At 43.2% G+C, this 139,808-nt stretch overlaps 13 protein-coding genes across 16 annotated transcripts; 6 read left to right on the top strand and 7 right to left on the bottom strand.

The window, feature by feature from the left end:
• LOC8054391 (probable protein phosphatase 2C 7) lies at positions 3,624-9,158 on the top strand. Its single transcript, XM_002455916.2, has 8 exons — positions 3,624-4,631; positions 5,285-5,412; positions 5,482-5,580; positions 5,667-5,819; positions 7,552-7,638; positions 7,817-7,908; positions 8,053-8,127; positions 8,865-9,158. Exons 1-8 carry the CDS (start codon positions 4,327-4,329, stop codon positions 9,030-9,032), a joined length of 1,107 nt encoding a protein of 368 aa, XP_002455961.1. The 5' UTR covers positions 3,624-4,326; the 3' UTR covers positions 9,033-9,158.
• On the bottom strand, positions 52,138-59,461 carry LOC8084835 (phosphoglucomutase, chloroplastic). Its single transcript, XM_002458121.2, has 22 exons — positions 59,176-59,461; positions 58,308-58,373; positions 58,140-58,184; positions 57,970-58,062; positions 57,827-57,879; positions 57,404-57,455; positions 57,251-57,319; positions 56,700-56,768; positions 56,472-56,594; positions 56,346-56,398; positions 56,019-56,097; positions 55,872-55,936; positions 55,549-55,616; positions 54,029-54,147; positions 53,874-53,948; positions 53,650-53,765; positions 53,356-53,497; positions 53,065-53,146; positions 52,920-52,966; positions 52,763-52,840; positions 52,571-52,676; positions 52,138-52,477 (listed from the first exon to the last, which is right to left on the bottom strand). The coding sequence occupies exons 1-22, from the start codon at positions 59,332-59,334 to the stop codon at positions 52,410-52,412; spliced, it is 1,827 nt and encodes a 608-aa protein (XP_002458166.1). The 5' UTR covers positions 59,335-59,461; the 3' UTR covers positions 52,138-52,409.
• LOC8054392 (DEAD-box ATP-dependent RNA helicase 25) lies at positions 60,195-63,888 on the top strand. The gene is made up of 10 exons (XM_002455917.2): positions 60,195-60,661; positions 61,041-61,147; positions 61,243-61,298; positions 61,450-61,671; positions 61,746-61,952; positions 62,024-62,110; positions 62,211-62,306; positions 62,377-62,592; positions 62,766-62,948; positions 63,122-63,888. Exons 1-10 carry the CDS (start codon positions 60,297-60,299, stop codon positions 63,347-63,349), a joined length of 1,767 nt encoding a protein of 588 aa, XP_002455962.1. The 5' UTR covers positions 60,195-60,296; the 3' UTR covers positions 63,350-63,888.
• LOC110433725 lies at positions 67,790-70,574 on the bottom strand. The gene is made up of 3 exons (XM_021456247.1): positions 70,508-70,574; positions 67,939-68,154; positions 67,790-67,851 (listed from the first exon to the last, which is right to left on the bottom strand). Exons 1-3 carry the CDS (start codon positions 70,572-70,574, stop codon positions 67,790-67,792), a joined length of 345 nt encoding a protein of 114 aa, XP_021311922.1.
• On the top strand, positions 70,448-74,088 carry LOC8084836 (DEAD-box ATP-dependent RNA helicase 26). 2 transcript variants are annotated; one of them, XM_021456817.1, is made up of 10 exons: positions 70,448-70,871; positions 71,394-71,500; positions 71,598-71,653; positions 71,769-71,975; positions 72,059-72,265; positions 72,350-72,436; positions 72,534-72,629; positions 72,714-72,761; positions 72,848-72,929; positions 73,009-73,141. In XM_021456817.1, the coding sequence occupies exons 1-9, from the start codon at positions 70,573-70,575 to the stop codon at positions 72,908-72,910; spliced, it is 1,170 nt and encodes a 389-aa protein (XP_021312492.1). In that variant the 5' UTR covers positions 70,448-70,572; the 3' UTR covers positions 72,911-72,929; positions 73,009-73,141. The 2 variants fall into 2 exon arrangements, with proteins under 2 accessions (XP_021312492.1, XP_002455963.2); XM_002455918.2 differs by adding an exon at positions 73,358-74,088 and having other exon boundaries at positions 70,450-70,871; positions 72,714-72,929; positions 73,009-73,191.
• LOC8084837 lies at positions 79,022-82,745 on the top strand. Its single transcript, XM_002455919.2, has 2 exons — positions 79,022-80,117; positions 81,024-82,745. The coding sequence occupies exons 1-2, from the start codon at positions 79,461-79,463 to the stop codon at positions 82,428-82,430; spliced, it is 2,064 nt and encodes a 687-aa protein (XP_002455964.2). The 5' UTR covers positions 79,022-79,460; the 3' UTR covers positions 82,431-82,745.
• Positions 82,929-90,425, bottom strand: LOC8084838 (ATP-dependent zinc metalloprotease FTSH 9, chloroplastic/mitochondrial). Its single transcript, XM_002458122.2, has 17 exons — positions 89,778-90,425; positions 88,758-88,911; positions 88,211-88,303; positions 87,990-88,078; positions 87,399-87,522; positions 87,083-87,202; positions 86,915-86,965; positions 86,711-86,772; positions 86,051-86,108; positions 85,412-85,537; positions 85,243-85,323; positions 84,999-85,128; positions 84,575-84,723; positions 84,162-84,443; positions 84,001-84,090; positions 83,670-83,723; positions 82,929-83,559 (listed from the first exon to the last, which is right to left on the bottom strand). Exons 1-17 carry the CDS (start codon positions 90,311-90,313, stop codon positions 83,419-83,421), a joined length of 2,340 nt encoding a protein of 779 aa, XP_002458167.2. The 5' UTR covers positions 90,314-90,425; the 3' UTR covers positions 82,929-83,418.
• Positions 92,499-95,301, bottom strand: LOC8054393 (pentatricopeptide repeat-containing protein At4g21065). The gene is made up of 2 exons (XM_002458123.2): positions 94,905-95,301; positions 92,499-94,801 (listed from the first exon to the last, which is right to left on the bottom strand). Exons 1-2 carry the CDS (start codon positions 95,282-95,284, stop codon positions 93,097-93,099), a joined length of 2,085 nt encoding a protein of 694 aa, XP_002458168.1. The 5' UTR covers positions 95,285-95,301; the 3' UTR covers positions 92,499-93,096.
• Positions 97,437-100,366, top strand: LOC8054394 (probable polygalacturonase). Its single transcript, XM_002455920.2, has 5 exons — positions 97,437-97,937; positions 98,378-98,498; positions 98,659-98,833; positions 99,401-99,471; positions 99,566-100,366. Exons 1-5 carry the CDS (start codon positions 97,596-97,598, stop codon positions 100,198-100,200), a joined length of 1,344 nt encoding a protein of 447 aa, XP_002455965.1. The 5' UTR covers positions 97,437-97,595; the 3' UTR covers positions 100,201-100,366.
• Positions 101,621-107,344, bottom strand: LOC8084839 (polypyrimidine tract-binding protein homolog 1). Its single transcript, XM_002458124.2, has 11 exons — positions 107,203-107,344; positions 106,900-107,107; positions 106,073-106,282; positions 104,318-104,380; positions 104,076-104,149; positions 103,904-103,999; positions 103,637-103,694; positions 103,455-103,544; positions 103,297-103,375; positions 103,079-103,191; positions 101,621-102,510 (listed from the first exon to the last, which is right to left on the bottom strand). The coding sequence occupies exons 2-11, from the start codon at positions 107,080-107,082 to the stop codon at positions 101,815-101,817; spliced, it is 1,662 nt and encodes a 553-aa protein (XP_002458169.1). The 5' UTR covers positions 107,083-107,107; positions 107,203-107,344; the 3' UTR covers positions 101,621-101,814.
• Positions 107,263-113,016, top strand: LOC8054395 (chitinase domain-containing protein 1). 2 transcript variants are annotated; one of them, XM_002455921.2, is made up of 8 exons: positions 107,263-107,795; positions 107,933-108,006; positions 108,577-108,657; positions 108,738-108,819; positions 109,196-109,293; positions 109,370-109,457; positions 110,295-110,649; positions 112,504-113,016. In XM_002455921.2, exons 1-8 carry the CDS (start codon positions 107,394-107,396, stop codon positions 112,752-112,754), a joined length of 1,431 nt encoding a protein of 476 aa, XP_002455966.2. In that variant the 5' UTR covers positions 107,263-107,393; the 3' UTR covers positions 112,755-113,016. The 2 variants fall into 2 exon arrangements, with proteins under 2 accessions (XP_002455966.2, XP_021313412.1); XM_021457737.1 differs by having other exon boundaries at positions 107,342-107,795; positions 112,508-113,016.
• LOC8084840 (MYB-like transcription factor ETC3) lies at positions 113,083-114,557 on the bottom strand. Its single transcript, XM_002458125.2, has 3 exons — positions 114,339-114,557; positions 113,695-113,782; positions 113,083-113,603 (listed from the first exon to the last, which is right to left on the bottom strand). Exons 1-3 carry the CDS (start codon positions 114,400-114,402, stop codon positions 113,519-113,521), a joined length of 237 nt encoding a protein of 78 aa, XP_002458170.1. The 5' UTR covers positions 114,403-114,557; the 3' UTR covers positions 113,083-113,518.
• Positions 115,346-121,173, bottom strand: LOC8054396 (protein SEH1). Of its 2 annotated transcripts, none has more exons than XM_002458126.2 (8): positions 120,877-121,172; positions 120,470-120,581; positions 119,585-119,685; positions 119,009-119,086; positions 118,690-118,845; positions 118,149-118,261; positions 116,071-116,197; positions 115,346-115,806 (listed from the first exon to the last, which is right to left on the bottom strand). In XM_002458126.2, the coding sequence occupies exons 1-8, from the start codon at positions 121,021-121,023 to the stop codon at positions 115,666-115,668; spliced, it is 975 nt and encodes a 324-aa protein (XP_002458171.1). In that variant the 5' UTR covers positions 121,024-121,172; the 3' UTR covers positions 115,346-115,665. The 2 variants fall into 2 exon arrangements, with proteins under 2 accessions (XP_002458171.1, XP_021310794.1); XM_021455119.1 differs by having other exon boundaries at positions 115,665-115,806; positions 116,036-116,197; positions 120,877-121,173.

Genomic DNA, 139,808 nt, shown 5'->3' on the forward strand with positions numbered 1-139,808 from the left:
TATGTGCATACTGGATAGAGATGGCTGCAAAGGTCGTGGCCCTGACAGTGAGGTCACTAGTGATGCCAAGTATGAAGTATTTTCTCTGTTTCATCAAATTATAAAAACAGTAAGCTGTTTAGTTCTCACCTAAAAACTTTTTACTTTATCACATTAAATATTTGAACATATAAAGCACTAAATATAGATTAAAAAATATTTAATTATATAGTTTGCATGTATTTTACAAGATAAACTTTAAACTTAATTAATCTATAATTAAACACTAATTACTATAGTTATAAATATGCTAAATGATTAAAAAAATATTTTTCTGCACTAAATAAGACCTAATAATTATCAACACGCCGCAAAGGTCGTGACCCCAACAGTGATGTCCACACACGCGTTGCAAACGTCGTACCTCAACAGTGGTGACGGTGCTGATAGTCGAGGTAGATGTAGCCGACATCCGTGCAGGCTGGCCTTGCAGCAAGCGCGCACGTATTCCGGGCGGGTCGTCGAGCGCACACGGTCATGCTCATTCCGGTGGCGCCCTGCATTATTCCGAAGATGGTGTCACCGCAGCGGAAGCTCGTGGTGCAGTTTGTGGCAGCTCTATCATCACTCGTGACATCGGATCGTGAGTCGTGACAGAGTGACAGTGGGATTTCTGTTTGTGGAAAAAGTCGGTACCTTGGCATGAATAGTTCTCACCCACGGATGATATAACAACTGATGAATGTTATCTAGCAAAATCAAATGTCTTATAATTTGACATGGAAGAAATAGTAAAATATTTGCCTAGAATTGACTTGGATTGTTGTCATACATGTTCTTAGGCCCGTCTCAATGCATAGTTTCATGGCACGGTTACCAAGACTATAAACTAGGTAACCGAGCCACAGGAGTTTCATGGAGATAAAACTCTTCTCTCATCTGATGAAACTCCTTCATTTAATGACCTTGCCAAATCAGTAATTTTGCTTATGTGGCACCCTATTTAATGTGTATGACAGTCTCATGAAACATGCATTGAGACTGACCTTATACACTCAACGAGTCATGCTCTTCGAGCAAGTTTAGTAGGGCTTCTAGAATGGCTCTGGTTCTGATTAAAGTTTGCCAAACAATCATTCAAAAAATAACTTCAGTGAGGTAGCCCAGAGGGCCAGAGGAGCTCAGAAAATATGGTTTCTATCAACTCATCTCTTAATCTTGACACAAATTATAACAAAACTGCCACTAGAATCATTTTTTGCCGAATATTTTCTAAAACTAATTTAACTTCACTAGAGAAGATGCTTTACAAGACGAGCCCAAGTCGGTCAAAGGCCCTACCAAATAGACCCTTCTACATTCTCGTGCATAAGTCTCTGAAAGCAGAAAGAGGAGCAAGATGCATGTATAGTAGCTCTAGCCTCCATGATTTTGCTACTAGTACCTGTCAATCTAAATAAGCAAAATCCCATACTATGAGGCATGCAGAAGGATTTGGTGGTCACCCTACCAATCACACTCCTAAAGTATTACAAGTAACAACCCTATTATCCTGTCAGCATTTACTCCAACACCTAAAATGGCATAGGCAGGTCCGCAAATGGCCTTCTCTTTTCCTACTTGATCCCCTAAACCAAATACATGGTTCAAAGCTTAAAGGTGGGAAGTTGCATCGTTTAGAGAAACTTCAGTAGCCACTATGAATTTTAATCTCTCTATGTATCTCTATCCAGGGAGCTGTGTATATTATCTTTGTATACCTACTTCAATAGGTTATCATAATTTTATTTGTGTGAAAAAAGTAAAAAAAACATAAGAAAACTACCATATATTGTATCTAAAGAGCCATGCAGCCTCTCCAAAAATAGAGAGCGAGAAGGGATATAGAGCAAAAATATGGAGATTGGTTTAGATATTCTAGTGGGGCATTTTTTTAGTTTGTTTTCTAACTTTGGTGATAAAAAAGCCATGTGAGAATATCTTGGAGATGCTTTTAGTTCTCCTTTTGATTTAGACCTGTTAAATAAATTTGTCAGAATTTGACTAATAATAGAACCCGTTGTTAGCTATATGTATGAGCCCACCAATAGTATAGTTGGCTACTAGGACATACTTCATCGATCGTTAATACTTGACCCACTTTCTTTTCTCCTAAAATCTTTTTGGAGCTCGTGTATGATCGATCTAGTTGTAAACGTAGTACAACCCACTTCTCTTCTCTCTTCTCTTTCTCCTTTCTCCACTTTAACATATAGCTCACTTAGAGCAACTCCATGAAACTTGTTATTCCCTACCATGTCATATGATTTGGAGAACTCAATGCAAAATAGGATTGTGATAGATTATCCATCACATTCTCCAAAAATAAATCATGGGCTATCCCTTATTTTTTTCTCGCCATAGAAAGTGAGCGGTGATCGCTCACCAAGGCCACGTGAAGCCCTCTCCCACGCACTTTCACCCCACCCCCACATGCACCATCGCTCATTCCAACACACTGACCTCTCGCGCCATCTCTATCTCCCTACTCTTTGAATTGCTTTCCTTGGACTAATAGCACACCATACAATTTCACAACCTATGAACCAAGAGAATAAGAGATTTGGATCCGAATTGAGAGTGGAACCTGCTCACAGAAGAACAGGGCAACACACCAAGTAAGCCGATACCCAAGATGGCTCACCTATAGAGAAGAGAAACCTTGGTTCATGTCACAACATATCTTTGTTCCACTAGCTACAACACGAGGGTGGAGCGGTGCCACAACAAAATACTGATGAAGCGGGTATGCTTGGGCAAGTTGTGTCGTGTGGGGCTTGGCGTGTGGAGGAGCAGATGGGCCAGTTGTAGGAGCCACACTTCTCTGAGAGAGGTGATAGGAGCGAACAATGAGGCGATTGAGAACGAGGTTAGGAGAGAGAGAAGGGGGAGGGGTGGGGAGGCACCAAGCCGGGTGGAAAGATTACTACTAGTAGAGTATGGTCTGTAGACGCTAGCATGTGTGGGCTCTACCACAATAGCACTGATGATCGAGAATGGGATTGTAGCTACAAAGACACTTAAGCTATCTAGCACCATAGGTACATCGGTGGTAGTCTAAGACGACATAGTGGCACCGAAAAGCCAATGCCACAAACCCTCGGACTTATGGATCTAAATAACTTTTGATGACATGGAAGATTTGAATATAAACAAGGCCAACGTTTTACATAGTCTATTGAAATAGTCTAGTGTTTTTGCATTGGTAGAGTTTATCTTAGAAATAGAAAGTAGCTAAATCAATAATTTGAATCTCTTTTTTGACTTGGAGTTACTCTATAATCACCCTTGATTATAGTACTTTGTCTGGCATTTTGTTTTTTATAGTAACTTTTGCTATACAATTAAATATTCACTATATCTAGATATTATATATTTTGCTAAAAAACTAGATATTATATATAGCAATAAAAATAATGATGTATATATATGTAATAAAAAAGTCAAAACATCTTATCAATTTATTTAGGCCTTGTTTAGTTTCCAAAATTTTTCAAGATTCCCTGTCACATCGAATCTTGCGGCATATGCATGAAGCATTAAGTATAGACGAAAACAAAAACTAATTATACAGTTTGCCTGTAAATCGCAAGACGAATCTTTTGACCCTAATTAATCTATGATTGGACAATATTTGCCACAACCAAACGAAAGTGTTACAGTAGCGAAATCTAAAAATTTTCGTGAACTGAACCAGCCCTTAGATCGGAAATTAGTCGAACCGTTCCATCCTTGATTGGGCCTCGGCCCAAGGCAATGCAATACTACAAGCCTACGGCGGAACCAATCACCTCACATTGGATACCGCCTCTCCCGACATCGCGCTCAGGGCTCGAAGCCGGTCCCACATGGCACCCGCCTCACTGACAGCTGAGCCTCGGTTACATGGTCCCACTGGTCATCCAAGTCAACCGCCCGTTGCAAACCAAACCCGCTTCCTCTGCCATCGTATCTCCGCTTCGCCTCCTTCCGATCGCCTCCGCCAACGGATCCCAACGGCAGCGCCACCCAAGTCCAGTTCACCCACGCCACGCGCGCGCTCACCGCCCGCCTGGCGCGCTCTCCCCCCCCTCTACGGGATTCTGCGGCCTTTTTAGATCGCCGCCGCCGCCGCCGCCTCAGTCCTGACGCTGCCGCCCGCCCGCGCGCCTTCCCCCTCCGGCTCCGGCCCTAGGTTCCGCTCTATCGGATCCAGGTCGCGCGTGGCGGACCCGCATTGCTCGAGCCAATCGGTTTCCGTTTTTGGAATTTTTGATCCGAGACGAGAGGTTATTATTTCCACCGCCGCTCCTAGGCGCGACGAGTTGGATGGCGTGCGATGGAGGCGGCGTGAAGGAGCAGGAGGGCCCCAGCGCGGCGTCTCCGGCCCCAAGTCCTGCGGCTGTGGCTAGGGCGAGGGCGAGGGCGGCGCGGCCTCCGAGGCCCAGGAGCCGCAAGGGGCTCGGCGTGCGGAACCAGCTGAAGCCCTGCCGAATCCTTGCAGCCCTCCAGAGGGCGAATGCCAGGGTGAGGGAAGCGGGGGAGGCGACCCTCGTGGCAGCCCTCGCGGCGGCGCAAAAGGAGAGCGAAAGGGAGAACGAGGTGGTGCCCGATGTGTGCGGCGGCTGGAAGAGGTAACGCCTCCTGGATCATGTGCGCTCTATTGCTAATGCTGTTTTTAGTTTGCAATTTTTAGGCTCCACTCAGTTACAATTGAGACATTTTCCTATGAGACGCTTAGGTATTGTTAGAAACTTACTTATTCGAGTTACCTCGTTTTATTTAGCTATATATATAACTCGAAGTATATGGTGTTTATTAATCAAGTTTAAGCGTTCAACTAACTTGTAGCATATATGACCATACGAGCACCTCCTTAATTAGATTGATAAGAGTTTCCTATTGATTCGCTGTTATAACAACAGTTATTGGTATACTTCTCTTTGTAACTAGCCTGTATGTACCAAACAAGGATGAATGGCAACCTGTTCTGAAGTCATTTACTGTATTTGGCAGACAATCAGTTCATATGTTATCTTGTTAATTTACAGAGGTTGCCATTCTCATACATAACAGTTGCATCATCATAGGACTTGGAGTGATTTCAAGTATGCATGGTGACTGGCACCCATAAGCATCCGTAGATTACTAGGTCACTGGAAGATGCTCCTCTTCCATTTAGAGACCCTATAAATAGTTTTTACCTGAGAATGCATGCCAGCGGCAAACCTATTTCTTTGTCAGTAACTCTTTTACTTGTTGTCCTTGTGAACATCTGTGCTTGCAGTGAGGATGGAAGTTTAAATTGTGGATACTCAAGCATTCGAGGTAGAAGGGCAACCATGGAAGACTTCTATGACATAAAATCTTCTAGAATTGATGATAAACAAATAAAATTTTTTGGAGTATTTGATGGTGAGGCATTCACTTTTCGAACACCTTATTTGCTCAGTTTAATTAACCTAACACCATTTGTAATCACAGGTCATGGAGGTACCCGCGCTGCTGGGTATTTGAAACAACACTTATTTGAAAACCTCCTGAAACATCCAGGGTTCATTGGTGATACTAAGTCCGCAATGAGTATGATGTTTTCTCCTAGATCCTTACTTAAAAATAATGCAGTTCATTTAGTAGTGAACAAGATCTTACAAATGGTAAATTTGCAGGTGAGTCCTATAAAAAAACTGACGCGGATTTCTTGGATGCTGAAGGCAATATTCAAGTTGGGTCTACTGCATCAACAGCAGTTTTGATTGACAACCATCTGTATGTGGCAAATGTTGGTGATTCAAGGGCTGTAATGTCAAAGGCAGGCAAAGGTTCTGTTTTTCTTAAATTCCATCGCTTCACTAGTCAAACTTGCATGTCCATGACACTTGCCATAAAAAAAATGATAATAGTGTATACTACTCCCTCCATCCCAAATTGTAAGTCATTCCAAGAATCTTGGAGAGTCAAAGCATTTTCATGTTTGACCAAACTTATAGAGAAAAATACTAAGATTTGTAACGTAAAGTGAGTATATTATGAACATATAATTAAAGAAGAATCTAATGATACTTAGTTGGTATCATAATAATAATTATTTTATCATATAAATTTGGTCAAAGTTAAAAAAGTTTGACTCTCCAAAATTCTTGGAATGACTTACAATTTGGGATGGAGGGAGTAACTACTAAGTATCACTTGATACCTTACACGCTAACAATCAGTTATGAACATTTTGATCGGTTGCCCATCATCATGATTGCTGCCTTGATTTCATTGTAAAAAGATGTGATATAAGAGGGATGTCCAAAAGGTGGAAATCATTTGACCGCATATTTTACCACAGACCTGTATCATGACACAGATGAAGTGTATTTTAGAATCCAGATTAACCTGGGCATTTGGAAAATGTCAAAACCAGCCCTACATGGTAGTCGGGTTCTCAACCACCTCGCGACTCCAAATTAACTGGCGTGGCAACAGGGTTCTATGGGCTATTTTCGAATAGCCATTGCCTGTACTACCCTAAGAAAATAGTCTTCACAGCTGGGCCATATGAACTATTTTCTTTTTGAGAACGTGACGTTCATGTGTTTCATCATCATTAAGATAAGGAGAGAATAAAAAAGAATACAGTACATTACAGTTAAATACAGTCCAGTGTGCAACGCACCCTGACAAGAAGATAAAAAAAATGGGTGGGTTGTTGTTTACAAGACATAAGCCGACCCAAACGAAGAAATGAAACTGTGAACCACACATTCGCTCCCGACCCCATGCCGGTTAGATAGGTGAACAAGCACTGAAGACTCCACATTTGTTGACGAGAAATAAATATGTCTGCACTCTGCAGACCTTCCAGTGGAAATGGTTCATCTAAGCACGACATGATGGAAGCACATGCTTATACGTTAGTTTGTGAAGAGCTAAACTGGGGTTAGGATGATTTTGGCTGCACATATGGCTTTCAAGTCTTTCATTGTTTGTTTTGTGGATTTTAAGGTGATTTTTTTTTGACAAAACCTCTAACTTGTGGGAGATATTTTTAAATCCACCCAAAAAATTATTATGACAACAAATTCAAGTATGGAGCAAGTTTGTGCTGTATTCTTTTCCTCCAGAAAAGAATCATCTAACTTCCTTTTATTCTTGTTCATTTGGTGAAAAAGGGAGCAACTGATCTATATAAATTGGTTAGTCATAATTGTATTGTATGGTGGGCTGGTGTCATAAAAGCTAGATACATTATGTTTCCATACTTATATTTTAAATATTTGATATGTACTCCCTTCATTCCAAATTATAAGATGTTTTGGCTTTTTTAGATACATTGCTGTTATTATGTATCAAGACAGCGTATATCTAAGTGCATAGCAATAGCTATGTGTCTAGATAAGACAAAACGTCTTATAATTTGGAGCGGAAGGAGTATGAAGCTGTATATTTGCTCAAAGAAACACTCTCAATTTTATCTTGTTTTGATTTTGACTAACATGTATTTTCTATTTATTGAATGCATCTTAGGATGTGTCGTTAAAGCAATTTGGTCACTCTTATTTGCAGCTATTGCACTCTCTGATGACCATAAACCAAACAGAAGTGATGAGCAAAAACGGATTGAGGATGCTGGAGGAGTTGTTGTTTGGTCTGGTAAGTCAAATTGATCATAACAATTGCTGGGCTCGTTGGGTAATTGGTTTAATGCGGGTTTATCTTTCTGCCAAAGTTATTACTGTTTATATCTACCTGGTTGAAATTCAATTACATCTACATCACAAGAGGTTCATCCAATGATGTTTTAGATGATAATGGTAAATGTACTTTTCAGGAACATGGAGGGTAGGTGGTATACTTGCAATGTCTAGGGCATTTGGCAATCGTTTGTTGAAGCAGTTCGTTGTTGCAGACCCTGAGATTCAGGTTTCTCTTGATGCTCATAAACTTTGTATTTCATCCATTGCAAGGGGGGAAATACAATAGAACCTCTGTAATGCGATATTTGACGACATTAATGCACTTAATCACAAATGGAGGCAGTTTACTTACTTGGAAACTTCTTGTCAGGATCTAGAAATAGATGGTGATGTGGAGTTTCTTATTTTGGCTAGTGATGGGCTCTGGGATGTGGTGCCAAATGAGGTTAGTATGCCATATACCAAATTTGGTACACGTATATGTGTTATTTCTTTTGGAGTAATCTCCCTGTTATGCTTTCTTTGAAAAGGATATATAAGTAGTTTCATATGCACAGACACATACATATTGACAATGAAATGCGACTTCTGCTTATGCATTATATTTCAATGACATTGTTTAGGTGCTGCTGTTGAAAGTACTTTGGTTATGCACCAAATAAACATGAAAACTTGCTAAGCTATGTCAAGTTCTAATGTGTAGGTGCTTTAGTTTGAACACATCCAATTTATCTTTAGCTTGGATTGGGAGTATCTTCATTTGCAAAATTATTGTAAAAAAATGAAGCCTCAAGTTATCAGCAATCAATGACATTTATATTGGATTTTGCTAGCTAGAAAGTTTTGTTGAAACTGATTAGTAAGCTTACATGGAAAAGATTTACTGATCTAGGGACAAATTGATAGTAGTGTCTCCACTTGTTACTGCTTATTCAACCATTAAATGCTCATGAAAATGCATGCATTATTCCTGATATACGCTCGTGGCATGTGTTTGTATTTCAGAAAAGAAAAATTCACGTGGTGTGTGGATCACAATACTTTCTCTAGTCGTGTAGACATGCAGTGATGTTTTCCTTGACGATTTTTTCTTGTGCACATAATAAAACTAAGGGTCAGCAGAAGCTGCACTCAACTGTTTCTTTCCTTGTCTGTGCTGATTGGTACATATGGTTGTTCCAGCATGCTGTTGCATTTGTGAAGGACGAGGATAGCCCTGAGGCTGCAGCCCGGAAGCTTACGGAGATCGCCTTCAGGCGTGGGAGCACTGACAACATTACATGCATTGTTGTAGAATTTTGCCACGATAAGATGATTGATGGTTCTCTCCCGTCAACCAATCAGAGTTGACTTCGTCATTTGTTTTTAATTATTCCAGATTTGCTGTCATTGCTGCGGCTCTCAAGTATGGCCGCATCATTGGTTGTCTATTATATTTGTTCGTTTAATATAGTCCTGCCTTGGTGATTTTGTTTGTTTCGGCTCCCCCAATTGATTAGTTTTTTTTTGCGTGATGGATAAAGCATGTTGTTTGGATGCTCAGGCACTGCTTCGTGCACACTGGACCCTGAGCACCCATGTTGATATTACTTCATTTTCGATCTTAGTTTATATTACTTCATTTGCGATCTCTTTTTCCACACCGGTAAAACCGGATTTCATTACCAAGGCAACGAAATTACAAAGTTCATATTTTGATCCAAGATCCAAGCTAAAATCCAAGCTAAAGAGAACAGACATATGTGACATATGTTCACCGAGAGAACACATGACTGAACCAGCCAAAAAAATCTCCGACCTAACAAGGACTAGAAACACCAAAGGAACAACAACGTCCTAGCAGCAAGGTTTAGTAACGTTACAACGAGCTCCTTGCCAAAACAGTCACTGGAGCAAGCGAACCACACCATCTAACAAAAGCTAGAGATAACTGGCTAACACAAGCTCAACTCCAAAAGCACAAGCTACTATCCAGCGAACGGCAGCATCTGAAGATCATCATGCGCCCGTGCTTGCATATCTTGATTGTGGAAGAAGAGCGCCGTGGATTTCACCACCTCAGCCCCTTGAATCACCTGCTCTTTGAGGTCCTCCTTGAATAGACCAGTCCAATATGCCAAAAAGGAACAAATCAAGCAAACAATCTCACTAGGAGATCTCATTTTCTTTTTATTAAAACATACATTGTTTCTGGTTCTCCAAATGGCCCAAACAACTGCCGCCAAACTGACGGTATGCATACTAGGCGCTTGAGGTAAAATATTTTGAACCCAAGTCCAGTACTGTTCCAAACTGTTTGGTCTACAAACAACTCCCAAAGACATACTTGGCTGTGGAGCATTCAAAAAATAAATGTTGAACACTCTCATTCTCAGAACAGAAAGCACAAGATTTATTTCCTTTCCATTTTCTTTTTCCCAGATTGCCTTTAGTAAGAATGCTATTTTGAATGACCAGCCTTATTTTCAAAGGTAGCTTCGCTTTCCAAATCCTACTGAAGTTAAGCCCATAATCATGTCTGCATAAATGCTTGTATGTAGACTTAACAAAGAAGATACCAGATTTCTCCGAGTCCCATTTAGCATAATCTTTATCAGAATTCAGGCTATAACGAAAAATAATGTCAAGCAGTCGTCTATATTGATTTTGAAGATCTTCATGAAGCCATCTCCTGAAGGATGGTCTCCAATTTTTCCTTTTCATTTCCTCAACCGAGCACTTTTGCCCCACATTAATCTGATAAAGCTCAGGGAACTTGTCTGCTAAGGAGACAAGACTACACCATTTATCATGCCAGAAACTAGTAGATTTGCCATTACCAACTCGCATCGTTCTTCCTTTCAAATATATGTGTCTCACCTTTAACAAGTCATTCCCTACAGGGGAATTTTTAGGGTTTTTAGTTAACATACAGATCATCCCTTTTTTCAGATATTTCTTCCTGACAATCTCCTGCCAAATGCCTTCGCCATTCTCAACTTTCCACCACCATTTGCACAACAAACTAATGTTCATTCGCCTCAAATCTTTAATACCTAGCCCTCCTTTACCTTTTGGCTTCGTAATCTTAATCCACTTAATTAAATGATACTTTTTCTTCATGCTGCCCCCCTGCCAAAAGAATTTTTTCCGGGCAGTATCCATCCTTTCAAGGACAGTTTTTGGCAACCAAAACATAGACATGGCATAGACTGGCAGATTGCTAAGATACGAGTTTACTAGCACTAACCTCCCGCCCAGGCTCAAAGCACTACCTTTCCAACCATCAAGACGTTTCATGATTTTTTCACAAATAGGTAGCCAATCAGCAATATGAATTCTGGATCCAGCTGAACAATTGAACATATTTGAGAAATCAAGACTTTTACTTTCCTCTTGACTTACCATAATAACTTCACTCTTAGTGAAGTTGATTTTCAATCCCGACATATCTTCATACAAGTATAAGAGAAGCTTAAGGTAAGATGCCTGCTCTTTGTCATCTTGGATACAAAAAATAGTGTCATCCGCATATTGTAACACTGCGACTCCATTTTTAATATACTCAGGAACCGGACCTTTTATCAAATTATTCCTTTGAGTAAGAGTTATCATTTTAGCCAAAGTATCATTTGCGATCTCTTATTTAGCCAAAAACAAACTTCCTTTTCAATCTGCTGTAAGCTGTGTTTTTTGCGACTCCTGATTGCTGGAGCGTAGCCCTTTTGATTGATTGTAAAGTTACTGCCCTTCTTAAACTGTCATAATAACATGAGAAATGGTTCCTGAGCTTCAACTGCACTTTACAAGCTGCATTGCGGGCTTGTGTTGTACTGTATCTCCCCACAGTATATTCTTCTCTAGAGAATATGACTAGTGTTTTTCACAATCAATTTTTTAGCCCTGCGGCTGCGTCTCCTGTTGTTGTAGACACATTTTAGCCCTCTTTGGCACAGTTGTGCGTGGCGTGACTTCACTGACAATGTTTAGTGGGCCATTTTTCTCTCTCCTCTCCTAAAATAACTAGACTCACATAGGCTTTATAGGCTTCCATGAGTTGTTTGCACATAATGTTAAAAAAGTGGAGAAACTCAAGCCCCGTAAGGCTAGACTTAGTGGGTAGTTTTATGACATTGTTCTAAAATTGCCATGTCACATATAAGGAAATGAAATTAGGATGAAACATTCACTCTCAATATAAAGTTTCATTCTATAATATCATATGCATTTAATTCCATGGCTCGTACATAGATAGTAATCGTGTCGAGAGAGTTTTATCTAAATAAAATTTATTTCTTCTCTCTTCTTAAATACATTGTCATGTCATAAAAAATACCTTAATCTATTTAATACAAATAAAACCCACTTAAAAACTTACATAGAGTTCGACCTAAGATGTGCCAAAGAGGCTCTAATTCGTATGCCACTAATGTTAACTTGCCACATTTTCAACATAAAGTTGTGTGAGGTAGTTGAATATATGTTACCTTCTTTTTTACATGACATAATAGCTTTGTTCTAAGTCAAACATAGATTTTTGACCATTCATTTCAAACAATACTTATAGTTTCACAACATATGACTATTATGAAACCATCTCTCATAGTGAATCTAAAAACATAAATCTTATACCATGAAACTACATTTAATTTATTTCTAAATTAATAATAAAATGTACAAATATTTGATTTAGGATAAAAGCTAATACGACATGTAAAAGTAGAGGATGCACATAAGACAAATTGGCTTTCCCAAATGTTCTGACTTCTCATTTGAGTGTTTATGTAACAACCAACAACATGGTTTATATAAGAGCAACTCCAGCAGGACCGCTACTAGAGCCCCCAATTTAAGGTGGGCACCCAAATCTCCTCCTTGACCCGATTTCTATTGGCCCAACGAGCCAGCCCCACCCATTGGTTTCCTCTCCATGCGCGTACGGACCACGACTGCCCGCCCAGAGTTCCTCCCCGCCCGGCCATGGAGCACGAGCACAAGCCACCTGCCTCTGCCACAACTGCCGAAAGCTCACACCTCACACCTGCGACCTTCTAGCGGTGAGGACAATGCAGATCCGGCCGCCCAACTAGGCGTTGTACGCACAGCTCACCTCCCCGGCGGATCTGTTGCAGTGAAGGACCGACTCCTCCTGCCTAGTGCCGAGGAAGGTACGCCCCACCTGCATGGCTTACCTCCCTACATGCTCCTTCTCCGTGCGCTGCCTCGCCGCGCGAGCAGCGTCGGCCCTCCGACACAGGACCGAGCGAGCAATGTCAGCCCTCTAGCGCACGAGCGCAGGCCGCTGCTCTATTGCGTGCTCTGCTCCCTCCAGTCTCGTGTATAGAGGAAGAAGAAAGGGGAAGAAGAAAGAGAAGTAGGTCCCGTCTATCATTTTCTATAAATTTGGAGGCTCAAATTTGGGTGCAGTTGTTGGAGTAGAAGCAGAAAACTAAGCCAATAAAAATAGGGGAAGCTCCCAAATCAAATTTGAGGAGCCTGATTTTGGTTCCCTTGCTGGAGTTGCTCTAAGAGCCGTTTTTCTTCTTCATGTAAATCACTAGAAGCATGTGAAGCCATATTTTTTGAGCTCCACGAGCTCTCTCTCCTAACCTCCTAGGTGAATCGAAGCCGTAAGTGCCCAAGAGCCATGTCAGATGAGTGTCTTGAATGATACTCCATTTGTTTTAAATCTCTACAACTAAAAATTATGGAGAGGACCCATCTACCATATCTATAGTGAAGCCACAACTTCTCTTTTACTGTGTTATGATAGGCTTGTGAAATTTGTGTTAACCAAATGCCTTTGCCTCGGCTCTGGGTTCGTGTTATATATGGCCAAGAACAGACCTTGGCGTGGCTTTTACAAGAAGTCAAGATTACAAGATAATCATGTGTTACCTACTTGAGTTACAAGACAAGATCTACAACTAACTAACAACCCTACGTGCTAGTCAAGTAGATCACGGTAGATAGCACTAACCGACTATGTGAAAGGTCCTTGTTTGGTTTTGGTAATTGAGTGACAACTTAGGTGGACTAATAGTGTTTATGTGAGATACACAGGAGATTAGTCCACAGGTGATTATGTGATGATGGAGGAGCTCATTGCATATGAGACATGACATGGAGTCATGTGACCCAGGTGGAGAAGATCAAGATGAGGCTTGGCTTGATGGACCGGTTGCAAGAGTGAAGGGCAAGTCGGAGGCTTTGAAGCGAGGGACCGCGTGTGACGGTGAAGCTTGAGCAAGACTTGGCGCCGATGGACCGAGGCAACGGTGAAGAGCAAGTGAGGTCAAGATCGATGAACCAATACGGTCACGTGATGATATGAAGTGGATCATATCATTTGGTGATTGGTTGGTGCATGTGTTGCATCAACATTGGAGGAGATGGAATGGAAAGCGCAAGGCAAAGGTATAACCTAGGGCATTTCCATTTCACCGGTCATAGGTGTGTAGAGAAGTTTATGACCGGATTTAGGATAGATGGCCGTACTATCAAGAGGGGCAAACTTGTTTGCATATCGGTCATCTAGTGCCACTTGAGCGATCTAACTTTGCATACGTGTTAGGATCGAGTGGTGTGGCAAGTTTGAGAGGCTAACTCCTTTGGGAAAATGTTTGTGAAAATGCTAACACACATGCACATGGTGGTGTACACTTGGTGGTGTTGGCACATTTACAAAGGAGGTGGAGTTCCTAGGGTTGAGAGGCGTGTGGGTTCCTCTCTCCCTCCCGCCGAGCTTGCGAGGCGGGATTCGGCGCTTTTGAGAAAAATAAGTGTATATTTTCTATTGCGCTGGTGGGAAATTTAGAGAAGTCGCGGGAGTGTTTTCTCACTGAGAAACACTCACCGGACGCTGAGTGCGGAGGCACCGGACGCTGGCCTCAGCGTCCGGTGAGCTTGACCCCGCTAGGGTTAAGCACCGGACGCACTCTGAGAGCGTCCGGTGGTTAGCGTCCGGTGTGAGGGGTTTTTGCAACCCTCTCTGCGCACGAGTCCGGTGAGCACCGGACCATCCGGTGCCTAGCGTCCGGTGAGGTCGCGAGTTTGACAAACTCTCTGCGCACGAGTCCGGTGAGCACCGGACCGTCCGGTGCCCATCGTCCGGTGGTGCTGTGCAGGCGCGCGTGCGAAGTAGCCGTTGGCGGCAACGGTCGACTTCAAACGGCTAGTGACACGTGGCGGTCAGCTGAGCACCGGACGCTGGGTGTTGAGCGACCGGTGGCTCCTTGAGAGCGTCCGGTGCTCATGTGTTTTGCCCAGTGAAGGGGCAACGGCTAGTTTAGCCCTTGGGGCTATAAATAGAAGTGGTGGCCGGCCTTGGCCGGTGCTGAGCACCCTTGGGACTTAGTGTCCATGCTTGGGGAGTGCTAGTGAAGCCTCTAACTCACATATGCTTGATAGTGATCATTCGATTGTGTGAGTGAGCGATTCTAGTGTGTTGCATTGAGAGATTGCATCGAGTGGCACTAGGTGTTCGTGTTGCAAGCCAGTAGTGCTTGTTACTCTTGGAGGTTGCCACCTCCTAGACGACTTGGTGGCTTGTGACTCCGTCGAAGCACGCAAGGAGATTGTGCGGTGCTCCGGAGAAGAGATTGTGAGGGGTACGGTGCTCACCCCGCGGGGATCGCGAAGAGCAACTCTAGTTGAGCGAGACGTGAAGAGCGACAAGTGGTCCGGCCGGGTCAAGTGCTAGAGCTTGTGGTAAGCACTCCACGTGGGAGAGTGTGACTTGCGGGTCACCACTAGCAAGAGGACCGGCGGCAACCTTGGAGCTTGTCTCAACGGGGACGTAGCTTGGTGGCAACCAAGTGAACCTCGGGAGAAAATCATCGTGTCAACATTGTTCTTCCCGTTGGTTTGCAAGTCCCTAACACAAGCTCGTTCTTACGTTCATATACTTGTGCTTGTGTAGTTGCTCTTGTAATTAGTTAGCTTGTGTAGCTTGCTAGTTGCCTTCTTGCTTGTGTAGCTAGAAGTAGTTCCCTTGCGTGACTAATTTGGTTTGTGTAACCTTGTTAGTCACATTGCTTAGTTTGTGTAGCTAAGTAAGTTGCGCTCTCTAATTTGGCATTAGTTGCCTTGTTATTGAGCTTGCTAGTGAGCTTAGGCTTTGTGCGCTTTGCCTCACTAGTTTGTGTAGGAGCTCCCTCGGTTTGCAAAGTACTAGTTGCATAGGTTTGTGTGACCTTGCTCCTAGAATTGGTTAGGTGAGCTCTTGCTAAGGTAGCACCTTGCTTGCTTGTTTAGGATCTTTTCAAGGTGCTAGAGAACTTAGATAGAGGGGTGTAGTCTTGGCTAGACCGATAGTTTTAATTCCGCATTTGTTTCGGTTAGCCGGTGCGATAAGTTTTTAGAAAGGACTATTCATCCCCCCTCTAGTCCGCCATCTCGACCCTTCACTATGTTACAATATACCAAAGATATTCTAACATCCCCTCTCAATCTCAACCTCCTTCAAGATTGAGATTGTTTCGAAACTGAACTAACTTGGCTAACGGCAAGGCCTTTGTAAACCCATCAGCCAATTGGTCATTGGTGCCAATATGTCGAACTTGAAGAAGTTTATGGGCCACTCTTTCTTTGACAAAGTGATAATCAATCTCAATATGCTTCGTTCGTGCATGAAACACAGGATTAGCAGTCAGATAAGTAGCCCCAAGATTGTCACACCATAACTGTGCTGCAGCCGGATGTTGAACTCCTATTTCAGTTAATATTTTCTGCACCCAGATCATTTCTGCAGTGGCATCAGCAAGAGCCTTGTACTCAGCTTCTGTACTCGACCTGGACACAGTGGCTTGCTTTCGTGCATGCCATGAGATCAAATTCTGACCTAAAAAGACTGCAAAACCACCAGTAGACCGCCTATCATCTGTGCACCCTGCCCAATCAGCATCAGAGAAGGCACTGACAACCATGGAACTTGACTGTTGTATCCGCAGGCCTAGCTTTAAAGTTCCATTGATATAGCGAAGAATCCTTTTAACAGCTCCCCAATGAACCGTAGTAGGGGCATGTAAGAATTGACATGCTTTGTTGACTGCAAAGGAGAGATCACGGCGAGTTAAGGTAAGATACTGGAGTGCACCAACAACACTTCTATAATTTGTAGCATCTTGAGGTCCAAGCAAAACTCCTTCTGACGCACTGGGCTTCTCAACTGTCGACAATGGCGTATTCATAGACTTGCTGCTCCTCATGTTTGTTATCCAAAGAATATCATCTGCATATTTTTCTTGAGATAGAACCAGACCATTCCTATCCTTCTTTACCTCAATACCGAGGAAATAGTGCAGATCACCTAGGTCTTTCAGAGCAAATTCTTTTTCCAAATCAGAGAGCAGTGCAAGAGTGGCTTCTTGAGATGAGCTTGCAACAATAATGTCATCAACATATACTAAAACAAACATTGTGTGTCCACCCTTGCTATAATAGAACAAAGATGTATCTGCCCTTGAAGCCTTGAATCCTAGGGATAGGAGCTTGCCATACAATCGTGAGTACCATGCACGAGGCGCCTGTTTAGGACCATAAAGAGCTTTATCTAGTCTGCATACAAACGAGGGTCTCTCCTTGTCATGGTACCCTGGAGGTTGTCTCATGTAAACCTCTTCTTTAAGAATCCCATGCAGAAAAGCATTTTGTACATCCAGTTGATGGAGAAACCATCCTTTTGTGACTGCAATTGAGAGGATGAGTCTAATTGTGGCAGCCTTGACTACAGGACTAAAAGTGTCCTCATAGTCAATCCCATACCATTGCTTGAAGCCTTTAGCAACGAGACGTGCTTTGAATCTGTCAACAGTGCCATCAGCTCGCTTCTTGATCTTGTACACCCACTTGCAGTCAATGATATTTTTGCCTATTGGTGGAGGAACTAGATGCCAGGTTTTATTCCTTTGAAGAGCTTGGAACTCACTATCCATCGCCGCTACCCAACGTGAATCTTTCAATGCTGCACTAACAGAATTAGGCTCGCCAGATGCTGCAATTGACAAGCCATACCTGACGGTGCCATCAGTGTAAAGTTTCGGTTTGTGAATCCCACGCTGCAACCTGGTGATCGGCCGCTGTGGAGGTACGACAGCTTGCTCCGCAGAGGATCCGGAGGAGGAGATCCCAACAGTGTCACCTGGGGACACCGCATCGACAGCAGCACCGATCTCCCCCAGCATCCGGATCTGTCTGGTGTATGGTTGCCGCAGGTGTTGACGAGGCTGATTCTGGCGCAGAAGATCCTAGGTCAGCGTCATCAGGTGAAAGCCCAAGTTTGGTTTTGGTAATTAATGACACCAAGTTGCTAATGCCTTGTGTTTAAGTGATTTGAGTTAGGCATAGCAACACATGTGATGAAGGTGCATGGTGGCATGGAAAGGTGGCCACATGATCACATAGGGATGAAGCATGAAGTGAAGATCATGGTGATAGACGAGGAGCAAAGTTATCAAGGCAAAGGTATAAACATAGGGTTTTACTTTTGCCAGTCTAAGATGAGTAGAGAAGTGATTGACCGGGTTTAGGATAGATAGCCGACTATCAAGAGGGGAAATCACGGTCATCTCTCGAATCAAGTGCTACTAGGTCCATATCTTGAGCATATGCATTAGGATCTAGTAAAGTGCTAACCTAACTCCTTTGGTGAAAATGTTTTGTGAAAATGCTAACACCTTGCACTTGTTGGTACACTTGGTGGTGTTGGCACACCTTAAGAAGGAGGTAGAAAGTTTCCTGTGTGCCGGTGGAAAGTTCCTTGTGCACCAGTAGAAAGTTTCTTGTCTACCGGTGGAAAGTTTCTTGTTGGCAGTGGAAAGTTGTGATCCTGCGTTTTTGACAAACTCTCTGCGCATGAGACCGGTGAGTACCGGACGCGTCCGGTGCCCACTTGGTAGCATCCGGTGGTCCGCAGGTGACCGTTAGAGATCAACGTGTGAGATTCAAGTAGGGGACACGTGACTGTTTCTGGAGCACCGGACGCACTGTTCCAGCGTCCGGTGGCTGCCTGCAGTGAGTCCGGTGCCCCCGTTTTCAGCCCAGTAAAAGCAGCCAACAGCTAGTTTCTTTGAGGGGGCTTCTAAATAGTTGGTGGCCGGCTTTGAGAGGTTCTCTCTTGGACTTTTGAATACTTGAGGCATACTTTTAGCTAGAGAACACTCCCTCCACTCATCTCCTTGCTTGATTGCTAATCCTAGTGAGATTGAGTGAGATTCAAGTGCATTGCTTTGAGAGTTGCATTTAGTGGCACTTGATTCTTGAGTTTGCTGCGGATTTCTTGTTACTCTTGGGTGTTTCCCGACGCCCTAGACGGCTTGGAGCAGCGGTGGTGTTGAGCTCGTGATTGGAGATTGTTTCGAGCCTCACCAAGTGATTTGTGAGGGGTTCTTGAGCCTTCCCCGCGGGAGATCGCAATTGGCTACTCTAGTGGATTGCTCGTGGCTTGGAGGATCCCCATCTTGTGAGTGGATGTGCGGCACCCGCTGAGGGTTTGGCTTTGGATTGCCAATTAGCTCGTGATCCATCAAGTGGGTGTATCGCCACAACGAGGCGTAGCTTGCCGGGAAGCAAGTGAACCTCGGTAAAAAATCTTGTGTCATTTCTTGCCGAGGTCTCTCTTGTGATTGTGTACGTGATTGATTGGATATATCTCATCTCTACAACGACGGTATAACAATCACTCTCCTCTCTTTAATTACTTGCCTACCTAGTTAGTTTAGCTTGTGTAGCTTAGTTCTTGTTAGTATAGAGTTGTTGTGTAGCCTTCTCTAGTCGTTGTGGTTTAGTGTTTAGCTCTCTTGCTAGACTTGTATAGGTGGCTTGCATAGCTTAGTTGTGCTAGTGCTAGAATAGCTTCGCCATTTATTTTACTAACTCACTTGTCTAGTTGAAGTTTGTAGAATTTTTAAATAGGCTATTCACCCCCCTCTAGCCATTTGGACCTTTCAAGTGGTATCGGAGCATAGGCACCGTTTATTTGAGGCTTAACAACCTACGGTGAAGAAATGGCTCTTAGTTTGCATATCAACAACACCAAGAAGGCACCTTACTTTGATGGCACAAATTATGCTTATTGGAAGGTCAAGATGACCGCCCATCTCAAGTCAATCAATAGAGAAGTTTGGAAGGTGACCGAAACAAAGTTTGAGGTTGCAAATGAGAATGCACCAACACCGGTTGAAGAAAAGAAGCTTCAATGCAATGACATTGCAATTAGTGCTCTTCATGAAGCTCTTGATGACAAGACCTTTGAGCAAATCAAGAACATTGAGGTTGCTCATGATGCATGGGAAAAATTAGAAGAAACATTTGAAGGCACCAAAGGTACCAAGACCGCCAAGGCATACATCCTCCAAGAAAAGTTCTCAAGCTTCAAGATGTAAGAAGATGAAAGTGTGCTGGAGATGTTTCACCGGTTGCAAGTCATTGTGAATGAACTCAAGGCACTTGGGGAATAAGTAAAAGATAGTCAATTCTCTATGAAGTTCTTGAGAAGCTTGCCCAAGAGATTTGACACGTTGATCACCGTGCTAGTCAAGACAACACTTAGTGAATCAACTCCCCAACAAGTCTTCCAAGAAGTAATGACCGATGATGCTTATAGAGAAGATGATGAGAAGGATAAGTTGATCAAGAAAAGGAAGAAGGATGGTGAGAAGAAGGATGATGAAAAGAAGAAGAGTGTGGCATTCAAGGCCTCCACATCCAAGGGCAAAGCCTAGCAAGAATCATCAAGTGAAGAAGAAGCAAGCTCTTGTGATAGTGATGAAGATGAGGAGATGGCTCTTCTTGTCAAAAGATTTGGCAAGTTTATGAAGAAGAAGGCCTATCGGGCAAGAAGAAAGAAGAGCTCCTCCAAGAAGAATGACCATTCCATGAGGTGCTTTAGATGCCATAGCAAGGATCATCTCATCGCCAAGTGTCCTTATGATAGTGATGATGAAGATGCTATCAAGAAGGAAAGAAAGAAGCAAAAGAAGAAGCAAGAAAAGAAGGAAGGATCAAACAAGAAGAAGGGTGATGCCCATGTTGCAACTTGGGATAGTGATGACTCCTCAAGTGATGATGAGAGCACCAAGAAGAAGGCGCATGCTAGCATTGCAATTCAAGAAAAGAGCTCCATCTTCGACACTCCATCATGCTTCATGGCTAAGGCCACTAAGGTATCATCCGATGATGAGAGTGATCATGATAGTGATAGTGATAGTGATTATGATGATGAACCAACTAAAGAAGAACTAATCACTATGCTAGAAGATTGCACTCATCACTATAAAGAAACTAGAAAGGAGTGCAAGGCCTTGCTTAAGGATAAGAAAACCCTTGAGCAAGAACTTGATGAGCTTAGAGCATCTTATGAGAGTCTAAAGAAAGACCATAAGAAGCTTCAAAAGGCTCACATTAAGCTTGAAGAAGCTCATTCCTCTCTAGTTAACAAGTGTAAAAATGAGCCAACTAAAATTGAAAAAACTCAAACTTGCAACATAGGCATTGTTGACGGTTCTTAAGTATCAATTTTAATTATCAAATAAACAAGATAAAGGACCAATATGCAACCAACACCTAGAATTAGGGTTTGATCTGACAGAATTCCACGAGTTTTGTTGTTTATCTGTTTCTGCAGGGGGTTATCAGGAAATAAGGAAGAAAGGCCCACATGTCGGGATTACATAGAGATATCAACGCACCGCGTGATTTTCTACCATCTAGAAGACTCCAGAAGCCACGAGAAGAAAACAGAGGCCGAAAGGGGCCAGGCCCAGGGTGCCCGCCCTGGTGACCTGGGCGCCCGCCCCCTGTTGGATGCCAATCAGGACTCTGTTCGCACGGGATGTTCCACTGACCTATTGGATCAAGAATAACATAGTACCACCTTGCCTACCGACCCAAAAACGCATAGAGGAGGAGGACTATATAAGGAGACCCCCCTGGCCCCTGGAGAAGACATGAAGAAATTATCATAGAGATTGAGGGGTGCCCTCGAAGGAAAACCTCTTCTCTAATTAATATTTCTTTTTAGGCTTAGCAACCAATGTAAAGTAGAAATATATCTTCTAGTTTCTACTAGATTGAGAGAGATAGAGTGGAGGTGTAGATTAGAGGAAGCCCGGCCTGTCGGTGTCTACTCCAAGCTTGTACCTGCGGGATCAAGTTCTCCTAACCCGAAGCTTGCTCCTAGGATTCTTTAGTATTTCGACTTCTAAATTCTAGTAAGTTCTTGTTTTATTGTTCTTATGGTTTATGAGTTTACTTTAATCTCTTCGCGTAGAGTTTAGAGTAATCATTGCTAGCGTAAACGTGGTGTTTAGGCTAGGGTACTCATAGATATTCCCTGACTAGCTGGACCGTGGTAGTAGTGAGGAACGTGACAATTCCGAGTTACCTTTGCAGACCATATCTCGTTAGCAGGAAGGATAGGGTTTATAGGTGCGGGTTGAACATCCTTTGTGGTGTCTAGATTCCGTTAGCCTCCCCATTAGAACAGTAGATCATCCTTACCAAGGTTAGAAGGAGACTACAGTTGCAGTCTTCTCTATTTATCACTCACATCGAAAGACATTCTTTGTGCCTAAAAGGTTAGTAGTAATAGACCGGTTAGTCAGATGCACTCTTTCTCCTAGTGGTAAAAAAATAAATACGATACTCTGGATAATTTCCTGGGTGAAGTGCTCACCGATATCCGTGCGCTTGCGGATCAATTCCTTATTGCGTTCCCAAATATCAACAAGCATTTCTGGCGTCGTTGCCGGGGAGAAAGACGGTTGCTGAGATAACCTGAGTCTTACTACTAGCTTGTATCTATACTTTTATCTTTTCTTATCTTTTATATTCTTTATTTATTTTCTTTACTCTTACCTTATGGAAAACCAAAATTCTAAATCGATCCATGAGTCTGCAATCCCTTCAGTAACTGACCTTTTACCATGGGAATCATCACAGCCTATCCAAACATCCCAGTATAAGTTAAGTTCTAGGTTGATTGCCATGATTCGAAACCTATCTTTTTCGGGAAAGGAAGACGAAAACCCTTACCTTCATATTAGAGATTTTGAGCAAACATGTGATTGTCTTCGCATTGAAGGCATTTCTGATAAAACTTTACGTTGGAAGCCTTTTCCTTTTTCTTTAAGGAGAGAAGCTAGACAATGGTACAGTCAGAAGGTAAGTCAACAACAAGGTGAATGGGGAGTTTTACGAGCCAACTTTTGTCTAGATTTCTATTCCCTTGACCGTATAGCCGACCTTAGACTCGAAGTCCTATCTTTTAAACAAAAAGATAATGAAACTTTGGGAAAATCCTGGAAACGTTTTTCTGATCTTTTAGAATCTGGTCCAAACCTTAATCTTGAAGACCCTGTTCTTTTATTTTACTTTTTTCGAGGTCTTCATAAAAATCACAAACAAATGCTACACACAATGTCTATAGGTTCTTTCTTTCGCATCCTTGCTGATGAAGCTAGAGTGATCCTAGATAGAATCCTAGAAGCTGAGATGGATAATACCCTTCATGATGAAACCTATGAAGCCGAAGTAGACACTCTGCCAAATTCTTCATCTACTTTAGCTATCCCAAGTTCTAAGCCACAAGAGGAAGAAATTCCACCACCGGACTTCATGCTGGATATAGAATCCGATCTTTTTGCCGATTTTGGAAATATTTCAAACTACCATTCTATTGACAAACCCCAAAACGACCAGTTTAGCATTTATTTACCAAGTGAATATCAATTGAGAGAGCTTATCTCAGTAATGAGTAGCGAATGGTTGGAGGAATTAGAGCTTTCCTCTGATGTGATCCGTTTGGACACACCCTCTATAACTATACGCTGTGCTTATAATTCTGATCGATTTAATGCTCTTTATAATCCTGTTGTGGGGATCAATATCATGTCTGAATCTTTTGCACTTAAACTATTTAAAAATCTTGTCTTAACCCCCACAACAAAGGTCATAAAGGAATCTTCGGGACGATTAGTCCCCAGTCTTGGAATTATTAATGTCCTACCTCTTACGGTAGAAGGCTCCATGGTTCATTTGAACTTCTATATCTTTGATACATGGGACTTCGACCTATTGATAGGACAACCTTTTAGAAGACTCCTTTATGAAGGTCATACTAGAAAGCTACACATTTCTTTTAGAAAAACTTTTAAATTCCCAATAACAATTTCACACTCCTTAAACAATAAGGCCGAATCATATCTTTTGCCTGATCCTATGGAGGAGGTAAAGGCTGCATCTCTAGAGCTTTTAGAAGAATCAGACTTAGAAGACGAAATTCCTTTCTTCACTGAAGAAGAAACCAAACCTTCTGAGCCTGAACCCTTAGATGAGTTTGCAGAAACACCTAGACCCCCCATAGAGCTTAAAACTTTACCACCCGGTCTTACCTATGCTTTCCTAAACAATAATCCAGAGTTCCCTGTAATCATTAGCGATAAACTCACTCAGGAGCAAACTCTGTGATTAATGACCATTCTTGAGAAACATCACTCAGTTTTCCGCTACTCACTCCAAGATCTTACAGGAATCAGTCCTATGATTTGTACCCATCGTATTCCAACAGATCCTTCTGTTTCACCTTCTCGAGAACCCCAACGTAGACTTAATAACACTATGAGAGAGGTAGTTAAAAAGGAAGTTATAAAGTTGCTGCATGCAGGGATTATATATCATGTGCCGCACAGTGAATGGGTGAGCCCAGTGCAAGTTGTGCCTAAAAAGGGAGGCATGATTGTTATTATGAACGAAAAGAACGAGCTAATTCCGCAACGCACCGTCACAGGATGGCGGATGTGCATAGACTATAGAAAACTCAACAAAGCCACGAGAAAGGATCACTTTCCTTTACCTTTTATAGATGAGATGCTAGAGCGATTAGCGAACCATTCGTTCTTTTGTTTCTTAGATGGATATTCAGGGTATCACCAAATCCCGATCCATCCCGATGATCAAAGCAAAACCACTTTTACATTCCCTTATGGAACTTATGCTTATCGTAGAATGTCTTTTGGGTTATGTAATGCACCAGCTTCTTTTCAAAGATGCATGAAGTCTATATTTTCTAATATGATTGAAGAGATTATAGAAGTTTTCATGGATGATTTCTCTGTTTATGGAAAAACTTTTGATAGTTGTCTTGAAAACTTAGACAAGGTTTTGCAAAGATGTGAAGAAAAGCACTTAGTCCTTAATTGGGAAAAATGTCATTTTATGGTTAGAGAAGGAATAGTGCTGGGACACCTAGTGTCTGAAAGAGGTATTGAGGTAGACAAAGCTAAGATTGAAGTAATTGAACAACTACCTCCACCTGTGAATATAAAAGGAATTCGAAGCTTTCTTGTCCATGCTGGTTTTTATCGTAGATTCATAAAAGATTTTTCATTCATTGCTAGACCACTTACTCTTTTGCTAGCCAAGGATGCTCCTTTCGAATTTGATGATGCATGTCTAACATCTTTCAATTTATTAAAGAAAGCACTCATCTCTGCACCAATCATTCAACCCCCTGATTGGTCGTTGCCTTTTGAAATTATGTGTGATGCTAGTGATTATGCTGTGGGGGCAGTATTAGGACAAACTAAAAATAAGAAGCATCATGCAATTGCTTATGCCAGTAAAACTTTGACAGGAGCTCAACTTAATTATGCAATAACTGAAAAAGAGCTTCTGGCTGTTGTCTTTGCCATTGATAAATTTAGATCTTATTTAGTTGGAGCTAAAATAATTGTTTACACTGATCATGCTGCACTAAAATATTTGCTCACTAAAAAAGATGCTAAACCTCACCTGATTAGATGGATTTTATTACTCCAAGAATTTGACTTAGAAATAAAAGATAAAAAGGGAGTAGAAAATTCTATTGCTGATCACTTGTCTAGAATGTATTTTAAGAGTCCACAGGAAACCCCCATCAATGATTCACTCCGGGACGATATGCTCTACGGGATTAACAGGTCTGACCCCTGGTATGCAGATATTGTTAATTTTATGGTTTCAGGGTATGTACCACCAGGAGCAAACAAGAAGAAGCTTATTCAAGAAAGTCGTTCACATATATGGGATGAGCCATACCTCTTCCGAGTATGCTCTGATGGCTTACTTAGGAGATGTGTGACCACTGAAGAAGGATGGAAGATCATCGACAGATGTCATTCATCACCATATGGAGGTCACTATGGAGCATTCCGTACACATTCAAAGATCTGGCAGTGTGGATTCTACTGGCCTACAATGTATGAAGACACGAAGCAATATATCAGAAGATGTGGGCCATGTCAAAGACATGGAAACATAAATACAAGGGATGCAATGCCACTCACCAACAACCTTCAGATTGAGCTCTTTGATGTCTGGGGAATAGACTACATGGGTTCATTTCCTCCATCAAAAAAGTGCGAGTACATGTTGGTGGCAGTTGATTATGTCTCCAAGTGGGTAGAGGCATTACCTTGCAAGCATGCCGACAACGTCAGTTCAAAGAGGATGTTTGAAGAAATTATATTTCCAAGATTTGGAGTCCCCAGAGTAGTGATAAGTGATGGAGGAGCACACTTCATCGACAAACGCTTCAAGCAATATCTATCAAAACATGGAATCCGTCACAACGTCGCTACCCCTTATCATCCTCAGACAAGTGGCCAAGCAGAGACTTCCAACAAACAAATCAAGAATATTCTTCAAAAGATAGTAAATGAAATGGGAACGGAGTGGAAAGACAAGTTACCCGATGCACTCTGGGCATACCGGACAGCATACAAGACCCCAATTGGAATGTCCCCATACCAATTGATGTACGGGAAGACTTGCCATCTACCTGTTGAACTAGAGTTCAAAGCACACTGGGCCATAAAGAGATGGAATATGGACCTAGATGTTGCTGGAGATTATAGAAGAATGCAACTATCAGAATTGGAAGAATGGCGAGAGAAAGCATATCACAACTCAAAGATCTACAAAGAAAGAGTCAAAAGGTGGCATGACAAGAGAATCAAGAAGAAGGAGTTCACACCCGGAGATAAGGTATTACTTTTTAATTCCGGGGTGAAGGTTTTCGGGCATGGAAAACTCCGGAGCAAATGGGAAGGACCATTCAAGGTAATTAATTCATCATCCCACGGAGCTATCACACTTCAAAATGATGAAGGTACGTTATTCAAGGTAAACGGTCAACGTCTTAAATTATTTTTAAAGGCCAATAAAGAATTAGAAGAAATAGACGTAATCCACTTTTACCTTCCCATGGAGAATTAGAGCCCGACCTTTTTAGTCTGATGTTTTTGGGTCATATATATATTTTTCTAAATAATTTCGCATCTAGAAACGTGCTCGGGAAAGTGGGCCCATAGAGGGGCCAGAGAGAGGGCGGGCGCCCAGCTCAGGTGGGCGGGCGCCCAGCTCCTGTTCCCCCTCGGTCCCGATTTTCTCTGTTATGGAAAATGCACGTATGGTAATTCGAATAATCCCTCGGATAGAAAGTTTCGCACGCACATCGACGGGAGCAACCCGAACAACCCATAGAGGCACTTTTTGACCCCTATATAAACAAACCCCTGACCTCAGTTTTCAAACACCAAGCCACCAAGCCTTCTCTCCTTCAATTAGAGCTTGATTAGTTCCTTGCTGATCCAATGGCCGAGAAGTACCACGATGATTGGGAAGTCGTCCCCTTCAACCTCAACATGGAGCCTGTGGAAGACCCCGATGCTCGTGCTCTCGTCCCGGCCAACACAGAACGACAGCTAGAAGCCATGCCATTACGCCAACGCAGCTCCGCCCAATCTTACCATGCTCAACCAGTTCTCACCGCACCGCCACAACCCCTACTCCTCAAAGGATCATCATCCAAGATGAAGACCACTATCAAGGTGCCAATCGGCACAAGGATCCTTCCACCTAGACCCAATGAGAGGGTCGTTGGAGTCAAGACCAACCGAAGCGGCGAGATCAGCAGTATTCGCTACACTACAGAGGAAGAAAGGCCTTACTTTGATGGGATTAGAGCAGCCAAAGTCCGTTTCATCCCTCCAAAGGCAGCCCCAAAGCACGCTCTCAATGCTTTTGAGACACCTCCTAAGCGTTGCAAGACTATAATGGATATTGATGAGGACGTTCGCAGACTAGACAGAGTTATCATAGACCTCCAGTCCTCGATTAATTCCCTCACTAGGCAGCTCTCTAACCACAACACCATTATACTAGGCCTTAGGCAGGATCTTGCCAGTGCCAACAAGAAGATTAAGGAATTAGAGCGCCGCTAAGTTATCTAGATTAGACCTTGAGGCAATGCATTTTAGTCATCTATCTTTAAATTCGGTTTAGGTTTGCTATTATTATCAGTTTACTATCATCAGTTTGCTACTAGTCTTTTGTAATAAATGCCTCAAGATTAATAAAGAGTATTATTATTATGTCTTGTGTGTCTCTACTTTATTTTTGTGCAAGAAAGCAGAAAACAAGTATGGGGGAGATCCCTCAACATGCTAAACACACTCCGATTACACCACTCCACGATTCAGGTACACACTCTGCACACTTTACTTTACACATACATATTTTGGATTATGCAGAATATTGTCTCCGACATGATAAATTAAAAAGATTAAAATATTTCTAATCATGATTAATCTCAATCTGTGATATTTCCTGAAAACTTGCAATTATTGAAAATCATTTTAAAACCCTGTGTTACTTAAGTCAATGTGGAATATGTGATGGTAGAGTATGAGTTTCTTATTCTTGATATCATTGCTACTTGGAGAATTTATTTCAAAATATTCAAAATTCTAGCTACCATCCTCAGTGTTTTATATGTCTGATAAAAATGAAAATATTAATTATGATTATAAAAGCTATCTACTCTGTATTGAGTTTGTTCAAAATGAGTTAGACCCTTGTTGAGAGCTTTATCATGCTCCTAAGATCAAGACATTTATTCAGAAAGATTCACTCTTCTGAAGTATTATTGCATTAGAGGCATGGGCTATGCAAAAATAAAGATATTTCAAGGAAATAAAAAGGAGCAAGTGCTCGACAACCTCGCAGAAAAAATGGACAAGTGTCCGGCAGTAGAATTAGGGGTACCTCGGTATCCACTTAAAAAAAGAGAGAGAAGAAGAAAAATGATAGCCCATGGTCCCTCTAATAAGCAATATGCCAGCAAGAGTTGACAAAGATTTTAATTTCCAAAGGCTTTGATCTAAGAGTATGACATTCCCCTCCTCGGATCCCGTTTTGATCAGGCAATAAATGCAAAGTAAGTATGCTTGAGAATTTTTGCAAATTAAAACAACCTCAGTGAGACATATAAAAGTTAATGAGTGATCTGAGAGAACCTATGAGGATAAAAAGGTATGCTAGCTTTCTTTCAAAATTATACAAAAACTCCAAGTGACAGGGTTGAAAAGAAAGGATCTTTACTCTTAATCATATACTTCCCTGACTACAGTACACAGTGGAATTTTTAACACCCTGCAATTATAAAGAGAATGCTTTTAAAATGTTTTACCCCAGATATTGTTCTTAACCATCCTTTTCTTGAGGACGAGTAAAAGCCTAAGTATGGGGGGTATTTGTTGACGGTTCTTAAGTATCAATTTTAATTATCAAATAAACAAGAGAAAGGACCAATATGCAACCAACACCTAGAATTAGGGTTTGATCTGACAGAATTCCATGAGTTTTGTTGTTTATCTGTTTCTGCAGGGGGTTATCAGGAAATAAGGAAGAAAGGCCCACATGTCGGGATTACATAGAGATAGCAACGCACCGCTCGATTTTCTACCATCTAGAAGACTCCAGAAGCCACGGGAAGAAAACAGAGGCCGAAAGGGGCCAGGCCCAGGGCGCCCGCCCTGGTGACCTGGGCGCCCGCCCCCTGTTGGATGCCAATCAGGACTCTGTTCGCACGGGATGTTCCACCGACCTATTGGATCAAGAATAACATAGTACCACCTTGCCTACCGACCCAAAAACGCATAGAGGAGGAGGACTATATAAGGAGACCCCCCTGGCCCCTGGAGAAGACATGAAGAAATTATCATAGAGATTGAGGGGTGCCCTCGAAGGAAAACCTCTTCTCTAATTAATATTTCTTTTTAGGCTTAGCAACCAATGTAAAGTAGAAATAGATCTTCTAGTTTCTACTAGATTGAGAGAGATAGAGTGGAGGTGTAGATTGGAGGAAGCCCGGCCTGTCGGTGTCTACTCCAAGCTTGTACCTGCGGGATCAAGTTCTCCTAACCCGAAGCTTGCTCCTAGGATTCTTCAGTATTTCGACTTCTAAATTCTAGTAAGTTCTTGTTTTATTGTTCTTATGGTTTATGAGTTTACTTTAATCTCTTCGCGTAGAGTTTAGAGTAATCATTGCTAGCGTAAATGCGGTGTTTAGGCTAGGGTACTCATAGATATTCCCTGACTAGCTGGACCGTGGTAGTAGTGAGGAACGTGACAATTCCGAGTTACCTTTGCAGACCATATCTCGTTAGCAGGAAGGATAGGGTTTATAGGTGTGGGTTGAACATCCTTTGTGGTGTCTAGATTCCGTTAGCCTCCCCATTAGAACAGTAGATCATCCTTACCAAGGTTAGAAGGAGACTACGGTTGCAGTCTTCTCTATTTATCACTCACATCGAAAGACATTCTTTGTGCCTAAAAGGTTAGTAGTAATAGACCGGTTAGTCAGATGCACTCTTTCTCCTAGTGGTAAAAAAATAAATACGATACACTGGATAATTTCCCGGGTGAAGTGCTCACCGATATCCGTGCGCTTGCGGATCAATTCCTTATTGCGTTCCCAAATATCAACAGGATAATATGTGATATCTTGAGTAAGCCTATTGTTATTGCTTCTACTAACCCTTCATGTAGCACATCTACATCATCCTCATCTAGTAGTGATGGTTTCACTTGTGACACCACACTAAAAGTTGAGAATGAAATTCTCAAGAAGGAGGTGAAAGAGCCCAATCACACCTTGGCCAAGGCTTATGGTGGTAAGGACCGCTTGCTTATGTGGTTGGGTAGCCAAAGAGCTTCTCTCTATAAAGAGGGATTGGGCTATAACCCCAAGAAAGGCAAGGCCGCCTTTGCTCCTCACAAGACTAGTTTTGTGAAGAACAATGGTCGGTATTGCAAAGCTTGCAAGCAAGTTGGTCACCTAGAGCAACAATGCATGAACAAGAAACCCAAAGCTAATGTATCCTCAATTAAGCTTAATTCTTTCTATGTGGTTACCAAGGATACAAAAGGTGTTCATGCTAAGTTCATTGGTGCACCATGGATGGGCTCAAAGAAGAAAGCCATTTGGGTACCAAAGAGCTTAGTTGCTAACCTTGGAGGACCCAATCAAGTTTGGGTACCTAAAAAGAATTGATCTTGTCTTGTAGGTCAATTACAAAGCCAGAGGAAGGCATTGGGTGCTTGATAGTGGGTGCACTCAACATATGACCAGGGAGTCTTGTATGTTCAAATCAATTGATACTAGTCAAAATGGTGGCTTTGATTCAATTACCTTTGGCAAAAACAAGAAAGGCAAGGTCAAGGGGCTTGGTAAAATTGCTATCTCAAATGACATGAGCATATCAAGGGCCTTGATTTCAATCTCTTGTCAATTGCACAACTTTGTGACCTTGGTTTCAAGTGCATCTTTGGAAGTGATGATGTTGAGGTTGTTAGTGTTGATGGATCCAACTTGACATTCAAAGGATTTAGGCATGGTAGCTTATACTTGGTTGGTTTCAATGATAGTGATACTCAATTGACATCATGCCTAATTAGCAAATCAAGTTTGGGTTGGTTGTGGCATAGAAGGCTTGGTCATGTTGGAATGAAACAATTGAACAAACTATTGAGGCATGACTTAGTTAGAGGCTTGAAGGATGTCACCTTTGAGAAGGATAAACCATGTAGTGCTTGTCAAGCCGAAAAGCAAGTTGGAAATGCACACCCTAAGAAAAGTGAAATGAGCACATCAAAGGCATTTGAGCTTTTGCACATGGATTTATTTGGGCCAACAACATATACTAGCATTGGTGGCAACAAGTATGGATTTGTGATAGTAGATGACTACACTAGATACACTTGGGTGTTCTTTCTCTATGACAAGAGTGATGTTTGTGATCTATTCAAGTCTTTTGTCAAGAGGGTGCAAAATGAGTTTGAAACCACTATCAAGAAGATTAGAAGTGACAATGGTAGTGAATTCAAGAACACAAGAATTGAGGAATTATGTGATGATCTTGGCATTGGACATCAATTCTCTCCAACATACACTCCTCAATCCAATGGTGTAGTTGAAAGGAAGAATAGAACCTTGATTGATATGGCTAGATCAATGCTTAGTGAATACAATGTTAGCCATTCATTTTGGAGTGAAGCTATCAACACGGCTTGCTATTGTAGCAACCGTCTCTATTGCCATGGGAAGCTTGGGAAGACACCATATGAGCTATTAAATGGAAGAAAGCCCAACATTGCATACTTTAGAGTGTTTGGTTGTGAATGCTACATTCTCAAGAAAGGCACTAGATTGAGCAAATTTGAGAAGAAATGTGATGAAGGGTTCTTACTTGGTTATTCCACCACAAGCAAGGCATATAGAGTTTGGAACTTGGCAAGTGGCACATTGGAAGAAGTCCATGATGTTGAGTTTGATGAAACCGAGGGATCTCAAAATGAAGCTCAAAATCTTGATGATGTGAGGGGAGATCAATTGGTAAATGCAATGAAAAACATGGATGTAGGTGACATAAGACCAAGGCAAGTTGATGATGATAGTAATATTCACATGATCAATCAAGAAGTGCAAATTGATACAAATCAAGCAAGTACTAGTGGCTCTCATGATGATGATCAAAATCAAAATCAAGCTAGTGGAAGCAATCAACTCCCAATACTCCAACCTACAAGCATATCAAGAGATCATCCATTGGATCAAGTCATTGGAGGTATTCAAAGTGGTGTTCAAACAAGATCAAGGCTAGCATCCTTTTGTGAGCACTACTCATTTGTCTCATTTGAAGAACCAAAGAAAATAGAAGATGCATTGAAGGATTCTGATTGGGTAAATGCCATGCATGAAGAATTGAACAACTTCACAAGAAATCAAGTGTGGGAGCTTGTTGAGAGGCCAAAGAACTACAATGTGATTGGTACCAAGTGGGTCTTTAGAAACAAGCAAGATCAAGATGGTGTAGCTGTGAGAAACAAAGCAAGACTAGTAGCACAAGGCTACACTCAAGTTGAAGGTCTTGACTTTGGAGAAACATATGCACCGGTTGCAAGATTGGAGGCAATTAGAATATTATTAGCCTATGCTTGTGCCCACAACATCAAACTATATCAAATGGATGTGAAGAGTGCATTTCTCAATGGATACATAAATGAGTTGGTTTATGTTGAACAACCTCCCGGTTTTGAAGATGACAAGAAACCCAACCATGTTTACAAGCTCAAGAAGGCATTGTATGGTTTGAAGCAAGCACCTAGAGCATGGTATGAGAGATTGAGAGATTTCCTTCTCTCTAAAGGGTTCAAGATGGGAAAGGTTGACACTACCCTCTTTACCAAGAAGCTAGGCAATGACTTGTTTGTGTTGCAAATCTATGTTGATGATATCATCTTTGGATCAACCAATCAAGACTTTTGTGAAGAGTTTGGAAAATGATGGCAAATGAATTTGAGATGTCCATGATTGGAGAGCTTAGTTACTTCCTTGGTCTTCAAATCAAGCAAATGAAGAATGGCACTTTTGTGAGTCAAGGAAAGTACATCAAGGACATGATCAAGAAGTTTGGGCTGCAAGAAGCTAAACCAATGAGCACACCTATGGGTACAAATGATCAACTAGGTAGTGATGCAAGTGGCAACATGGTAGACCAAAAGCTATACCGGTCTATGATTGGAAGTTTGCTCTATGTCACCGCATCAAGGCCGGATGTAATGTTTAGTGTGTGCAAGTGTGCAAGATACCAAGCTTCACCTAGAGAGAGTCACTTGAAGGCAACCAAGAGCATATTGAGGTATCTTAAAGGCACTCATGATGTTGGATTATGGTATCCCAAGGGGTCTAACTTTGAGTTGATTGGATATTCGGACTCCGACTATGGTGGATGCAAGATTGATAGAATGAGCACAAGTGGCACTTGTCAATTGCTAGGAAGGTCTCTAGTTTCATGGTCATCAAAGAAACAAAATAGTGTTGCACTATCAACCGCCGAGGCCGAATACATTAGTGCCGGTAGTTGTTGTGCACAGTTGCTTTGGATGAAAGCTACCTTGAATGACTTTGGAATCAAATTCAAGAATGTGCCTTTGCTATCTGACAATGAGAGTGCAATCAAGATGACACAAAATCCGGTTCAACATTCAAGAACCAAGCACATTGACATAAGGCACCATTTCATAAGAGACCATCAACAAAAGGGTGATATTAGCATTGAAAGCATTGGCACCGAAGATCAACTAGCCGACATCTTCACAAAGCCACTTGATGAGAAGAGATTTTACAAGTTGAGAAATGAATTGAACATACTTGACTTCTCCAACTTGAGATAAGTGCACCCCCACATTTCTATATGACATGTCTCTCCTCCAACAAAGCAAAGTTAAGTTGGTTGACATAGCATTCATACTTTGCTAAGGACATGATTAGAACATATAGACATGTTTGCATGACAATAGGCTCTTTCATAAAAATCAAAAGATTTTGATGTATGTATGGTACCACTATTGCTTCTATGTTTGATTGATCTAGTGGTAGCATATGACATGTTCGTGAGCTTGTAAGCCTAGTGTTGAATCTAGAATATGAGCTTACGATGTGTAATTCAACATGGTCAAGATAACCCTTATACTTTATGAGGTGTGAAGAAGCTTGTCCTTGGATCAAACCGAATTACATATTCTAGGCAAGTGATCTAGATTGAACCATAATTTGACCCTCACATTGATTGACTTAATTCTCACTAAAATTTGAACCTTTGTGGTAATTGATGACAAAGGGGGAGAGAAACAAAGATAAAGTCAAAAAGGGGGAAAGAAACAAAGATAGAGAGAGAAAAGAAAGAGAAAAATTTTTAGAAAACTTTTTAAACTTGAGCACACAAATAGGGGGAGCCAGCTCATGAACCATTTGTTGCATTTGAATGTGCACTAAAATAATGAGGTGTTGCATTGCAAGTTTAAATATACTACTCTTGTTTGATTGGTGCTTGCTAGAAATAGAACTTGAATGATGCCTTGAATTCTAGCATAAAGTTTTTTTATGTGGTATCTAGACATATAATGTGATCTCACGAGGCATCTTGAGTTTTTGATGTATGTCTAGCTACATTGGTGCTAAGGATGGTATATTGGCTACTCCGATTGGTATCACGCTTCAAAGGTCCATTCTATATACCTTAGCATCATTTTGGTAGTAATAAATCTCCCAAAATTCTAATTCATGCATATGTGCAAACTTGAACCAAACTCATGGAAGCACATATGTAGGGGGAGCTAGTACTACCAAAACCGAAATTGAAATGTTTGTCCAACATTGTCTCATGACTAAAATGCTTTGGACAAGCAATTCAAGTTCATTATGATTTCATTTCATATCTTTGTGATGGTTGTCATCAATTACCAAAAAGGGGGAGATTGAAAGCCCAAGTTTGGTTTTGGTAATTAATGACACCAAGTTGCTAATGCCTTGTGTTTAAGTGATTTGAGTTAGGCATAGCAACACATGTGATGAAGGTGCATGGTGGCATGGAAAGGTGGCCACATGATCACAAAGGGATGAAGCATGAAGTGAAGATCATGGTGATAGACGAGGAGCAAAGTTATCAAGGCAAAGGTATAAACATAGGGTTTTACTTTTGCCGGTCTAAGATGAGTAGAGAAGTGATTGACCAGGTTTAGGATAGATAGCCGACTATCAAGAGGGGAAATCACGGTCATCTCTCGAATCAAGTGCTACTAGGTCCATATCTTGAGCATATGCATTAGGATCTAGTAAAGTGCTAACCTAACTCCTTTGGTGAAAATGTTTTGTGAAAATGCTAACACCTTGCACTTGTTAGTACACTTGGTGGTGTTGGCACACCTTAAGAAGGAGGTAGAAAGTTTCATGTGTGCCGGTGGAAAGTTCCTTGTGCACCAGTAGAAAGTTTCTTGTCTACCGGTGGAAAGTTTCTTGTGCGCTAGTAGAAAGTTTCTTGTATACCGGTGGAAAGTTTCTTGTTTGGCAGTGGAAAGTTTCCTGTGCACCAGTAGAAAGTTTCTCCTGAGGCACCGGACGTTGCCTTGGAGAGTCCGGTGCGCTCTCGGTTGCTGGCTTAGGTGAGGGCTGTGCACCGGACGATCAGCACTGGACGCTAGCTGAACGCTGTTCGTGCGTCCGGTGTCCCTGAGCTTTTACGCTGTTCTCTAGGTAAGAGTCCGGTGCCTACCTGGTGCGTCCGGTGGTCGCGTCCGGTGATCCTGCGTTTATGACAAACTCTCTGCGCACGAGACCGGTGAGTACCGGACGCGTCCGGTGCCCACTTGGTAGCGTCCGGTGGTCCGCAGGTGACCGTTAGAGATCAACGTGTGAGATTCAAGTAGAGGACACGTGACTGTTTCTGGAGCACCGAACGCACTGTTCCAGCGTCCGGTGGCTCCCTGCAGTGCAGTGGCCCCGTTTTCAGCCCAGTAAAAGCAGCCAACGGCTAGTTTCTTTGAGGGGGCTTATAAATAGTTGGTGGCCGGCTTTGAGAGGTTCTCTCTTGGACTTTTGAATACTTGAGGCATACTTTGAGCTAGAGAACACTCCCTCCACTCATCTCCTTGCTTGATTGCTAATCCTAGTGAGATTGAGTGAGATTCAAGTGCATTGCTTTGAGAGTTGCATTTAGTGGCACTTGATTCTTGAGTTTGCTGCGGATTTCTTGTTACTCTTGGGTGTTTCCCGACGCCCTAGACGGCTTTGAAAGCCCTAGTTTGGTTTTGGATAAATGATGAAACCCTAATACTGACCTCTATGCTAAGTGTGTGTAGACTTAATGAGGTTGGTACATACCAAGTGATGGAGCAAGTGATGATCATGGTGATGATGGTGATGACCACAAGATAATCAAGTGCTCAACTTGGAAAAGAAGAAAGAGAAAAACAAAACCCTACGGAGATCAAGGCAAAGGTATTGCTTAGGGTTTTGGTTTTGGTGATCAAGACACCATAGAGGGTGTGATCACATTTAGGATAGATAGCCGTACTATAAAGAGGGGAATTCTTTGGCTAAGCGGTTATCAAGCCCTAATTTGGACAAGTCGCGGGAGTGTTTCTCACCGGACGCTGGCCACTGAGGCACCGGACGCTAAGTCTGAGCGTCCGGTGCAGACAGTGCCTGGTCTAGCTAGGGTAAGGCACCGGACGATAGGCACCGGACGCAGCTTGAAGCGTCCGGTGGTTAGCGTCCGGTGTGCGGGCGTTTTGCGACCCTCTCTGTGCATGGGTCCGGTGAGCACCGGACGCTACCGGTGCTTAGCGTCCGGTGACCCGCAGGTTTGCGACCCTCTCTGCGCATGAGTCCGGTGTGCACCGGACGCGTCCGGTGCACTGCAGGTGACCGTTAGATTCTGACACGAGAGTTTCAAAAGGCGACACGTGGCTGACGTTGGAGCACCGGACGCTGAGTCTGAGCGTCCGGTGCCCCATTAAGAGCGTCCGGTGACCCCGTATTTCGCCCAGTGAAAGAGCCAACGGCTCTATTTGTTTGAGGGGCTATAAATACGTGTTTGGCCGGCTTGGGGCTTACACTCTTGGCATTCTAATATACTTGACATCCTTGTGAGCCTAAGCAAACACCTCCCACTCATCTCCTTCATAGATTATACATCTTTGTGAGATTGGGAGTGATTCCAAGTGCATTTGCTTGAGTGATTGCATCTAGTGGCACTTGGGGATCGTTTTAGCTGCGGTTTTCTTGTTACTCTTGGTGGTTGCCGCCACCTAGATGGCTTGGAGCAGTGGAGGAGCTTTGGCACGAGTTGGTGATTGTTCGTGGCCATCTCCCGGTGATTGTGAGAGGTTTGTGCCTACCTCGGCGGAGTGCCAAAGGCAACATTAGTGGATTGCTCGTGTCATTGAGCTACCTCACTTGTGGGTAGGTTCTTGTGGTGTCCTAGTGAGGACGAGGTTCGTGCTACACCTCTTAGCCACCGAACCACCAAGTGTTGGTCGACACAACGGGGACGTAGCGTGCCGGCAAGCACGTGAACCTCGGGAGAAAATCGTGTGTCTCCATTGTGATTGTACTTTGGATTTCTCCCGGTGATTGGACTTCATTTTATTGATTGGTTCGTCCCCTCTACGCGGTGGTATAAAGATCAAACCTTCTCTCTTACTTTCTTGCAAACTAGAGTAGCTTACTTACTTGTATAGAAACTTTAGGTAGTTCTCTAGTGTAAGTAGTGACATAGCTCTTGTGTGCCTAGTGATCTTAACAACTAGAATTGTTGGATAGGTGGCTTGCAAACACCTCTTTAGAGCTAGAGCAAAAAGCTTCACTTTGTTATTTACTAACCTCTTGCTCTAGTGAGTTTGTAGAATTTTAAATAGGCTATTCACCCCCCCTCTAGCCATATTAGGACCTTTCAAGTGGTATCGGAGCCGTGGTCACCGTTTGTGAAGGCTTGACAACCTCGGTGCTCAAATTATGGCTCAAATAGTGTTCAACCATGTTGGGGGCAAACCACCGTTCTTTGATGGCACAAGTTCTTTTGACTATTGGAAGAGAAAGATGAAAATGTATCTTGGATCAATAAATGATAGAGTGTGGGAAGTCACCGAAAATGACTTTGTGATTCTTGATCCGGCTAACCCCACCGACAATGAGAGAGCAAACAAGCAATGCAATACTATGGCTCTCAACACAATATACAATGGCATTGATTCAAAAGTATTTGAACAAGTCAAAGATCTTGAGAAGGCAAGTGAAGTGTGGACAAGACTAGAAGAAACATATGAGGGCACTACAACGGTAAAAAGTGCCAAGTTATACATGCTCAAGGACAAGCTTTCAAACTTCAAGATGAAGGATGATGAGTCAATTCCGGAGATGTTCTATAGGCTCCAAGTCATCATCAATGATCTCAAGGGCCTTGGTGAGAAAGTGAAGGATGAGGATTTCATTCACAAGTTCTTAATGTGCTTGCCCAAGAGATTCAAGACATTGAGAACAATCATCTTTAGAGGTGGATTGACCGGTGTATCTCCCAATGAGGTACTTGGAGATGTCATGACCGAAGATCAATACAATGACAATGATGATGATGAGGTCATGAAAAAGGATGATGATGACAAGAAGAAGAAGAGTGTAGCATTCAAAGCTAGCTCTTCATCCAAGAGTAAGAACAAGGGCAAGGCCAAGAAGGAAGAATCAAGTGATGAGGAGTGCTCCAATGATGATAGTGATGATGAAGCACTAGCACTCTTTGTCCGCAAGTTTGGCAAGATGATGAAGAAGAAGGGCTACCATACAAGAAAGAGAAGGTACAACTCCAAGAATAAGGAGTATGTGAGGTTATGCTACAAGTGCAAAAGCCCCGATCATATTGTGGCGGATTGTCCATACAATAGTGACAATGATGAGCATGACAAGGAGAACAAGAAGGAGAAGAAAGAAAAGAAAGAGAAGAAGATGGTCTTCAAGAAGAAGAAGAAGGGTGGATCCTATGTTGTGACATGGGATAGTGATGCTTCTTCGGATGATGATTCTAGTGATGATGACAAGACATCCAAGAAGAAGGCGCTTGCAAGCATTGCTATCAACAAGCCATCACTCTTCGACACTCCTTCATGCTTCATGGCCAAGGGCCACAAGGTACAATATGATGAGAGTGAAAGTGAAAGTGAACATGAAAATGATAGTGATAGTGATGATGAAAATGCATTCACTAATGAACAACTCATGGACATGTTAGAACAAGCCGATTCTCTCATTCAATCTAAAAACAAGAAGTGCAAAGAATTGGCCAAGAAGTTAAAAGCTCTTGAGCAATCCTTTGATGAGCTCAATGCTAATCATGAGAGGCTAGTGGAAGCCCATGAGAAGCTTGGCAAGGCTCACACCAAGCTTGAAAAAGCTCACTCCTTGTTATTAGAAGAGAACAAGGAAAAAGTTGTTGTATCATGTGATGTGGGCACAACATGTGACTTAACTAAAGAATCACCCAACCTACCTATTGTTGTTGCCACTAACTCTTCTTGTAGGTCTTCATCCACCACCACCAACTCTACCTCTACTTCTAGTGTTAGTGTCACTTGTGATACATCACTAAAGGTTGAGAATGAGACTCTCAAGAGAGAGGTGGATGAGCTCACTCACGCCCTAGGCAAAGCCTATGGTGGTGAGGCCCGCTTGCTAAAGTGCTTGGGTAGCCAAAGGTTCTCTCTCAACAAAGAGGGATTAGGCTATACCCCCAAGAAGGGCAAGAAAGCCTTTGCAACTCACAAGCCTAGCTTTGCGAAGAGCAATGGTCGGTATTGCAACAAATGCAAGCAAGTTGGGCACCTAGAGCTTAATTGCAACAAAAAGAACAAGAACAAGAAAAATGCTAATGCACCTTGCATTCCTTTTGATTCTTGTTATGTGCTTACCAAGGGTGAGAAGGGTGTGCATGCTAAGTTTGTTGGTACACCAATTGTGGGTCCAAATAAGAAGGCCATTTGGGTACCAAAGAGCTTAGTCACTAACCTCCAAGAACCCAAACAAGTATGGGTACCTAAGAAACATTGATTTGTTTTGTAGGTAAACTATAAAGCCGGAGGAAGGCATTGGGTGCTTGATAGTGGGTGCACACAACACATGACCGATGATTCAAGAATGTTCAATTCAATCAATCCAAATGATGACAATGGTGTTGATAGTATCACATTTGGTGATAATGGCAAAGGCAAGGTCAAAGGGCTTGGTAAAATTGCTATATCCAATGACTTGAGCATTTCCAATGTGCTACTAGTAGAGAGCTTGAATTTCAACTTGCTATCCGTAGCTCAACTTTGTGATCTTGGTTTCAAATGCATATTTGGAGTTGATGATGTAGAGATCATAAGTGTAGATGGCTCTAACTTGATTTTCAAAGGCTTTAGATATGAGAATCTATACTTGGTTGATTTCAATGCTAGTGAAGCTCAATTGTCAACATGCTTGCTCACTAAATCTAGCATGGGTTGGTTATGGCATAGAAGGCTTGGTCATGTTGGAATGAAACAATTAAACAAGTTGGTCAAGCATGATCTTGTTAGAGGCTTGAAAGATGTCACATTTGAGAAAGATAAGCTTTGTAGTGCATGTCAAGCCGGAAAGCAAGTTGGCAACACTCATCCCAAGAAGAGCATCATGAGTACATGCAAGGCATTTGAGTTGTTGCACATGGACTTATTTGGACCAACCACATACACAAGCATTGGTGGAAATAAATATGGATTTGTGATAGTGGATGATTTCACAAGATACACATGGGTATTCTTTCTTAGTGACAAGAGTGATGCTTTTGCAACCTTCAAATCATTTGTCAAGAGAATACACAATGAGTTTGAAACAACCATCAAGAAAGTGAGAAGTGACAATGGAAGTGAATTCAAGAATACAAGAGTTGATGAGCTTTGTGATGAATTTGGCATTAGGCATCAATTCTCGGCCAAGTACACTCCACAATCAAATGGTCTTGTTGAGAGGAAGAATAGAACCTTGATTGACATGGCAAGATCAATGTTGAGTGAATACAATGTGAGTCATTCTTTTTGGGCCGAAGCAATCAACACGGCTTGCTACTATAGCAACCGACTCTATTGTCACCCAATGATGGAGAAGACTCCATATGAGCTCTTGAATGGAAGAAAGCCCAACATTCCATACTTTCGGGTTTTTGGTTGCAAATGCTACATATTGAAGAAAGGCACTAGATTGAGCAAATTTGAAAAGAAATATGATGAAGGCTTCTTGCTTGGTTACTCAACTACTAGCAAAGCTTATAGAGTTTGGAATTTGGATAGTGGTACTCTTGAAGAGGTGCATGATGTTGAGTTTGATGAAACCAATGGCTCTCAAGAGGAAGATGAAAATCTAGATGATGTGAGAGGCACTCAATTGGCCGATGCAATGAAGAATATGGATATTGGTGATTTAAGGCCTAGAGAGGTGATTGATGTTGAAGATGACAAAGATCAAGTGCTTCCTACCTCTAATGTGCAAGCTAGTGGTTCTCATGATCAAAATCAAGCTAGTACAAGTGGTACTCAAGTGCAAGATCAACAAGCTAGTACATCATCTCATGATCAACCAAGTGCAAGCAATCAAGTGCAAATACTCCAACCAACAAACATTGCAAGAGATCATCCATTGGATCATATCATTGGTGATATTCAAAGAGGAGTGCAAACTAGATCAAGATTAGCATCATTTTGTGAGCATTTCTCCTTTGTGTCTCACATTGAGCCAAAGAAGATTGATGAAGCTTTGAGAGATGTTGATTGGGTCAATGCTATGCATGAAGAGCTTAACAATTTCAAGAGAAATCAAGTATGGGAATTAGTTGAGAGGCCTAGTGATCACAATATTATTGGTACTAGATGGGTCTTTCACAATAAGCAAGATCAAGATGGGATAGTTGTAAGGAACAAAGCAAGATTGGTAGCACAAGGCTATACTCAAGTTGAAGGTCTTGACTTTGGTGAAACATATGCCCCGGTTGCAAGATTGGAAGCAATTAGGATCTTGTTAGCCTATGCTTGTGCTCATAACATCAAGTTATACCAAATGGATGTGAAAAGTGCATTTCTCAATGGCTATATCAATGAAGAAGTCTATGTTGAGCAACCTCCCGGTTTTGAAGATGACAAGAAACCCAACCATGTTTACAAGCTAAGAAAGGCATTGTATGGTTTGAAGCAAGCACCTAGAGCATGGTATGAGAGATTGAGAGATTTCTTACTCTCTAAAGGTTTCAAGATGGGAAAGGTTGACACCACTCTCTTCACCAAGAAGATTGGCAAAGACTTGTTTGTGTTGCAAATATATGTTGATGATATCATATTTGGATCAACCAACCAAGAATTTTGTGAGGAGTTTGGCAACATGATGGCTAATGAGTTTGAGATGTCAATGATTGGAGAGCTTAGTTACTTCCTTGGTCTTCAAATCAAGCAATTGAAGAATGGCACATTTGTGAGTCAAGGCAAGTACATAAAAGACATGCTAAAGAAGTTTGGTATGGATGATGCAAAATCAATTAGCACTCCAATGGGAACAAATGGAAGCCTAGATAGTGATACAAGTGGAAATATGGTGGATCAAAAGTTATATCGGTCTATGATTGAAAGTCTACTCTATGTGACCGCATCAAGACCGGATGTCATGTTTAGTGTATCCATGTGTGCAAGATTCCAAGCCTCACCAAGAGAAAGTCATTTGAAAGCAACAAAGAGAATATTGAGGTACTTGAAGCATACACAAAATGTTGGTTTGTGGTATCCCAAAGGTGCAAAGTTTGAACTTGTTGGATATTCTGATTCGGACTATGCGGGATGCAAAGTTGAAAGAAGAAGCACATCGGGCATATGTCAACTATTGGGAAGATCACTTGTCTCATGGTCATCCAAGAAGCAAAATAGTGTTGAACTATCAACCGCCGAAGCGGAGTACATTGCGGCTGGTAGTTGTTGTGCACAAATTCTATGGATGAAGGCAACATTGAAAGATTTTGGAATCAATTTCAAAGAAGTGCCATTGCTATGTGACAATGAAAGTGCCGTGAAGCTCACCAACAATCCGTTTCAACACTCAAGAACAAAGCACATAGATGTCCGCCATCACTTCATAAGAGATCACCAACAAAAAGGGGACATTTGCATTGAGAGTATTGGCACCGATGATCAACTTGCCGATATATTCACCAAGCCACTTGATGAGAAGAGGTTTTGCAAGCTAAGGAATGAATTGAACATACTTGACTTCTCAAATATGTGTTGATGCACCCCACTTATATGACATGCCTCTCCTTCGAGCAAAGCAAGGTAAAATTGTTTGACATGTCATTCATCCTATGCTAAGGATTTGCTTAGTGCATCTAGTCATTCCTTTACATGTCTTAGGCTCATTCATGAAAATCAAATGAATTTGATGCTTATATGGTACCACTATTGCTTCTATGCTTGACTTGATCTAGTGGTAGCATATGACATGTTTGTGGGCTTGCAATCCTAGTGTTTGATCTAGAATATGAGCTATAAGTGTTTTAACTCAACATGGTACAAGATAACCCTTATTTGGAGGTGTGAAGAAGCTTGTCCTTGGATCAAACCGAGTTAAATATCTTAGGCAAGTAATCTAGATTGGACCAATTTGAGAAAATGATCTCACTTCACATGGTTTCACACTAACCTAACTAAAATTTGAGCTCACCTTTTGTGGTCATTGATGACAAAGGGGGAGAAAATTTCCCAAAGATTTAAGATAGGGGGAGTAACATAATAAAAGAAGGGGATCATCAATTAAAATTTTGAAGCACACAAGTAGGGGGAGCAAGCTCATAAACTTGTATGTTGCATTTGTATGTGCATCACATATGGTTGCTTGCATTTGCATTAGCTTTAGAAGCTTTCTCTCCAATACCTTGCTTGTGTGGTGTATGCCAGTTATAGGTTTGATTGATGAAATGAAAAACTAGCATGCATAGGAACTATAACTAGACTTTTGCTTCACAAGTGGTACTAGAACCTTGTTTATAATGTTGATCTCACGAGGTGTTCTAGTCTTTGTGATTGTCTAGTTACTAATGGTGCTAAGGATGGTATATATTGGCAACTCCGATTGGTATCACGCTTCAAAGGTCCATTCTTTACACCTTAGCATCATTTGGTAGAAATTGACTCCTATATTTCCTTTTCAAGCATATGTGCAAGCTTTCAAATCCAAACTCTTTGCACATATGTAGGGGGAGCAATTGCTACCAATTTGGGTTTATGAAACTTGTCCATAACCTTTGCACATGGTAAAATGCAGGGCAAGCAACATGAATCCAAGAAAAATTTAATTGAAAATCTTTGTAAAGAGGGTTGTCATCAATTACCAAAAAGGGAGAGATTGAAAGCCCTAGTTTGGTTTTGGATAATTGATGAAACCCTAATACTAACCTCTATGCTAAGTGTGTGTAGACTTAATGAGGTTGGTACATACCAAGTGATGGAGCAAGTGATGATCATGGTGATGATGGTGATGACCACAAGATAATCAAGTGCTCAACTTGGAAAAGAAGAAAGAGAAAAACAAAACCCTATGGAGATCAAGGCAAAGGTATTGCTTAGGGTTTTGGTTTTGGTGATCAAGACACCATAGAGGGTGTGATCACATTTAGGATAGATAGCCGTATTATAAAGAGGGGAATTCTTTGGCTAAGCGGTTATCAAGTGCCACTAGGTGTCATTGTTCATGTGCATGCATTTAGAACCTAGTGAGCTAACTTAACTCCTTCGAAGAAATTGTTTGTGAAAATGCTAACACACGTGCACTTATTGGTACACTCGTTGTGGTGTTGGCACACTTTGAGAAGGAGGTGGAGTTTGAAGAGTAGAGAGAGGATGGGTTTCGAGAAAATAGTGTATATTTTCTATTGCGTCGGTGGGAAATTTGGACAAGTCGCGGGAGTGTTTCTCGACGAGAAACACTCACCGGACGCTGGCCACTGAGGCACCGGACGCTAAGTCTGAGCGTCCGGTGCAGACAGTGCCTGGCCCAGCTAGGGTAAGGCACCGAACGATAGGCACCGGACACAGCTTGAAGCGTCCGGTGGTTAGCGTCCGGTGTGCGGGCGTTTTGCGACCCTCTCTGTGCATGGGTCCGGTGAGCACCGGACGCTACCGGTGCTTAGCGTCTGGTGACCCGCAGGTTTGCGACCCTCTCTGCGCATGAGTCCGGTGTGCAGCGTCCGGTGCACTGCAGGTGACCGTTAGATTCTGACACGAGAGTTTCAAAAGGCGACACGTGGCTGACGTTGGAGCACCGGACGCTGAGTCTGAGCGTCCGGTGCCCCTTAAGAGCGTCCGGTGACCCCGTATTTCGCCCAGTGAAAGAGCCAACGGCTCTATTTGTTTGAGGGGCTATAAATACGTGCTTGGCCGGCTTGGGGCTTACACTCTTGGCATTCTAATATACTTGACATCCTTGTGAGCCTAAGCAAACACCTCCCACTCATCTCCTTCATAGATTATACATCTTTATGAGATTGGGAGTGATTCCAAGTGCATTTGCTTGAGTGATTGCATCTAGTGGCACTTGGGGATCGTTTTAGCTGCGGTTTTCTTGTTACTCTTGGTGGTTGCCGCCACCTAGACGGCTTGGAGCAGCGGAGGAGCTTTGGCACGAGTTGGTGATTGTTCGTGGCCATCTCCCGGTGATTGTGAGAGGTTTGTGCCTACCTCGGCGGAGTGCCAAAGGCAACATTAGTGGATTGCTCGTGTCATTGAGCTACCTCACTTGTGGGTAGGTTCTTGTGGTGTCCTAGTGAGGACGAGGTTCATGCTACACCTCTTAGCCACCGAACCACCAAGTGTTGGTCGACACAACGGGGACGTAGCGTGCCGGCAAGCACGTGAACCTCGGGAGAAAATCGTGAGTCTCCATTGTGATTGTACTTTGGATTTCTCCCGGTGATTGGACTTCATTTTATTGATTGGTTCGTCCCCTCTACGCGGTGGTATAAAGATCAAACCTTCTCTCTTACTTTCTTGCAAACTAGAGTAGCTTACTTACTTGTATAGAAACTTTAGGTAGTTCTCTAGTGTAAGTAGTGACATAGCTCTTGTGTGCCTAGTGATCTTAACAACTAGAATTGTTGGATAGGTGGCTTGCAAACACCCCTTTAGAGCTAGAGCAAAAAGCTTCGCTTTGTTATTTACTAACCTCTTGCTCTAGTGAGTTTGTAGAATTTTAAATAGGCTATTCACCCCCCCTCTAGCCATATTAGGTCCTTTCAGGCTTGGAGCAGCGGTGGTGTTGAGCTCGTGATTGGAGATTGTTTCGAGCCTCACCAAGTGATTTGTGAGGGGTTCTTGAGCCTTCCCCGCGGGAGATCGCAATTGGCTACTCTAGTGGATTTCTCGTGGCTTGGAGGATCCCCATCTTGTGAGTGGATGTGCGGCACCCGCTGAGGGTTTGGCTTTGGATTGCCAATTAGCTCGTGATCCATCAAGTGGGTGTATCGCCACAACGAGGAGTAGCTTGCCGGGAAGCAAGTGAACCTCGGTAAAAAAATCGTGTGTCATTTCTTGCCGAGGTCTCTCTTGTGATTGTGTACGTGATTGATTGGATATATCTCATCTCTACAACGACGGTATAACAATCACTCTCCTCTCTTTAATTACTTGCCTACCTAGTTAGTTTAGCTTGTGTAGCTTAGTTCTTGTTAGTATAGAGTTGTTGTGTAGCCTTCTCTAGTTGTTGTGGTTTAGTGTTTAGCCCTCTTGCTAGACTTGTATAGGTGGCTTGCATAGCTTAGTTGTGCTGGTGCTAGAATAGCTTCGCCATTTATTTTACTAACTCACTTGTCTAGTTGAAGTTTGTAGAATTTTTAAATAGGCTATTCACCCCCCTCTAGCCATTTGGACCTTTCATCAGGACCCAGCGGATCCTCCTCAACAGGCGCGCCTGCTGTGTCGCTCGGCAGGGGACACATGAAATAACGGCGCTGAGCAGTGGACTGTCCTCCATGTTCACCCGAGCTTTCGGCCTGTGCTTTAGTAGCTCTTCCTGTATCACCAGGAGGCGGACAAGAACTTTGTGTAGGGTTAGTAGAAGATGCAGCAAGATCACATCGGTCAAGTAACATTGCATCCCCATACGAAAAACTAGGATTCAAGAGAGAATTAGGAAGAACAGCGAGTTCAGACCGAAGACAAGCCCCTGCATTTGGGTGTAGCTGAGCAAAAGGAAAGACATGTTCATCAAAGACAATGTCTCTTGAAATATACACTCGACCTTCCTTGGGGTCAAGGCACTTGAACCCTTTATGCATATCACGATAGCCCAAGAAAACACATTGTCTAGACCTAAACTGAAGCTTGCGGGTGTTATATGGTCTTAGATTTGGCCAGCATGCACAACCAAATGAGCGAAGAAAGGAATAATCTGGTGGCTTATGAAATAGGAGTTCAAAAGGTGTTTTATTCTGAATAACTCTAGATGGAAGGCGGTTTATAAGGAACACAACTATAGCAAAAGCCTCGTCCCAAAATTTTAGAGGCATGGATGCGTGGGCAAGCAAAGATAATCCCACTTCTACTATATGCCGATGTTTACGTTCAGCAGCACCATTTTGTTGATGAGCATGAGGGCATGACACATGGTGAGCTATACCCGTCTGCTTAAAAAGGAGTTTAGGGATTGGTACTCGCCACCCCAATCGGTTTGCATTGTAAGAATCTTACAATTAAATTGCCTTTCAACGAGTTTTTGGAAGTTGTGAAAGATTTGGAAGACTTCAGATTTATGTTTTAGGAAGTAGATCCACACAAACTTGCTATAGTCATCAATAAAGCTCACATAATATGTTTTTCGACCAACAGAGGAGGGAGCAGGGCCCCATACATCAGAGTACACAAGTTGTAAAGGACTAGTAGACGCACTAGTCGACCTAGGGTATGGTAGTTGGTGACTCTTTCCTCGTTGACAGGCATCACACACAAGATGCTTATTGGACTCACTAGAAAAGGGTAACTGGTGACGACTAAGAACTTGCTTGACTATATTGGTAGAGACATGCCCCAGCCGATGGTGCCAGATGGACACAGAGGGCTTGACTGCAGCTGAAAACGCTTGCTTATTTGAATCTGAACAAAACAAATTTGACTTCAAGGGATATAGTCCCTTCTCACATCTGCCGTTGAGAAGCGTCCTCTGTGTGCCCTGCTCCTTGATTGAAAAGAAATTGGGGTGAAATTCAAGGAAAGCATTGTTGTCTTTAGCAAGTTGATGAACAGACAGTAAACTTTTGGTGGCTTTTGGAACATGCAGAATTTTATTGAGTCGAATTCTACTAGATGGGGTATGCAAGATACTAGATCCAATGTGATCAATGCGCATACCTGACCCACTTGCCGAATGCACCTGGTCATGACCACCATATTTGTCACGAATGGTGAGTTTATCAAGCTCACTTGTTACGTGATCAGTAGCTCCCGAATCCACGTACCAATTTGTGTCGACTCCATAGGAGCCAGTTGTTGCAGAGGAGACAGATTTCTTCGCGACTCCAGTGAAGGAGGAGTCGAACCTCTTGAAGCAGTCGATGACAGCGTGGCCTTCCTTCTCGCACAGTTGGCAGAATACGTCGGGTTGGAAAGGAACACGGCGGCCGCTGCCGCCACCGCCACGCCCTCCTCTCTGGAAGCCTCTTCCATAACCCCCGCGACTGCCGCCTCCGCGGCCACGGGTGTTGTTGATGTTGTTGCCACGCCCACGCTTATCAGCGAGGTTGACAGACGAGTGGTTGTCGCGCAGATCAATGCGCTGCTCATGGCTGGTAAGCTGCGTGAATAGCTCGTTGACGGAGATCGGTTCCACGCGAGTCGAGACGGCAGTCACGACCGGATCAAAGTCCCGATCGAACCCCGTCAGAATGTACGAAACAAGTTCGTCATCCTCCAACTTCTTTCCTGCAGATGCCATGTCATCTGCAAGAGATTTCATCTTCGTGATGTACTCGGAGATAGTCGATGATCCCTTGGACGCCGTTGCCAGAGCCATACGAGTCGCAATGACTCGTGCTCTGGACTGCGACGCAAACAACGCCTGGATCGCGGCCCACGCCTTGGCCGCAGTGTCCGCCGAGGTAGTGATCTGGGAGAAGATTTCCTTCGACAAAGAGGTGAGAAGGAAATTCAACACCGTTTGATCTTTGGCGTGCCACTTCGCGTACTCAAGATTGAGCACAGGTTCCTTCTTGTCGTCGGAGGTTCCGTCAGACTTTACCGGCGGGAGGAACTTCGCCGGGGCTTTGCATCTGGTTCGATGAACTCAGCGAGGGACGCGCCGCGGATCGCAGATAGGACGGTGAGCGACCACATCGCATGGTTGGCTTTGGTTAGCTTCTCGGTCACTGGCAAGAACCCAGTATGCGGCATGGCAAAGACAGCGGAAGACGAGTCGGCCATGGATCAGTTCCGTGAGGAATGGGGCTCTGAATACCATGTGAAATTTGTGTTAACCAGATGCCTTTGCCTCGGCTCTGGGTTCGTGTTATATATGGCCAAGAACATCCCTTGGCGTGGCTTTTACAAGAAGTCAAGATTACAAGATAATCACGTGTTACCTACTTGAGTTACAAGACAAGATCTACAACTAACTAACAACCCTACGTGCTAGTCAAGTAGATCACGGTAGATAGCACTAACAAGACTATGTTACAGTATACCAAAGATATTCTAACAAGGCTATCCTATCAACCCAGGCTCCACTCATCTATGCATGCAAAATTGTTTTAGCGAATTAAAAAAGTCAAAACTCTTAAACTGTAGATATAAATTAAATTTCGATTGCACCATTAAATTTTTTATAACAAATCCTTTAAAACAAGATCACACATGGATATATTTAAATAAAATTTTATTAATCAATATTTATCTCTACAACTAAAAATTATAAAGAGGACTCATCCACAACTCTCGTCCCTTTGGTGCTTTTTTACTGCGCGATGACACGCTATCCCATCAACCTAGGCCATACTCACTTATACATGCAAAATTGTTTTAGCGAATTAAAAAAATCATAACTCATAAACCAAAGATATAAATTAAATTTCGATTACACAATTAAATTTCTTATAACAAATCCTTCAAAACAAGATCACACTTGGATATATTTAGATAAACTTTTATTAATGAATATTTATCTTATAGAGATAAAATATTTTTCTTTTATTAAGTAGAGACAATATTCTAGGTTCAACAGACAATGTTCTGTTTTTGTAAAAAAATGTTATCGATTTAGAAGAATAGTATTTTGGTTTTAGGTTTATGAAACTGATATTACAATATACATAAAAATACATAAATACATGACATAGATAAAAATAATAATAAAATCTAGAGTAAAAAGCATAAGAAAAAAGTAAAAACACAAAATGGAGAAAAATTTCAAATAATGTCAAAGGGTTACTTTTCAAATATCGTAAATATATTTATAAAACATCAACATCACTAAATACATCATAGAACATCATTAAATATATTATAGAACATCACATCTATTATAGTATATTAAGTGAACACCATAAGAAACATCATAGAACATCACATGTATATTACGTAAACATGATATAACACAACATAGAAAATAAAAATAAAAAATAAAATTACTAAGAAGAAAAATATAAAAATAAACATGATTAACAAATGATAAAAAGTGCATAGAGTAAATAAAATAAATGAATATTTTAAATAAGGATAAAAAGAATATTAAAAGGAATGAAAATATAAAATAAGAATAAAGAAACATAGAAAACCTGAAAAGAAAAAAGAAAAACAAATAGAAGCAAGGAAGAACGATAAAACTAAAACCAAAAGAAAAAGAAAATAAAAGGTAAAGTTAAAACAAGAAAAGAAGAAGGAAAGGACAGGAAATAAAATAAAATCGAAAAATGAAAACTGAAAAGAAATGAAAAAGGAAGAATATAGACAAAAAAAATAAAATAACAATGAAGAAACATAGAGTATGTAGATTTTAAAACCCGTAACAATGTACGGGCATTAACCTAGTTATACTAAGACGTTTTGATTTTTCTATATAGATTGTTTTAACTATGTATTTAGATGTTTTGAAATGAAGCAATATTTCGGGAGGGGGCTCAATAAAATAATTTAAAGGTTCTGGCTCAGCTCTTGAGCTTTCCTCTATTTCTAGGATAGCCTTGAGATGCTTACTAAGAGAGTTTTCAAGGATACGCTTAGGATTTCTCTTCCTTCCGTCGTGTTCTTATGAGAGGAATAACCTCCACTGGCTATATGCAGAAACAAGGTAGACTCCTTGCTAAGACCCAACCAAAAATATTGCAAAAACACATAATCAGGTACAGACAAGTCTAGGTCAGAATTGATCAACATGGAAAACCTAGCCCACGCTGCTCCTAGTGACTCTTTTTTGGTGTACTAAAAGTGAGGACTTCTCTAGATATGTAGATATAGTGAATTAAATGCATAGAAAAAGTTATATTTCTATAAAAGCCAAAGCAATCTTATAATTTAGAATGGAGGGCGAAATGTAGTATAATATTGTACTATTTGTGATAGAATACTCTATTGATCTTTTGTGTATGAATGATGGTATAACTTACCGTCTTACCGTATAAGTTGTAAAGATTGGATGATTCGGGATCTTCCAAGGATACCTAGCAGCCTACTGGAATTATCTAATCATAGTGCACAACAATCAAAAGTCTTAGGGATAATGACAAGTACATGTGAGTAGGCATAATTTGCACAGTTCTGCAACATGTTATCCCATTACCATCTTATTGGAGGAGAAGTATTTGGAAGATGTTGCAACACTTCCGGGAAACAATTTATTCTGGCGGAGTTTGTCCTAATGATACATATTTGCCATCAGTTCAATTCAAAAACATGGCCTACCGACCTACCGTACACCCATGCTACTCTGTTGGTATGACCGAGCCACCGAGGACAACAAAAAGAAATGAAGAAAATAGCGAAGGAGCTGATGTCATGAACATCTAGAGATTATGTTATGACAGTAGGTTTGTCTCTTCCTGTGAAGTCCTTGAGCTTTGAAACAGACAAAGCCAGGTCTGCATTAGGAATTATCAAAGATTAAGTATTGGCATGTAAATAATTTCAAAGTTGAATGTAAAAAGTTCCATAGAAGAGCACAAGATAGTAACCTATTAAAGGCTTCAGAGCTGTTTGAGCATCGAGACTATGCTTTGAGATATCAGATTCAAATTGTTCTATGTAGAGGCGGATAGTAGCTCCAGCAGATCCGGTTCCCTACAAGAGCATACTTAATCAGATTGTTGTAGATCAAATGTCAACAAATTGTATATATTTTTCAGGAAACGAAGCAACAGATGTACCGAAAGCCGGAAGATAATCCTAGATCCATCAGTGAAAACAAATCGAAGTCCTTGTTTTGATACCGTACTACCGTCTACCTGTGATATGGAAGCAAAGTGTGATTTATGCTAATCATTTCACACGTGCAGGGGAGCGGTAGAGAGAAGCAGATAGTACAGGATCAGTATAGCTGAAATCATCAGCAAATTGGAGGGTGTAATCTCCTGCATCACGAGATCAAAAGCATCAATTTTCAGGAGGCTTCCTCACAAAGTAAAATATACAAGTGCAACTAGAGAAAAAAAGATGCATGCAAACAAACCATATTTCTCTCCAGGCTTGCTATTTGCAATAACATCTTTAAGGTGATCCATCATCTTGTTTGCACTTTGTGATTCACACTCCTGTACAATTACAAATTACAAAATCATTGGTTAAACAAAAAACACAGCTAACTTAGGAGGAACTAGGTGGCTTTTTAGTTAAGAAGAAATATGCACCCAAATTAGTCTGGGCAAAATCAGATTACTATGACAGTACAAGAAATTTGATCAGGTGGTCCCAACATGTATGGCCCTTAAGTGTAATTTCAGGAATTCATTTGGTTAAATACCTCATAATCATATCTAGAAAAGAAATTCCTGCCATAGGTTTTCCAGTGCTCCATAGCAATATCTTCCACCGACACTAATCTCTCTCCGACCTTCTTATCCTTGTTCCGGTGTGCAAGTATGGAAAGCCAAGCCAGAACAGCCCTGAGAGTCAAGAGTTGACAAGAGTATGGCTAGTTGTCTACAGACATTTCTCACAAACAGAAACATGAATGATGTCCAAAGATTCTCTGTTTAGAACTTCAAAGAAAAAATTGATTAACAAAGCTACAGATGATAAGTAATTTACTTCTTACCAGATGCCATCCTTCTCTCTAATGTGATCAGATCCAGTCCCAAAACTTTCCTCTCCACAAATAGACAATTTTCCTGCATCCATTAGGTTGCCAAAAAATTTCCAGCCTGTTGGAACCTACGAAGTGGCATCTTTGTCTTAGATGATCAAGTAGAAATTACAGGTTTACCACACTTTGTCTGTTTGTATAAGATAATGAGCAATGAAACTCCATGGCAAAGATACCTCAAAGAATGGAACATTCAATTTCTTGGCAACACGATCAAGAGCACCACTGGTTGGCATTGATCTCGCGAGTCCCTAAAAAAACAGTTCAAACTTAAATATTCCTACCATCTCCAAGACAAAAATGAGAAGCAAGCAAAGTGCCATCACATTACTTTTGTACCAAACTGGAAATAAGGAATTGCTGCCTGTGCATTTGCTGCAATTATTGCAACAGAGTCTGATGGGGTAATAAAGAACCTTTTCCCAAGAATCATGTTCCGATCACCATCGCCTGAAACAGTTCATGCTTATCTGTTGTTATTCAGTTAGACCAAGCATTTGCTTGAAATAATGAATAAATATCACTATGCAATGCAACAAACTAAATAAAGATAGAATGGAGTAGGGATGAAAATGGTCAGGAAAAGTGTGAACTGTTTTGTTTTCATATACTTTTTTAAAGAAATAAAACTGGAAGTGATATTGCTGGAAACACACACAGTACTAGCGTTAGGGGTATATAGAATATGGTTAGTATTGGTTGGTGATTTATAGTCAAAATACGTAACAAAGCACCATGCCACCTTACAAACAAACGAGAATAACAAGAAAAAGCAATTCAAACAACATCTAAACAATACAATCGTTTTAGTTCAGCATAGCACAAGGCAAAGTTGACATAAATTTCAACATGGAGGGGGGGCAGCAGGATGGTGCATCGATTGTCGTGACTGCCAACTAAGGTAGTATGGCACATGGGATGGGGACGGGGCAACTAGAGTTGGAGGCATTGGGGCGTGTGTAGGGGTGCAAAAGGTCAGACACGGACGGATGCCTACAGATATGAATACAGATAGCTATAATGTTTCTCAGATTCGGATTCAAATTCAAATACGGATAGTGTCAGCTGTGTCGGATAAGATATGAATGGATATCAACATCATATAAATGTGATTTGAGTATTAAGATACGGATACGATATCGGATATATCTAAACTCCTAACAGATTCGAACTCAAATACGGACGGAAAGTATTTGTACCATTGACACCCCTAGGTGTGCGTCATGGCTTGGGTTGGATAAAGGATGGAGTTGGCGTATTTGGGGGAAGAAAGCTGTTAATACCTATGATTATTTCCACCAGAAAACAGTAAATTGCTTAAACGGTCAGAAATGGTAAAGATATATACCACTTCCCAAATGTTCTATAAAACCTTAAAACGAGCTGTGGTAAACTTTACATTTCTGCTTCCGTCTACAGCACAGAGTTTGCCAGCACAACAGCAATGCATTTTCAGATTTAAATGACAATGTTAAGTTAGAAACCAAAAACTTCTTACAAAATAAGAATTCAAATGTAAATATGTGCACTAGCAGCATGTAATTTACATGGACAGTTCTAGACATGCACTAAATCTAACTGAATTGAATGATTAAATTACTAGCTTCTATATGACCATCATTCAGTTCGTAAGGTCAATGGCTAAAAGAATTCTCTCTTCGAGAAAGGAAAGCCAGGGACAATGTATGATTTGATAACTTCTGAATATTTCTAAGCTAGTTGATTAATGCTTTCAAAGAATGCTTCATCTTGAACTGACAACTTTCCATTGCATAAGCAAGAACATTGAATTTTGGGCATATCCAATACTGAGAACATGGAAACAAAGTAGCAGTCTGGGTCCAGACATACCATCACTTGCTGCACCAAAGTCAGGTGCATGGGTTCCAAACATGGTAAAAACAAGCTCCTTAGCGTAACTGTAAAACAATGGCAGTCAATTAAATAATGCGTCCTGTAAACTTTAAATTATTGTATCACTAGGATTTCAGTTCTGCATAAGAAATTGAAAATTCAACTAGTGTCTTCGAAACATAGGGTTTCATTGAAATTCCAATCAATTATCAAACAAGAGAGTTGTTTCAAAGAAGTACAAAAACAAGTAGAAATAAAATGACTAAATATTTGTTCACATTTTGATAAAACATCCTTTATACCAGAACTGATACACATACGTTAGATTTGGATCTGGATGGCCATTTCCAAAATCTTCAAGAGGCACCCCATTTAATATGCAGTCCTGAAAACAAGGTATTTAGCATCAAACAAAATAATCTTTCAAGAGAAGTAAAGCCTTTGTTTCAAGTAAATTAATATGCTACCGGATCAGCTCCAAGTTTCTCAACAAAAATAGGTCCTGCATACGCACCAGTAACTGCATGCATCGCATCGAATATGAACCTGTAAAATCGAGCTTAATATTCAACTTCATATGTGCTTTTTAATAGTATGTTCATATTACCAAGAACAACCAACGAGAAACTTTTACCAAGAATAACCAAAGACACTGGTTAATAAGAACATGTATGAATAGTAGGTCAGTATGAACATGTGGATTATAAGGGGTCTAATAGTTACATTATTACTGAAGTAATACACTCAATATAACATGTAAATACAAAAGGTGATATATATAGAGAGAGGGAGACCTGAAATCAGGCCGAGAAAGCAAATCCTTAATAAGTTGGAAGTCAAACACATTCTGCAAGCCAAAAACAAACAAATTATTAGTGAAACAGAAACAGGGTGTTGCTCCCCAATATTTCACTGCATACCTCCATTAGTTCCAGGTAATCTGAAACAGGATCTATCACTTCTATGGTGAAATCTCCATAGCTTACAACTCCAACAGAGGATAGATCAGTATCAGGAATCCCTGCTGTTTTTATTTCAGAAATCTGCAGTAGAAAATTAGCATTGCACATCAGCAACAATACAAGAAACGAACAGTAGATATGTATATGATGATTTATAGTGTAAAATCAAATGTTAGAGCTACATACTGAAAGTGTGTTCCCATAAATTTGATCAGTAATCGTCTCCGGTGCTGGCTGTCCACTGCTGTAGTTAAACTGTGAGAAAACAATGTTTACATCAGAATAGTTTGAAATCTCACGAATAAGGTAACAAAATTGCATCTTCTTTAAATCACCTATGATTGTTTGTTTGTTTGTTTTCCATTCAATTTTAGCTAAAGCATAACCAGATGCGTTGTCAATTGCTTGATTTGCAAGATGCAAAAAATATCAAACAAGAAATATATAAACATACAAAGAACATTATTTGTCTTTTTTTTCCAGTAAAAGGAATCCAAACATTGACAAGCACAAACACAGAAATGTGTGTGAGTATACATATATTCAACTTCTCGATTGTCATTCCCTGACACATCCATGGCTGGTAACCTTGATTTCTAGAAATAGTAAAGTTTTTGTTCAGTACTGCTTACTCAAACATTCCATGTCATTATCCACTTGGAGTAAGTTTTAAGGATTCAATAAATCGCTGCTGTACAGGGAAAACACAATGCACATCTTTTTATTTGTTAGCACACCTTAATACCCCAGTCATTGTCAGGTCCACCTGGATTATGGCTTGCACTCATGATGAAGCCACCATTGGCCTAAAAAAGAATTTAGAAACCATCAAAAACAGACAAAGGGGACAGCCATCCACATAATTAATTTATAGAAGATCCAAAACATACTTCTCTTTTACGAATTACTGCAGATACAGCAGGAGTTGACAGTAGACCATCCCTGCAAACAAAATGGACATTGACAATAACAAGACAGGAAGTATGGGAAATAAGAAGTTCGGTAGAGGAATAACATTGGGAAAGCATGCTAAATCCAAGGAAAGTATATATCATATCTAAAGCACAGCATCAACTCAACATCAAGTGATCAACATATAGAAAGATAGTTTTGTCGCAAAATCATAAAATTGTTTAGTTGAATACTTTATGCGTTCACAGGGTGCATGCTGCCAGCTTGAATCCGAATTCTATGGATAAATGTACATGGTATCCTACCGAACACTTTTCAATCATTTTAGTTGAACAAATAGGCCCACCTCTAACAGTTTCTGATTCATCCTTAAAAAAATGATAATTCAGCTTATTCCTTACCTGCCGACAATGATCTTCTGAACTCCATTTCCAGCTGCAATCTTAATGATGATCTATAGTTCCAACAGTACAGGTACTCACAAATATGTACAAACAAACATGGATCAAATAAATATGTGCCCATTCTACATTTCAAGCTGTACCTGAGCAGCCTCCTTATTAAAGTACCGGCCATCACCCCCAAGTACAAGGGTTGCACCCACATAATCTTCAGGGGGCAAGGAATTGAATAGAGCCTTGAAACCACAGACAATGGAGAAATCAATGGGACTTATGATCTACCTAAGCGCAACAGCAACAAACAGCAGCACACCTGAATCCAATTAGCAAGGTAGTTCTCCTGCTGGAACACTTTCACCTGAAAAGAACAGCAGAGAATGTTATCACAATCCATAACCTGTCACCATACGGGAACCTGTACAGCAATGTTTTCTAGAGGAACAAAAGCTCTGGAGAACTCGGAAGCAGTCAAATGGAGTACCTTTTTCCTCAGGCCACTAGTCCCCGTCTTCTGCCCCTCAACTGGCTTGGTCGGGATCGAGTTGATCTACACAAAAGGTTACAATAATCATTATGTGAGATTGTGCATCACACCAAAAGTACAAGACAAGTCGATGATTCCCCAACCCATTTGTTTCCGAAAGAAACTCCCCAGTGGACCATATAATGATTCCTAAGTAGAAAAACGCATGAACACATGCATTTTTTTTAGAGTTATAGGGCTCTGCTCAGTCTTAGCATTAAGCAAAGACACACATGTTTAGAACTTCAGATACAGCATTCAGGTGGGGAACACCTGTCAATAGAGAGAGAACCAAAAACCCAGATAACCCCCCAGATTCATTAAACTAGACCAGTTGCCCTTCTTGTCTTCATCCTCCACTGAAAGACTATCAGATAGCATCAGCTTCACTTCTCCAGTCACATAATTCTTGCTCTTCCAGTTATGAACACATGCATATAGGCTACAGTGACGGATAATAATCCAAAAACAAACACAGCAAGGGTACCATACAAGCAGTTTTGCAACCAATGCGTCTGGAGAAACACACGAACCCACCAAAACTATGGATCCCAGCAGAGAAACCGCAACCGAAATCCGGGTCGACGAGAAACAAAAATAGCAAATACATTCGTCCACAAATCCCAGACCCGGTCGGTGGGCGCAAATTCTGACGGGAAGTGATGATGATTACAGCTACAATTGCACGGGAGCCCTGCACAGAACCCGGCGCCACCAATCCGACCACTCAAAACCCCAAGGGACGGGAGACGACTTCACGCCTCAGCGGCGGCCAGGAACAAGGAAAGCGGTGGGACGAGATGGGGGTCTAAACCAGGAACCATACCTTGAGCGCCTGGGCGGCTGACGGCGTCCCGGCGGAGGAGCAGCGGGCGACGAGGAGCGCTGGCGAGGCGCCCTGGCGGGCTGCGGCAGTGGCCCGCGGCGGTGTGGATCGGACGGTGGAGAGCAGCGGGCAGAGGCGGAGCGCGTGCGTCGTTGGCATTGTGGCCGCTGCCCGGCTCCGGTGGCACCGCCGCCGTCGTCAGCGCTAGACACGAGACGCACGGGAGTGAGTGTCGAGAGAGAAGAGAAGTGGTCGAGACCGGGCGGGGGCGGTTTGTGTGGCGGGGAGCAGGTAAAATAAAGCTACGCTAGATTGGCTTGTACTGTAGTCAGGAACTCAGGACACCTCATCACCAGGATCCAATCCACGTGGATAAGAGAGAAAAAAAAAAGGAAAGAAATTGAGGTTGGCGTTTGCAGCTCAGCCGGTCGTATACTCGTATCGCCAACCTTCATGTTCCTAGCCTTCGATTTGTGGGGGCCGCATGATAGGACGTGGCCTGGCTACGAGCTCCCGGCACCGGAGCAGCAAGCTCGTGGTCGTCGCCGTCGCACCAAGCTACGGAGGGCGGCGAGCTTGTGGCCGGCACGCCGAGACAGCTGACTGAGTTGCGGGAGCCGAGTCGCCGACGAGCTTGTGTGGCTGGGCACTCAGGCTGCGAGCGGCGATGAGCTGTTTTTCAAGATTCGTGTTACATCGAAACTTTGGACACGTACACGAAGCATTAAATATAGATCTATAATTTGCAAAACGAATTTTTAAAGTGTAATTAGTTTATAATTAAACAATATTTATCATATATAAATGAAACTGCTACCGTAGTTATTTCTAAAAAAATTTTGGAACTAAAAAGGCCTTAGAGTAGAGTGATCTGCAGTCAAGCTCCTATGGTTGAGCACGGACGAGACGAGGACGGAAGCGATAAGACGACAGACGAGTGCCTTGGTTGATTAAAAAGAAGAAAAAAAAAAGGAGTTACGTGATCCAGCCGCGTCTGGAAATGCTTTAAAAGCTTCGCCCTGGAAATATCTTATCTTCTCGTCGCCGCGCGCCAAAGCCGCCGCAGCAAGCCCAAGAACCCCGTGTCCTCACCTCACAAAAACCCTGCTTGCTTGCCGGAGATGGCCAGCGGCGACCTCCTCCTCCTCCGCGCCCACGCCGGCGCCCCGGTCCTAGCGAGGGCCTTCGCCGGCCGCCTCCTGGTCCCGGCGAGGCGCCGCTGCGGGCTCGTCTCGCCTCTGGCCGCCGCTTCCAAGGTCGGCATCGCCGACGTTGTTGGAGTTGGACGACGGGTCAGGCCGGGCGGCGCCGACCAGAAGAGGCGGCGCAGGGACGCGGAGGAGGGGTTCGGGTTCTCCGGGGTGGCCACGAGGAGGGAACTTGTCGACGACGAGGAGGACGAGGAAGATGAGGCTCTTAAGTTGGGAGTGGAGAAGAATGGTGGCGAGACGGGAGGTGTGGATGGCTCCTACCTCAGTGAGACACGGTAATGTTCTTCACCGCAATTGTGGAGTCTGAAATTCTGAACTGCAATGTGTTTACGATTTTAGATAAGAACCTCGGGTTGTTGGTGTTTTTCTACTAGTAAATTAAGCTAGATACGATTGCAATTTGACAATGAAAGGTTACATTGCTCGTTTAGATAAAATAAAGTCTCACTAGGTTGTAGTACTGGTCCATGTTAGAGTGAGCCTTCCAAACTACAACTCAGTTGTGGCCACCCATTTTGTAGCGCTTGTGAGCTCAGTGAGTTTTGATATAATTTGAAATTGGGAGCTAACCTGTTAGACTCCATCTTATTTTTGTCTTGCATTTGCAGCTTTTGTTTTCAATTTTGGGTTTGTTGAACGCGATGCATGTTGCAGGTTTGATCAATGTGCTATTTCCCCTTTATCGTTGAAAGCTGTCAAAGATGCTGGATATGAAAGGATGACTGAGGTGCAGGCGGCAACTCTGCCCATAATTCTTCAAGGTCGGTGAAAAATGCAATTGCTATTTCTTAACATTGTAACATTAAAATCTTGGGAATTGGTGAAGGTGACATTTCAATGTTTTGTTGCCATGTAGGCAAGGATGTTCTTGCAAAGGCAAAGACAGGAACTGGGAAAACAGTTGCTTTTTTGGTATTACTTCTTGTTCTTCAGTCACATGGTCAATCTGATACTATTAGGAGCAGCTGAATTATTGCAGCGAAACTGTCTAGTCAATTTCTGCAAAGAAAAAAAGAAAAACGAAACTATCTTGTCATTATAGAAGTTTTGACCTTTGTTACAGCTTCCAGCGATTGAGGTTCTCTCCACTCTACCTCGTGAGCGGAATCAGTTACGGCCACCTATAAATTTGCTGGTGATGTGCCCTACTAGGGAGCTTGCGAACCAAGTGGCTGTTGAGGCCAGGAAGCTTCTCAGGTATCATCGCTCGTTGGGTGTGCAGGTTGTAATTGGTGGCACACGATTAACTCAAGAACAACGAAGCATGCAAGCTAACCCATGTCAGGTTGTTGGCATCAACTACAATGTGTTAATACCTGCGACTGATATATGTACTAACACTTAGTTGTTATCTTATAGATTCTTGTTGCTACACCAGGAAGGCTGAAGGATCATCTTGAGAACACACCTGGGTTTTCTAGCAGGCTCAAGGGTGTGAAGGTTCTTGTTCTTGATGAAGCTGATCGCCTGTTGGATATGGGATTTAGAAGAGATATTGAGAAAATAATTGCTTCAATTCCTAGAGAACGGCAAACACTGTTGTTTTCTGCTACTGTTCCAGAAGAGGTATCTCTTTTTATCTCATTGTCCCCTTTTTGTATCATGAACAATCTAATGAACTGAAGTTCTGTTATTAGGTCCGCCAAATTTCTCATGTGGCAATGAAGAAAGATTATAGGTTCGTTAACACTGTTAAAGAGGGTGATGAGGAGACACATGCACAGGTTTAGAACTTTATATCCATTATTTTTTTGAGCTGTAAGTGCAAAATCGTAAAGCTTGCTAGCTGTTAAACACACTACCTTTTTCTTTTTGTGGCATCAGGTGAGCCAGATGTACATGGTTGCACCACTGGACTTGCATTTTTCTATCCTATATGATGTATTGAAGAAGCACGTCGCAGAAGATGCAGACTACAAAGTAAGTGACTTCAAGTTGCCAGCCTATATCATAGGAAGTTCAGTCTGTCATTTATCATACAATTTGGCAGGTTATTATATTCTGTACTACTGCAATGGTCACCAAACTTGTGGCTGAAGTTCTCTCCCAGCTGAAACTGAATATAAGAGAGATCCATTCCAGAAAGTCACAGTCTGCAAGAACCAAGGTCTCAGATGAATTCAGGAAATCAAAAGGTTTGATACTGGTCAGTTCGGACGTATCTGCCCGCGGTGTTGACTATCCTGATGTCACTCTTGTAATACAGGTGTGTTGTCAGTAATGCTGAATTATTTGCTTTAGTTCCTGAGTGTCTGTAAACTATAGCCATCCTGGACCCCATTTACATCACGGGCAGTCGGGCATGTTTAAGAAAACTCTGTGATCAGGATATGTTTATTCTTGTGAGAAAAGATTGCCAAAAATTACTTTCTCTTGCAGGTTGGAATTCCTGCAGATAGAGAACAGTACATACATAGACTAGGCCGGACTGGACGGAAAGGCAAGGAAGGGCAAGGACTCCTACTATTGGCACCTTGGGAAAAATATTTTCTTGGTACTGTTAAGGATTTGTCAATAGCAGAGTCTGCAGTACCTCCAGTTGATTCTAGTGTTGAGACAGAAGTAAGCAGCATATATTATTTATTTTCCATCTGGCTCTCTCTGATTAAGTCAGTCTTCTCCAAATTTAGCTATGCGTGTCTTTTTTTAAAACTACTCAGAAAATCTATACTCAACTTTTCTTTCCTGTAAATATAACACACTCTTGTTTTTCTTATTTCTGCCTGATTTGATAGGTCAAAAACGCGGTCAGAAAAGTAGAGATGAAGAGCAAAGAATGTGCCTATCAAGCATGGTTAGGGTACTACAACTCAAACAAGACCATTGGTCGAGACAAGTCCAGACTTGCTCACCTTGCAGAAGAGTTCAGCCAAAGCATGGGTCTGGCTGTTCCTCCAGCCATACCTAGAAACATTCTTCGCAAGATGGGTCTTAACAATGTCCCTGGGCTTCGCTCATCATAATCCTGATGCTGTGATATCAAGCAGGAGACTTGTGCTAGTGCACAATACAGTCATTTGACCATCCATAATGCTGTTAACTTCGTAAACAGTATGCTCTAGGCTGCTGGACTTAAGGAAGCAGATTGGTTTGCTGAAGGTCTGAAGTTTCTACAAGCATTTTCACTTCCAATCCGTTCACAAGTCCACGGCTGTAGCCAGACGTGTGCATTCATTTTGAAGCCAAATTTTGTTCGGTCGAAGCATCCACGCTTAACAGAGAATGCTCAAACACAGTTCGTATACAAGGATTTGTCACAAGGATAGTGATTAGTTTGAAATATTTAAATGTACTGCTTCTGAACCTTTTTGCAATAGGTTCTTGCACATTGAGACAAGCCATGCATGGGTAGTGTTTGCTCATCATACGTCTGTACCACAGTGCACCATATAGTTTAGCGTCATGGAGATAGTAGTCCATGTTGCAATACCACATCCACGTGGAATGATTATCGTTACTCTTATTCTTCTCATTATGATTATCGTTGCTCTTATTCTTCTCATTAGTATATTCTGTTTTAGTCTTATTCTGCACCCTATATATATGGGTCCAACTTCATAGATACAATTGAGACGCAATTATATTCTATAATAAATCTAATGGACATATATATCTAGACGATAGCCTAGAACAACGCTCCCACAATGTTCTTGTTTGAGGTACGTTTGGTTTGAGAACAAAGTTGAATAGAACAAGCTGATCCATGATTTCAAGATGGCTGGATGGGGCATATACATGTTAGATGTTTGATTATGAGGACGGGATGTTCAATTTCATTTATTCGCTGAACAAGAAACTAGGCAACAGTCTCACTAGCCCGCGTATTTCCTTTTTTTTTTAAAAGGTTTGTTTCCGCAATTTTTTTGTTTCTAGAAAGTTATAAAGTTATACTAGCATTTTATGGGAAGGTGAAATGTATTTTTCAACTTTTAACTTGTACGATAATTCAATTTTTAACCTGAAACTATGAAACCAGATACTAGACACCTAGCTTCTAACTATCGAAACTAGACAAATTTAGCCCTTTAGCTAGATTCAAAGTTGGTTTTCTATTTTCTAAAATAATAAAAGCATGTTTTAGTCTCTAAAAACTCATAACATATGTATTTTAAATAAAAAATAAAACAAATACTAATTTGTCTAAAAAATTGATCTAACTGTTGGTAATTTATTTACGTTATTTGGAACTTATTTATTTATGTTCTTATTGTTTTATAGCTAGTGGTTTAGTTTATTAGAAACATGTAATATTCAAATGACTCCAAATAGAGTGAATAAATATTTTTTAGGAAAAATAGTATTAGTTTTACTTTTTGAATTAAAATAAATAAGGTATGAGTTTTTAGATATCAAAATAGTTTTTGTCATTTTAAAATAACTAAAGGGGCCTAAGTTGTCCAGTTTGATGGTTGGTCAAATCCCAGTTTTATAGTTTGGGGTTAAAATTAACCTTGTGCAAGTTGAAGGCTAAAAAAACACACCACCTTTATCGGACCAAACTCATCACCGTACCTTTTTCAATATAGTTATGCATAATTCCATAAATAAACTTATCACCAAAACCTTTTATTTTAACTTTTTCAATACAATTTTTTCACAGTTTCGTAGACAATGTTTTCATGACAACTTTTCAATTTCAACATAACATTTTATTTTTTTTAATCAAAATAGATAGCTTTATATATTGACCTATATTGATAACAATTTTCTTGGCGTCACATTTTATATATCAACATATTATATTTTGACAACAACCTTTTTACACGATAACTTTATTAATCTTGAGATCCGAGCTCTCAAAACTACTCTCTCTGTATTAAAAAATAAAATCATTTGGACAAGGCTTGGTCAAACATTGAAAATATAAATCATGAATAATTTTTCAGTTATTGAATTTGAAAATATAAAACCATCTCAAAAATACTCTCTTTGTAATAAAAAAATAAAGTCATTTGAACAAGGCTTGGATCGAACATTGAAAATATAAATCATGAATAATTAAGTTGTTAAGTTTAGAAATGTAAAAACCATACAAATAGATTTGTCTTGAAAAATAATTTTATAAAAAATATACATATAATATTTTTTGATAATATTTTTTATAAAAACAAAAAGTCAAAGTTATACTTTAAATACCATTTCGCTGTCTAAAACGACTTAAGGAGCGATGGTAAGGCTAGATATACTTGAATATGTTTGTATTGATGAATGTTCGTGTGTTGTGTACATGTGTTTGCGTCTCTACTTTGTCTGAATTATCTTAGTAGCAAAACCTGATTTGTCGAATTATCTTCGGTTCGCTTGAGCTTATCTACCGAATCTATCGGTCATTCATCAGTGAATAGTATTTTTAGTCATGGCTTTTTGGATAAGCGAACGTGCTCAAATAGTTTCTCAGAAACGAACGAAAAGGGCCTATTTGGTAAGTTGGCTTGATGAAGCCAGGCCCCAAATCCTAGCCATGGTCCAAAGCAGCCAACAGGCATGTGTTTAGTTGGCCGGCCTGCTCACCATGGCATGGGTTGGATCGTGTTTGATTGATAGACTTTGGAGTTGGCTTGCACCCCAACAGCCCATGTCCATGTGTTTCATTGCTCGTGCACAGGTGGATGCATTCACCATATTCTTCAATCGGTATGGATACCCTCCCCACTCTCTTCTCTTCGATAAATATCTGACCATCACTCCCTCATCCCCACTCGCTCACCCTCACTACCCGCTCGTATCCCACGTGCTGCCCTTCACCCCTTTCTCTTCCCTCGACTCCGTCGCCAGCGAAGCGCCCAAGGCCGCGCAGATGAGTGACAATGCCTCCGTGGGGCATTCCGGCGAGGTGCGCCTTGGCCTTCGGTGTGGCACCAGTGCCGTGAGATGCACCTGTGTCTACCACTCATCTTCGCTTCACTCCAATGGCTCAAGGTCTCCGTCCAAGAGCCGGCCGGCGAGGAGTGCTGGCACCAACTCTAGTAGCTCGTCGGACTGGTTGGAGAGGAACTAGAAGGCGTCATCAGAGGTAATCTTACTGCCACATGACTGCCTAGGGTTTCATCTCCAATGCAAGAAACCCCAATTTTTGGTTGGGTTCTTCACTTTGATTGAAATCTTCATCTATCAAAATGAATTGAATGATCAATGTAGTTCAAGATGCGCATTTGGTTTGAATCAAACCCTTAAATTTGGTTTTTGTTTTAGATCTATTCTTGTGCTATGATTAGTGTAGTTAAAGATTGTGAGTTGATTTTACTACATTTACCAATGTGGTGACATGTTGTCCTGTTCAACCACCGTACCTGATGCTTTTCCTGAGACCGATTAGAGCGGGATTCATCATGTGAGGAACTCAGAGTGTGAGCATGGTCGCCACACTGTCATGAAGAAAGTGTGGGGTGGCAAGCACAGTGGCAGGTGTTTCCTGGATTGCCATTAGAGGTTATTCCAAAAATTTTCTTTACCCTCTTGTTTACATTCAAGTTGTTGATTGTAGACTAAAACATCGGTGATCCTTGTGCAAGATGACACTGCTCAGTGCCGCAAGGTTTGTGTGGATGGACGAACCATGGCTGGAGAGGGTTCATGAACAAGCTATGGAAGGAACTAAAGACCACCAAGCGCAGTGTAGTAAGGGCAAACCAAGCACTGCAAGACGCCTAGAGACCGATGATGCTTCAACATTTGCTCGAGTTGCTCTATGGGAAGAAGTCAGTCGCACAAAATGTCTTGCTCAGCATGTCGTGGCTTTATATGTACTCAAACTTCATGCTATTGGGCTTGATCGTCTTCCTGGTGGCTGCTGTCATCATGAAGTCCAATTGATGGGAGCATCTAGGAATAGGGGTACTGTGGTGTATTTTGTTGATGGTTAGGTGTCAAGTGTGTACTAAGCTAGTGTGCCGAACTTGGTTTGATGTTAGTAGTCAGGTCCTTTATATGATCTTAGTTTTTTTGGAACCTGCATATTTTGGTTGTGCTCATTACGCTCAGTGGCAACTAAATGATGCACAACTTGATTGTAAATGGTGGTTGCATGCCTGCTAGAGGTTAGTGCTAACCATAGCACTTAGGATGCAAACTGATGACTACCACACAATGGCTTCTTTTGTGTGTGCCCAATTTGGAATGATTGGTGCACTATGGATGTAAATGTAGTGTTGCTTGCTATGAATGCTTACTTCATCAACACCATACCTCAGTATCCAATTATGAAGTATACAACATGCTAGGACTAGCTTGACTTGAGTTTTGTAGGGGTGAAATGGCTTGTTGTAAAGGATCTTGAACCTATTCTTAAGGGACCCAAATGCCCTTTCTACTGTGACCCTCAAGGAAGAATGCCTCAGATTGTACACCTCTTTAGGATTTTGGGGTCTCCTAACTCCAAATTCACTGAGATGATATCTTGTGCCTTAGTAGAGAGGCAGGAACCCAGACCTGACTACATAACCAACATCTACTAGGTAGAACTTGCCTATACAAGAGGAAAGAAGGACAATTTTAGAATGGTAGGACTCTATACCCTATTGCCAGCTACAAATCTAAGGAGATGCCAACATACCTATTGGTACCTTAAGACCATCATCCTTCTCCAATGCATGAGCTAGGATTCTAACATCATGAGCTGATCCTTCCCAGCCATCTAACACATAAGAAAACCTTAGGTCCAAATCAACTACATCCATGACATTTTGGGTGGTAGTATGCTTCCTGCCCATGAAAGCTGCTCTATGTCTCTTAGGAACTCTAGCCAAGACATGTGTTCCATCAATGGTCCCTACACAATCCTAAAGAAAACAAATTCATCAATATCTAACTCTTAACAGTGACAATGGAATAGGTGAAGTGAGAAACTCCCACCTTGAAGAAGGGATTCCACCTTTTGCTATTCTGGATTTTTGGGTGGACATAACTAGCTGGAGCAACAATCATTTCATTTCTAAGTTCACCAACAACATACAATACTTCTTGGAAATATCTACTAATGGTTTCAGTAGACCTCTTGAAAGTGTGCTTTATGACCCTAAACCTTGTGTTGTGGCCAACTACTAAAAGAAACATGGCAACTTGCTCTTCAATCTATGAGTTAATGTTATCCCTCAATAGGGCCCTAGTGCAAAACAAGTCACACAGCTAGAAGGAAGGGCTCTCTTCATCCTAAGAAGCTCCACACAACCTGTGTCATCACTATGGTGAATGAACCTAAGGTTTGTGTAACACCCGGCCCAGGGCTTAATAGGATTAACAGGAGACTCATACCAACAAGTTGCAACTTCTTTTCCGGAAGCCCATCTCGAAAGAACTCTAAAGTTAAGCGCGCTTGGCCTAGAGCAATTTAGGGATGGGTGACCGACCGAGAAGTACTTCCTGGGTGCGCGCGAGTGAGGACAAAGTGTGCAGAAAAGACGAAGTATTGGTCTGTGGGGACTGACTATAGCCTAGAAAAGCTGCCAGATGTAAGCGGGCCCGGCCTCGTGGAGGCGGGACGTTACAGAATGGTATCAGAGCCGACCCTCGCGGTTTCACGGGCGCGTGTGTCGCAGTTGCGCAGGCATGATGTGCATGGCTGGTGTGGATCCGAAGTGGTCACACATCATGGCATATGCGCTGGCACTGGATGCACGGACGTGGCCAAGAGGGGACGTTCCTAGCTTGGGGTTGATCGACGAGGACGTCGATCTCTTAAAGTGGTGAGGATGTAACACCCGGCCCAGGGCTTAATAGGATTAATAGGAGACTCATACCAACAAGTTGCAACTTCTTTTCCGGAAGCCCATCTCGAAAGAACTCTAAAGTTAAGTGTGCTTGGCCTAGAGCAATTTAGGGATGGGTGACCGACCGGGAAGTACTTCCCGGGTGCGCGCGAGTGAGGACAAAGTGTGCAGAAAAGACGAAGTGTTGGTCTGTGGGGACTGACTATAGCCTAGAAAAGCTGCCAGATGTAAGCGGGCCCGGCCTCGTGGAGGCGGGACGTTACAGTTTGCTGCCCTCTCTTGGTCTTTTGACAGACATGGGGCTATAGGTAATCCCTCTCCTATGGGATGTCATCCTTCTGAATCTAATAAAGAGCCAAACACTCATCACAACAACCATTGCTGCACCCCTAACAATGAGCCTGCAACGTCTAATTGAAGGATCCATGAAGCTAAACAAGAAATTAAGACTAAGAATTAGTACATGATAGGCAGCTGTGATACCACACCGATACACGCCACCCAGATCCTATAGGCACAACAAGCTAACCAAATGGTTAATCTTGGAATGGGGGAACAATTACTAGAAAACAATAACAGTATGAACTAAACCCTAATCAGTTTAAGGGATCGGTTGCGATAGAGCATGCTGCGCCACCTAGATCCATAGCAAATCATTGACCGGTTCTCCAAAGCTCAGCAAAAATTTGAGATTTCGTCATATATAAGGACCATAGCAGTTCACGCACAACCTTAGCCGGTAAAATCAATCCATGTTGCCAATATCATAACGAAATCTTAGAACAAGAACACTAGCAAGTGACCAAATCCATAACCACAACAAACAATCCCACCATTTAGAGGGGAATGCGTGATGGAAGCATGACAAATCGGAGCAGTAGAGGAAAGAAACGAGTACACACAACGAAAAAGAGAGTGCGCCGCGTACCAGTGACCTAAATCTCTTACCAGTTCATCGCCACAGGCGACGACGCAAGGAGGACGAAGAAGGAAGGGGGTGAGATCTCGAGCGAGAGAGAGGAGTGGCGCTGCGCCCAGACGAGTGAACAGTACCAAAAAAAACCCTAAGGAGGGCGGTGAGGCTCTGGTGTAATTCGGTAGTTGCGGAGAGCCACCTGAGCCCACCTGCGAGCGCACGAGGGAGGGTGGCCCAAGCAAGGTCCAGAAAAACGGATGCCCCCTCCATTTTCCGAGAGTCACACTATCCCGCTTACAGAGATCTTTAGTGACCTGGTTTAGTGGAGAAAACGGGCAACCAAACAGGCCTAATTAAGCCTCAGCAGGCCTGGTTTAGACATAGACGGCCTGCCAAACAGGCCCATACTGATCTCCCTCCCGAAGTCCCAAAATTCATTGCGGATCCTTTCTCAAGGAAAAAAAAAGGAACATTGTGGACATCCCTATTCTCCATTTCACCTTCCGCCGCCGCCGCACTTCTCCCCGCCCGTAGGTCGAGCATCGCCGACTTCGCCAGCCGGATCATGTCGACCAGCGCCAACCCGAAGCCGAAGCGGCGGCGGAGGGGCCCGCCGAAGCAGTGCCCTGAGTACCCCATGGTTGCCACCGTGGGGGCAATGGTTGCCCACGAGGTGGGCGCCGAAGGGCCACGGAGGGACGCGAGGCAAGGACCTGCGTTCCCTAGGGTTGTTACCACCACGGCCAGGGGAGGAAGAGGTGCCGGTGAGCAGGGCGCTGGCGGAGTGGAGGGTTCGGCGTCAAACGCTGATAAGAGCGCTCACGAGGCAGGTGGCGTCGATGGCACGTACCTCACCGAGACGCGGTAATGTCTTGCTTACTTAGGGGATGTGCACTGAAATACTCTCGTGATTATTGGAAGTTGGAACGGGGGATTAGTGTTGCTGTGATTCCATGGTTATTGCTAAAGCATTAGGTTAGTAAGATCGAATTTATGGCTCTTTGTTGTTTTCCCCATTATTCCTTTATTCTAGAATCGAGAATTCGTCACTATGTTGCATTTGCAGTACACTCTATTGTTGTTTTTGTTCTAGAATCGTTAATTCATCGCTATGTTTCTTTTTGCGAGAAATGTATCACTATGCTGCAGTAAACTGTATTGTTTGTTAGATCTCCAGTCCCACATCACGATTTCTAGTAACTTAGTAGAAGGTTTACTCAGCATTGAGAGTTATTTGTAATTGAGTATCATCTGGAACTGGGAGCTTATTTTGGATTTGATTTGCAGTTATGACATTGCTGGCTGCATTGTTAGTGTGTACATCTAATAACTATTAAGGACCCATCATCCTGTAGCCTTAACAGTCAGCTGCTATGCATGTCACAGGTTTGATCAATGTGCTATTTCTCCACTGTCGCTGAAAGCCATCAAAGATGCTGGATATGAAAGGATGACCCAGGTGCAGGAGGCTACTCTGCCAATAATTCTTCAAGGTCAGCATACATGCCCAAACACTACAGCTAAATCCTTGACACCAATTCCTTGGGAGTTGGGACCCCTAAAGTAACATTTGAGTGCTTTTGTCTGCAGGAAAGGATGTTCTTGCAAAAGCAAAGACAGGAACAGGAAAAACAGTTGCCTTTTTGGTACTCCTTGCCTTCGGCCCACCTGATCAATTTGACTGTTGTAGCAGTTTTCTCAACTGTTGCAGTGATATAACTACTGGATTAACCCATGTGACTGAGTTCTAATTTCTTTTAGCTCCCAGCCATTGAAGTTCTCTCTGCGTTACCTCGTTCAACTTCTATAAATTTGCTGGTGATGTGCCCTACCAGGGAGCTTGCAAACCAAGTGGCTGCTGAGGCCAGGAAGCTTCTCAAGTATCATCGCTCACTGGGTGTGCAGGTTGTAATAGGTGGCACACGGTTACCTCAAGAGCAACGAAGCATGCAAGCTAACCCATGTCAGGTTGTACCCATGAACCACAGTAGTACAGTGCATACATACCTAGGTGCAACACATGCGCTAATACTCTGGTACTTCTAAATTAGATCCTTGTTGCTACCCCTGGAAGGCTTAAGGATCATCTTGAGAACACGCCTGGATTCTCCACCCGAATTAAAGGTGTGAAGGTTCTTGTTCTTGATGAGGCTGACCGCCTGTTGGATATGGGATTCAGAAGAGACATTGAGAAAATAATTTCTTTCATCCCTAAAGAGAGGCAGACACTGCTGTTTTCTGCTACTGTTTCAGAAGAGGTATCTCCTTTTGTCATTAATTCACTAGTCCCTTTTTGTACCTTATATGATCAGATCATTTTAAAAGGGAACCATTACTGTTAGGTCCGCCAAATTTCTCACCTTGCAATGAAGAGGGACTATAATTTCATTAACACTGTTCAAGAGGGCGATGAGGAGACACATGCCCAGGTTCGAGGATGCCATTTTCATGAGCTATGTCGGTAAAATTTCATAGCTTTTGAGTGCCTTACAATTAACCTTACATTAACTACCGCTGATGCATCAGGTAAACCAGACGTACATGATTGCACCTCTAGATCTGCACTTCCCCATATTGTATGATGTATTGAAGAAGCATGTTGCGGAAGATGCAGAATACAAAGTAAGTTACCTCACCAAGTAATTGCATGATTATGCCTTGAGGAATCTGGTATGGCAGTGTGTCATTGACAATATTATTTTGCAGGTGATAGTATTCTGTACTACTGCAATGGTTACAAAACTTGTCGCTGAGGTACTCTCCCAGCTAAAACTGAATATAAGAGAGATTCATTCCAGAAAGTCGCAATCTGCAAGAACTAAGGTCTCAGATGAATTCAGGAAATCGAAGGGTCTTATATTAGTCAGCTCCGACGTATCTGCCCGCGGTGTAGATTATCCTGATGTCACACTTGTCATGCAGGTGGGTTAGATAATTGTTTCTCTTGCCAAAAGAAATGAAAAGGACGTGGATTCATCAAGAAATTTATTTGCTCATGTAGGTTGGTCTGCCAGCTGATAGAGAACAGTATATACATAGACTCGGAAGGACTGGACGGAAAGGCAAGGAGGGGCAAGGCATCTTACTATTGGCTCCCTGGGAAATGCATTTTCTTAGTATAGTTAACGATTTGTCAATATCAGAGGCTGCAACACCTTCGATTGATTCAAGCATTCAGGCAGCAGTAAGTAGTATAAAATTAGTGCTTATCTTATATCTTCCCATTTAGCTTGGTCAATCTCAGTGCAAACTTTGTTAAAAAAGGGTCTTGGCTGCCCAAGAAATCTGAAGTCAATTTTGGCCTGTAAACTGGTGCCTTTATGTTTTCATATTCCTTCTTGACTTTATAGGTCAAAGACGCAGTCAGAAGAGTGGAGATGAAGAGCAAGGAATCAGCTTACCAGGCATGGTTGGGGTACTACAACTCAAACAAGGCCATCGGCCGAGACAAGGCCAGACTTGTGAGGCTGGCTGAAGAGTTCAGCCAGAGCATGGGGCTTGCAGTCCCGCCAGCCATTCCCAAACTCATTCTACGGAAGATGGGCCTTAGCAATGTTCCTGGGCTCCGGTCTTCATAACCGTGGTGATCCAAATTCAGCAGAATTTGACCAGTGCTTCTCTCAGCCTGGTAAACGCTGTGCTTCCACCATTGTTGCACGTTCGTGCTGGGCCATGGAGATTAGCATATTGTTTTTGCTGAAGTTCAGGAGTTCCTTAAGATGAACTGGATTCTATAGTCATGACGTCAACCATGACTGCTTCATTTTATCTGAAGCCGAACCTGACCGGTGCGTTATCCACAACAGACATTTTCAAACATGCCCAGCGATTAGTATTCGGTTCTATCAAGTTTTCAAATGGGTACGAACCCATATTGATTAGTAGAATATATTTGGGGAAGGAAAAAAAAGATATATGTATTTGCTGGCAGCACCACATGTGACATGCCAGTTGATATTTTCATTGCAATGGTACACTTTGTCATTGCAATGAAAATAGTTTTTATATTAACGTTGGAGCTATGGATGAGATCTACAAATTTTCAGTTTTGAGGTTTATTATTATTATTTGAGATCGCTAAGTTGTAGCTGTCGATGAGATTGGCATATTGTTTTTCCCCCCTAAAGTTCAGGAGTTTCTTACGAAGAACCGGATTCTGTAGTCATGTCTTCAACCATGACTGCTTCATTTTGTCTGAGGCCGTATCTTGGACTTGTTCAGTATTCACAACAGACAGGTTCAAACAGGCTCGGCGATTAGTATTCAATTCTATCAAGTTTTCAAAAGGATACGGAACCGTATCAATTAGTAGAATATATTTTTGGGAAGGAAAAAAAAAAAGATATATGTATCTGCTGGCAGCACATGTGCCTTGCCAGTTGATATATTAATTGCAATAAGTACTTCTGTCCTGCTGCCTTTATCATTTGTAAAGAAGTTGGTATTGCATTTCTGGCATTCGTGCATCATTCGTCCATCTCAAGCTAAGATTTGGAGATGAAAATTTTTTAGATATTATATCGGATGTCGGAAGAGGATTTTAGAAACTAATAAAAAAACAAATTACATAGCTCATCAGAAAACTACAAGACAAATCTATTAAGCATAATTAATCTATCATTAGCACATGTGAGTTACTGTAGCACTTAAGGCTAATCATGGAGTTACTAGGCTTAGAAGATTCGTCTCACGTTTTTCAATCTGTAATTAGTTTATTTTTTTATGTACATTTAATGTTTTATACATGTGTCCAAAGATTCGATGGGATGGACGAAAAAATTTTAGATGGGGAACTAAACACGGCCTAAAAATCGTTGGTCCTCGTCTCCTCGATGCCAGTTTCATTGACTAAGAGCAAGGTCAATAATAGAGCCAAATGCTTGGCTATAAACCAAGTGATTAGAGTTATACAATAAGTTGTTTTATGTTTGTCTTTAAAATATCTTCTCTTTCCTATTCGTTCTCACAACACTTGCTATTTGGGCCCACTACTATCTATGCATCCATGCCCAGCTTGGTGCTTACATAAAGAGCCAAGCTATCATCTCTCTCCTCTCCTCTTCTTCACATCAAAATTAGCTTGGCTATAAGCGTATTATTGTACCTGCTCTATGGGGTGTTTGGTTTGTGTTGTTAAAGTTTAATAGGTATGGTAGTATTTTTGTTTAATTTAGTATTAGTGTCCAATCATGGACTAATTAGGCTCAAAAGATTAATCTCATATTTTACTCTCTAATCATATTTTTAGTTTCATAAATAGTCTATATCTAGTACTTCATGTATTTGTCTAAACATTTAATGTGACAGACGACCGTAACCAAACAGACTCTAATTGTATTTGTGTATACCAAGCCACCCCAGGGATTCTGTCCTCGGGGTTGCCTTTTTGTACTAGTTCGGTCTCGTTTTTCTTCCTCATTGCAATGGCCAGCTGAGGCCATGGTACACTATCTAGCTTTTTTCACTGTCCGTAGCAGTTTGCCATCATTTTTTAGACCAAAAAAAGCAGTTTCTCATCATCGGGGATGAGGCGATGACTGTTCCAATGCACTTGCTGATTCCTACTTTCAACATGAGCTGAGAAGAACTCTTTTGTAGTGGAAGTATCCGCTAGAATTGATTGATCGAGAATTCATGGCTAGATTCGAAACTAGAACGGGAGTATGACCTTATGGAATCTGGCACATGTGGCCCATGTCGCATGGTTGGGTCAAATTGTACTGGAAAACTTTTTTGGTTGGTGGGAGCTGGGGAGGGGAGGAGATCCTGAAAAAACTGGAGATGTAGGTTACTGCCAGTGGTCAATTTTGGTGGAGAGACCTCGACGGGGCATGCGGCTGTCGTGGGCGCGTCACGGTCAACGTCACGACATTTGTGTTGGGTTCGGGCTCAATGCTGTTGGCATAATCTGACCAATCAATGAATCATCCAAGGGATACCCCTGAGGCCCTGACATTGCTCCTGAATCAGCTGTGACCGTGGACATCAATAGAGGACCAGTAAAATGCGACTACTAAGATCTTGTTTGGATGTAGTCGGATTTCCATCGATCCACATACGTTGGGGTGGGTTGGAGTGGCTTTGTTTGGATGTAGTTGGATTTGCATCAATCCATATGTGTTGGAGTGGAATTTGAACTAAATTTTCCACCTCAATCCACATGTGGATTGAGGTGAATCCGACAACATCCAAACAAGACTTAAATTTTATCCCAACCCACTTTAATACATACACGTGGATTAAAATGAATCTGACAATATCCAAATAAGGTCTAATGGTATTGTTACCCATGGGTTACATCGTCTACAGTAGTAGTAACGACGAGACGAACTTGAGGTACGCTAGTGAGCGCCGGTGGTGGCATCAGTAGGGACATAGCCAGTTGGCACGTGGCGGCACGCAGAGCAGCGGCGGCGCAGCCACGCCGAGGGCAAGCAAGCCATGCCATGCCATGCCATGCCAGGAGGAGGCGCGCGGCATGCAGGGCACCACCTGGCGCGGCCGGGGCTAGCTCCCCATGCGCGCGCCTGCCTTCCTGCCTGCGGCTGCATGCGCTCTGCACTCCCCAGCGTCCGCCACCCGTGCGACGCATGCATTCGCACATGTGCGCTCTGGGGCCACCGGCCACACCGCCCCCTGCAGGTACGTAGCGCGCAGCGAGCCGCACAGCGCGAAGCGGCGGTCGAAGTGAATGCATGCAGATGCAGTGCAGAGCAGGGCGCCGGCCGGACTACTGTTCTCACAACAGCACCGGCGCCGCGCGGTCCATCGTCAGATCGATCGTGGTACTCGGCGTGCCGGCCTGGCCAGCTTTATTGGTTATGTTATGGCACATGCAATGCATTCATCGCCATTCAATCCGTTTCGTTCGGTTACACCTGCTCTCTCTCTAGCTCATTGGCAGTATTCGCATGACCTCTGGCTCTGGCGTCTGCAAGCACACACACAATGGGGTTCCCCGTTGCCAGTACTAGTTCAACGAGGTAATCTGCCGCGATCTGAAAATAGGAACACGCAGGTCATTAGCCTTCAGCCTGCATATATACATGCATGCAAACTGCAATTCGCCGCCCTCGTGAGATCAGATGACACGTACTGATGCATGCAAATTAAAGCGCGATCATTGGTTCCACCAACTAAATTTTAGCTAGCTAAAATTATTTTAGCTACTCTTGGGTGACTAATAGAACTAAACTATTTTAGCTCTTTTTAGTCAATGTGTTTAGAACTTTAGCTATTAAAGTGACTAAAGTTTAGCTAGCTAAAATAGTTGGTGAACCAAACAGGGCCTTTATTTGCAGCTGCACCGAGATGTGCTGGATCTCAGCACTATAATTATATATAGATGTATACTTACATATGTATATATAAATCCCCGAGTCTATTGGATTCATCTTGCTTCAACACATGCGGCCATGCGCGGACCGCGCGCGCTCGCTCGCTCGATCTATCCGACGGAGACGGAGTAGTAATCAATAAAGCCAGCCCGCGGTGATAGTAGGGCAGCAAGCTGACAAGATTGGTCTCCTCGCGATTACCAGTAGTGGGATTTTGAATATACATACACACCAATATGATATTAGTTCTCCAATGTACTCATCGATCAAACCTTGGACTACTTGTATAATACTAGTATATTCTAAATGATGTGTACTCATCGATCAAATCCTTGTACTTGTATAATAATCCTAGTATTATTCTACATGATGCTCCAATGCTCTCAACTTCATTCTACCTCTAATACAAGGAAAAGAAAAAGAAAGCGCCATATGCATATATAATCCGTCGTCGCTGATGATGATTCGATTCGCTGTCACTAGCGTTACTGGCTCTGCAACAAGGTTGGCCGCATCGTTGGCGTGATGGCTGGCGTCCACGCAACGGACAACACAGCGGCGTCTCCGACGCCTGAATAAGAAACCGAACCGCTTCGTATATTCTGTCCGCTCATCAAAATCTCAGAAAAAAACAGCGAGGGTTGTTATAGCTAGCTCGATCGGTAGCTGACTTCTGCTGTTGTTGAAGCTCTTTTGTCCGCACGAAAAAACGTACAGAGGCCGGGTTGGAGTTCGGTAGTGGTAACTGACAAAAAAAAAACGGTGTTTGGAGTAACTATCGTCGATTCTTTTTCAGTGACGTGAAATCGCGGGCATATTTACGCCGGTGCTTACGACTAATACTACTCCTAGGTAGCGCGATCATCTGCTGGTGCTCACTCCATCGATCCCAACACACTTAGCTGTTCATTATTGGCCAGTCTCAATGCATGTTTCATGAGAGTGTCATGCACATTAAATAGGGTGCTACATAAGCAAAATTGCTGACTTGGCAGGGTTATTAAATGAAGGAGTTTCATCAGATGGGAGAGGAGTTTCATCTCCATGAAACTCATCTGGCTCGGTTACCTAGTTTGCAGTCTTGGTAACTGTATCATGAAACTATGCATTGAGACTGGATTCCCTCCATTTGGTATCGGTGTGGCTTTTGACGACAGGACGAAACGATCGAAAACTCATAAAACAGTGGTCCGTCGCATCCAAACGTCTTGTGATTTTGCAACTTTTTCCGCGTGGAATCGTCACCTGAATTGTACGCCGGCCACCCGCAGCCGTGGAAGCACACCTCGACCCTGGGGCCTCATCGGCACACGTCTGTGGACTCTGGACTCGGGATGGAAGATGCAAACTACCACCGTAGTACTATACGACTAGGATTTCTCCCGCCCGCGCTCGGAAAGCAACACCGGGCGGTTTGGCACGTACCACACCGAGGGCGCCGAAACCGAGCATATTCGAGCGCGCCTTCCGCTGCTTCGCCTCTCTTTCTTTTCGTCCCCCTGCCGGTGGCGGAGACACCGATGCCGGACGACCTGCTGTCAATTTTTTTTGTGTGGCTTTTCTCCTGTTTCGGCCGCCCGCCCGCGACCCGCCCCGCCCCCGCGTGCGTGCACCAGCGCTCGGTATATTTCCCGGAAATACCCCTCCGGTCCGGTCTCAAAGAGCTCGCTACTCCCCCGAGGTCAGCACGGTCATTGGCCTACTTCACCAGTCCCTCACGCTGTCGTGGCGTCTCCGGCTTCTTTCTTCTTGTTGCCCTCGGTTTTCACCTCCACCTCCCTCCGCGCGCGCCGGCGACCCGCCCTTCCCGAACTGTGCGCTTTAAAGCCCCCGCATCGCCACCATTTGCAGAACTGCCCCGTGCTCTGCTGAGGTCTGCTCCGCTCCGCTCCCCCCGGCAGGCAACGAGACACCGCACGGGCTGGGCTGACCAACCAAACCCGTCTCTGTAGCTGCTGGTCACCACCAAGAAGCTAACCACCAACGCCCCCAACACCTCCCTCCACCGCGCGGCGCAGAGGTCAGGGAGGGGGGCAGCTGCCGGCCCGAATTAACCTCCCTCTCTCTTCTCTGCCCGCCAAGATCGCGAGTGAAGGCGCGACGCTGACAATCTGACATGGTGGCGAGCGTCGCTGCCGCCGCGGCAGCGGCGGCGGCGGCGGCGGCGGGGCCGCGCAGCCGTGGGGGCAGCAGGAGGGAGCCGGCGACCATGCACGCCGGCATCAGGCGGTCGCGCTCCGACCCGCACCTCCGCTGCCCGCGCCGCGGGGGCGCGGCGGGCGCCGCGCTCACCACCAGCCGCTCCATCGGCGTCTTCCCGTTCCAGTTCGGCGCCGCGCCGCTGCGCACGCCGCCGCTGCCCGACGGCGGCGGCGACGGCTCCCGGCTCCTCACCGTCTCCGACGCCGACGACGGCGTGCCTGCGGAGCCCGAGCCGGAAATGCCGGCCGCCCGGAGGCCCGAGCAGGCGCACTGGCTCGACCGCCTCCTGGAGCTCCGCTCCCGCTTCCACGACCCGACCAAGCGCGACGTCCTCGACGGCGAAGACGACGACGACGACGACGAGGATCTCTACCGCCTCGACGGCGCTGACCACCACGACGGCGGGTGCGGCGTCAGCTACGAGGACGACGGCGAGGCGGAGGCGGAGGATGCCAGGTGGGACCGCGACTCCTTCGCCAAGCTGCTGGCGCGGGCCCCGCTCGGGGAGGCGCGGCTGTTCGCGCAGCTGGCCTTCCTCTGCAACATGGCTTACGTCATCCCCGAGATCAAGGTGAGCAGCCATCGCGCGATCACACACAGACACAGCTATACTAGTAGCATCAAAAAAATGATAAACCCTCGGCCGTCCGTTCGGGCCCCGACGGCCAAGATCGTCTGATCTGGCAGATCGTCCTGCCAGCCCAGGAGGATCCTCGCGCCTACAGGCTGGGCCTGGCATGAAGGCACATGCGGGCCCACCGCCACTTGTTGCTCAATTTTCTTTTTGATTTTTTGGAAGGGCTGGCCGACTCCATCACTCGAATAAAGAATTTCGCGGTATGGAGGTATCGCCATTAATGGTTGACAGATTTAGGTAGGACCTTGGCTTTAATTCGCCGCGCAGCAGCCCATTGCTAATTGCTGCTAGCTCGAAACGATCTGTCCTGCCGCGCACACATTTAGGATTACGTGCAACACCCATGTAATTGGGGAGCCCCACCAAGAACAACTTGCGCGCCTATCGTTTCCTACTACTGAGCTGTGATCATTATTTGATAATTGTATGGCTGTTTTTGCCGTTAGCTGCTAGGTTTGTGCAGTGCCCTTGGAGACTAGGAGTAGTCGATGCGTAGTTTTCTATAATTATTATGGAGGAAATCATCAGCACGTAGTTTTCTGCTGTTTCCTTCAGGTAGTTGGCTGGAAAGTTCCATATACCAGCAAATCGCGGCGAAATTATGTTCAATATTGAAAAAAACCCATGTCGTGATGTGATGGTACCATGCTATTTAATGTTGACTCTTCTTGATATTTCAGCATTCTTGTAGTCGTACACTCGATCGATGCTCATTATTCTGAGTGAGATTTTGTTGATGGAAAAAACTGTTAGTTTAATAGATCGTGAATGAAGCCGACCAGTAATACAGTAAATGAAATGCGAAGTATCTGAAGAGTGCCGCCGATTGTTTGGTTTCAGGTCGAGGAGCTGAAGAAGCACTACGGATTGCGGTTCGTGACGTCGTCTGTGGAGAAGAAGGCGGAGGCCGGCATCATAAGCGCCAAGCTGGACGCGGACTCCACGCGGCCGCGCGCCGCGCCGGCGTACGAGGTGGCGTCCGGCCCGCAGCCGCGCCGGCCCATCCGGTCGCACCTTGCCTACGAGGTGGCGGCGTCGGCCGCGTCCTACATCCAGGCGCGCGCGCGCGGCCTGCTCTCGTTCGGCACGACGCCGCACCTGCAGCAGCAGCAGCAGCAGCATGCGGGTCAGCAGGCCCGGCTGTACAACTCGGGCGTGGCCGCGTACATGGCCGCGTCGACGGTGACTGCGGTGGTGGCCGCCGAGGACGAGGCGCGGCAGGAGGCGGCCCGCGACCTGCGTTCGCCGCTGTCGTCGCCGTGCGAGTGGTTCGTGTGCGACGAGGCGGACGCGCGGACGCGGTGCCTCGTCATCCAGGGCTCCGACTCGGTGGCGTCGTGGCAGGCCAACCTCCTGTTCGAGCCCACCGAGTTCGAAGGCACGGGCGTGCTGGTGCACCGGGGCATCTACGAGGCGGCCAAGGGCATCTACGAGCAGGTGATGCCGGAGATCGAGGCGCACCTGCGGGCGCACGCGGGAGCGGGGGCCGGGGCGCGGCTGCGGCTCACGGGCCACTCGCTCGGCGGCAGCCTCGCGGTGCTGGTCAGCCTCATGCTGCTGGCGCGCGGCGTGGTGACGCCCGACGCGCTGCACCCGGTGGTCACGTTCGGGGCGCCCTCCGTGTTCTGCGGCGGGAACCAAGTCCTGGAGGCGCTGGGCGTCGGCGAGGCGCACGTCCGGTCCGTGGCCATGCACCGGGACATCGTGCCCAGGGCATTCTCGTGCCGCTACCCGGGCCACGCCATCGCGCTGCTCAAGCGCCTCAACGGCGTGCTCCGCACCCACCCGTGCCTCAACACGCACAGGGCGCTCTACACGCCCATGGGCGCCACGTACATCCTGCAGCCCGACAGCGGCGTGTCGCCGCGCCACCCGTTCCTCCCCGAGGGCGCCGCGCTGTTCCGGCTGGACCCGGACGACGCCGACGCGCCGGCGCCGGCGCCGAGGGCCCTGGTGGCCAGCGCGCTGCGCGCGTTCCTCAACTCGCCGCACCCGCTCGAGACGCTGAGCGACCTGTCGGCCTACGGCGCGGGGGGCGCCATACTCCGGGACCACGAGTCCAGCAACTACTTCAGGGCGCTCAGCGCGCTGGCCAGGGCGCCACCGCGGCGCCGGAAGCAGCCGGAGATCGTGTGGCAGCTGCCCGGCGTCGAGCGGCTGCAGCAGTATTGGTGGCCGGGGATCGCCGGCACCGTCATCCCAGCACCGGTGGCCGTCAGCAACAAGGAGCTGGTGTCCGAGGCATAGAACTTTGCGCTGCCCTTGCTTTGGTTGGCTCGCCCGGTTGAGCAGTGTACATTCTTTGGTTCGTTCTTCTTTTGGTTGGTTCCGCCGCATGAGGTACATAGGAATGCACAGCTTCTTTTGGCGTTTAGGTTCGTGTAAAAATTGTAATCATGCATAGCGTAGGAGCGTGTCCGGTTTGGTGTCTTGGTGGCCAGCAAAGATCCGCGGCTGCTCAATAAGACAATGACAATGGGTTTTTGTCTGGGGTTCATGCGTAGGAGCGCATGAGTGCAACATGTAAACTTGTTCCAATGAAGCCTTAGAATTCTACTATAAGAACTTTGAGCAAGTGAGCAACAAATATTACTTTTCGAATCTACCAGAGCACCAACATGCTCCTCTCCACAACACCTGACCTCCAAACCTTCACTCGCGGCGTCCCCTCGCAGCTTTTCCGCCACGCTCCAGTTTTCAGTGCATCAGTTCTGAGAAACAAGGCTCAAACAAAATACCATCAAGTAGATGTTAGCAATACGAATACATTGAACGTATATCGTTTGACAATAACAAACAGTGCTTGTTTAACAAAAAAAAGGGTTATATGTACGATTTCCTTACAACAAATGTCGATAAAAAAAGCGAAAAGACTAGCCAGAAACCTAGCATTCAGAACATGCAATGCTACACCTATATCTATCCTAACTAAACCAGAGTATGGAGGGTTTTGCAACCCAGAGCCTTGCCGGGCACCATGGCAGTCTTCCATCCCAAGAATTATCAATGAGCAGGCATCATCTTTTGCAACACCAATCTTCTCATTTTCTGATGTATTGGCAGCTCGTCAAAAGGAAATGGTGCCAAGATGAAAAATGCACCATAGGTGTTGCGCCCTATTTTACAGAAGGGGGCATCTGAAGGAACTTCCATGGCTCATCTAGGCACCACTTACTGTACACGGATTTACAATTCACAGTTGGCAAATGCTGTCTTGATGCAACAAAAGAATCTTTTAAGTGAGAGCAAACTCCTCGTCTTGGAAGGAAAACTGGGGTTCTTCTTGGTAGGGGTGAACTACTTTGTTGATCTCATCTGCTGTAAGTGTTTCACGCTCCAGCAGCGCATTTGCCAAAGCATGTAATTGCTTCTCATGCTGAAAACGAAGTTTGGAAAATGTATCAGCATTAAGTGCACTAAAAGAATTCTGGTGCTACGTGAAGGTGATCATTCTAGAGCAGAGCCCATCACAGTTCTGAGATAAACCTTCTTAAGCAATCGCTTGACCCGCCCATAAGCTTCTCTTAGGAGCTTCACCACCTGCAAGACCATCTAATCAGGAAATGCAACAGGAAATTTGAACTACTTCATTAAGGTCATTAATGCAGACAACCTCTTGGCATTGATCAAGAGGCTAGTTAATGCAGATGTCACGGATCACTAGTTTGCACCAGTGATATACTTGAGAATGGAAGGAGCATACAACATGAGCTAGCATTTGCCCAAAAATATAGGCAGAGCTCCCTAAATGTTTAGCGAAATGAAATAGTAAAGCTGAAATGTTATCAGAATATTTAAGCAGCCTATGAAAAAGTACCTCGGCATCTATCCTTGATTGCATCTCTACACTTGGTCGCTCTTTCACATGCACAGGACCGATAGCTTCACTCATCCCACAGTTTGATACCTGTAGAGTCATAGTTAGATAAGCCATTTATAACTAATACAAAAATATTTCCCAACAGATAAGGTAATCACCATGTACTGTGCAAGCTCTGTTGCAGTGTGAAGGTCATTTCTCGCCCCAGTTGTAACATTGTCTTCCCCAAAGATCAGCTCTTCAGCAACCCTCCCACCCATGCAAACATCAAGACGTGCAAGGAGTTGTTTCTTGCTAATAGAAGTCTCATCCTGTGAGGGGAGTTGTGTGACCATTCCGAGGGCAGACCCACGAGGAAGGATAGTTGCCTTGTGTATGGGGTGAGCACCCTGGGTGTTGAGCGCAACAATAGCATGTCCACTTTCATGGTACGCAGTAAGCTAATGAACACAAAGAAAAGAAATTAATAACATATTGGAATCCGCTGTTTCTCCATTCTATACCTTTTGGAAACCTTATGGACTACTAGTTCCTTTTTAGTTGCTAAAAAAGAAAGTTAACAAGAACATGCCTTTCTCGATTCATCAGATATGAACATTGATTTCCTCTCAGTTCCCATGATAATACGATCTTTGGCAAACTCCAACTGCATAGCAGTCAACTTGTCAGCACCTTCGACTGCAGCCTTTATCGCTGCAATGTTTACAAGGTTGGCTAGGTCTAACAGAAACAAACAAAGAGATGTCAGAATATGAATATCAGTGTAAAATCTAAAACATTATACTCAAGGCATGTTTAACATCTTTTTCTTAAAATGAAAAATGTGTAATATTGTATTCATATTCAAAGTGAACTCGTAAATGACAAAGGGAAAACAGGAAGATGCAGCTGACAATGAAAAGAATAAAACAATCCTTTTAAATCTCTCATGGCACTTATAAATGAATCGTGACATGCTACTTCCTCAGTAATGGAACAAAGGAAAATGTGCATACCAGCCCCATTAAAGCCAGGTGTACTACGGGCAATTGCATTGATATCTACATCATTTGCCACTGGCTTATCTTGCAAATAGAGCTCCAGAATCTCTTGGCGACCCCGCACATCTGGACTTGGGACAACAATCTAGTGAAGAAAGCTCGACAGAATTAATCAAACTTTTTTTCCACTGCACTGGATAGAACTTTTAGGTGATAACACTTCATCAAGATCAGGAAAATATATGCTCAGGTGACTTACATGCCTATCAAATCTACCAGGTCTTGTGAGTGCAGGATCAAGAATGTCCGGCAAGTTTGTTGCAGCCATCACAATTATTCCCTGTAAGATAAAAGATCAATTGGAAGCAAGAGTAAGAATAAGTTCTGAGTAACAATGCTCTATTCAATCACGTGATCTCTAGCAATACCTCATTTTGTTCAAACCCGTCCATCTCAACAAGAAGTTGATGCAATGTCTTCTTTGTGTGCCCTTCCCACTGTTTTCTAGTTGAACCCACAGCATCTATTTCATCAATGAAGACAATGCATGGCGCCTGTAAAGAGAAGAAAATGTTAAAGCTGGCTAAAGCGGCATTCTCCTCTCTTCAAGTATATAGGGCTCTTTGACGAGATCAGTCTCCAATATATAACTTTGACCTTTAGTTTTCATTGTATTTTGTCAGTAAAACACATAAAAATATTGCACTTCAGAATAACTTCTCATAACATATATAATGATAAGATTATTCATGTCACTAAATCAACTATATATAGCATGACCAGTAAGGTCCTAAATAAGATATGTTTCTGGATGAAACTATTACTTTTGCAAAGGCAGCAAAAAAGAATCAATATTTACCCTTGTATGGAAAGAAATCAATTGACTCATCATCTTAATCTAAAACAATGCAGTAATAGTATATCCTCTACTGCATACTCAAATAATATAGGGTAGTCAAAGAAAGAGTTACTGAAAGCTTGGCAAGACAGCTAGCTCTGGTTTACATAGAAAATGTTAAAGGAGCTAAGCTCAGAAAAACACAAGTTAAGAGCACAAGGGTAAATACCTTCTTCTTTGCAGCTTGAAACAATGACCTCACTCTCCGAGCACCAACACCAACAAACCTGAGAAGAGATGAAATCATAGTTAAATAAAAAAAAAAATTTAGCAGGGTAGAATAAATATTAATAGTGGGTTAAATTCCAGATGTTACAGACTTAAGTTTGTCATGAATGCTAAGATGTTACCATTCTAGTAACTTTTTGATTGTGTTAAAGAATATAATAACCAGAAGAATACCCCGCTATGTTGCTGCGGGACTTTCATAAAAATAAACATGTCGCATGTATTAGTTAAATCTACATATTTTTACATCTATTAAAATTGAGCAAGGCAATGAAAGAATACAATAATAAAACTAAGAAAATTAGATCAATTTATAAGATGATGGAATGGCAAAACAAATAGCAATATATACAGCTTGCATTAAAAGGTTGGAAGTTAGGGGGATGACATGGCTATTAGTGGGAGATGATGTGGATGGCTTGCATGTTGATATAGAATTTGTAGTGGAGATTAGCTTTATAATAGATATAGATTCAAATTGCATACATCTACCATGGATTATTTTCTGAACAAGTATAGACAATTGCAACTTGGTAGATTAAGGTTACAGAACAATACAAGAAAATCATAATGCATGATAACACCTTACAAGAAACCTTACATTTCCTCAAATTCAGAACCTGCTCGGTAAAAGAATGGTACGCCAGCTTCTCCAGCAATGGCCTGCAGCAAGAAGTAAGCTCATGTAACGTATGTTTTTCCAAGACAACAGCAGTAGCACGAAAACTATAGGTATAAACAAAAAGATTAATGCAATGTGCAAGAAGTAAAATAGCTAAGTGGTGAGCGCTCCAAACAAGTTCACCTTTGCTAGTAGAGTCTTCCCAGTTCCTGGAGCACCAGTCAAAAGTATGCCCTGCAAAACAGCAAGGTTAACAACAGCTCAATCATCCAATAGAAACGTCAGATATATAGAACTCACAGAGCAAGGTGACGACAAATTGTTACATGCAGGATGGCATAGAGTGATTACCTTAGGTAGCTTTCCACCAAGGCGAGTGAACTTTGAAGGGTTTTTGAGATACTCAACTACCTCCTCAAGTTCCTTTTTTGCATCATCACAACCTTTGACATCTTTAAATGTCTTGACATTCTGTAACAGCATAGAAGGATCATTTGAATATGTATTTGTTTTATACTGAGAAAGCACATTACAAACAAACGACCACAATGAAGACAGTATGGTGCGAAAGAAAAACACTAATACAGTTTTATGTATTAAGTATTAACCCAAAGCAGACCAAGATACTCTTCTTGTATAAAATATTTTATGAAGCGTAATCAGATACCTTCTCTGGCATGATATCCTTATTCATCTCTTTTGGAGAATACGATGAGCTAGAACCAACACCAGATGCCCCAATTCCACCTAAGCTCCCAATATACTTTTGAAGTGCAGCAGCACCCATCACCCTGGAACAAAACATTATGCAGTGAGCATCAACAAAGTAAAGTTAAACATATAAATAGTTTGGCCCAAGCAATTAACAGATTCAGAGAATTATCCATTTGAATAAAAAGGTGTTTACCAATTATCCTTTCTCCAAAGCAAATAGACAAAGTTTTTTTCCTTTATTCATCACATTCTGTAGGAAGCACCTATGGTCACTAGAAGTCTGGGTACTACAGAAATAATTATGTGCCTAATTTAAAGCACAAGATAGCAGGAACATGGGAATTCTGTTTAATTTGCATTGCATCATAAAATTGAAAAAATAGTAGAATCATGCTGGTTAGTTCAAGCAAAATGTTTCAGTTACTTGACCATTAAGCCAAGTAGGCACTGGACAAAAAAGGTTTGTACGAACACTATGGTGTAAAAGGTAACTATGAATTAAAAAAAGACACTACTAATGAGAATGATGGAAGGTGTAGCATACCACATTACACCGACAGCAATTGTAAACAAGACCGTTGAGAAGATTTCTTGAGCAAAACGTGTTGATCTACCTGTAGATTTGGGGTCAACCTAACGATGCAACAAAATCTATCAAAACATGATTTAAGAATTAAGATCCCGGGATAAAATTTGGCCCCTGGACTAACAAAATGGTCATGAATAATAAATCAGTAGCATTCCTCCAAGATCTGGTAGACTTACCATTACAACATGTAAAGGTTGCTTTTCTGATATCCCAGGGTTCATGAAAGGTTTGTCCTCATTCCCAGATACACGTTGCTTCAACTCTTGCAACTACTGACATAAATGCATATTACAGAGAGTGAAGTGGTTACAAGTAGCCAACATGGTGACTGATACAGAGTAGAAGTAAACACAAAATGGCAGAAAGCATAGTGGAATAAAATGCATAAAGTGTGAAGTTATAAGCTTTGAGATTTTGCAGGATGACAGCAATGTTTATCTATATGAAGAACCAAACAGGCTTTACTTGAAAAAGAAGTGCTTCAACAAATGGCATAATTGCTTGAACGTCCCTAAAAACATGGATATACATTGAAGAATACAGTACTAGAGCATGGATCTTATGTCATTGTGTGGCATGAATGATAGATGGATTTGGAAAACTGAATATCAATTAAGTTACCAAATGTGGTACAGTTTTATTTCCCTGAAGCTACATTGACAGAATAAGGCAGTGCATAAAATTTCATCACCTATGTACTACAGAGTTGCAAAATGAACTTACCAGGGCTGGCAGACTTGCAGACCTCCCAGATTGTTCGTCTGGAAGGTAGTCAGCTATACTGTTAGTGAGAATAAGAGCCCGCAGGTACTCTGCGGCCCCCCTGCTATCCACAGCATGGCTTCGCTGCTCAAACCTTTTAATGACATCTTCAGGGCTGCCATATTTTCAGTGCACATCGAAACAGGAAATTCAAATAGGTGAACATACCATTCTTTAGTTTCTAATTTGGAGAAGATTTGATGCAATGGTCAGTACAAACAAAGCCAACAAAAGAAAACTTTCTTCATTGTCATAGGATTTCAAAGGGTTAATTGTACCAAAAGATGGCAGAGAAAAGGACTCCGATGCTTATGTCAACAATACAACCACTACTAATGATAGTGCAGGTACTAGGACTCAACTATAAGAGTATTTTGATATATAAGTTCCATATCATTCATATTTGTGTTTTCTCCTGTCAATGATCCAGCAGTATACGAACCGTCTACCACTCCTCACGTTGCTTCTTATTAATTTTGGTGAGGCAAATCAACATAGAGGTATATCTAGGGTGCAGAATCCACTCGACATCGCAAAAGTTGGGAACTCATAGCCACAAATTTCTCAAGAACATTGGTACAATTGGTCCTTAGGTCAGTCTCAGTAGAAGTTTCATCTGAGTTTCATTCACATTAAATAGTCTGCCACATAAGCATTTTGGATGACATGACACTGTATTTAAGAAGAGAGAGAAGAAATGGGTTTCATCTAGATGAAACTCTTTTAGCACGATTACCAACTCTCTATGAGTCTTAAAATTAAATGCCTATGAAACATGGAATGAAACTCTCCATTGACAGTCGGTGTTTCATCCAAGTTTCATTTCATTTCACATGGCATGACAACCTTGGAATTAAAGCTATAAAAATCTCCACTAAGAATGGCCTTAGGTAAGTCAAACCATCGAAACCGTATAAATCACCACGCAATCCAACTCGGCCGGAACCACATTCGCCCAATTGTCAAAGTAAAACAACGCACCTGAACTTGTTGAGCTCGTGGAGGAGCGCGCTCTGCTTGGCGGCGTCGTTGGGGTTGGCGTCCGCCTCGTCGATCAGCTGCTGCAGCCGGCGGTCGGGCCTCCAGAAGGGCCACCAGCTCATCCAGTCCCTCGACGCCAGCCAGTCGACGAACCTCCTGAACGCGGCCACCACCGCGGCCGCGACCGCCACGGCCCAGGCCCTAGCCTTGTCCACCAGGTCCTCCAGCTGCCCCTTCCCGCTCATCGCGGCGGGCTGCGCCGCCACCGTCGTGGAATCCGCCTCCGCCTCCGGCTCGGGCTCAGCCTCCGCCGCCGCGGCGGCCGAGGACGCAGCCGCGGGCGGCTCGGGGGCGTCGGGCTCCGGCGCGCCGGGGACCAATGCGCGGAGGCGGAGCGGGGCACGGCGGGGCGCGTGGGCGCCGCGGGGGAAAGAGGCTGAGGCTGAGGCGGAGGCGGAGGGGAGCGAAAGCCGGCGGCGCGGGGGCAGTGGGGAGGGGAGCGGGCGGAGGAGGAGGGAGGCTTGGAGCGCGCTCATGGCGGCTGAGGCGGGCGGCGCCGGCGAGGTGGGAGGCGCGTGACTTGGAGAGAGGGGCTTCCCCCTATTTCTTCTTTTTTCCCCTTTTCTACGCTGGAGAGGTGGTGGGTCTTGGCTTGGTTTTAGTGGACACGAGAAGTAGCCTTATCGCGAAGCGAGACCGCGACTCCGCGAGCGCGGCTGCGCACGGCACGGTGATGGAAGGAAGCCAAGGCGGGGGGCGACGACGCGGCGGCGCTCGCGATCGGGAGGATTCACTCAGACCGTTGGTAGCGGGAGCGGTGATGGGGACGGACGGCTCTCGAGTGCGATGACGACTTTGATCACTCGACTCGCCTGGTCGGTGTTGGAGCTGGGCCTGGGTCCTTATTGCTCAGTGACAGCAGGCACTGGCACTCCCGGCTCAAGCAAGGGACCCGATTCTCCGACACATGAGCGCGGGGAGAAGGTACAGACACGAAGAATGGAATAGACTGGGGGAGATCCATGGCAGGTTTCACGTGCCAAGTGATCCATGGACCAGGGTCCTTTTATTCATTCAAGCCTCGCTCACATCATGAACGTTTTGCGCTTAAGCCTTGTTATTAAGATCTAAGGACTTTCGTTTGTATTAGGTAATTATTATTTAATCATGAATTAACTAGGCTCAAAAAATTCATCTCGCAAATTATAAGCAAACTGTGCAATTAGTTATTTTTTATCTATATTTAATGTTCTATGTATTTGCTGCAAGATTTGATATGACGGGAAATTTTGAAAAGTTTTAAGTGTAACTAAACAAGACCTTATCCTTATTTCATGCAATGTGCAAACTTTTTCGACTCCAGTTAGAGCCATATTATTATTAGAGCACCGAGTAGATGGCTATTGTTGCGAAGATGATGCAAGATCGAAAGGGGTTTTGTGCTTATCCTTGTGATCTCATACAATGTGCAATATTTTAAAAAAAATCAGTCAGAGCTAATATTGTTAGATCATGGGACAGATGGTCATTGCTACGGAGATCAACATATATCTGCATTAACTAAACTAAACTAAACTAAACTAAATCGGCACCGATATTATTTTGACATAAATTCCGCCAACCAAAGAATCGACAATGTAGATTGTTTAGTTGAAATCGACACTGTAGCAATTTCGTTTGTATTTGACAAATATTGTCCAATCATGGACTAACTAGGCTCAAAAGATTTGTCTCGTCAATTCCGATCAAACTGTGCAATTAGTTTTTATTTTCGTCTATATTTAATACTCCATATATGCGTCTAAAGATTTGATGTGACGGGAAATCTAAAATTTTTTACAAAATTTTTTAGGAACTAAACAAGGCCCTAGAAAGAAGGATCTACCTTACAAAACAAAAGTTTGAAGAGAACAAAACAAAACATCACCCTATTCGCTTAAACTTATCGGCTATACTTTTTCAGCCACGGAACAATATTTTTCTTATTTCATTTGCATTTAGTGCGTCTCCAGCAACTAGCACAAATCGCTAGTGATGTTTTTCGTATGTGCAACTAGTACAAATCTTAGCAATATTGCTAATTTCACCCTAAGGCCTTGTTTAGTTCCCACCAACAACCAAAAACTTTTCAAAATTCCACATCACATCAAATCTTACAGCACATGCATAAAGCATTAAATATAGATGAAAACAAAAACTAATTGCAAAGTTTGCATTTAAATCGCGAGACAAATCTTTTAAGCCTAGTTACTTTATGATTAGATAACGTTTGTCAAATAAAAATGAAATCTAAAAAATTTTCACAACTAAACAAGGCCTAAAAGCAAGAATTTTCATCCATATAATACCAAAAAAATATCAGATTAACAAGTGAAATGACTTTTTTGGTGCCTTCAAAAAATAAATAAATTATCCACGTTACTACAACATAATAACATCTAGCCAATGGAAAATACTGGAATCAAGGCAGATACCCAAAAACGACTAGTTCCTCTAACCAAACCTGGCATCCCAATTTTTGACTTTTAGGCCTGTTTACTGGTCGGCAATAGTTATATAGCCTTTGAGTGCCGAGTAACTGACTAGTTGTTTGAGTTGTCAGTTAAAACAAAAGCATTTTCAAGTGAACATCCTCTCAATGCAATTGAACTCCGTTTGCTGTATACGCCACTTCCATTGGCCTGAGCAAAGGAAACAGGAGCCAACCATTTCCCATGAGTATAATCTACAGATCAAAGCTTATATATTGACTTTGGAAAAGCGTGTTGTACACTTCGAGTCATTCTTGTCTTCTTTTTTTTCTTTTTTTTTTCTTGTCCTGCCTATTTCACGTCCCTACTATTTGTTATAGCAAACTACCAGCAAGAAACAAACTTGTTCAAAGCTAACAGTCGGCTGCTGCTTTGCCTTCTGTATTTTCCAACAAGGACTCCTGTCAAAGCAGTTTAGAAGTCAGCTGCTGCTTTTCTGTTTTCACAATCTCATTTTGGTATGAGTGATGGTGTAACATTTGAATCAGGATTTCTCACAAAAGAATATTGAAATTAGGCCGTGAAATCTGTATATTCTTTTTACACAATGCTGAGTCTGATGATCTTTTCGTGATGTGGCATCAACTTAGACATCTGATGAGCCCAACAACATACCTCTATTGGCTCCTACACCTTAGCCCTTCTAATCTGGGCAGCAGCTAAACTTTTAGCTTGTGCAACCTTGTCATTCAATAAGATTCGCGTGCCTGCTTGCAATAGACATGGTGTTGAGATGTCAGCTAGATGGCTAGATTTTTAAGACAAGGTGTGGAAATCTAGTACATCCCTCAGTCAGTATATGTCAAATCGACATCTATTTTAGGTTCATATCCTTCATCCATCAACTGCTGAGTTAACCCACCTAGTACTCGGTATATCTGGTGGCTTTGTGTGTGAAGCTTGTCAGCAGTAAGGAATCTGTGGACCTCACTATCTCCAACCTCAATCCAACTATAACCTGGGCACTTCTTAATGCCCTTATCTCTCATAGCAGTTCGAAGTTGTGAAACATCATTCCATCTCATGGATTTTGCGTAGATGTCTTTTAGCAACATCCAGTATCCAGAATGCTGAGGGTCCAGCTCAATGAGCTTCTTCGCAGCAATTTCTGCTAGGCCTATATTTCCGTGTATCCTGCAACTGCTAAGTAAGGCACCCCACACACAAGCATTTGGAACTACCGGCATTCCTCTGATGAATTCATAAGCCTGTTTGAGCTGACCTGCTCTGCCAAAACAGTCAATGATGCAGGCATAGTGAGCCTCATCAGCGGTAATATTGTAGTCTCTGCGCATTCCCTCAAAATAATGCAGTGCTTCGTCTACTAAGCCTGCATGGCTGCACGCCGCCAGCACAGAAATAAAAGTGACTCTAGTAGGTTTGTAGCCTTGATCTTGCATCTGATGGAAAAGCCTGATTGCTTGTTGAGGAAAACCACTGTAGCCATAGCACGAAATGATGATATTCCACGAAATTGTATCCTTCCTATCAGTCTCATCAAATATATTTTGAGCTTCATCAATGAAACCACACTTTCCATAAGCATCCATGAGAGAATTCATATCATCAACATAGGAATGACAAAGGCCCATTCTTATCATTTGCCCATGCAATGCCATTACTGTCCTATGATTGCAGGTGAAGCTGCAGGCATTAAGCACTGATGTAAATGTATAGTCATCTGGCCTGGTATCATTACGTTGCATTTCACGGAACAGCTCAAATGAAAGATCAAAATCATGGACTGCGGCATAACTTGAAATCATAGTATTCCACGACACAACATCCTTATTATCCAATCCTTGGAAAATCTTGTATGCCAGGCATATCTTGTCCCTTTTTGCATACATTGCCATCAAGGCATTGCAGACCGAGGTGTCACACTCAAAACCATGGCGATACGCATAAGCATGGATCTCTAAGCCTCTCTTTGTTGCCAGATTGACCTCAGGGAGGACCAGCGTAAGCGAAACCGATGGCAGATGCCGAGCTTCATAACCACAGCCAAATGCCATTTCTCGGAAAACACCTAAGGCTTGATTCCTCTGCCCCGTATCAAGAAATCCCGATATCATCAGGTTGCCCAGGAAGCAGGTAGTTATCCTGACATCACGAAACACACGGCCTGCGTACTGAACAAAGGAGCTGCACATGTATCCTGCGGCCAGGGATTCCTGGAGTCGATCCAAATCCACAGGCCCAAGCCCCACAACCTCAGCGTTGCGCAGCACAAATGCGTGCAGCTCTCGGAGCACGTCCACCCCGCGCAACACCGAAATCACATGGAGGACGGTGTTAAACGTGGCCACATTAGGCACAACTCCCCCAATCGAAACCATTTTGCCTAGCAGCTCGATGGCGAGCTCTCCGTTCCCGGCACGGACGCACCCAGCGATGACGGCGTTCCAGGTGGACGCACCAATGGGGATGCCGGATTCCTCCATTGCCACCATCAGCTCGAACGCCTCATCCAAGAATCCGTCCTGCGCGTACCTACCATAGGTAGGAAGATGCAAAAAACACAGGGCAAATGGTCAGTCAAAGTCTCAGACAAAGATTGCAACTTTGAGAAAGCTCATGGGGAAGTTCTGGCTACCGTAGGATCATGGTGTTCCAGGGGACAGGGCAGGTGGACTTGGGGATCCTGTCGAAGAGGAGGCGGGTGCGGTGCAGCGGGCCGAGGGTGGAGTAGAGGTGGAGGAGTGCGGAGGCCGAGAAGGGGTCGGCAAGGAGGCGGGTCTTAACGAGGAAGGCGTGGAGCTGCAGGCCGAGCCGCGGGAGGCGGAGGTCGGCGGCGGCGCGGAGGGTGCGGGGGAGGACGGAAGGGGAGGAGGTCGTGAGGCGGCCGGAGGAGAGAAAGTTGGAGAGGGTGGCGAGGGCAGCATCGGCAGTTGGCAGGCGGAGATGGCCGGCTTTGGGCGGTGGAGTGCTCTGGTGAGGATGGGGAGAGGTGGTGGTAACCGGGAAAGTAGCCATGGAGGCGGCCGTTTACGCTGCCTGAGTTCCAGATAATGGGTGTTTTCCAAAAAAAAAAAAACAGATAATGGGTACAACAAAGGACTCGTTTACTTACGAAAAGTTCTATAAAAATTTTCAGATTACCCGCCTCATCAAATCTTGTGACACATGCATGGAGCACTAAATATAGATAAAAAAATAGCTAATTACATAGTTTGTCTGTAATTTGCGAGACAAATCTTTTGAGTCTAGTTAGTTTATAAAAGAATGTAATTCTCGCTATTAGATAAGTCAATCAATTTAAACTTTGACTAAAATTATACAAAAACATACTAACATACAAAATAAACACCCTTAAATTAGTTATATAATATATTTTTATAATAAATTAATTTAAAGACATAAATGTTAATAATATTTACTATAAACCTGCTTAAAATGAACTATTTTGATTGGCATGGATCCTATAATTACGTTCTTTTATGATGGACGAAGGTAGTAAACAATCAGCTAAGGCCTTGTTTAGTTCACCCAAAAAAACAAAAAAAAAACTTTTTAAGATTTTTCATTACATCGAATCTTGCGACACATATATAAAGCATTAAATATAGATGAAAACAAAAACTAATTGCACAGTTTGTCTATAAAATCACGAGATGAATCTTTTAAGTCTAGTTACTTCGTGATTAGACAATATTTTGTCAAATAAAAATAAAAGTGCTACATTATCAAAATCTAAAAACTTTTTGTACCTAAACAAGGCCTAAATTTTACTCATTCGTCCATAAATAAATGCACATTTTATTTTTCGAGGAGTCAATTTTTTTAAGTTTAACAAAATATATGTACAAAGTATACTAATATTTATTATATTGATATGTGCCATTAAATTGAACATAAAATATACTTTTATAATATAATTATTTGTAAATATAAATATTAATATTATTTAATATATTTTTAGTTAAATTTAAAAATAAATTAATTCTTCAGAAAATGAGACGTATATTTATTTATTTAAAAATAAATTAATTCTTTAGAAAACGATATGTGTATTTATTTATTATGGATGGATGGAGTAGTCAGCGATTCAAATAGGCCCAAAGAACATTTGTGTTTATAAAAGGGAAAAGAAAAGGAAGGACCAAGGCCTTGTTTAGTTCAGAAAACTTTTTGGTTTTCGGAACTGTAGTATTTTCGTTTTTATTTGACAAACATTGTCTAATCATGAAGTAACTAGGGTTAAAAGATTTATCTCGTGATTTACAGGTAAACTGTGTAACTAGTTTTTATTTTTGTTTATATTTAGTGCTTCATGCATATACCACAGGATTCGAAGTGACGGAGAATCTTAAAAAGTTTTTAGATTTTGGGGTGAACTAAACAAGGCGCAAGCAGGGTGCATGCAGCTCGAGCAAATGTGACTGGTGGCCCCAGCGGCGGGCTGACCCACCTGACCACCACCAACATGCGCCTTGAAAGCAACCCGCACGCCTGTCGGTGATCGCAGTCGGCGCTGCGGTGTCAGTGCGTCACTACTTTCCACACGCACTCCTCCCCGTACGCATCAGCTCTCTCGTGAATCGTGATCACGTCTGTTGCTCTGTGCCCTTGCCCCCGCCGGGCGCCGGGGCCAGGGGCCACCGCGAGCCAAAGAAGCAAGGCATGTTCTCTCGTAACAATACGGCAAGAAGCAAGCCATCAAGCTCGGAAGTCGGAACACAGATGACAGACCGCGCTAATTACGGCCTTGTTTAGTTCACCTAAAAACTAATTTTTTTTTTCAAAATTCCCTATTATATCCCATCTTACGACACATACACGAAGCATTAAATATATACGAAAATAAAAATTAATTACACAGTTTGACCGTAAATCGTGAGATAAATCTTTTGACCCTAGTCAGTCTATATTTGGACAATATTTACCACAAACAAACGAATGTGCTACAGTAGCGAAATCCAAAAAAAATTCATATTAAAAAAGGCCTTATTCGTTTCGTTTGACTGAAAGTTATGACAAAAATATTAACAAGCAGGGTAAAGAAAATCCTCCCTGCCCGCCGTGCTTTTGTACTCTTCTGATTCTCCTTGGCTGGCGAGCGGTTGCCGTACTAAGTATAAACGGCAACCACGTCACTCCCGATCAACGGTAAGCTAATCTCCCGTCCCATGTAAAGCAGCTCGCTGTAGCCTTTTGTTTGTTCTTTTGTTGCCTTCCTTTTCCTTTTCTCCGCACTCATCACTTGTTGCGGGCTCGCCGCCGGTGCCCCGGGACACCCACCCAGGACTCTCCACAAGGATCCGGCGTGCGCGGAGGGCACCGTGCAATGGCGCGGCGGTGCCCGTGCAGGCTGCTGCTAGCCGTCGTCGTGCTCGTGCTCGTGTCCGCTGCAGCGCAGGCGCAGGCGCAGGAGACGTGCTCGGGGGCCGTGCCGGCGCCGCCGCGGCGCGGGGCGCGGGTGTCCGTGGCCAGCTTCGGCGGCGCGGGCGACGGGCGGACGCTCAACACGGCGGCGTTCGCGCGCGCCGTCGCCACCATCGAGCGCCGCGCCGTGCCCGGCGGGGCGGAGCTCTACGTGCCGCCAGGGGTGTGGCTCACGGGGCCCTTCAACCTTACCTCGCGCATGACGCTCTTCCTCGCGCGCGGCGCCGTCGTCCGCGCCACGCAGGTCGGTCAGCCGCCCAGCAAGCGAGCCTCATGCTATCTCTCTCCCTCCCTCCCGCGCGCCCGCCCGCCCGCCCGCCATTGCTCTAGCGCTTCTGCCCCGAGTCATGGCGTTCTCGTCTAGTCGTCTTCGATCGATCTTTGTACAAACAGTTACTTTTACTAGAACAACTGGATCCGTATTTGAGGTTTCCTCTTTTGGAGATCTCGAGATGCGATCGAATTAAGAACGACCCTAGCGATTTCCCGGAGTGGGATTAGAATGCATGGATCTAATATTGGTGATATGCCGTCGTTAATGCTCTTCCATTAACTTATTAAAATCTATCTTCCGTTCATTTTTTTTTGTTTAATATTTTGGAATTATGTGCGGTAAAAGGGTATTGAGAATACAGTTACCCAGATTTTTATATGAAACATTTGATTTGCGCTCTCTTGGTGCAGGACACATCAAGCTGGCCTCTGATCGAACCACTGCCCTCATATGGGAGAGGACGAGAGCTGCCCGGCGGAAGATACATCAGTTTAATCCATGGCAGTGGGCTTCAGGATGTTGTCATCACAGGTTCTTGCTTTGCGGCTACCCTAAGTTCTCATATTAAACTGCTACAGGGGAAAAAATCTCTGTTTGTGCCACACAATGGAATTCCTTCATATAAAATAAAGTCTTCAGTTAAGTTATTGATGGTGATGATAGTTTGTGATGGAAACTGCAATGTGTTCAGGTGAGAATGGAACTATTGATGGTCAAGGCACCCCATGGTGGGATATGTGGAAGAAGGGCACACTGCTCTACACAAGGCCTCACCTTCTTGAGCTGATGAGCTCTTCTCATATCATCGTCTCCAATGTTGTCTTTCAGGATTCACCATTCTGGAACATTCATCCTGTTTATTGCAGGTGAGCAGCACGATTCTGTTTACATACTTCTGACCAGAATCTCAACGTGTTCCTTATTCCTTATGCGTGTTTACAAAGAGGAAACCGCTGGACTACTCACGAACTAAACACAAGCAGAGATGATGCGCTGTCATCTTTCTGCCATTTTTTCCAGTCCAGATCCTTAGGCCTGGTTTAGATCAAAAAGTTTTTGGATTTTGAAACTGTTACACTTTCGTTTGTATTTGGGCATATACTAGTTGTTTTGATGCCATATGCAGTAGCATTGAGTAGATGGGTGCAACTTGTACCCTCATTCATTTGCACCATCATAGATTGCACAAGAACTCCAGGCTGGGTGTCCTATCGTGTCATCATAAGAGTACAAAAACTGTTAGGAGCAACCAGTGAACCATAACGAAGTACAGAAATTTCCAGATGATATACCAATAAAGCCAGCATATTGATGTCGATTCAACTTTGTTTTCTTGCAACTGTTTCTAGCAAATGCGTACTTGTGGTCCAAAATCTGCTTTTATTGCTGTCCCAGCTGAGAAATAAATGCCGGATAATCTTTCCTGTGTGCAGCAATGTTGTGATCAGAAATGTGACTATCCTAGCTCCACATGACTCCCCCAACACGGATGGAATTGATCCAGGTACAGATATTTATTCCCTCCCGGTCAAGATACAGATGCACGAATGTACTCTGTTCTCGATCTTAAAGCTGGAGCTGTGGTCCAAAATCTGTAGATTCCAGCAGCAACATCTGCATTGAGGATTGCTACATTTCGACGGGTGACGATGCCATTGCCATCAAGAGTGGCTGGGATGAGTATGGAATCGCTTATGGCCGCCCCAGCTCCGACATCACCGTCCGCCGGATCACAGGCTCCTCCCCTTTTGCCGGCTTCGCTGTTGGAAGCGAAACATCAGGTGGCGTGGAGAACGTCCTTGCAGAGCACCTGAACTTCTTCAGCTCAGGGTTCGGGATCCACATCAAGACCAACACCGGCAGGGGAGGCTTCATCCGGAACGTCACTGTCTCCGACGTGACCCTGGATAACGTCCGCTACGGCCTGCGGATCGTCGGCGATGTTGGCAACCACCCCGACGAGCGCTACAACCGGAGCGCGCTCCCAATCGTTGACGCCCTGACGATAAAGAATGTCCAGGGCCAGAACATCAAGGAGGCTGGGCTGATCAAGGGCATTGCCAACTCGGCCTTCTCCCGGATCTGCCTGTCGAACGTCAAGCTCACTGGAGGTGCGCCTGTCCAGCCGTGGAAGTGCGAGGCTGTCAGCGGTGGCGCTCTCGACGTGCAGCCGTCGCCGTGCACAGAACTGACTTCCACGTCCGGGACGAGCTTCTGTACAAATTCACTCTAGATGGCAGCTAGCTACTACTGTGCGTCTGTATCTACGAGTATGTACACATGTGTTTTAAAGCTTGGGCAACCCAACCATTTATCTTCCCAAAAAATTAAGATGATTTCACTAATTAAATTGAACCTTTCTATACGAAGAGAATGGTTCTTGATTCCCATAAGACTAAGGCCTTGTTTAGTTCCCAAAAAATTTTGCAAAACTTTTCAGATTTCCCGTCACATCGAATCTTTAGACGTATGCATGGAGTATTAAATATAGACGAAAATAAAAACTAATTGCACAGTTTGGTCGAAATTGACGATACGAATCTTTTGAGCCTAGTTAGTCCATGACTGAACAATATTTATCAAATACAAACGAAAGTGCTCGATTTTGCAAAATTTTTTGGAACTAAACAAGGCCTAAACAAAAAATGTGAGAGTGAGTCACTATTTTTCTTATTTACTTGGTTCAATATATTTTATTCATAAAAGTCCTGCCACGTCCCCTCCTTATTGTATAGCTCGAAGAGCCATTTACTTAAAATGACAGTTCTATACTTTGAATTTTCAGACCTTTTTGGCCTTGTTCGTTTGGTTGATAAGCCATGACAAAAAGTATTGTTGGCTGATTTGTTGTGAGAGAAAAACACTGTTGAATGACTGACAGATTTGGTTGACAAAGTATGTTCTATTTTACTAAAATATATTTTAGGGTATATCTAGTGATACAAATTTGATGTTATAAATTAATGTTCCTTTATATAAATTTGATTAAATTTAAAATAACTTGACTTATAAGAGCATCTCCAATAGTTTCCAAAATAATAATTAGTAGTTCAATAAGTATTCCAAGTGGCTAAAAAATGTTGGGAGGATATTTGTTGGTCCTCCAAAGTTTTCAAAATTTCGCTCCTAAAATATAAAAAACAATTTTGCATTAGGAGTGTCAAACTATTTATAAATCACCTCAATCACTTTTGTACTTGCATGTTGCATTGGAACTCTGTCCTACCTTTTATTATTCTCCTCGTTTGGATGGTTTTTTTTTTCCAAGGAAAGAGAGCAGCCTTTTTTTAATCTTGCCAAAAAAAAATCTAAATTGAGTGTGTGTGTGTGTTTTTGCAAGACCTAGTTATAGACGCAAACACAAGCGCACTCTTTGAGATGCTCTAAGCAACTTTAAAAGGTAGATTTATTTTAGGACGGAGCTCCTAAACCATATTTTATACTCTAAACATAAATTTACAACTGGACGCGACGTGGGCCTATAGGTTGCGGCCACGGGCCTGGCACATCAGGTCGTTAGTTTTCTTTTCACATCTGTGTTTCTACTACTTCAGGATAACCGCAAACAAGATGATTGTGGCAGCCGCTCCAATTTAGGCTGACATGCAGGTTCATTTAACGCAGTGCATGCAGCAGCTGCGAGCGTGAAGAAATTGATACAAGGCTACGAAACATTTAACACGATAACCCTAGATTAGTCATTTATTTTCACCACATTACAAGAGATAAACCAAGTATAGACCTTACTAAATTGGAACAACATCGGTATTCGCCTCCAAGAAAATGGCAACAGAGAAGGACAGACCATCAGGAGTACCAACGATCTAACATTGCAGAGTTCAAATTGCTAACGACCATATGGACCCCGAGGTGCAAATGTGAACTGCTGGCCTCCCTGCATCATCTGGGGCTCCATACCCGGAGGAAACTGCTGAGTACCATACATTGGGAACTGTGGCATTGGTTGTCCAGGACCTTGTGAAAAAGGCAGGCCTCCAAATCCTGGAGCTTGCATCATCTGAGGACCCGGAGGTAGCTGCTGCCCACCGAGGGCAGGGTAAGGCATTGTTTGTGGCCCAGGGGCGTTTGGAAGTGGATGGCTTCCATTGCCGAGATACTGCATGAATTGGGCTGCACCGGGAGGTAGCTGATAGTTTACATGACTTGACATCTGTTGACTTCCTTGGCCTGAAGGCTGCACCATTTGTGCTTGAGCTGAGCCCTGAGCAAACTGCAGGGCACCATAGCCTGGGAACTGTGGAGCAACACCAGGTGGGGCTTGTAGGATGGCCTGGTTAGGGTACTGTGCAGGTCCACCCGAGGAAACAACAGGTGCTTGCAGGAGTGGCTCACTGGAAGGATTAGAAGGTACAGCAACTGATGGATCTCCTGGTTGCATTACTGAATTGGTGGCAACACTACCCGGAGCTGGTGGAATGGCAGCACCAACGTTTGGTATTGGCTGAGGACCAAGAATGGAAGGTCGATCACTGCTTGGAGTGACATTCCCCTTGGTATAATCTCTACCTCGCTCATTGTTAACCTGAAAAGAGATCATGCAATCAATAAATGAACTTTTCAAATCATCGACAGATTCAACATTATCTCATTTACTCTTTGCAGTTTGTAAGACAAGATTGGCTGAATGATTAGATTGATTAGAGGAGGCGCAGGGTACCCACATATATAGGCAAGGATTCCTAGACTTGAAATAATACCAATCAACGATATCCTAGCCTATCTCTATTTTTTTTGGTAGAATACACAGGAGAGCTGCGAATCAAATTAAGAACGAGAGCTGCATATCCTAGCCTATCTCTAATCATACTACCAAATATACAATAGGCACCAGGCTTACACAGGAGAGCTGCAAATCAAATTAAGAACGAGAGCTGCATATCCTAGCCTATCTCTAATCATACTACCAAATATACATAGGCACCAGGCTTATAGCCATCGGCCCAAAGGGCCCAAGCCCAACTGTGTGAGCCTAAAACCTGTCTAACACAGTTCACTCAAAATATATTTTATTTTCATATTTATTTTCTAGCATGACAAAGCACCGCAGACTACAGCAAATTTGATCATATGGCGGAACTGCTAGAAATTACCTTAACATTAAGCTCAGTATGGCGTGAAAATGTGAGGTGCAGTTTGCAGTAGCCACCTTCATAGATACTGTGTCCTTCTAGTGCTTCTTTTGCTGCAACCGCAGTTTGAATGTCTACCAAAAAAGCATACAGAAGTTGAGAGACATGAGGAATGAGTCACATACTCACATGACATGCATGGTCAGTTAAATTTTGTGTCCTAACAAGTTGGTTTTTACCTGGATATTGGATCAATGCTTGGAAGCCATTCTTCTCGAAAATAGCAATCTTCTGTACAAATCCAAAAGCTGAAAAGACCTGACAATTACAAGATACCCAAAAAGTTAGTGAAAACTGCATGTATTAACCACCATCATTGTTTACTTTAATAGGTTACCTCATGAAGCACATCTATTGTAACAACATATTGCATGTTCTCAACAGATGCAAGCAGTATATTGCTCTCTGCTTCCTGCTTTTTCCCATCCTGGTCATAACAGTGTGGATACAATAACTATATTAGCAATTTAGCATAAGCACAAAATCAAAGCATACATGCTCCAAAGTAAGAAGTCCTACCAGTCCAGAGGCATCTTTAGCAGAGTCCAGAAAAGGAAGGTAAGGATTAGTGAAGTCCCTAAAGGAAACAGCGAAGGATAACCAAAAGTCATACGATTCCTTGAATATTACAAACCACCCAAATTGATAAAGTAAATATATGAAAGACAAAAAAATACTTTTCCCCGCAAAATGAAATAATTCAATGGGTAAAACTCAAAGAATCCATCCATCAAACAGGATGTATACAATAAAAAAGCCTCATCTCGACAACTGAGTAAACCTTACCTACTCCTGTGGCTCTGATACTTGACGTTGAGAACACTGTGTGCTGAATAGGATATTTTCAAAGTGCAGGCCCCATCCAGTTCTGGTAGCAAATAGCTGCAACACAAGACATATAATTATACATTTGTATTGCAAAAGAGTACAGCAGAAAATTAATAATCAAAAGCAATACCTAGGAATGCATCTACCATCCAGTGCAGCTTTTGCAGATGTTGCGGTTTCAGCATCAGAAAACTGAATTAATGCCTACAGGCAAGATTAAAAAAAAAACATAACCTTAGATAAAAGCATCTGAGCCTGGGCAAAGAAAAAAAAGGGAAATCATGATAGTGCTATCAACAAAATAGTGAAATACATTGCTGCTATGGACGACTGATGAGACATGTGATAGAATGAGTAAAGTAAAATCATCACCTGATAACCAGATGCTTTCTCAAAGGTAGCTATCTTATGGACAAATCCAAAAGCAGAAAATACCTGCGCACACATACATCAGCTGTTAATACCACAGGTGAAACAGTATAGTAAAACCAAATGCATGCATTAATATAACTGGAAAGTGAAATGATCTTAAATTGGAAGTGGCAGCCAAACGCTGGCTGATCTCAACTCCAAGCACAACAAATATTTATATAAACATACAGAAACGCTTACAACTAAAAGAAAGAATTTGTCAATACTAATCAATAACAATGAATCGAGGGTGCTAGCACACAACTGTATATGTTCAAAAAAAACCTTTCAACCTGCTAGTGAGGATAATGCAGATGAATTTATCATCGCTCCTGGATAAAACTGTGACATCAAGCTGTTACTAAAGTACAGAATCAATGCATTTCTAGGCTTTGTAAGGATTGTCTAGAGAAAGAGATCAGAAAGGAACACAGCTAAAAAGCATTCATTCATGCACCAATGAAAAAGGAGATTAAATCTAAACATCAAGTTTCTACCCATGGAATTCCGAAGTGTAGCTACAATATTCAGTGTGGAAAGTGAGTTAACTAATTACCCATATGAACCAATAATCCACATGTTCCAATTTTGAAGCTTGCCTTAACAGCGTATTAAAAGTGTGTCAACCAAATGACAAGGACAAGATAGTTCTTGTAACGAACACATAAAAAGATTGCAAAAAAAAAAAATCTAATCTAATCATCATACAGAAGATTGTAAAGTAATTCTTCTAATCAACATACATAATATTGCATATAACTCGAGTTGGCAGCTTGCAGATCTGTAATAAGAGAGCTAAAATCCCACTTGCAAGATGGTATTAAACCTATTTCGTTAAACAAATCAGTGCAACCAGACATGACAAAAAGAACGGCATACTTGTGCCAATCAAATATTTACTTTTGTGAAAACAATAATATTCATTCCCTATTATTGATGGATTATATTTATGTTTCCTTTCTCTTTCTTTTCCCGGGCTGATGGCTCATGTTGGGTTTCAATTATGCCTACCACAACTTGTTTGGGACTAAAAGGCTTTGTTATTGAAAACAAGAATGTTGCGCTGACTACTTCTAATTTATCTAATTTATAAAACAAACCCACAAAAAAAACAGAATCTTCATGATGTTACTTATCAGTTTCAAGGGATGATTTTCTACTCAAGTAGTACGAACAGTGTCGATATAACTTGGATACACCATAAGAAAGATTAAAAAAGCATCATATCGGCAGAAAAAAAGGAATTCCAGCAATCCAGGTAAGAGCACTTGATAATAATCGTACAAATATGCCAGCTACCGATCTGAAACGACCTCCATTGAGAAAAATGCATACACCAATCTTAGGGACTAACTAGAACACAACTTATAACAACAAAAACTAAAACGGACATCGATGAAGGTAGATGCGACCAATCCTAAGAGGGATACTTGGATGAAAGGGTATGGAAGGGGACAGGTAGAGAGAAGAGGGACAGTGGGAGGGGAGGGGAGGAGTAGGGCAGCGATGAGTAAGGGAGAGGAAACAAACACACACATGTGTTCCAGATGCTGCCTGCCATGATACTCCGTGACAACAGCTTGCTAATCCATTCAGATCATGCAAAACAATGTGCTAGAAGTTACTAAGACAGTCCTGGCACATCAAAGTATTCCTGCAGATAAAATCAGTTGGCCTAAATAACATAAATCTCGATGCAACTGTTAACATCCTTACCACGTGTAGAACATCAATGCTGACAGAATCTGGTGCAACACCCTCCATTCCCACAAGCAAAACATTGCCTGAACCTTCCCCAGTTGTCTTGTTGTTGATAATCTCCTGTCTATTGGAGTACTGAAGGTACACATTTTTCCCTCTTACCTGTGCTGGCTCTGCTGACGATGCGTAATATGATATCATGGCAATCGCTTGATTTTGGTCAGCCTGCAAAACAATAAAAAGAATTAAAAGAACATGCAGTCACTTCCCATTGCTCAGGAGCATTGACAATTACACATCATGGGGCATTTAAATGTCACTGTTGTTTCACCAAACGATAAACCATCCCCCCTAACCCCCAACACCCAAGACAAATTTCCACACATTTTTCAGTCATCTCACTTCTCTTAACCAAAAAAAAAAGGAAGTCCATGAGAACATAATCATGGGACTTTTCTTGTGCTCAGACATCTTAATGGGGTTAAGATTTGTTCATTTTCACCACAGATCATAGAACCTAGGTGAAAAGGAACAGAGGGGTACAACCATTACTAATTGCAGAGTCAAATCGAATTGGTCAGATCCAATGACAAACCTCTATGTGACTGGCACCTCCACCTCGTTGATTTTTGAAATAAACAGCAACATGAGCCAGAGAACATAGCTTCTCCCCCGAGACTAATTCGATAGCTAATGTATATTACAACCACTTTGCCACAATTCAGTACTAATGATCCAGAAAAGATGAAGAGATGAACTATGTCCGAGCCCGATCTCCATAGTCTGAAAACGAGTCAGGCTGACTAACATAAGCAAGGGGGGAGGAAGCTGGTGGTACTCACGAATTCGATGAATGCTTGATTGCGGTTGGCGCCGACGCCGCACTTGGTGTTGACGACCTTGCCGAAGGGGGTCCCCAGCTCGACCAGCTCCTCGGGAGTGCAGTCCCATGGCAAATTCCGCAGGTGGAGCACCTTCGACGGCGGCTGCGTGTACCGGAACTGCGGCTGCCCACCGGAAGCCATCCCTCCCGAATCTTATCCTCCAAACCTACCGCGTCATCGGTGGTAAGTAAACCACATCAAGGAAGCTTTTCGCAACAAAAAATAGAAAGCTCTCGTAACCATGGATCCAAGGGTCCTCACCTTGCGGGTGGCGACCGGCGGCGGGGAAGCAAGTGGCCGGAGCGGACGAAGACGGGTTGGAATCGGGAACGTATCGCGGTATAGGTGCGGTCAATCAGTACAGTCTAATCTAATCTAATGGCTAAGAGCTACCTAGGGTTTCGTATCGAACCCTGAATAGGCCCGTTGATAGGTTACAATGGGCTTCGGCCATGCAGCCGAGTCGGAATCCTACAGCCCAAAGCCCCAAACCACCGAGAAGCCAGAAGGCCAGCCCAGTTTGGACGACTCATCACATCACGATCCACTCTTCCCTCGTGGCCTCGTCGTTCGTCGCCACCGCCGGGGAAATGCCGCCGAGGAGGCGAGATCGCCGGAGACCCCGCGACCCGTCGCCGCCGTCCTCCGATGCAAGAGCACCACCCTCCGCCTCAGGCTTGCGTCTCACACTCCTCGTTCCCCTCCTTCTCCTGGCGCTCGTCCTCGCCGCCCTTGGCTTCTCCGGCCTCCTCTCCCGGTCCCCTCCCCACTCCCAGACGCTACAGACTACCGCCCACTCCGTCTACGAGCGCGGTCTCGTCAAGCGCGACGTCTCCGCACGAGAGATCCTCGCTGTAAGCACCTCGCGGTCGTATTGCTCGATCGAATCGTTTGTCGTTGTAGCTGAACTCCTTACTAGAGTGGCCACTGACGCTGTGCCTCCCCCGTGCCCCCGCTGCTGGACCGCGTGATGCTGGCGTGCTGTATGCAGGAGCACACAAGGGTTTCCGAGAACCGGTCGCAGCGCAACTTCCCGAACCCCGTCCTCGCCTATGTGACCCCCTGGTGCGTCATTTCTGCAATTATGTGCATGTTTATGGTATTTAGCTTCGTTCGTGAACTGCTCTACTGTAGCAGTACTATCACAATATAAACTGCTATAGTTCTGTAGGAGGCACATGAATAGGTCAGTGTATAACTCATCTTAGTAGTGTTTTGTTTCTGGCTTATATATAGAGTGAACCTACTGTTTAGAACTATAACCAGGTTTCTAATGATTTTCAGCTCAAACTGGTTTAATGGGGATTGGGTTTCATGGGCTATTAACAAGTTCTGTTTAAAACTAGTTTGGCAATGGATCCCATGGACTGATAATTGGCTTTTACATGCGTTTCTTTTTGTTGGTCATAGATGCCAATTTGCCTGAAAATGGATCCCATATTCCCATGGCAGCTAATGGCATAACATTTCAATGCATGACCGATGATGACGAAAATCAGATATGCGAAATCCGTCCTCGCACCAACAGGATTTCATAAATCTGATTTTCATCATCATCGCCTCATTGTCTTCCATTTGAATGTCATGCCATTAGCTGTCATGCTTGTTGCATTAATGTGGGAGCTTATGATGCAGGAACTCCAAAGGTTATGACATGGCAAAGTTGTTCAGCAAAAAGCTTACTCATGTATCACCAGTGTGGTACGATTTGAAGAGGTCTGTCGATTCCCTATAGCAAAGCAGTTTCCAACTATCTTCCTTCATCAAGCTATTTTTCTAATGCATAATTTCTTCAGTGATAGGAACAGGCTAGTTCTGGAAGGAGAACACAATTTTGATGCCAAATGGGTCTCTGAACTTCAAAGCAATGGGTCTCTGGTAACCTTCTACTTGTCTTCCTCCTGTTTTCCTTTACATAGGCTCAAGGCTCTATTACACGTCGTGTTGAACTGTTGTTCAAGTTGGCATTGTCTAATCTGTGATGTGATTTGATCTCTAAATTTATTCTCCAGATCTCCAGGCTGTATTTGTGTGTGTATCATATCCCAGAAAAGTTGGATTCTGTCCCCAATAGCGTAAAAAATATAAAATAAAAACAAAAAAAGTGGTACTTCAATCAGATTAGCTTAGCTGTGGGTAAAAATGATAGGTTAGCGATGTTTTATACTTTTTTTTGCTGTCTGCATAGTACATACAGTATGGAAGAATGAATGTTTTCTGCAGTTGAGTTTTGACTTTCATTCTTGTTTTCCAGGTAGTACCGAGAATTGTCTTGGAAGCATTTCCTGCTGTTTTCCTATTGGAAAAGAAGCAAAAAGAAAAAGCTATTGATCTAATAGTGAGCGAATGCAGGTAAAATCCTGTACCATCTCATTTCCAGATGAACATATGCTTTATGATGGCCTGACTTCTGGCTGTCAGTTAATAGGGATAAGGGCTATGATGGTATTGTGCTCGAATCCTGGTCAAGATGGGCTATTTATGGTGTGCTGGATGATCAAGAGCTACGTTACATGGTACTTCAGCTATCATTCTGCAGTAACATTGTTTTTAACAAATGAACTTACATGGTCATGTCTGAACTACCAGTACCAGATATGGCAGCTTGTGCACCCATGGAGTCTTGTCGTATACCACCCTCTGTCCCAAATTATAGGTTGTTTTGGCTTTTCTAGGTACATAGCTTTTGCTATTCACCTAAATCTATGATATGTCTAGATACATAGCAAAATCTATGTACCTAGAAAAGCCAAAACGACCTATAAACTGGAACGGATGGAGTATAATATTTCCATTCTTTTCATCATCATATTACCTTTCTGAAGTAGTAGTGGATTGCACCAATAGCCTCTCCAAACTATACAGAAGGCTAACAAAGCACATGATTTGTGAACCATATACCACTAAGAATAACACTTGGCAGGCTGTTCTTGTATTCTTAAATCCATGCCAAACAATTCTGTAACTCCAAACTGAAAGTGGAAAATTGAAATATATCACTTTTGTTTAGATATCCATGACAGACCTGAACAGACATCATACTTTTTATTAGTGCAGGATTGTATCTGGCATGTTTAGAAAGAAAGATTAAAATGGCAAAAACATAACCCTGGTTGAAGGTCTTTTAGCAAGCAAGTCAATTTTGGCTAACCAATCACACAGATGATCATGTTTTTTTTGCATGTTTGATACTGGCATTGCAAATATTGTAGAACAGTACATTGACTGTTGAGGAAACATGACGGTTAAAAATAATTGATAAAGATTTTTCAGAGGCTCAGAGCATTGAAACATCATCAGTTATTTCTATCACTGGCAGTTATGCTTCATGATCATTTTGTGGTTTTCGACAGGCACTTCAATTTCTTAAGCAGCTGGGGGAGGCTTTGCATTCAGTCAGTTCCCAATCAAGTAGCCGCCATTTGGAATTAATTTATGTTATCCCTGCTCCGAGAATGCAAAAGCTTAATAATCAGGACTTTGGACCAGAAGATCTCGTGCATCTGGCTGACACTTTAGATGGTTTTTCTCTTATGACATACGACTTCTCAGGACCTCAAAATCCTGGTCCCAGTGCACCTCTGAAGTGGGTACATGATTCTTTAGCGGCACTTCTTTCAGCCAAGGGCTCCTCTCATAGCAGTTCACATTCACAGATGATATTCCTTGGGATCAATTTTTATGGGAATGATTTTCTACTGTCTAGAGGTACATATAACTCATCTTTCTCGTCTTCTCTTTTGACATGATCAAATAAGCTTCTGTATAGCTGTGGGCAACAAAAGTTCACACATGTTTCTTCTGTATGCTGTTGGATTTTCACTAAACTTACAGACAATATGTACTCGATTTAGTTTAACATGATCATGTTGATTTTCCATGGGGAGGATGTAGTACATTTCCCAAATGTGATCTGAAATTATACCTTCTTGGAGTTTATATTTGACCTACACTGGAGAAGTTATGTTTCTTATGAACACTGATTTTATGCTTCTCTGAAAAAAGCTTAATTTCATTGGTCCTGAAGCAGTACTACAAAATGCGGGAGTAGTGGATACAAATCGAAAGAACAATCTGTTCTGAAGTTTGTGCCTTTTACATATTGGGAATTTTTCAAAAACCATCAACAAGGCATAGGGTTGGTCAATAGAACCCGGTTTCTGTGGCCACCAGGTTGGATGAACTCCACCTCCCGGTGACTGAGAAGTATTTGCTTCCCACCAGGTCACGTGCCCTCGACATCTTGTCCATCCAAAAGATATTGGCCTGCTCGGTAAGATGGCTGCAGCTGCTCCAGCCTCCCCGAACAGCTACAGTAAGTGGCAGGTAATATAGTATGCAGCGACAGTCTAAAAAGCTGCAGCCATCTCTACTGATCAGGTCAATCGGAGGGTAATGAAGCCATCATCATTCTGATCCACCCGCACCTTCTCTGTCCTGATCTCCCCTGCGTGTGCGCCTCCCCTGTCTCTTCCTCCGTCTCCCTCCCTGATCCCGTCCCCCTGCCTACTTCCACTGCCTCTCCTGGCTCCGGCGGTGCCAGCACCGCAGGAACTGCCGCCCTCCACCACGACCAGCACTAACCACTCCAAGCACGATGCCCCTACTTCCATACATGCCCGACCGCCATCCACCACCGCTGCGGTGGGCGGTGCCCCTACCGCCTCGCATCCTACGCACCACTTGCAACCACCACCAAAGCCGACAACTTCTCCAGCCATCCCTCTATCTGGAGGCAACCAAGATCTGAAAAACCCAAACCCTGACCCACTAGAGTTAATGGAGATGCAAGACAAGAAGAAGAAGAAGAAGCCCAGTGCCATGGCGCGACTCAGTCTCGTTCCAACGTCGGTTGCTCACATGTAAAGTGTTCTCTGGACGCCAATGCATGTGGCGTGACTGTAGTGACGAGTCGCCGCCATGGCATTTGGTGTGACTAAAAGGGCTAGTTTCTGAAAAATTAGTATGTGACATGCTTTTTAAAAAAAAACATTAGTTTTCTTGGGCTAAAATAAAAAAAAATTCTGGAGAAGAGGACTCAACAGAGGAGGTACACATTCTGACCCCAAAAAAATTATGTCAATGGATGCATAGCACCGTTAAACTTCCCTCCGTCAGAAAGAACGAATCTTGACGGAACAGGTGAATAGCCTGGATGTCCAGGGCACTAGCAATCCTGAGCGCCATATAAACACCCCACACTCCTAAAATTAATAGCATTACGCATACTTGTGGACAATTTTCGCTGGTAGTTGACTGGTTAAAAATTTGTTTCTGGTGCTGAATCTTTTACATATACAGTTTAATTTTGGGGAGAAAACTGAAGACGGTAGAGCCACACATCAGGCAACATGGGCCACAGCTCCCTTTGCCCAATTGTTTTTCTTAGCAATCGTATATTTTGGCCCTTGTGAACTGAAGTCTGGAGGCAATCGTTTATGTATAGCACTTCCATATAATTTTTGGTTAGCAATCGTATATTTTTTTCTCCATAGCCTTCCATATCTGTGTAATGTTCCACTGACTGAAGAACCTCAACCTCCAATTGATGTTTGCACATAGGCAGTGGTGGTGGTGCTATCACTGGAAGAGATTTTGTTCATTTACTTGAGAAGTACAAGCCATCTTTGCAGTGGGATGAGAAAAGTTTGGAGCATTTTTTCATCTATTCGGATGAAGGCGTGAAGCATGCTGTATTTTATCCAACACTGATGTCACTTTCTGTACGTTTGGATGAAGCGCGGAATTGGGGAACAGGCCTTTCGATCTGGGAGATTGGACAAGGTTTAGACTACTTTTTTGATGTTTTATAGGAATGTGTCAATATGCCTTTGGCATGGAGTTGTCTATTAAACTAGCGTGTGATGTATGATCTTTTTGGTACTGTATGCACTGTGGGCATTGTTGTTTTTTAGCATAGTACTATCAGCTGGTAACAGCTCACATCTGCCATGAGAAACTGCGTTACTGAGTTTTCTGCCGGCTGGGTACACACAAGTGAAGTTGTGAGAGGCAACTGTACTCATCTTTTCTTATGGCGTACTATACTGTTATACATCTATAAAACATGGTTGATGTTTTCTGGTGTTTTATACACTTACTGTGCTTTTTGCAAAATTGGCATCTTCTCATAACAAGGTGTACACAAACTGAAAACCAGCAACTCTTCTCACTCACTTGATAATGCCAAATCCACAGCACTCCTTGTGCAAACTAAGGGCATCACCCAGGATTGAGCTAGCAAACTAGCTCATATTTTGCTACATCATTTAAAGAATAGTACATAAGACAAGCTTTCCGATAATTTAACTATAAACATCTTATAATGGATCCCATATCATTTCTTTCCTCTCATCTACACCTCACTGTGGGCTCCAACAATAGCCTTGTAGTTTGATCGAGCCTGGCTGGGAAATAAGACAGCTCTTCAGCTGAGGTGAATCTGTATGAGCTAGTTGAACTATCACTGTTGGAGCTGCCATAATAATACTGTTTGGCTTTCTTCAATTTTGCCAGTTTTGATTATTTATCAGCACATACTTGCATATATTGTCGATATAAATCTAGGGCCTCGATTTCATCTTTCCTGGTGTTTTTTGGACCAGAACATCTCTACCTCTTCTGCTGTCCTTCCTGGGATTCTCCCTGCTATAATCTCCCACCTACATAATGCCATTGTATGAGCAACACAATTAGGGGGAATGGAAGACATTATTTCGTCTGATTTTATTAACACATATATGTATAGTGTACCTGTTCCCCACAAGCCTGTGCATTCTGGAAACAAGATCTTCCTCTGCTTCCGTGAAATCAACAAAATGCTGTGCAGTGCCATTAGCTTCTGCAATAAGAAAAAACATTAGCAAACCATATAGAAATATATATTATGGTTGCCAATCCTATGTTCGCCATCGGAATTTGCAGTTTTCTTAGGAATAATTTTCCCCTATTTTTCGTATGCTGGAACTGGAAGGGGCTAAAACTGGATACTGCATCTTCATTAGGTTGGTCTGATGGTAAATAATTTGGCGTCCTGTTTGCCCCGTCAGTTTTTCTCAGTTATAAGGCATCCTAAATGGGTACTGTGCACCATCTATTTTAGTTTTCATGTACACGGAACTAAAGCATGAAGGTTTAGAATATGTTGGTGCAAGATCTCTTAATTAAAATAACGAAATCATATGAGCTATTATCTTGAACACAATGGTATTAACTAAAAAGCTGAGACTGTTTGCTTGACAGAAAAGTCATGGCTGAAAGTACTATTCGTTGATTTATTGTAAGAGAAAAACATTGTTGAATGGTTGACAGATTCGGCAGATAAGCTCAAGCAAACAGGCTCAAGAGGCAGTGAACAAAGGTAAAGCAAAACAAAGCAAAGCAAGAAAATGGTGGACCTTTTGCTTCACGGCGATCATTGCCTTTGGATTTCTTGTCCTGGCTGCCGCTGCTGCTATCCATCAGAGGGGTTAAGTTGTCACCTGGTATGTTAAGGCTAGATTTTTCTTCCACCCTTGTAATTGCCTCCTGATCTCTTGAGTCCCTGGACAAGATAGAGGTATGGGCAAAGCTCAGGTTTTTAAAGAGAGAAGTGGTGGTTGCCTATCAGACCTAGCTGTACCGATTACGACTAATGCCAATATCCCATATCCATAGGCTGTTGTTTCTCCCCTCTCGGTATCAGGGCACTCACAATGCAGACTCTATCATAGAGTCTAAAGTTATTTATTACCTCGAACAATGTGGACTTAGAGTCTAAATAAGACTTGGAGTCTTATTTTTTCTACCTCTTTCTTCAATAAATATGCTGCCACATCAGCAAAATACCATAAATAATATGTAATTAATTGTCTTGGACTCTATGATAGAGTCTTGCATTGTGAGTGCCCTCATTGGACCAAGAAGATTGTGCCATCCAGTGTCCTTTTTCCTTAAGAGTTGGTTCCATGTAGTGTCTTTGATGATGCGTTTACAGTTAACACTTCGGTCCTATAGATTGCCCCGAGTCCCTGACCTTGCATTTGAAGATTAGAACACTTCGCACTTCGCTTATTTGCCTGCAGCAGGTTTACCTATGGGTATTTCCACAAATGCGCTGGGCTCCATTCAGTTTGTGTAAAACACCTAAATTAGGTATGCCTAGGAAAGTTTGATCGTATCATATGCTGGCTCCTTTTAAGTTGGCATCCATGTAGATATATGGTATAGCATCATTCCTTGGCTGTCCGCCCAATATACAACAATTTCCGTCTCCCATCTCCCTGCCTCCAAAGCAGAGCATCTGAAAGAAACTAGCGCTAATCTTAAATCTAATACATCATGAAATATGATTGGGTACAACTGATCTGTGGGCGACAGAAGGTCGTCTTGTGTTAATCTGCTTTTAATGGTACAAGCATATCAGTTATCTGAAAGGACCTGCCGAAGATTTCAAACCATTTGTTACAGGAGCATGAGCGCGTGCGCAGCACCTGTGTAGCACGTGGTTGATCTCAACCTCCGTCCACTAGCTTAGGCTCAACGCTGTTTAGCTTCCCCAAGGTACAACCAATGTACCTCGGTTTTCTAGACTTTTCAATGCGGTCCCACGAACGTTAATGGTCCAATTTTGATAGCGACAAACCAACCACACAACAATAGTTCATGGGGATAAGTGAAGGAAATACTGGAGAATTCTGCAGCAAGTGTGCTGGGAACAAAAATGTTTTCTCAAACACCTAGGCCCTAGACACGTGATCCACTGCAGTCAAGAACAGCCTGCTCATGCCAAACTCCATCCAAATTAGCCTGCCATAGCTTAACCATGCCGTCTCCTCCGGTTGATGCGAGTGTCATACCGCCCATGTCCCATTCCAGTTGCCAAACCTAATCAGATTCAGAATGTAAGATGCAAGTGTAAACAATCACAAAAAAGATGCGGTCTAGTGTGCAAATAAAACAGACTAAGGTGAATCCACTGTAAACAATCACAAAATAAGATGACCAGACTTATTTATAAAAAAACAATGCTTTTATCCTTCTTTTCTCAAACTTCTAGGATCTGTAACTATCAACACCATATTCTCCAGGAAGCCCACAATGTTGCATAAAATACCTTGTGTTCAAATGAAGGACAGGTTTCAGTTATACCTCGCCATCATGGCCGTTAAGTAAAGCAACGTTCCGTGTCGTAGGTCCGCTATCAGCGTCAGTGTTCAAACCTATATGCCAGATTGCAATTCCTTTGCAGGTTGCAACTGCGATAATCTCGTATGGTCTGGAATAGAGCACATCAACGGAAATAGAAGCATATCAGTATTGTTTAAAGGAATAATGACTAAAAGAGTAACTGCTACATTGAAACAGATGTTTAAGAAACAGTAGTCTCCCATGTTCTAGTATGATCACTTAAACTCAGTATTAGATTATTAGTTGACAGCCAGGGGAGCATCTCCATCAGTTTCCCAATACCTCACCTCTAGTATCCTAGTATTGGGAGAGGTCTATCACTGTTTTCAGCGTTTTTGAGAGAGTGACTGCAGCAGTATCCCAATAATCCAACCCCAATATTCATCCAGCTATATTTGGTCCACAGCTTGTGAATTCAGACCAACTGAACCTCGCAGGCCCAACTCAACTGCTCCTGTTTGTATAAGCCATTGGATCATAATGGCCAGATGAGATCTCTTCTCTTCTCCCTCAAAAGTCAAAACCCTAGTCACTCTATCCTTTTCTCTCTCCCTCTGTTCTCTTTCTCTCTCTTCTCGCCCCTCCCTCTTCTCAGGCACCATCGCCTCCTCCACAGTCTGCACGCCTCGCCTGAGGGACTGGTTGGCCCACCGGCACCCACGTGCCTCTCTCCCTCTCTCTGTGTGCGATGCTGCTTGCCCGAGAGGTCCCCGGTTGGCTCCCTCCCTCCCTCCCTCTCTGCTTGATGCTGCTCTGCCAGTGTCTGTGCTGCTCCAATGGATCTGCTTTGATGGCATGGTGGAGCTTCACCGGTCTCCTGCCTGTAATTGCAACACCCGCCAAAAAAAGGCGTATTGGGGGTTCTATCGGCTCCCTCATCTTTGAGGGGTGGGAGGCTGGATTATGGGGGGATGATAATTATTTTCCCTCATTAGGGGTGGGATTGGATGACTGCTGGAGCAACAAAGTCCCTCAAAAAACAGTTTTTCCTCAGTGGGGATTGAGATAGGGAGACCAATGGAGATGCTGACAGCCCCAATTGACAAAACTTTCTAAGCTCAATAAAGCATCAAGCAGCCTGATCTCATTTATGCCTGATTATTCATTTCAGTCTAGCACTCCAACTATAGGGGGTTGTTTGGTAACTGAGAGGCTGGGAATTGGTAGGATTTTTCTCACCGCTCCCATGCGTCTGATTGTGCATCAACATTCACATGCTACTGCCACCCATCGCACTTTGGGGGACTGTGGCCTCAAAATCTGGGCATTTGGGGTCTTCGGTTGGATTTTCGCCGACAGAATTGGCTCATAATCTATCCCAAACAGGGCCTAGACCTTTCTGTACTCTACAGGCTGAATAGCAGGGAGCACAGGAAGTTTGGCAGAAATATTCAATGGACAAACATAAGGCAGGACCTAAGATCAAAGTGTGCAAAGCAGGTTTGGAAAAGAAATGGTTGACTAAGAACATGCATGCGTGTTTGGCAAACAATGGAAGGGACATAGGAACATGAGTTGGGAGTTAGTGGGGGAATTAGCCTGATTTTGCCTCATTTCTTTGTTTTGCATATATGATGGTAACTAAGAGAGGGTTTTCAAAAGAGAGCATTTTCAACTGTTCGGTTGGTTTGGGAGTGAGAAATAGTAACTGAAGTCATGATGAACAGTTGCAATGTCTCCACCTTCCACTTTAGAACTATTCCAACCTAATTAACTCCCTTAGTTTTAGAACAGTGGGAGCTGAGCCCTCGAATTCTTTCTCAGCCACTGATTCCAACGTCCACTGACCAATCAAGACAATTCCCCAATTCTAAAACTCCCATCTCCCATTCCCTTATAACAATTTCCTATGATCAAACACACCTGTAAGGTACTGATCTTTATGCAATATGTAGGCAATAAGTGTAAGATTTATCAGTCAGATTTTACTTGTATATTCCTGTCCAGTGCCCACAGTTTGTTACAAAGCAATCATACAGTAGAAAAACAGTGAAATCATGAGTGTTTACACATAGAACAATCACCCAACCACAGGATACCTGCCAATGTTAGGAGCCCATGCTACAGCACACACTCTATCTCCCTTATCCTCAGGTGAACCTAGCTCAACAAGTGGAAGCCAGCGCTGATGTGCTTCTTCAAACTCCCAAATCTGTTCATCTTCAGTATATTAAAATCTTGCTGGAGCCACAAAGCAGTTCATCAACTAACGAAAGAAATAGACATAACATGATAACACAGTAACCACAAAGTCAAAGCCACATCATGAAAGGTAATGGGAGTATGGAACTCATCCAAATTAATCCCCCCCAGTTACAGTTCTTTCTTAGTTTCTCTAAATGTAAAATCAATTAAGAAGATGGTTTTGGGAATATAAATGAAGCTTGAATAAAGGAATAAGTTTAGTCTAGAGAGTAATTGTTTTTTGTGTTAGTTATTCTATATGAGCAAATTTTCACCTATGACTCTTATCATTGCTGAATAGTTGTGATTGGAACTTTCACTTAGGGTATTGAAGAAGCTTCTAAAGACAATACTAAACCAATGAGGAAAACCAGAGGTTAACTAAATCTCACAAACCTTACAAGAGTTGAAATGAGGTGAATCTGAATTGAAGCCAATTGCAAAACTAGCTTGTTGGCTTCCACCTCTTCTTGGATTCCATGCTATCGATGCAGAAGTGCATGCAAGTTTTCCAAATCTGGAGATTGGATCAGTAATGTTTTGGAACTCTGCCTACAAGAATGTGAAGAATCAGATTGTTAGTTTATTTTGATAAACAAGATCATATGCTAATTATAGAAGATCAAATCATAAGGCACTTTGGTTTGCAAATCAAGGATAAACTGAAACAGCATAACTTAAAAACTTTGAAAATGGTTAACAGTAGCAGATAAACCTGAAGCTGCCACTTGTCTAATTCCAATGAATCCAAGAGCTCGTAGACCTTGACTTGGCCATCGGAGTATGCAGTAACCTATACAGAAAAATAAAGGTTACTAACAGTAAAATGACAGGCACATAGAAAAAGTCTGTCATTAGTCAAAATCTGAGATAGTTCACCAATTTATTTTTTCTCAAACCGAGATAGTTCACCAAAAATAAAGGATAACACATTTATTTACATAAGAAAAGAATATCTTGGTTGTCTGATTGCTGCTGTTGGAGGGCATCTAATGATATTAAAAGTATGATCTTCTAGCTTGCTGCATTAGATCTCTTATTAGTGTTTGTCAATATGTATGCTCCATAAATGTGCCTTATTCTGGTCTTAGAAGTGTGGACCGTTCACTTCAAAAACATCTCTACTCTACGTAGCTTCCAGTTGTGCAATAGAAATCAGGCCTATTGCAAATTTCTCTAAAATAATAAAATAGAAGGCAAGACAAACTGATGACAATGATAGGTATAAAAACACAAGAAATTATGAATGAGGTACATATACAACATCATTATATCATATGTTATAACCCACCATTTTCAGACTTCCCAGATGCAATCCAAAATGTACATTTAGTATATGAGAGTTGCCATCCTCAAAGATTTTACACTTTCTCCAGGTTGGAAGTTGATCGTCTGTCAGTCAAAAATTTCAGAGTAAGGGTTTTTGCCTACCCAGAGATAAATTGATGAATCGAATAGAAGATAGCAATAAATAAATCAAAATTGATTTTGGTTTAAGTCATGATTGAATGAATAACCCAATATGTTACTTAACACAAACAAATTTCCTCCATCCGCTCTGAGACTTCTCATAAAAGCACTTGTGTAAGCAGAGAATGATAAACCCCCCATATTTTTTAGCTTTGAAAAACTTGAAAGTGAGTGACTACTGAGTACTGACTAAAAGACAAGGACGAATGTATCTTTTGGTGGTTTGTTGAAATATTGCAGAACTAAATGACACTTTACAGAAATGCAATATATAAAAAGGACCTGAAGTAATCTGATGGTCAGGTTCTGTATACCTTCCAATCCTATCCTAGTAAAGTAGTCTTGTTATTCATTCTACAAGATAGGTTGTTAGTTAGTTTATATATATCCAAATATTCCATGGTAAACGGTGCTTTCCTGGTCAAAAGGAGTTATTCAGGTAACTATCAGACTAGCAAGGAAAAAAGAGAAATTTAAACGATTGCTAAGTGATTCACATTTTTTTCTGAACCAATGCACATAAGGTACTGTTGAATATATTAATACACACCACAAAAACAGCGCAAAACTCTCTGACATGAACATAAGAAACTGTTTAATATTTCAATACATAAAAACTAACAAAAGCATGTGAAATGAAAGTACAAGATAATTGCAGATACAGAACAGGATAAACCAAACCTAAAAAAGGATAGAAATAACTGACCAGCAGCAACCTCCTCCCACAAAGACAGTGTCCCATCAGCACAAGCACAAGCTATAGCATCCCCATACTCTGGAGGAAGCCAGACGACATTCACAATGGCTTGCTCATGGGCCTGATCCAACACCAACAAGATTATACACCAGAACACACGAGTTGGTAGAATCAAAAGAACAACTGAGTTTAACACGATAAACATAGAAAGAGCAGATCTTGGATAACAGTTCTCAAGTAGTCATGTGTGCGATGCCCACAAGGCTGTATATCCATCATAATTTTCAAAGCAAGCAGAAATTCAATGTCAGGAACTCAAAATTTTTGCGTCATGAGAAACATTACCATCCCACAGCACTGCTACTTAAGGGTTTAGGGTTTAGGGGAGAGAGGCGGAGGAGCGACGCGGAACTGACCTGCCACTTGAACGAGGGGGACGGCTGGGAGTCATAGACGGAGACGGAGCCGTCGACGGCGCCAGCGGCGAGGCGGCGGCCGCAGTAGTTCCAGCCGCAGCACGCCGTCCCGGGACCCAGCTCCGCCACCTGCCGCTCCGTCGTCATTCCGCCGCCTCTTGCTCTCTAGTGATGTCGCGGCGGCGGCGGCGGCGGCGGCGGCGGCGGCGGCGGCGAGTGTCTGCCTGAGTTGGGTTGGGCCGCGGGCCCGGATTTACGGCGTTCCGGGTCCGACCGTGCGAGGGCGAGTCAGCCCAGAAGGTTGTCGCCGTCGACTGGAATATAAAGGGGGTGTTTAGTTTTCCTTTTTTTCAAAAAAAAAAATTGAGTTTTGATTTATTATTTTACAAAATAGAATTAAACACCATGTAAAATTTTTGGTAAAAAGTTAGTTATTCTCTATTTTGAATTTTAGTCTTAAGAAGCTTTTATGAGGATAATAAATTCTACATTTTAGATGGAACTAAAAATGACCATAAAAATTTTGGTATTTTGTATTTTATCACTCCAAAGTAGTTGATATTTTACATTTTGGATTTTACGGAAAACTAAACATCTCCAAAGTTTTGTAACATTCATGTCGTTTTGTAATTAGATATCATTTAATACAACCTGATGATTTCTGAGGGCAGTCCCAATGATGAAACCATTCACAGTTTCTATAGTCTAGGATACTGTGTCAAGAAACTATACCTCACAATGTAGTTTTTCTATAATCCAAATAAATTTGGCCAATCATTCAACGTTTGCTTCTCTTTCGCATTTGGATCCTCCGTGCCATCGCGTTGCTCGCTCGCTGGCCACGCTCGCTTGGGCTGGCAGCACTCGCTCGAGCTGCAGCGCACCCGATCCGGAGGAAACCAGTCGTTTCTCCCCAACGCAATTTGTATCGTTTCTTTCTTCCTTGAATCACGTGAGGACGTCGTTTCTTCGTAAGCAAACGATTTCTTCTTTCTATACCCTCTCTCTACAATAACTCCTTCGCCACATCACGAAATTGCTGAGTTGTCAAATGTAATTAAGAGAGATAGAAACTACCATCAATGCCCATTGGGACTGCCCTGATGATTTTGCATGCATGCCTGGAGCGGGGTACCGGGCAATATTTGTAGTGCCAACGTAAATACGTAATTAATTTGTTTAGTTTTAATGGAGTTTTATTAGGCCACTCTAATGCTAGAAACTACATGTAGCACGGCTTTGCCTTTCCTTTTCTCTAAAGTGAACACAGAACTGATCAAACCCCATTCATTCTTTGAAACCAAAATCAGCCCCAAATCAGAAGCTTGTTCGTCCATTTGCACTTCTAACTGAATTCATATCTCTAGGACCACTTAAACAGCTTGTTCGTTTAAGCAAACATAATATGTTAGTCATTCAGTAGTATTTTTCTCTCTCACAAAAATTAACCAACAACTACCATGGCTTATTATCCAAACAAGGCTTTATTACATAGTTGAATTGTACACTGAAATATTCTAATTCCTTCCTAGTTCGCACTGAATTGTACATGACTATTTTCCTCTACGTTTTCTCTATTCGCGAGAGCAACTCATTACTACATATCTCACGATCACGGCAGCGGTCACGACGGGAGTAGGGTAATAGAGATGAAAGAGATGCGATGTAGAGAGAGAGAGAGAGCAGGTTGCTTGCGTTGAGCGGCGGCGATGCAGATCGGGCCTTGTTTAGTTCACCCCGAAATCCAAAAAGTTTTCAAGATTCTCTGTCACATCGAATCTTGCGGCTCATGCATGAAGCATTAAATATAGACGAAAATAAAAACTAATCACACAGTTTAACTGTAAATCATGAGACGAATCTTTTGAGCCTAGTTAGTCTATGATTGGACAATATTTACCACAAACAAACGAAAGTGCTACAGTTCCGAAAACTTTTCAGTTTTCGGAACTAAACAAGGCCGACGGAGGACCCATCGGTGATGTGGGTGTGGGACGAGCAAAAGACAACGGAGGACCATCGATGATGAGGACGTGTCCAAAGCCGGGGCTTGTCAGCATGACGATGTGCGGCACCTTGGTCGCGGACATGTGTTGGGCTGTGGTGTCAGGCGCTGTTTAGTTCCCTACCTAAAATTTTTTCATCCATCCCATCGAATCTTTGGACACATGCATAGAACATTAAATGTAGATAAAAAAATAAACTAATTAAACAGTTTAGTTAAGAATCGCGAGACGAATCTTTTAAGCCTAGTTACTCTATGATTAGCCTTAAGTGCTACAGTAACTCACATATGCTAATGACAGATTAATTATGCTTAATAAATTTGTCTTGCAGTTTCCTGACGAGCTATGTAATTTGTTTTTTTATTAGTTTCTAAAAACCCCTCCCGACATCCTTCCGACACATCCGATGTGACACCCAAAAAATTTTCGTTCCCAATCTAAACAGGCCCTCAGTCATATGTAGCATAGGGCCTTGTAGTTAAAAAAATTATAAAATTTTTCAGATTTCTCGTCATATCGAATTTTATGGCATACACATGAAGCATTAAATTAAATTAAAAAAAAATAACTAATTACACAGTTTATTTGTAATTTGCGAGCCTAATTAGTCCATGATTGAATAATTTTTTTAAATACAAGCGAAAATACTATAGTGACTATTTTGTAAAAAAAAATTAGAACTAAACAAGGCCTAAAAATACAACCTGGTGATTTTGCATAGGTGACTAGCGCGGGGTACCAAGCAATCTATAGCTCTTATAAAGCTAAACCCCACTAGATGAATTCTCTCTTCATGCAAGGTATCAACATCATTCCTCACTAAGTGACCCACTAAATATTCTATCTCTTCATGCAAGGTGTCCACATCATTTCTCACTAAGTCCATGTCATCCCATATTAATTACAAAAAATGACCATATCATCTATATCATGTGAAATACTCTAAATCTTTAATCTATTAACATATAAGTCATGTACATACACTATTTGTTTTATCATCAATTAATTCCTCTATAATGTAACCAAATATTAGTTTTTATTCTATTAGCTTAGCAATTTTTTACTAGATCTAATACAATAAAATATATGCAAGTCAAATTCATATGAATACATATATAATAGACTGAATACCATATAGTAATACTATATATATAATGATTTATTTTTTAAAAAAAATACCGCAGCAACGCGCGGAGAATTCACCTAGTATCTATACTGGCAATGCAAGTTTGTTTGCCCTGCAACACTGGCCATGGGATTTGGTTCCTTAGAACCTGTTCCATGCGTTTTTCCGTCCAGTTGCGCCACAGGAACTGGGAATCACATCAAATGTTTGATATATGTATACTATTTATGGATTTAAAAACACATATAGCAAGTAATTTACGAGATGAATCATTTGAATCTAGTTAGTTTATGATTGGACAGTAATTGCTACATAAAACAAAAATAATATAGTGTTTGTTAAACTTTAACATCTCCAACCAAATATCCCCTTATCTTTTCATCTTTCATCCACGGCTAGTAAGGCCTTGTTTAGTTCACCCGAAAAACCAAAAACTTTTCAAGATTTCTTGTCACATCAAATCTTACGTCATATGCATGGAACATTAAATATAGATAAAAACAAAAACTAGTTGCACACTTTGTCTATAAATCGCGAGATGAATCTTTTAAGCCTAGTTACTTCATAATTGGACAATGTTTGCTAAATAAAAACGAAAGTGCTACAGTGTCAAAATCTAAAAACTTTTCAGATCTAAACAAGGCCTAAGGCCCTGTTTAGATTGGAGATGAAAAATTTTTAGGTGTCACATCGGATATGTCGGAAGGATGTTGGGAGGAGTTTTTAGAAACTAATAAAAAAACAAATTACATAGCTCGTCTGGAAACTGCAAGACAAATCTATTAAGCATAATTAATATGTCATTAGCACATGTAGGTTACTGTAGCACTTAAGGCTAATCATGGACTAACTAGGCTTAAAAGATTCGTCTCGCGATTTTCAATCAAACTGTGTAATTAGTTTATTTTTTATATATATTTAATGTTTCATACATGTGTCCAAAGATTCGATGGGATGGATGAAAAATTTTTAGTTGGGGAACTAAACAGAGCCTAAATGATATCGATGTGACGCTTGGTCTTGTTTGTGACAGCTTCGTGAGCTCTAGCTCCTCTTATTATTATTATTATTATTATTATTATTATTATTATTATTATTATTATTATTATTATTATTATTATTATTATTATTATTATTATTATTATTATTATTATTATTATTATTATTATTATTATTATTATTATTATTATTATTATTATTATTATTATTATTATTATTATTATTATTATTATTATTATTATTATTATTATTATTATTATTATTATTATTATTATTATTATTATTATTATTATTATTATTATTATTATTATTATTATTATTATTATTATTATTATTATTATTATTATTATTATTATTATTTTGTTTTCGTGCAATTACCAGTCATGTACGATTGTGGATTGATTGGTGACGGTTACAGGCATGTAGGATTAGGGATTGATTGGAGAACATACATAGGCCTTGTTTCAAAAAAATTTAAGATTTTTTATCAAATCGAATCTTTAGATGTATACATGAAGCATTAAATATAAATAAAATAAAAACTAATTGTATAGTTTATCTGTAATTGACGGGACGAATCTTTTAAGCCTAGTTAGTCTATGATTATATAATAATTATTAAATCTATACCTAATACTAAAGAGACAAAATTTCAGTCTATTTTTTGGTCTGGTGATTTTTTTTTCTGTACCACAAATCCGACTCGTGTTCGTACGTGACAGCTTGCAGGTACCTTGGTACCGGCCACCGCTCGCGGGCTGCCCGTCCGCTCGGGCAGGTTGCAGGAGCGCGGGCAGAACATAAACGCGCGCCCGTGGTGCGGACTGCGGCACCTGCGCGTGCAGATTCTCAGAGGCAGGCTCATGAGCGCGGGCGCGGCTCAAAATGTCAATGGGGAACCGATCCCCGATTCCCCGCGGAGAATTCCCCTATTTGGTGATGAGTTTGGGGCAAAATCTCTCCCCACGGGGAGCTAAATGGGGCAAAATCTATCCCCGTCGGGTTTCGCGGGGGCGGGTCTGGTGTGCCTCCCCCGTCCCCGTTGCCCGTGGAGACCCGATAATAATAAACATTTGGTGATGATGTTTGGATTCTTAATTGCTATTTCTAGTTGATGAATCACTTGTGGTGAATGTATGAACAATGTGATTGTTTCTGTGTTGTTATGAACTATGCAGTAGGCAATTATGGAAAAATGGCTGTTATTTGCATGTGAATTATTGGATATTTGCTGCTGTTTATGTAAGTGATTTGTTGTTGTTTATATAATTGACGCGGAAACAGGGATCCCCGCGGGGATTTAATCCCCGAGCGGGGACGGGGATGGGGCAGAAGTTCTCCCCGTGACCCTTCACGGGGACGGGGATGAGGGAGAATTTGCCCCCGCGGAGACGGGTTTGGGGCAGTAACCTCCGACGGGGAATTCCCCGTCGACGTGGATAGTTTGGGTGAAGCATCATCGTCTAGCGATCGTATGTGTATACCAACTTGTTTAGCTGTTTTGTTGTAGCTGTTTTATAGAAGACGTTCCTGTTTGTTCATTGAATCTGGATTAGAGTAACAATATACAAGTGCTATTCTACACCCTAGGTGCTAAGTAGAAAAAATATTGAACAGTATTGAACAACGTGCAGTATCATTCATGACTACATCCAGGACTGTGAAATACTAAAACGCAAGTACTGAATGATACTGAAATTTGTTCAGTACAATAGTTTGGCGTATATATATATATATATATATATATATATATATATATATATATATATATATATATATATATATATATATATATATATATATAAAAGGCAAAATTTTAGCCACTATTTTGATCTGGAATTTTTTTGATCTGATCTTCTTTGCTAATCATACCATATTTACATAAACTCCGCTAGAGCCAGGGGAGAGATAGGACTGGTGGGCAGAGAGAGATCAGGTTGGGCTTCAAAGAGTACGCTTTCATTACATCGATGGCTGAATGGGTCTGGTTCTAAGCTCATCATGTTTTCGTGGGGCGCGCGAGTCGACTCGTGGTCGTGTTCGGAGTTGAGAGTTGGTGCAGTGCGTACCTTTCTGGACCTTTTTTGTTTTAAGGTTTCATGACCTTTCTGAATATGTCTTGACTGTCCCATATCAAAATCACTTCAAATCAAACTACTATCAAAACTAAAGAAACACATCTATATCTATCTCTCTCTAATACCAAAGAGACAAATTTTCAATCAATTTTTTAGTCTGGTATTTTTTTTTATCTGACCTCCCTTGCTAATCATACCATGTTTAACTTATGTATTCACCATACTCCATTTGAGGAAAAAAAAATAGGACTCCCCAGTCCATGTCACACAAGGTAAAGTATCATATTACTATCCAGTATCCAGGCCGCACACACATGGAGCCAAATCTAGATTCTAGATCCATCCAAAACAGTCATTGCCTCTTTAGTATTAGATATAGATATAAACGTAAAAAAAACAAGGCCACTATTAATTTTCTCTACAAAAGATTTTGTCACTATATAAATTGTTGATGCAGTATTGATTACAAAAAATATTTTCATTAAAATCTAAACCAATCAATAGGCCATGAACTAAATCTTGATCACTTTATTGTGGTTTGTTGTCTAATTCAGTCTAAATAAATGTACTTCTAGAACCATCGATGATGACTGCCATATAAAAAATTAAGAGAGGTCTCTCGTCATAATCAACATCACATAAATCAATTCTTGACACGTTAGCAAATAACTCGTTACAGACTATAATTAAATATTTTATAGGTTCAAAAAGTTACAAAGCTCAATATTTAATTTAAATCTAATATTTTTTGTGTCTTGGAACAAGACACCAAAAGAATCTCTCAAGGTTATATTTTAATTTGATACAAATTTAATAAGACATTGTCATAGTAATGACAACACTAAGTTATATTATGGATATCATAGTTATCGTAAAATACATTACAAATTTCAAGTTTTATAGAAAGAATAAATTATAAATAGAAATTATATCATTACCATGGTCCCTTTCTATTAAGGATCGAAAACATTTTTTTTTCTCCCGTTGCAACGCACGGACATCTTTTGCTAGTACAAAAGAAAGCGCTACAATAATTAAAGTCAAAAAATTTCACGAACTAAACAAAGCCATAGTTAAATGAGCACGGCGAAACGTGCTTATCAATCTAGTAGCATAGGTCTATGACGCAATCATGAGAACCCCAAGCCTTTCAAGCTGACATATAGCTCTAGTTTTTTTTTTGCTCAAGCCAACAAATCTAGAAAACCATATATGCAAATTAATTAATAGTTTTGGGACCTAGTGACACCATCAAAACAAGTTTAATGACTGTGCTGCATTCTTAATTTTCTAGTGAGGTCACTACTACTGTTATAACTCCCCAAGTTTTTTTTGTTATATGAGAAAGCAAATAAATAAGAGAGAAAATAGCATGCTAATAGATTGGCATTCTTGAGAAGTTCCTAGTAAGGACTTCGCTGACTAATAAGAGTTCCTACTAAACATGAGACTTCATCAGTTAGGTCATAGATGACAACATCGGATCCAAGCAAATGGGGGCAATTACGAATTGTTCAAGCATCACAAAAGGCAAAGATGACCTAATCTATTACGTCATCTAACTCTTCGACTTCAACAATAAGAGCAACCACAATGTATATGAACCAAGATCTACATAATCAGTCCATAATTATATTTTTTTTATAATATTTCAGCCAGCAAGTAGTCTATAAGGTGGATCTCATCTGAGATAAAAAATTATTCTCTACAAGCCTGTACAAGATCAAGAAAGAGAGAAGAAGGAGAAACAATACATTAATATTTTTTAATTTCCAAAGGGTAGTCTATAAGATTATGAGTATCTTTTGTTATGGACTAGTCTTATAGTGTTTAGCTGGTAGGTATTATTTTACTCAGTATAGACTGCTTTTGAGCAACACTATAATTGTTCTAATAAGGTCCTGACAAGCTTAGTAGGATGCTACCGCAATTTAGCAGCCAGCGACGACAGAGACGTGTGGGCCTGTGGGTTGTGCCAACCCATATTGAAAAGTCATGCAGCTAAAGTCTAAATGATCACTAAAACACCACTAAGATTGAAAGTGATGAAAACCACTGAGCCCAAAACCCGTCAAGGTGTCTGAGACTAACATAATACTCTAGAAATTGTGTTCATTGATTGTAGCCAGAGCACTGCTTTGTAGTATTCCTAGTTCCAGCTATCCTCGAGAGGAAGGATGAAATTAAGATCTCAACTCGTGGAGTATCACCTTCGAAATCAGGTGCGACATCACCATCATCAAGCAGACTCTTTTTCTCGAATACGCAAAAGATTATCGTTAAGCAGACTCGCACAGAGAGTCTGAGATATCTGATGGTGCCGTCACCGGACCAACAGCACCACCTCGATGCAAGGTTGGAGCTGACTTGACGCTCGATGTCAGGTACGTGCTGGCCACACACACGGCTACGTCTGCCGCCCGGTCATCCATGTTTATGGCACAACCATTATTTAGAGTGATTAGAGAGAAGACGACTGCTGATTGTTGCTCGTGTACCAATCCGGCCGTGACATAGATGCAAAGGTGTTGAAGGCCGGCCGGCCTTTCTCCAATTCATCCACACCGACAAGTTTTGCCTAAACTGGACGATAACTCAGAGTTTGCTCATCGTGGCAAAAAAATAGATATAATATATATATATATATATATATATAATATATAGAGAGAGTATACTCTATAGCTAGCTACAAAATTTGTTATTTGTAGCCAGGCCAAACCGACCGCACCATCCAGGCGCGCGCTCATGGGTTCCCACGATTCCGTCGAGTCTAGTACTAATTACCGTTGCTGCTGCGAGCCTTAATTACCGGTACAGATAATTACAGGGCGCCTCACCTACATGCATGTGGGATCAACGCTCCAGGAAACTCTAGTAATTAATGACGCTGAATATTTGGAATAATTATTTTCACGTACGCCTTCACACGGTGCCATGCATGCAAACGTACGTGTACAGATTTGTCACGATAATACAAGTACAGCTACTACTACAGCTGGTGCCATGCATACAAGTATTACGAGAATATACTAAAGCAAATAGAAACCTATCATATTATTAAGTACTAGAAAATATATGTCATTGATTTTGATTTACTAGAATATATGCCTTGCTATCCTTGTGGATTTAACAACTATAATTAGCAGAATTCACACCAAGAAATATTTACGAGTATTTTACGAGAAATCACACCAAGAAATATTTACGAGAATCTATACTAAAAGTATTTGCAAGAGTAATCTATAGTAAGAAATATTTACAAGAATCTATACTAAAAATATTTACGAGAGTTGTCGGTGTTTTTCCCCCGGGGGGTCACACCAACGAGTAAATTTGTATGCGTGTTCCCTTTTCCGGATGGTGATGCAAGAAGACAAAGAGATTTATCCTGGTTCGGGCAAAAGAAGGCCCTACGTCCAGCGGGGGGAGAGAGTTTGTATTATCTTGCACCTAAGTGCTTGTACAGGGGCGAATACAAGCGTGGTATGAAGTGTGGAGCTTTACTACGTATGAGCGTGGTCTTTTTTGCTCTCCCTTTCTATTCTTGAGTCCCTCCTTTTATAGTTCCAAGGAAGGGCCTAGGGTACATGTGTAGGTATAGGAATGGGAGTCGATAGCAGCGTGGAGCGCTGACCTACTCGAGGTTTCCGTACCGGCATGCCCTCGAGCCGTCCCGTCTTAATAGCCTGGTGATGATCACGCGTGCCCCTGCATTCTGCTCTGCGTGCCGTCTTGGATTGGTTCGGCGGGTGCACGCTTATAAGGCCCGGCGGCAAATCCGGCGGAGCGGTTACGGCGTGGTCATTTGACGCCCGACTCGTCTCCAAGAAGGAGCCTGGTGAGGTCGAGGGTCGGACGCCGCACGAGGTGTCGATATCTGGAGCGCTGACCTTGGGTGTCTCGAGGGGGTCCCGATTAGACGTTCCATCCTTGTTTCCCGTGTCCTGGCACGCCCTGGGCCGTTCGGTGGGAAGGCTGCAAAAAGAACGATGGGACGGAAGCCTCCCGTGGCCCATGTGTTAGGTGGGGAAGCGTCAGGTGCATTAAATGCTCCGACCCGCGTGCGCGCGTCAGGCGGCGGACAGTGTCCTTGCGCTCGACGCCCCTCGGTTCGCTCGAGCCCGCTTCCGTATTCGACGGCAGTTGCTGCTCGACCCCTGACCGACTCGCTCGACGGTATTTCCGTCTTCGAGGCTGCGGCCGTCGATGGTCGCCCGTGTGTACGGATGGTTTTGTTATACGCATTGGTGAGGGTACCCCTTGTTGGTACCCTCGACAGTAGCCCCCGAGTCTTCAGTCGAGCGCTGGCGCTCGAGTGAAGACTTTCGTTTTTTATGGTCGAGCCTCCACGGGGGCGCGCGAGCGACCCCGCGGGGGTAGCCCCCGAGCCCTCGAGGGAGTATTTAACTCCTTCGGGGGCTTATTTCGCCAAATTTTGCAGAAACGCTGTCAACACCCGTGGTGGAAGGTTCTGTTCGGCTTTGCCTTGCTTGGAGGTTTCGACGTACTCTCGATAGAGCGAGCGTCTTCCACCCCAGTTTGAGTTCCTAGCGGGTAGTCCAAGTGAGAACATGTGCCCCTTTCGAGGGGGTCAGCTGTAGCCCGGAGGCGTCCTCATAAAGCAGGGTCGACGTGGTCGAGGATACCGGTCTCGTTCGATAGAGTCCAGCGGCTCGGTGCCTCCCTTCGGTGGGATTCCTCTCGACTGTCTCAACCCTACCTTGGACATCGCCAGCGAGTCTTCGAGGCGGGCCTCGATTTTCGACCACTCGCTGGGGATCCCTGACTCTTGGCGCTCGAGATCGGCTGTCGAACCCTTTCGACGGGCCAGCCATCGACCTCTCGAGACTATCATGGGCGCATACTTTGGCTTACGAAGTAAGGAAGCTGCCGTGTCGGTTCGTCTTTCTGCCCGTTGGGCGCACCTTTTGAGGTAAGTGACGTCGCGACACTGTATCGGCGGGGAATTCGGAGCGTCCGGCCTGTGAGGAGAGAAAGGACCGTCAGACGGCGCATTTATGGGGGGAGTTACCTTATTTCTTGGATCTGTCCGTTGGCGGACTGCTGCCTATAAGTACGTCGTGGCGTCGCCGCCGTTCCTCTCCCTTCCTCCCTCTCGCTCTTACTCCTTTGCTGCCTTTGCTTTCTCGCCGTCTCACGCGCACACGCCCCCTCGAGCTGTAGTGAACCCACCGTCCCTTCAGCCGAGATGCCTGTAAGACTCGTCGCTGCCGACGACTGGCGCCCGTCGTCGATGACGGAGCGCCGGCTGTTAGAGCTTGAGAAGGAGGGACTGCTGCGCCGCCGCACCTCGCTGTCGTCGCCAGAGTGGATCGCGCCGCCGGCGAGCACAGGGGGCCTCAGCCGCCCGAGGGCTACGTGGTGTCGTTCGCCAAGTTCCACCGCCACGGTCTGGGTGCGCCCCCAAGCCGTTTCATGCGGGCCCTCTGCTTCCATTACGGGGTGGAGCTCCAGCACTTCTCTCCGAACGCCATCACCGTAGCGGCGGTCTTCGCCGCCGTGTGTGAGGGCTTCCTGGGGATGATGCCGCACTGGGAGCTGTGGCTCCACCTCTACAGGGGCGAGCTGTTTCACGCCCCCACCGGAACTACGGGCGTAAGGAAGCCCGTGCGGGCGGGTTGCCTCAATCTGGTGCAGAAGACGGGGAAGACGGACCGGCCGCGGGAGTACATCCCGGTAGGGTTATCAACCAACCACGCCGGCTGGGACTCCCAGTGGTTCTACCTGCGGAATGACGACAACCTCCTGCCTTCCTACTCGGGCCGTCTGATTTTGGAGCGTCCAGCGGACTGGACGTACGGCGTCGTCCAAGCTCATCAGTCTCGGCTCGACCCCCTCCTTAGCGCCCTGAAGAAGCTTCGCCAGGAAGGCTTGACCGCCGCCCTCGTCCTCTCGGCCGTCCATCATCGGAGAGTTCTCCCTCTGATGTCACGACCGTTGAGGATGGACGAGATGGGTCCTGGCGTCTCATCTCGGGACCTCGAGGCGTGTCGGATGTCCAACGAGGCTCCGACGGACGACGAAGTCGCGACCCGAGTCAGGGCTGCCATCGCCGGTGATTTTCAGCCGGAGCATGTCAACGGCTTCCCCATGAGACCTGACGCCGGCTCGATCGATCTGGTACGCTTTCTTCTTGCGCGCATCCCCGATTCTGGGTTTCCTTTCTCCCCTCTCTTTTTTCTAAGTCTACTGTAGTTTTGGCAGGGTCGGATTGATGTCCGGTCCTCGAGGCCTCCGGTAAAGGAGGACGAGGTCGATCGCGACAAACGGCGCCAATCCGCCGAAAAGCTGAAGTCTGCCAAGGACTCTGTAAAGAAGGGGGAGAAGAAGAAGAACCTCGACCGCCAAGCATTAGAGGCGCGTCGAGCCAAATCCAGGCAGAGGGGGGAGCCTGAGGAAGAATCCCCCAACGATGATGACGATGACGACGAGGACAGCGACGACTCCGAGGGGATGGCGTCGCGCCTCGATCGGATTCTCGAGGGCCCGCCTCGAGGTGACGTCGACGCCCCCCGGACGGAGGCGCCAGAGGAGGGTCCGAGCAGATCTCGTCGTCCCCGGGCCGACACCCCTCCCGCGCCCAAGGCGGGCCAAGATGCACCGCGCCCTCCCCCGGTGCCCAGGGAGAGCGGCCCGGCTGGGTCCCAGGCGTCGGGGCCGCTAACTCGTGGTCGCGCCGCGGCCTCTGAGAAAGGAGACGCCGGCCGTAGGAGCGCGGGTCCCGGCGTCCGCCAGGCGGGGACCGACGTACCTAAGCCGGTTCGTGCCCTCGAGGGGCCTGGAGCTCCGACGCGGGGTGGCTCGAGGCCCGCTGGTCGGGGTGGCGGAAGGCGAGCCGTTCTCCCCGTGGGGTAAGCCTTCTTGATGTTGCGGTTTTTGTCTTCCCATTCTTCCACCTTTCCTCTTATGCCGACCTTTTCTCAGGCTGAAGCGGCCCCTTGAGCAGGCCCAACCGTCTATGGCCAAGAGGCTCAGAACGGGTGCCGCCTCCCAGGAACCAGGTTCGTAGTTAATTCCCGGGCGTCGCGATGTTCTTATGTTGGTTATCATAACGTCTGACCCTTACCCTTTGTTTTGTAGGCTCATTCAGCCCCCAACCTCCAGCCGGCGTCGAGAGGGCTTCATCTCGTCCCGCGCCTACTCCGTCGCCGCCGACTCATGATGCGGCCCCCCAGACGCGAGCGTCAGAGGGAGCCCCCGAGCCCCCTCGATTGGGGGTCGAGGGGGAACCCATCACCATCAGCGATACGTCTGATGGCAACGAAACGTCTGGGGGCGCTCGCCCTATGGAGGAAGAAGCGTCGACCCCCAACGTCGCGGGACGGACTCCCTGGCCTGCGGGCCTTCGAGCTCTCGAGGCGCAAAGGAAGATGGAGGAGGAGGAGGAGCGGGAGCGCGAGGCGACGCAGCCGTCACTGGAGCAGCAGCAGCAGCAAACCCAGCCGGAGGAGCAGCTGCAGCATCAGCAGGAGGAGGAGCAGCAGCAGCTGGGGCAGCAACAGCAGCAGCAGCTGGGGGGCCAAGAGGACGAGCCACTCGAGCCCCCGCCTCAAGGTTTGGCCGAACCGGCGCCACTGGCGTCGCAAGAGCCCGGCGATCAAGAGGGAAATTTGCCGGTGTACGGACCTCCCACCCCAGCGTGGCTCCTCCCGGGGGCGCCTGCCGCGATCCGGGCAGAGTCGGGGCGAGCGGACGGAGTCGTGGCGCTCGCCTGTATGATGCGCACCCCCACCGACCCCGAGTCCGAGATCAAGAGGACGATCTACGGCATGGACGGGATCGCCCCGGGGTTCCTCCGGGAGCGTCGAGCATGGGAGGACCGCTTTCCCTCTGAGGAGGACGAGATTGGGTCGTCAGGGAGCAAGGACGGCACGTGGAAGACGGTGGACGACGATGGGCGGTTCCCTTGCCTCGCCGACCTGTTCTTGCGCCACGGGGGTTCCCTCGAGACCGTCGAGAACTTTATCCGCGGCGTCAAGGCGCGGGCTGACCGGGAGATGGAGAACTGGTGTCCCGATCGGATTCGTATCCGAGCTTCCACCGACCCGTCCGAGCCCAATATCTTCCTCGACGACAAGAAGGAGGTCGAGAAGTGGGAGCATGTCGAGGAGCTCCGCCTTTGGATGAAACACGTGGTGGGGCTCCTATCAGACGTCATCAACAACGGGCTCGGGCCAGCTTATTTTGTAAGTGTTTCTCGAACTCCAATCTTTATGGTGCTTTCTGGTTTCTGTATTCTAATCCATCCGACCCCTGATTCGCAGGATATGAAAGAGACCTCTCGCATCAAGTCCAGCTTCATACATGCCACGAGGGGCGGATGGGAGCAGCTTCCCCTCCTCAAGGATCAACTCCTCGAGTCGCAGGAAAAGCTGCTTAAAGCTTACAAAGATCTCATAGCACTCGAGGAGGAGAAGAAGGCGAGGGAGGCTGCTTTGGCCGAGGCCCGAGAGGTCTCGAAGAAGGCGGAGGAGGAGGCGATGCAGCTACGGGAGCGGGCTCTTACGGTCGAGGAGGCCGCGTCCAGAGCCCGGGAGGAGGCCCTGTCCTACAAGAGCGTCATTGCGGACCTGGACAAGGAGAAGGGCCTTCTCCAAACCGACCTGGACTCCCTCCGCGATTCCTTCCAGAGGATGAAAGTGGCGTACGTGGATAATGAGGTCGCCAGGGGTGCTGCCGAGGACACAAAGAAGAAGGCCCTCGAAGACCTCGAGATGGAGCGAGCTCGATCCCGCAGTCTCTCTGACGACGTCGAGCGTCTGAAGGGAGAATTGCTGGAGAAGAGTGGAGCCGTCGCTCAGGCTGGCAGGGTGATCGAAGATCTCCGCGTCGCCAATACTGAGCTGGCGCGCTCCAACAGAGAGATCGAGCGTGCCAACACCAGATTGGTCGGCGAGAACACGTCCCTAGAGGAGAGCATCAAAGGTAATCTGTAGTGAGAAATATTTACAAGATTTTGCATTACCAAATATTTATGAGAATCCAAACTAAGAAGTATTGACTAGAATGATGGAAAGTTACGTCATGTTTACGAGAATTCTGTTTACAATAATACTAACAATATTTTACTATAATTTTGACCAAATATATTTACAACAATTCTACATTATGACCGCTACAGTCGGTGATCTCGTGTGCTGCTTCGCGGCATTCCTCCTCGTTTTGCTCCCGCCGCCACTGTAGAAGCAGCAGCTCTCCGGCGTAGCCACCGTCGTGCTCAACGTCGGGGGATGCGTGGGCCATGCATGCCGTGGACGACTGTCTTCCACCGCCTTCGCATGGACAACACCTTCTACGTCACGGCCTTTCAGCTTCAGCATCGCGCGCGAAGAACAACGCCACGGCAGTCCAGGAACACCATGGCCTTCATGTCCGTTAGCTGTCCTTCTACAGGGAGAAGAAGGTACGGCGGGTTTACCGTAGTAGGAGTAGCCGCGCTGCGCCACTAGTTGCATGGCGCATGGTCCGCGCGCAGCGCAGCTGATGTACCGGTTGGTCGCAGCGCAGCGACCGCCACAACAACGCACCGCCGCCGCCGTAGAAACGAGTCGCTGCAGCCCACCTCCTGCTCCTCGTTGCTCCCCACCGCGCACAGCCACGGCATCCCCGAGGTCCGTCAGCTCGGCGCAGGTGGAGGCTAGCTAGCGTCGATGATGATGCCATGCAGTCAAGGAAGGCACGGCACGAGGGCCACAAACCACAATCTGGAATGGTGCGGATGTCTCCGAACACAACCCAATCTTGACTTTTCTACAGGTATAAGTAGAAATAAGCGTAATTTCTGCCCGGGTGAATTGATGGACCGGTATTTATTGTTGTTGTTACTGGTGTGCTGGGTCAATGGACGGATCGAGCTTGGGTGACCATTGTGCGCCGGGGATGCGGTCAGACTCGTGAGTTTTGGTCCAGCCACAGAATATGATATTTTGTAGCTAGCTATAACATAATAAGTTCTCAAATATATATATATATATATAGGCTTAGGTTGATCTGCGATGAAATGATGTTGAGCCTCGTCGACACGGGTACAGTGGCAAATTAAACACACACTCAAATGCCAAGGCAGATCTGAGATATGAAACCAGATCAACAACGATTCTCAGATGCGTCCAGCAGCGATCTCTCCAGGAATTCGCCACACAATCGCGGGATCTCCCTTCGCATTTTCCGCTTTAGGCCAACCCCCGAAGAGAAGTCTGACCTGTTCTGTACGTACCTATATATATGGCATATGTCTGCTTCGACGTTGATATAGCCGAAAGGAGAGGAAGTTGGTTGTGCCGCGTAGGTGTATTAGCAGAAATTGTATTTTATCATGCACGAGTGCACGTGAACAATACTAAATCATTAACACACTTTCTTCCTATACATGTTACGACATACTCCCTCCGTCAAAAAAAAAGTATCATTTTAGATTTTCGTACCATAAGTTTTACTCGATTTATATAAAATACGTGTAATATTTGTATCTCTAAATAAATTTGTTAAAAAACTAGACTTAAAGATCTTTCCAATTATACTAATTATGTATTAGAAATATTAATACTTTTTATTATATATTTAGTTAAACTTATTTCTCAGGAAACACGTACGCCGAGTCTTGTCACCTATGGTGCTATGCAGCTTACATGAAACGCCTTCAATAAGCTCTACCCTTAGACTTTTCACGTGCTTATAATTTAATAATACTCGATAGTGATAGACATCAGGTGGTCTAATTTATTTATCTTAGCTCGCCGTGGGGCTCGCTGGATCTGCTGCCATGGGGCTCCTCCTCGCTGGATCCGCCGCCAGGCCGGATCGAGCCAACCGCCACACCCCTCCACTTGCTCTGGCCGGATTCACCGCCACGGTCCCGCGCCGCTCTCTGAGCGCCATCGTGACCTCTTCCGCGCCTCCCTGTGCCGCTCGTGAGGGCGAGCGCCGCCGCGGGATCCTAGCGTTGTCGTGGGCTTCCCATTCCACTGGATCTAACAGTTATGTGAAACAAAAGAGGGAGGAGAGGCGCGCCGTAGCAGGTGGGGCTGCCCAGCGTGTTGCCGTCGGCGCCCCACACCCCACGCACCATCGACGCCGGTAGGGGTTGCCTGCGTGCCCCTCAGAGAGAGAGAGAGAGCACTAGAGTGGAGAGGGAGGCATGACTCCATATCGCGACTCTGAGGCCACATTGTCGGCTCAGTGGGAGGAATGTAAAACACTTAGATGTATGAATTAACATCATCACATACTAGCAGAAATGTAAAACTATATATGAAATCACTTGTATAAAAAAGTAAAAATAAAAAATGAGAAAGATGGACGCAACTGCCGTTAATATGGCAGTGTGTGTCCGACTCGAAATAAGGCAAGGGAGAACAACGGTGCAAGCGCGCGTCCAAATGGCTGGGAAGCCTCAAAATGGTTAGACGCACTTGTGTCGTGTTGATCGCTAGACTAGGAACGAAATGAACGCTCGTGAAAATAGAATTTTCTAGTGCGCTTTCGACTCGAATATGCCAGGTCTACATAACTGAATCAGGCGGAGAACAACAGTGCAATGGCTGAGATTGTTCGCTAGACTAGGAACGAATGAACACTCGAGGAAATGGAATTTCCAATATAGAGACGAGAGACCAGGTTGCTGAGATATGTGTCTAGATTTCATCCATGCGTTCTCATCTTTTGCTCTTTGATTTGAGTTTTTTATCATTCAAATTTCGGGATGAGCTAGGAGTGTCTTGTAAACTTGCATCATGAAGTAATCCAACTTTCAATTCCGTGCAAGTTAGTGGCAGAGCCAAAATTTAAAATTTGGATATTCTCACTTCCACATCATAAAAAAATTTATTCCTTAAACTTAGAATATAGCTAGTAGCACTGTAATAAATCAGCAACTACTAAAACTTGAGTTTCTTTAAATAAATCCCTGTAGGGGCTTTCAAGCCCCTCCAGTCTCGTAAAAAAAACTACAAACCAATATTTGCTTTCTAGACTAGAGACTTCTAATTGAAAGGCTATTTTTTGTACTTGTTTTGAGCTGAAATGTACAAAAATACTATAAACTATAGCATTGTACATTTATATATACATATATATATACATATCTACATAAAAGTGTACCAAAATAGTTGGGTATTCGTAGGAATACTAGGGAATACCCCTAGATCCGCCTATGGTGCAAATTTGTTCTCCTCACTCTCTAAATCTGAAATTTTATTTTTTCATGATTTTCGATGCAATTTTTTTGTATTTTCTTTTATCTTAGGATTTAGCTACGTTTTGGGGCAAATCAGTTATACGACATGTGTAAACAAGGCTAAATGATCCTTTAGAAAACTTTTTAGAGCATCAGACATACGAAGTTTCTCGAAATTTTCCTATTTTCTAGATTTTCTAGATTTTATGGAATTGAAGTTATAAAGTCGATCCTTTTCCCGAGCACATACGGCTCTTCTCACTAGTCTAATTAGTTCAACCAACTACATGTAGCTCTTTTCACTAGACGAATTAATTTTTCTTTGGTCACTGCGCACGACCCTAAAATGACTCCGATTGGAGAGAGTACATTTCTATTTAGTTGTTTGATCTGTTTATCTGTTAGTTCTCAACAACTTGTTTATTTATTTAGAGACCTTGTTTATCCAATTTTTTACTTTTTAGCCTTTGTTTTGAAAAAAAATTCATATTTAGCCCTCTCTGAAACTTAAACTCATGTTTGGACCTA

This window comes from Sorghum bicolor, chromosome 3, assembly GCF_000003195.3.
Source record: "Sorghum bicolor cultivar BTx623 chromosome 3, Sorghum_bicolor_NCBIv3, whole genome shotgun sequence".
Taxonomy (NCBI): Eukaryota; Viridiplantae; Streptophyta; class Magnoliopsida; order Poales; family Poaceae; genus Sorghum; species Sorghum bicolor.

Coding starts and splice junctions, on each gene's coding strand:
- LOC8084836 (XM_002455918.2), top strand. CDS start 70,573: ATGTCGACCAGCGCCAACCCGAAGCCGAAGCGGCGGCGGAGGGGCCCG. Junction 71,501..71,597: donor TCTGCCAATAATTCTTCAAG/GTCAGCATACAT, acceptor TTTTGTCTGCAG/GAAAGGATGTTCTTGCAAAA. Junction 72,930..73,008: donor ATGTCACACTTGTCATGCAG/GTGGGTTAGATA, acceptor TTGCTCATGTAG/GTTGGTCTGCCAGCTGATAG.
- LOC8054392 (XM_002455917.2), top strand. CDS start 60,297: ATGGCCAGCGGCGACCTCCTCCTCCTCCGCGCCCACGCCGGCGCCCCG. Junction 60,662..61,040: donor TCCTACCTCAGTGAGACACG/GTAATGTTCTTC, acceptor TGCATGTTGCAG/GTTTGATCAATGTGCTATTT. Junction 62,307..62,376: donor CAGAAGATGCAGACTACAAA/GTAAGTGACTTC, acceptor ACAATTTGGCAG/GTTATTATATTCTGTACTAC.
- LOC8054395 (XM_002455921.2), top strand. CDS start 107,394: ATGCAGCCGAGTCGGAATCCTACAGCCCAAAGCCCCAAACCACCGAGA. Junction 107,796..107,932: donor CCGCACGAGAGATCCTCGCT/GTAAGCACCTCG, acceptor TGCTGTATGCAG/GAGCACACAAGGGTTTCCGA. Junction 108,007..108,576: donor CTCGCCTATGTGACCCCCTG/GTGCGTCATTTC, acceptor CTTATGATGCAG/GAACTCCAAAGGTTATGACA.
- LOC110433725 (XM_021456247.1), bottom strand. CDS start 70,574: ATGATCCGGCTGGCGAAGTCGGCGATGCTCGACCTACGGGCGGGGAGA. Junction 68,155..70,507: donor AAGTGCGGCGGCGGCGGAAG/GTGAAATGGAGA, acceptor AGGATTGTGTAG/GGACCATTGATGGAACACAT. Junction 67,852..67,938: donor TGGTCTTAAGGTACCAATAG/GTATGTTGGCAT, acceptor CCTCTTGTATAG/GCAAGTTCTACCTAGTAGAT.
- LOC8084840 (XM_002458125.2), bottom strand. CDS start 114,402: ATGGATAGCAGCAGCGGCAGCCAGGACAAGAAATCCAAAGGCAATGAT. Junction 113,783..114,338: donor TGATCGCCGTGAAGCAAAAG/GTCCACCATTTT, acceptor TTCTTATTGCAG/AAGCTAATGGCACTGCACAG. Junction 113,604..113,694: donor CACAGGCTTGTGGGGAACAG/GTACACTATACA, acceptor GGCATTATGTAG/GTGGGAGATTATAGCAGGGA.
- LOC8084835 (XM_002458121.2), bottom strand. CDS start 59,334: ATGCCAACGACGCACGCGCTCCGCCTCTGCCCGCTGCTCTCCACCGTC. Junction 56,769..57,250: donor ACAATGACTGGGGTATTAAG/GTGTGCTAACAA, acceptor GTTTTCTCACAG/TTTAACTACAGCAGTGGACA. Junction 52,967..53,064: donor CAAGCCTGGAGAGAAATATG/GTTTGTTTGCAT, acceptor CTCGTGATGCAG/GAGATTACACCCTCCAATTT.
- LOC8054393 (XM_002458123.2), bottom strand. CDS start 95,284: ATGGCTACTTTCCCGGTTACCACCACCTCTCCCCATCCTCACCAGAGC. Junction 94,802..94,904: donor TGGAACACCATGATCCTACG/GTAGCCAGAACT, acceptor TACCTATGGTAG/GTACGCGCAGGACGGATTCT.
- LOC8084839 (XM_002458124.2), bottom strand. CDS start 107,082: ATGGCTTCCGGTGGGCAGCCGCAGTTCCGGTACACGCAGCCGCCGTCG. Junction 104,150..104,317: donor AGAAAGCATCTGGTTATCAG/GTGATGATTTTA, acceptor TCTTGCCTGTAG/GCATTAATTCAGTTTTCTGA. Junction 103,376..103,454: donor CAATAGATGTGCTTCATGAG/GTAACCTATTAA, acceptor TGTAATTGTCAG/GTCTTTTCAGCTTTTGGATT.
- LOC8084837 (XM_002455919.2), top strand. CDS start 79,461: ATGGTGGCGAGCGTCGCTGCCGCCGCGGCAGCGGCGGCGGCGGCGGCG. Junction 80,118..81,023: donor ACGTCATCCCCGAGATCAAG/GTGAGCAGCCAT, acceptor GTTTGGTTTCAG/GTCGAGGAGCTGAAGAAGCA.
- LOC8054394 (XM_002455920.2), top strand. CDS start 97,596: ATGGCGCGGCGGTGCCCGTGCAGGCTGCTGCTAGCCGTCGTCGTGCTC. Junction 98,834..99,400: donor ATTCATCCTGTTTATTGCAG/GTGAGCAGCACG, acceptor TCCTGTGTGCAG/CAATGTTGTGATCAGAAATG. Junction 99,472..99,565: donor CACGGATGGAATTGATCCAG/GTACAGATATTT, acceptor CAAAATCTGTAG/ATTCCAGCAGCAACATCTGC.
- LOC8084838 (XM_002458122.2), bottom strand. CDS start 90,313: ATGAGCGCGCTCCAAGCCTCCCTCCTCCTCCGCCCGCTCCCCTCCCCA. Junction 87,523..87,989: donor ATTGCTGTCGGTGTAATGTG/GTATGCTACACC, acceptor GTTTTGTTCCAG/GGTGATGGGTGCTGCTGCAC. Junction 85,324..85,411: donor ACGGGTTTGAACAAAATGAG/GTATTGCTAGAG, acceptor TTTATCTTACAG/GGAATAATTGTGATGGCTGC.
- LOC8054391 (XM_002455916.2), top strand. CDS start 4,327: ATGGCGTGCGATGGAGGCGGCGTGAAGGAGCAGGAGGGCCCCAGCGCG. Junction 4,632..5,284: donor GTGTGCGGCGGCTGGAAGAG/GTAACGCCTCCT, acceptor CTGTGCTTGCAG/TGAGGATGGAAGTTTAAATT. Junction 5,820..7,551: donor AATGTCAAAGGCAGGCAAAG/GTTCTGTTTTTC, acceptor TCTTATTTGCAG/CTATTGCACTCTCTGATGAC.
- LOC8054396 (XM_002458126.2), bottom strand. CDS start 121,023: ATGACGACGGAGCGGCAGGTGGCGGAGCTGGGTCCCGGGACGGCGTGC. Junction 119,686..120,469: donor GTGGGAGGAGGTTGCTGCTG/GTCAGTTATTTC, acceptor TTTGACTGACAG/ACGATCAACTTCCAACCTGG. Junction 116,198..118,148: donor TGGGCTCCTAACATTGGCAG/GTATCCTGTGGT, acceptor GCTCTATTCCAG/ACCATACGAGATTATCGCAG.